The 133357-nt window shown below is 40.1% G+C and overlaps 1 protein-coding gene across 1 annotated transcript; it reads left to right on the plus strand.

Moving 5' to 3' along the window:
- The first annotated feature begins 30644 nt into the window (after window positions 1–30644).
- On the plus strand, window positions 30645–121593 carry LOC132010492 (collagen alpha-4(VI) chain-like). The gene is given in 33 exon segments (XM_059388327.1): window positions 30645–30720; window positions 34211–34813; window positions 37181–37768; window positions 38465–39070; window positions 43036–43665; window positions 49375–49920; window positions 50263–50817; window positions 54220–54554; window positions 55552–55630; window positions 57170–57315; window positions 57477–57569; window positions 60037–60090; window positions 68927–68998; window positions 70069–70095; window positions 71666–71710; window positions 73993–74046; window positions 80411–80473; window positions 82266–82328; window positions 83398–83460; window positions 84007–84069; window positions 86292–86342; window positions 91139–91174; window positions 91280–91342; window positions 92648–92710; window positions 93911–93946; window positions 95225–95261; window positions 97843–97854; window positions 97943–98436; window positions 111698–111788; window positions 113069–113752; window positions 114790–114886; window positions 115386–115615; window positions 120941–121593. Coding segments are annotated over 33 exon segments (6831 nt in total). The 3' UTR covers window positions 121117–121593.
- The last annotated feature ends 11764 nt before the right edge of the window (window positions 121594–133357 follow it).

Raw genomic sequence — 133357 nt, forward strand, 5'->3', positions numbered from 1 at the left:
TATTGTTGAACTTGGCTTCCTAATATTTTGCTGAGGGTTAAGATATTGGCCTGTAGCTCCCTTCTTCTTCTTCATCTTTGTCTTCTTCTTTTGTTGTGTCTTCATCTGGTTTTGGTATCAGAATAATTCTGGCCTTGTAGAATGACTTTGGAAGTTTTTCTTCCATTTCTATTTTTTGGAATACAGTACTTTTTAAATTTGCTGATGATAGGAGTGTGGATTTATGGGCATGAGCAACATGGAGCTATTCTAAATGTCTGAGCAAGGAAGCGGTCCATTTAGCTCAGAAAACTAGGAAAGTTTACTAAGTTGGAGAATTTTTTGTGCATTTGTATTTGAGTGAAAAAAAGCAAGGGTTAATTTCAGGTGCAAAATATGTGTATGTGTATGTGTGTATGTGTGTGAGTGTGTGTGAAATGCTAGGATTGGGCAGCTCCTTCCCTGGGCATCTCCCTTCAGTGACACTTGTGAGGAATCAGGGAATGATGAAGATGTTGGCTAACTTACTAAGACAAAGCATTTTTTGCTCATTATCTATGTTTGCTCTTTAGTCTGGGCAACAAACAGCCATTGTTGATTCACATTAACCTCTATTCTTCTCAAATCTTCAGCTGTCCTCTCACAGTGTTGGCAAGAGTAGAGATGAGAGAAAATTGTGCTAAGATTCAATTTCTAGGAATTTCTTAACAAGATATGCAAACTGACACTTTTTCTACTTGTACACTGCAAGAATAATTTCCATTTCTAAGGAAATTTTCAGTACCAACATTAATCTCATAGTCTTTCTCCTTCAAAGAATTATATGGAATTATTTTTATGTTAAAATTAAATATTTTATTACTTCTGACAGGAAACAACTTATTAAAACATTCCCTTATACTGTGCAGTGGTTTGGGAATACAAAAACACTAGAGATTCTCAAATGAAAGGATATATTTTAAAGACTGAATTATGCTACTGTGAGCTGGATATGGAGTCAGGCAGAACTGGAACTGGATTTTAGGTCCCCTGCTTAATCAGCTGTGTGGCCTTGGGCAAGTCACAATTTTCCAAACCTCCAGAGAAATAGAATAATTAACCTTTGAGAGTTGTACAAAGGATTAGAAATAATAGAAAGCAGGATGTATGCTAGGCATATTGGAGGCCAAGTAATAATTAGGATTATCTAATATATTTAATAAGGTTGTAGTCACTTTCAATGGAGAAAATGCACCCAGTTTTGTTTTTTTTTTTTTTAAAGTGGAAAGACTGACCCTACATTTTTAACACTCCTGAAATAATGAAGATGACATGTAGTGATTTGAGTTGGCCTGGAAGTGGAATTGCTCAGTCTAAGAGTATCTGCATTTATAATTTTGATAAATATTTCCACATAGGTTTCTGTGGGAGTTCTACCAATTTGTTTTCCCACCAAGCAAGTAGATGAGTAAGGTGGGTGTTTTTTGAATACCACCAGATGACATCTTTATGGAAGTTTTACATGTCTGCATATGCTTTGATGTACCTCTCATTGAGAGGTTCCCCCTGGATGGGTTGTGATTGCTTCGACAAATAGCATGGTGGAAGTGATGCTATATAATTTCTGAGGCTATGCCATAAAAAGCCGTGGAGCTTCTACCCAGTTCACTCGGGTTGCTCATATTATGGAAAGCAGCCAATATGAAAGAAGTCTAGCCACCCTGACCACCAGTCCGGACCCTGACGACTCACCCCTGAAGTGTGTGCCCCTGAATCTTGCCTCTTTCTAATCCAGGACTCTCTCTGCTAAGTTGTGGGGGTGGGGTGGGTGTGCGTGGTCCATTGGACCTTTTAGTGAGCTTGCTTGAAGTTGACAGTGTTGGGAACAACCCTTAGCTTACAGAAAACAGAGGCATTCAGTGTAGTTTGCTTCTCAGGAGGCTACAACAGGATTAAGCTCTCACCTGGTTCAATAACACAGCCTCTAAGGGCGTCTTGGTGGCTCAGTGGGTTACGTATCTACCTTTGGCTCAGGTCATGATCTCAGGGTCCTGGGATCGAGCCCCGAGTCAGGCTCCCTGTTCAGCGGGGAGCCTGCTCCCTCCAACCCCCCACTTCTCTACCTGCCTCTCTGCCTATTTGTGATCTCTGTCTGTCAAATAAATAAAATCTTTAAAAAACAAAAATAAAAATGTTGGGTCCGTTATCAAAGGAACGAGACTGAGACAAAGTTATGCAAAGCCTTATTCTATGCCAAGCATTAGAAGTTAGACTGACCGGCTAGGGAAACGAGGCTGAGAGAAAGTAAAATTTATGTAAAGCTTTATTCTATGCCAAGCATTAGAAGTCAGACTGACCGGCCAGGGCCGCCTCCGAAGAGAGCGACGCTCCTTGGTCTTACAGGCTAGTTTTTATAGGGCACAATCGCAGACATCTGCATATGTGGCGTTGGCTGATTGGATGTCTCCTACCTGTGTGTTTTAGTAAAGGTTACCTGAAACCAATACTAGTAACTGTTGAGGCGTTTATTAAACAACAAAATGGCCTTGTTTTTGGTATGTGTTTTGGTAATAGTTACCTGGAACCGATATAAACAAAATGGCCTTGTTTTAGGTGTGTGTTTTAGTAACAGTTACCTGGAACTGATATCAATAACTGTTGAGGCATTTATTAAACAACAAAAGGTCTACCTAGGCAACATGGAGTCACTATGGCTAAGTAGGCCCAGGCAGGTCCTAGGGGGTTAACATGTTTTAACATGGAATCGACCCCAACAAAAAACACAGCTTCTGGTCTGCCTGTCTTTCCTCCCTGTCTTCCTCTTTTCTGTTTCCTGGCCTCACCTTCCAAATTAATCACCAGCCTCCAAGTTGCTGTGTTAAAGGCTCTGCTTTAACTTACCTCTCTCCAGATTAGAAAAAAGGAAAGAACTCAGGGAGAACACAGAGGTGCACATCTCTGCCAGGAGTGTGTCTGGACCATTGTTCTTGTGCTGTAGATGTGCCTGGCAGCCTGAATTCTGGTCTAAGCCCTGACCAGATAGATGTAGAAACAGATTTTTCATCTTTCCTCTGGCAATCCGCTCTTTCATTCCAGCTTTTAAATGAGCTTTGCAGGGGGACTGACATCTCCAGCATTGTGTCCAAAAGCTGGAGCCAGAGGCAAAAATTCTCTGAAAGTTCAGCTTTTATCCTTTGGATTCAGAAAAGACCTGACAAGAAAAACTTGCCTGTGGCCTGGGCTATGTGGATAGGGAGAGATGAGTTCAGCTGCTGGTGGTCATGTGGCCAAACTGTGTCTTCATCTCTGCCCACTGGGCAGGAGTTCTTTTTCTTTCTCTGGGCAGTGCCTAGCTTCTCTCACACCACTCCCAAACACAAGAAGGAAAACCACCTTCAAAGAACAAAGCGAGGCACTTTTTCCTTTTTAGAAGGGATCCCTGAGGTTATTTCTGAGTGATGGGTTGTGTTATGGTTGATGTTTATTTTTTCTTTAGGCTTGTCTGTATTTTTTTTTTTTTTTAAGATTTTGTTTATTTGAGAGAGAGAGTGAACGAGTGGGGTTAGGGGAGACACAGAGGGAGAGAGAGAAGCAGGCTGAGCAGGGAGCCTGATGTCAAGCCCAAGGCTGACTCAGAGCTAGATCCCAGGACCCTGAGATCATGACCTGAGCCGAAGGCAGATGCTTAACCAACTGAGCCACCCAGGTACCCCAAGCTTATCTGTATTTTTTAAAAAAGATTTAATTATTTTTTTGAGAGAGAGAGGGAGTGAGGGTTTGGGGAGGGGAGAAGAGCAGAGAGAGGAACAAGCAGAATCCACACTGGACACAGAGCCCAGTGTGGGGCTATCTCATGACCCTGCATGGGCCCTTATCTATTGGGCCTCAGTGGGCATGTGGGCCCAGGGCCTGTCCTGCGTGGGGACCCCAAACCCCACTCCAGGGGCACAGTCTCATGGACATTTCTCCCTCCTTTCTCAACCCAAATAACGACAGAGCCATAAGCAGTCATCTGGCTCTGTCATATCCTCTTGCAAACACCTAGCTGAATCTTCTGTTGTGCTGAAACAAAGGATTTTTGATTAGTTTTCGAGGTTGCCTGAAGGAGGGAGCAAGGTATCTTAGTGCAGATCTCTGCTACCAAAGTGGGAAGTGGGGGAAGGGCAGACCAATAACATGTATACATCTGTAAATCATTTATCCTCCTGCAAACCATAAGCCAACATGTGAAGTAAACGAATCAGGAGAGAAAGCAGAGGTGCGAAGTGGAAAGGCGAGAATCTCTTGAGGATGATTGTTAAAAAACCTGAACACCCCTGCAAATTAATGGGGTCAGAAACCCCCAGAGGATTTTATAACTATTCAAGCTTGAGATCCTTTGGTCTGCAGGGTCCGGAAACCTTTTGTTTCACGCACGAACTGGCATTCTACTGTTGTGCATCAGGACAACTAGAGCAAACCTCATGGTTCTCCCTCATCTGTAATGGGTGGCAAGGTCATGTGCAAATAAATGGAAGTATGAGGGCTGCTTCTGGCTGTGCCACCAGAGGGAAAACAGGTCACCTGTTGACTGACATTGAGAAAAAAAGAAAGTGTTCAGGAGAGTTATCTAAAACTTAGGAATAAGGTAAAAAAGATGACTGCCTGGCATTGTAAACGCCACACTAGAGCATTTTCTAAGCCTGCCTCAGGGTTATCTGAATCTCAGGGAATATAACTTTGTTTGATTTGCTATTCACAAATTGATTAGATCCCATTTATTTTACAGCTTTGAAAAGTCAGAGATTAACTTGCATTAAACTAAGAAGGGACTTTTTTTTTCTTGTCCAGGAGGGAAGATAACCTGGACATTAAGGTTTTATCGCCTCATGGGGCATGAATCAGCATTGTATCTGAGTTGGCACTCTTATTCAGCATTCATTTTCTCTGCTGACTATATAAATGAAATTTTTCATATCCTCATGGAACTGGCTTTCTCTTTCTGCTGGTTTGCATGTTAATGAATTGAATAAAATGTTGAGTGTGCTTGTTATCTATTCATAGGAGTTATGATAACCTTCAAATAATGTTTTGGTGAGGCATACTGAGTGTTTTTAGGTCTGAGGCAGTGAATAGGAAACCAGTCAATGGGCTAAGAGTTACATGTATCAAATGTCAACTGAAAGGTCGAGCCCTGGAAGAGCTGAGGTGAGCAGTTTAGGATGAAGGTCATGAACATGACAAGGCTCACAAGTGTCATACTGTTTGGGTGCAGTGTCGCTGGGCTGGACCAGGGTGGTTTTGAGGCACCGTTCCAGACCAGTCACACAACTCTTGCCCTGTTAGGAAGCTCAGTGCTAAGTCCTGTGCTCAACTGTTCTTTCTTTTTCCAGCACAGAGTTTTTGTGTTTTTTTTTTAATTTTTTAATTTTTTAATAAACATATAATGTATTATTAGCCACAGGGGTACAGGTCTGTGAATCGCCAGGTTTACACACTTCACAGCACTCACCATAGCACATACCCTCCCCAATGTCCATAACCCCACCACCCTCTCCATACCCCCCTACCCCCAGCAACCCTCAGTTTGTTTTGTGAGATTAAGAGTCTCTTATGATTTGTCTCCCTCCGATCCCATCTTGTTTCATTTTTTCTTTTCCTACCCCCCAAACCCCCATGTTGCATCTCCACTTCCTCACATCAGGGAGATCATATGATAGTTGTCTTTCTCCGATTGACTTATTTCGCTAAGCATAATACCCTCTAGTTCCATCCACATCATCGCAAATAGCAAGATTTTATTTCTTTTGATGGCTGCATAGTATTCCATTGTGTATATATACCACATCTTCTTTATCCATTCATATGTTGATGGACATCTAGGTTCTTTCCATAGTTTTAGCCCAGGGTTTTTGATTCATTTTCCCCTGTCTTATGTTTTCTTACTTGGTTTCCTTCTTTTTTTTCCTGTTTGTTATTTGAGGTACTGTCTTATTATAAGCTGTTGAAATTCCTGTTCTAGGTAAGCAGAGAAAAATCGATCAACAGGATAAAGGTAGTCTTTCAACTTGACCTAAGTGGACATGGTTGTTCACAATTATGAGGCCCTTTGTTTTTTATTTTGTTTTAATTTTTGGTTAATATCTGTAGTGTCCAATAGTTTGAAGCTAGAGCTATAAGTCTAGATATAGGTCTTTACTATTAAGTTAGAAGAGAGCAAGTGTCAGGTTACATTTATCCAGTTAGACATTTATACTTAAATTAAGCAGGAACAAACAGGCAGAGTAGGGTTAGGATTAGATTAGTTTACAGACCACTGGTTTGGCAAATGGAAAAAGTGCTAGTTCTTCCTTTTGCAGGAGCTCTTGATAGCACCTTGCATGAAAGAAAGTCTCTCCCATGTGACAGGGTACTAGGAACATGGTTTTGCTCACTGATTAGGTAAGTGAGGGAACCACAAATCCTTCCAAATTAGGGGCTGGACACCAGAACTTTTGAGAATCAAGTCTCAGGCAGCATTTCCAAAAATACACTGGGCTTGTTACATTCTTATATCCTGTTGTATAATGATGGGTAGTATCCATAATATAACTGGACAATGCATGCATCTAGAGCATCACTGATTTGACCAAAGAATGCATTTCCAATGGTCATGTTAATTAACAAAATACCTGGTGTTAGCTGGGGACAAGGATGGTTGAAGAACTGACGGTAGCCATCTCTGGTGTGTGGCTTTTTGATTAAATCCTGCTTGACCTTCCAGATTAGGGCAATCCACTTCTAGGGCATAGGTGAAAACCAAAACCTACCTGCCATATGGTGGGGAAGTGTTTTAAAGATTTACCAACCACATCCCACTCAGGATACGGGAACATTTACTGTGCTGTATCTGGCTTGTGTGGGAATTAAACCAGAATATTTTTGAATCAGTCTTGATTAAAATTAAGTTTCATAATTTCCATAGCAGTAAATTTGAAAGAATAGTAGGTGCTTTGAAAATGCAAAGCACTGCTTTACATGAATTTTGAAGATTAGATAAGATTTATATGGAAGTTGCAAAAAAATAATGTTCAACATGTTTTTAACCTGTATCATGTTATCATAAAGTTGATTTTTAGGCTAAGTTAGTTGTCTAGAGAAAAACAATTTCCTGTAATAGTCAAAAGTTTACCTAATATAAACCTTGGAAAGACCATTGGTTAGTAATCTTCAGATCATGAGTTTGTGTTATGAGGAACTACAACCATTGAATGTTTATTATAGACAACAGTGTTTATCACTTAAAGTTGAAAGCTAGGTTTCTTGTTGAAGATTGAATTTATGGCTAACTTTGAGGTCATTGACCCCCTGACTGTGATCTCTTTTTATTTATTTATTTAAATTAATTAACTTTTATTAACATATAATATATTATTTGCTTCAGGGGTACAGGTCTGTGAGTCATCAGGCTTACACTTTTCACAGCACTTGCCATAGCACAGACCCTCTCCAATGTCCATAACCCAGCCACCCTATCCCTCACCTCCCAGGCCCCAGCAACCCTCAGTTTGTTTTGTGAGATTAAGAGTCTCTTATGGTTTGTCTCCCTCTGGATCCCATCTTGTTTCATTTTTTCCCGGCCTACCCCTCCCCTCACAACCCCTGCCCTGTCTCTCAAATTCCTCATATCAGAGAGATCAGATGATAATTGTCTTTCTCTGATTGACTTATTTTACTTAGCATAATACCCTTTAGTTCCATCCATGTTGTTGCAAGTGGCAAGATTTCATTTTTTGATGGCTTCGTAGTACTCCAGTATATATATATATATATATATATATATATATATATATATACCACATCTTCTTTATCCATTCATCTGTTGATGGAAATCTAGGTTCTTTCCATAGTTTGGCTATTGTGGACATTGCTGCTATAAACATTCAGGTGCAGGTGCCCCTTTGGATCCCTACATTTGTATCTTTAGGGTAACAACTGACCCAGTGATTGCTGGGTTGTAGGGTAGCTCTATTTTGAAGTTTTTGAGGAACCTCCATACTATTTTCCAGAGTGGATGCACCAGCTTGCTTTCCCACCAACAGTGTAGGAGGGTTTCCCTTTCTCCGCATCCTCGCCAACATCTGTTGTTTCCTGTTTTGTTAATTTTAGTCATTCTGATGGGTGTGAGGTGGTATCTCACTGTGGTTTTGATTTGTATTTCCCTGATACCAAGTGATATTGAACACTTTTTCATGTGTCTTTTGGCCATCTGGATGTCTTCTTTGCAGAAAAGTCTGTTCCTGCCTTTCGCCCATTTCTTGATTGTATTTTTTGTTCTTTGGGTGTTGAGTTTGATAAGTTCTTTAGAGATTTTGGATACTAGCCCTTATCTGATATGTCATTTGCGAATATCTTCCCCCATTCTGTCGGTTGTCTTTTGGTTTTGTTGACTGTTTCCTTTGCTGTGCAAAAGCTTTTGATCTTGATGAAGTCCTAATTAATTTTTGCCCTTGCTTCCCTTGCCTTTTGGCGATGTTTCTATGAAGAAGTTGCTGCGGCTGAGGTTGAAGAGGTTGCTACTTGTGTACTCCTCAAGGATTTTGATGGATTCCTGTCTCACATTGAGGTCTTTCATCCATCTTGAGTCTATTTTCATGTGTGATGTAAGGAAATGGTCCAGTTTCATTCTTCTGCATGTGGCAGTCCAATTTTCCCAACACCATTTGTTGAAGAGACTGCCGTTTTTCCATTGGACATTCTTTCCTGCTTTGTCGAAGATTAGTTGACCATAGAGTTGAGGACCTATTTCTGGGCTCTCTATTCTGTTCCATTGATCTATGTACGTGTTTTTGTGCCAGTACTATACTGTCTTGATGATTATAGGTTTGTAATAGAGCTTGAAGTCCAAAATTGTGATGCTGCAAACTTTGGTTTTCTTTTTCCACATTCCTCTATTTAGGGTCTTTTCTGTTTCCATATAAATTTTAGGATTATTTGTTCCATTTATTTGAAAAAAAAAAAGGATGGTATTTTGATAGGGATTGCATTAAATGTGTAGATTGCTTTAGGGTAGCATAGACATTTTCACAATACTTGTTCTTTGAATCCATGAGCATGAAACGATTTTCCATTCTTTGTGTCTTACTCAATTTCTTTCATGAGTATTTTATAGTTTTCTGAGTACAGATTCTTTGCCTCTTTGGTTAGGTTTATTCCTAGGTATCTTATGGTTTTGGGTGCAATTGTAAATGGGATCAATTCCTTAATTTTTATTTCCTCTGTCTTGTTGGTGTATAGAAACGCAACTGATTTCTGTGCATTGATTTCATATCCTGACACTTTACTGAATTCCTGTACAAATTCTAGCAGTTTTGGGGTGGTGTCTTTTGGGCTTTCCACATAAGGTATCACATCATTTGCAAAGAGTTAGAGTTTGACTTCTTCTTTGCCGATTTGGATGCCTTTTATTTCTTTCTGTTGTGTGATTGCTAAGGCTAGGACTTTTAGTACTATGTTGAATAGCAGTGGTGATAATGGACATCCCTGCCGTGATCCTGACCTAAGGGGAAAAGCTCTCAGTTTTTACCCATTAAGAATGATATTCACTGTGGGTCTTTCATAGATGACTTTGATGATATTGAGGTATGTACTCTCTATCCCTACACTGTAAAGAGTTTTGATCAAGAAAGGATGCTGTACTTTGTTAAATGCTTTTCCCGCATCTATTGAGAGTATCATATAGAGACATATATTGTTGTTCTTTCTTTTATTAATGTATTTTCTTTTATTAATGTATTTTATCACATCGATTGATTTGAGGATATTGAACCAAACTTGCAGCCCAGGATAAATCCCACTTTGTCATGGTGAATAATCCTTTTAATGTACTGTGGGATCCTAATGGCTAGTATTTTGGTGAGAATTTTTGCCCCCATGTTCATCAGGGATAATGGTCTGTAATTCTCCTTTTTGATGGGGTCTTTGTCTGGTTTTGGGATCAAGATCATGCTGGCCTCATAAAATGAGTTTGGAATTTTTCCTCCCATTTCAATTTTTTGGGACAGTTTCAGGAGAATAGGTATTAATTCTTCTATAAAAGTTTGGTAGAATTCCCCTGGGATGCTGTCTGGCCCTGTGCTCTTGATTGTTTGGAGATTTTTGATGACTGCTTCAATCTCCTCACTGGTTATGGGTCTGTTCCGGTTTTCTATTTCTTCCTGGTTCAGTTGTGGTAGTTTTATATGTCTCTAGGAATGCATCCATTTCTTCCAGATTGCCCAATTTGCTGACGTATAGTTGTTCATAATATGTTCTTATAATTATTTGTATTTCTTTGGTGTTGGTTTTGATCTCCCCTCTTTCATTCATGATTTTATTTATTTGTTTCCTTTCTCTTTTCTTTTTGATAAGTCTGGCCAGGGGTTTATCAATCTTATTAATTCTTTCAAGGAACCAGCTCCTAGTTTCATTGATTTGTTCTACTGTTCTTTGGATTATATTTCATTGATTTCTGCTTTGATCTTTATGATTTCTCTTCTGCTGGGTTTAGGCTTTCTTTGCTGTTCTTTCACTAGCTCCTTTAGGTGTTGGGTTAGGTTGTATACTTGAGACCTTTCTTGTTTCTTGAGAAAGGCTTGTATTGTTATATACTTTCCTCTCAGGACTGCCTTTGCTGTGTGCCCAAATTTTTGAACAATTGTGTTTCCATGAATTTTTAAAATTCTTCTTTAATTACCTGGTTGATCCATTCATTCTTTAGTTGGATGCTCTTTAGCCTACATGTATTTGAGTTCTTTCCAATTTTCCTCTTGTGGTTGAGTTCTAGTTTGAAAGCATTGTGATCTGAAACTATGCAGGGAATGATCCCAGTCTTTTTGGTACTGGTTGAGATCTGATTTGTGACACAGGATGTGATCTATTCTGGAGAATGTTCCATGTGCAGTACAGAAGAATGTGTATTCTGTTGTTTTGGGATGGAATGTTCTAAATATATCTGTGATGTCCAACTGGTCCAGTGTGTCATTTAAAGCATTTATTTCCTTGTTGATCTTTTGCTTAGATGATCTGTCCATTTCAGCGAGGGGTGTTAAAGAGCCTTACTATTACTGTATTGTTGCTGATGTGTTTCTTTGATTTTGTTATTAATTGATTTATGTAGTTGGCTGTTCCCATGTTAGGGGCATAGATATTTAAAATTGTTAAATCTTCTTGTTGGGCAGACCCTTTAAGTATGATATAGTGAGCTTCCTCATCTCTTATTATAGTCTTTGGCTTAAAATCTAATTTATCTGATATTAGGATTACCACCCCAACTTTCTTTTGATGTCCATTAGCATGGTAAATTATTTTCCACCTTCTCACTTTCAATCTGGAGGTGTCTTTGAGACTAAAATGAGTTTCTTGTAGACAGCATATCAATGGGTTTTGGTTTTTGTGCATTCTGGTACCCCGTATCTTTTGATTAGGGCATTTAGCCCATTTGCATTCAGGGTAACTATTGAGACATATGAATTTAGTGGCACTGTATTGCCTGTAAGGTGACTGTTACTATATATTGTCTCTGTTCCTTTCTAGTCTGTTAATTTAGGCTCTCTCTTTGCTTAGAATACCCCTTTCAATATTTCCTGTGGGGCTTGTTTAGTGTTTGCAAGTTCTTTTAGTTTTGGTTTGTCCTGGAAGCTTTTTATCTCTCCTTCTATTTTCAGTGACAGCCTAGATGGATATAGCATTCTTGGCTGCTTATTTTTCTCATTTAGTTCTCTGAATATCCCATGGCAGTCCTTTCTGGCCTTCCAGGTCTCTGTGGATGGATCTGTTGCCAACCCAATATTTCTGCCATTGTACGTTATGGACCTCTTGTCCCTAGCTGCTTTCAGGAGTTTCTCTTTGTCAATGAGATTTGTAAGTTTTACTATTAGATGATGGGGTGTGGGCCTATTTTTATTGATTTTGAGGGGAGCTCTCTGTGCCTCCTGGATTTTGATGTTTGTTCCCTTTGCCAAATTAGGGAAATTCTCTGCTATAATTTGGTCTGGTATACCTTCTGCTCCTCTCTGTCTTCTTCTGGGATCCCAATTATTCTAATATTGTTTTGTCTTATGGTATCACTTATCTCTCAAATTCTCCCCTCCTGGTCCAGGAGGTTGTTTATATCTCTCTTTCTCAGGTTCTTTATTTTCTCCATTATTTGGTCTTCTATATCACTAATTCTCTCTTCTGCCTCATCTATCCTAGCAAAAAGAGCCTCCATTTAAAAAATTGTACCTCATTAATAGCTTTTTTGATTTTTACTTGGTTAGATTATAGTTCTTTTATTTCTCCAGGAAGGGATTCTCTAGTATTTTCCTTTTTTTTTTTCAGGCCAAGCTAACACCTTGATAATTGTCATTCTGAACTCCAGTTTTGACATATTACTAATGTCCATATTGAGTAGGTCCCTAGCTGTTGGTACTGTTTCTTGTTTTTTTTGTTTTGTTTTGTTTTGTGGTCAGTTTTTCTGCCTTCTCATTCTATTCAGAAAGGAATAGATAAATGAGTGAACAAAATAGGGAACAAAATACTAAAAGGGTAGAAATGACCCCAGAAAAATATACACTAACTAAATCAGAAGAGACCCAAAACTGGGGGGAGAGAAAGGATGAAAAAAAGAAAGAGAGAACATATATATATTAGACTGGTGAGTTGAAAAGCATACACTTTATTTTGTGTGTATTTTGGTCTGTTAGAAGACACTACCTCCTAAAATTTTAAATAAAGAAAACCTTATCTATGTACAAAAACCATATATGTACAAAAATATCTGTAGATAGTGGGCAGTCATGAAGGGATAGAATATGACTGTAAAGATGAAAATTAAAGAAGATTCTGAGAGAGGAATTGGTAAGATAAGAATTTGGTTGAAAAAAGGTAAAAAAGGCAGGGGAAAGAATATGATCAGGCTGGAGACTAGAACAAATCCATGCACTAGATTTAGGGTATATTTTGATGTAGTAGAAGAAACTATATCCCAAAATTTTAACAACAACAAAAACCCCCCCCTATCTGTATACAAAAAATTAGGTTAAATGCAATGAAGGGACAGAATATGACTATAACAATGAAAATTAAAAAAAAATTTTTTTGAAAAGTATTGATAAGATAAAATGGATAAAAAATTAAAATAGGAAAGAGGAAAATAAAAAAAATAGAATAAGAAAACAATAACATTTAAAAATTTAACTTTGAAAGACTAAGGAATCATGGGAAAAAAACCACGAATTCTATGTGTTGCTTTCCCCTAGCTCTGGAGTTCTGCAGTTCTCATTGAACTTTGTCTTAGCTGGATGTTCTTACTGGGGAAGGGGCCTGTTGCAGTGATTCTCATATGTCTTTGCCTGAGGAGGAATTGCACCACCCTTGCCAGGAGACAGGCTAAGTAATCTGCTCAGGTTGCGCTTGGTAGCTTTTGTTCCCTGAATGCTTTCCATAGAGCTTTCGAGGATGGGAATGAAAATGGTGGCCTCCCAATCTCTGGCCCCTCAGTGCACCTTCAGAGAAAAACCGTTAATCCCTTCTGTCTCTCTGGTCTCTGGCCACTCTCTGTGCTCACCCAGCCTGTGACCGATCATTTTAACTCTGGTGCATGGCCGCATTTGGAGTCTTGAAACCCAGCAGATTCTTGTAGCACATTCCCATGCCACTCCTCCTAGAGGAGGAAGGTGAGTATCCCTGGATCTGCCACTTGTGGGGTCCCTGTTCAAATAGAAGTGGCCTGATTGTGTCCCAATCACAGTTTATGGCAATCCTGAGCTGAGAACCCCCTCCTTGGCTCTGTCATTGTAGCCGGCTTCCTCACTCTGATACCCGGGAACTCTGCCACACTCAGACACCCCTGGTCTTTTTGTGACCCTCTGGGTCCTGAGACAACACTGTCCCTGGGAGTGCCCCACCCCTCTCTTAGCCTCTGGAGCGATGTCCCTTAGTGGAGTTGACTTCTAAAAGTTCAGATTTTGTGCTCTGCTGCTGTCTCACTTGCTGGGAGGCTTCTCCTCCCCCCATGGTATATCTTCCTGTATGACTCCTGGGATTCACTTCTCTGCATGTCCTGCCCTCTAAAAAGTGGTCGATTTTCTATTCCTAGAATTGCTGCCCTTCTCCTCTTTGATTTCCTATTGAGCTTGTAGGTGTTCAGAATGGTTTGGTAACTATCTAGCTGAACTCCTGGGATCTGATAATATTTAGGTTCCTACTCCTCCATCATCTTGCCAGATCAAAATGATCTCTTGATTTTCTTTTAAATCACTAGTCATAGCATGAAAATTTATGCTATGACTTTTTTTTGAGGAAGTTTTTGCACATATGCTATCCAAATAAACATTAAATATGTGACTTTAGTAGATAAAGACACAAAGCAAATTCCCTGTCTCCTGTTGTGGGTTTGAATCTCTTGCCCTGTAGCCTGATGAAGTTATGAAGTTGTGTAAGAGAATTACTGAATATACTGGATATAGTTTTTAAAAATGATATTATATGAATTACCAAAAGTCCAGGGTTTGACTATATGAAGTTTGGGTATTTGCTTATGTTTGGTTTCTCAATCCCTTTCTGTTGGCTCTTTGTCGTGGGTGCAGATATCTTATGTCTCCAAGGAACATAGCTTTTGGGATTAGTCTGGATTCCAAGAAGCCAGAGAGTGCCATTCCCACTGTGAATACTCAGCAAACATTTGGGTGATAATAGAGATTCTTCATGTCTCTGGGAATCCAAAAACCCTAATGCCTTCCTCTCTGGCCCAAAATGAAGAAGGCCTTTATGTCTCTGTTTGTAGGGGATGGGGGTAGGGAACAACACTGTGGTCCTGCATATGCTTTCCAGCTTTTGGATCAAGAGAAACTTGAGGGGTGCCTGGGTGGCTCAGTTGGTTAAGCATCTGCTTTCAGTTTGGGTCACGATGCCAGGATCCTGGGATCGAGCCCAGTGGCATGCTCTCTGCTCAGCAGGGAGTCTTCTCCCTCTCCTTCTCCCCTCCGCTTGTGCTCCATCTCTTTCAAATAAATAAATAGAAAATCTTTAAAAAAATTTAAAAGAGGAATTTGAGAGGGAGACAAGACAGATATCACCAATGGAAGCTAGTTTATACACTGATATGTACATGTTCTTCTAAATAGGGTCTCATATTGGCTCACAGATTTGAAAATTATCCCTCTTCTTCATGGCTGCTAACATCTTAGCTCCTGAAGGCTTCACAAAGACATTATGAATCACAGATAACATTTGTTGCATCATTTCCTCTCTTGCTATTTCTTATCCATGAAGGGCTTGTGAGGGATGGCTTACATCCAAGATTCTACCACAGGCTGGCTGCTATATACTTCTAATTTGATACTCTAAGTTACAAATTTGTGACTAGCATTGCCTAATTCACTCCATTAGATATGAGGAAATGTCTTTAAATTTTTAGAGAACTATAGCTATAAACATTTTTTATGAATTCCTGCCCATAGCATGAAGCCTGAGTCTTCTCTTGACAGTCTTCAAACTCCCCTCCTCGCTACTCAATAATCCCTTCCCTTTCGGGAATTACTGTGAACTCCATGTCCAGGTTTTGTCAGATCTGAATAGCATTAATTCCTTGGTTAAATCCCATTATCTCTGCCCTTTTCCCTCCCTAATTTCTGAGAATCATCCCTTCATCCTCTGCCATCTGCCCTCCCATCAGTAAGGAGGAAAATGGATATGCCTACTTAAGGCAGTGTTCAGATAAAAGAACAGAGAGAATATAAAGACAGTAGAGTGCGTAGATGAGATCAGTTACTGGCGAATATGGTTGTTAATTGTTTATATGTCTCTTGGGCAAATTGTATCACCTTTTATGACCTCTAGTTTTCTCTGTAAAGTAATGAGGTTTGACTAGATGATCTGTAAGATTCCTTCCAGGGCTAAATTTTGTAAAATATACAAGCATTTGCTGCTGCTGGATATTGTATTTGGCTCTAGAATTCCTGGTAGCAAAAGAAAATTGGAAAAGATATTGAATTATCCATTGTTCATTGATGAACAGAAGTACAGGCTGTGTCCGCAGAGATAGAGTAAAATGCAAGTGAGAAAGTATAATTTAGGACCCTGGAAAAAGTTTTAGATTGTCTATGTAAAAGTCATAATGATGATTCTCAGTTACAAATGACCAACCAAACCAACCAACCAACAAAACCAAAACCTAACCCCAACAAAACAACAACAAAAAAATCCCCAAGCAAACAAACAAACCAAAACCAAAAACTAAAACCAAAACCAAGAAAGCCCCCAAACAGTGGAAGGGCAGGTACTTGAATGCCCTCAAAGTTTCATCTCTGCTTTCCTCTGTTCTGGGATCGGGCTGCCTGCCCCACAGTGCTGAAACCATGACAACAGACAAATTCAACATTTTATCTTTACAGCTTCATAACCAGAGATGTTGGGGAAAAATTTTAAGGAAGGATTTTCATTTGTCAGGTTTGGGTCACATGCTGATTCCTGGGCCAGTCATAGTATGGTGACTGCAGCTCCCATTGGAGCAGAGGGGGGAATGGAAGCTTTTCATAAGTGGCTTTCATTCCAGGTAGGTGAAGAGTAAAGGGGTGTTTCATCTTGTCTTGGTTGTTCTCTTTATCCCTTCAACTCTAGGTTTGGGTCTACCATATAAATTTGCCCTTCTCAGAAGTCCATTATACACTCAAAGCCCCTAGGTATTTTTAAAAAAATTATGGTTTGTCTCCTGACCAGAGTTTGCCTACCAGGTCTTCTCAGTGTCTGTCTCTAAGTGCTTTTCATGGTAATGACTAGCAACCTTGATTTATTTGTCTGTGCTACAAACAAATTGGCCAGAGGCGATAAAGTCCATCTGATAAAAACCACCAAGGAGCCACTTGTCATCCAATGAGGTTACTTGCTGAGTTCAGGGACCACACACCAAAGGGGCACCTCACCAAAGGAAGACTCAGGCTTATTGTAGTATTTAGAGGGGTGGTGGGGCTTAAGTAAAATTTCAACAAAGCAGTGTTCTGCTCACTCAAAGTGAAGCAGGGGGTTGTATAAAGGAGTTGACATCATGTCTGGGCTGAGATGAGAACTCAGGGTCCTGTTTCCTTGGAAACCACAAAGTTAAGAAAATGTGGAATGTTGTGTTCAAAACTCTTATCTGAAGCTCTGCACCTGGGTTGGAAATTGAATCTGTTTTTCTGTGTTAAAACGATTTAGATCCTCTAGGCAAAAAAGAGGTGTTTCATTTTCACTAAATGTGATTTCAAACATCAGTTTCTGACAGTCTATGGTTTTAGAGAACAAGTTTTCTCATGTCCTTTTGTTAATTAACAAAAGCGTTTCCCCCAACTTCCCCAAAGCTTCACAGAGGAGATTCTCTTCCACTCATCAGATACACAGTTGATCAGAGTCTCCCTTGAAATAACAACATGGCTTTTGTAATCAAACATCAAGGAGTGAGTTAAAGTGAAAATGTCATGTCAGTCACAAAGAGAAGTTAAAGGTCTTTTGAAGTTTATGTATATTATTTAGGCAATTATTTGCCATTTATTCACTCTGCAAATATTTGTGGAGCTCCTACTTTGGGCTAATACTTGCAAAGGAGATAGAATTTCTATCCTTGAGCAGCTCACAGTTTCGTGATGGGAACATTGCAGAAGGAAACAAGCCCAGTATGTAAGGGTGAAGATAACAACGGATTTTGGCATAGTCATTTTCGAGAGCAAAGTGGAAGAAGTTGTGAACTTTGAGCTTAGGAATTTAGCTCAACTCACGGGGAGAATAGCCAAGGGGCGGCAGATCTGAGGTCTTTGAGGTGAGGAAACTTCGAATTGAAGAAGTTGGCACATGTAGCAGAGGCTGTTGATCCATGCTCCAGATCCTCTCAGTGCACCTCTGAGCTCCTTGCAGCTGTGGACAGTTTCTGACCATGTGCTCAGCTTCCCACCATAGTCTTCCACTTGAGAGCTTTCTCAGTTGCCAAGAGAGTTTACTTACTCAGTCTGCTCACAGAGCAGCTTGGAAGTGCTGAGGATTTCACATCCGCCCCCATTTTAGTTCTCAGCCACTGAGGGGTGGCATTCAGGGACTAAATTCCAACTATATCTCCCCGGGATTGTTCTCAGGGCCATTCTGAGTTTCTCAGAGGGTTCCCAGAGAGATTGAACCTCAGTTGCCTACCACAGTAACATACACATCAAGGCAAGCTTTTTGGCTTTTATTCTTTCAGGTCTAACTTTCCATATTCCTTCTCTTCCTTCCTTGGATGGCTTTCCAAATAAATGACATATCTCCAAGTCCTTTTCTCAGGGTCTGCTTTTGGAGGAACCCAAATGAAGATGGCAAACTTCTCCCTTATGGGAGAAGAGGAGACAAGAAGTAGGAATATTGCTTGAAGGTCAAGAAGAGGGTACAGAGCAGAACAAAATGGTGAATATTCTGAAGTAACAGAAAAAATAAGGACCTTGCTATTTAACCAGGGTCTGTGTTAAAGAGTTTAAGATCTTGAGTCTAAAGTTATCTTGGGGTCTAACCTACTGCTTTGGGCAATGAAAGGGAGACAGAAGGGGGGGTGGATGCTGTGAGGTGGGTGAGTCATGGCGTGTGGGGGGAGTGGGGAGGGGGAAACATGACCTGCTGAGCAGGAAGACACAAAAGACTGAAACTGCTGGTTGGCATTGAATATCTGAACAACACTGTTTTTACTGAAGAATTAAATGTGATGGCTTGATTATTTCCCTTAGGGAATCAAGAAGAGTTAGTGAGCACTTACAGCTTCTTAGCTATATATGAAATTACTCTATTTCCAGGTAGAGCAAAGCTCTGCTCCTGTTATCCCCACATCAGGAATAATTAAGGGAAACTTGATGAAGAATGAGCTAACTTATCATTTTGGAAGTTATCTTCTATGTAGCAGGCTGTCTAGATTTTAGGTCAAATTTAGCAATCCTGGAAAAACACAGAGAAGACTGAATTCAACTGTTAATGATACATTATCCTTCTATTAATAATTTCTTTTGGGAAACTTCACTTGACCCCATTTCCTTGAATACTTATGCCAGAAATGGGTCCAAGTATGGGTCTTCAGATTTTGAGATAATGGTGAACGACAAGTATACAAAAGTGATGGAGATGGTAGCTGACCAACCCCTCCTCCACCTCCATTCTCCCTCTCCTTGTTTTATGGGGACAGAGTTGAGCAGGGCACATGGTTGCTTGGTGGGAAACCAAACCTCAGGCGCCCCTTCTCCTGGATGTGACAGTGTCACTGAGCTCTGACCAGTGGAATGTGAGTGGAAGGAATGAATATAAGCAGCTTCTTCCTTGCTCTTTTAGGAGGAAGTTTGTAGGGTTAGCTCTTTCACCCTTCCCACTGGCTACCATCGTGGTACTTGCAGAAACTCTAGATGTCACATGTTGAATACTAGCCTGGGTCCCCAAATGACCGTGTGGAAGAGAGCAGCTTGCTGACCTGGAATACCCACCTTGGACTGAACTATGTGAGAAGGAAATGACCTTCGTTGTTAAGTTTCTCATAGCTGCTTAACGCTTAGTTTAACTCACGTGTATATACATATACATACTTATATATTTCCTTTGACTCCATCCTGATCTGTAATCTGGTTGGGCTGGTTTAGAGTATCCCAGATGAGTACAGACAGTTGGTAAATGTTGTCCATGCAGACAGTTTTTGTCGTTGGCCAGTTCATGAATTTATCCACCCATCCATCCACCAATTCATCCAACCCTCATGCCTACTATTTTGAGATCTGTATTAAAATGATTTGTATGTATAAGTATGTATAAGTATGTATGTATAAGACCCTTGGCTGGGGGATATCCAGGGAACATGAGTAACCCAAAGATGAATTATACTCAGTTCTTGCTTTCAGGAGGCTCATAGTCCAGAGACTTTAGGTGGAGACTAAATCATTGAAATAAGGATAATTAGGATAAATGTTTATTCTAGGAATTTTTAATTAAATTTGAAAGAAGCTAGTTTTATTTCTATTGTTTTATTATTATTGCTGCTATTTTTTGAGAATGCTCTTCCTGGTAAGTTTTTGTATGCATTTTTGAGACCAGTGTTTACAGAAGGACCCTTTATATTTAATGGCAATAAAACACACATGAGAAAAAAACAATGCGTCAGTCACCATAAACACCAATTTTGCTCCTTCCCTCACCCCCCCCTTCCTTTCCCCCAGGAGAGGATTAAATACTGGAAAAGCTGATGTGTCACTGTATTCTTGAGCCTTCCTGTACTCTAGGGAATTCCCAGGGCTCAAACAGCTTCTTAAGGGATGAAGACCAGAAGGACGAATTAAAAGAACAAGTCCGAAAGGTTTTGCCAGGTAGGAGGAAATGCCTTTTCCCAGGGAGAGTTTGGTAGGTGGGAACCCTATTTTGTTTTCATGTATTTTTGCAAATGCCCTGCTTCTATTTCACTTCCAGACAGAGAGAGACAGGAACACATAGACAGACCAACAGAAAAGAAGGTGAGACAGAGAGACCTCGCATAGCAAAGAGATGGAGAGAAAATGAGATGGGGATGAAGATGTGGAGAAAAACCCCAGAGAGTATCTCTGTTAGATAGACAGAAGAAGGGTAACCTTTAAGATTCAGAGTATGACGAAAGGAGATCTGTAACTCTGAACTTCTGTGGAGTAGGAAGATGTGAAATATTTGAAGATTGGGCCTAGAATTTACCATCTGTGTGGAAAAGGGAAACCAATTTATGGGGATTCACACATGTCTCATGAATTATTTCACTGATGCGAATCTTTGGGAGAATTTAAACATGGAGATTAGTGTTAGAATTGTAAGGCCAAAAGAAGAAAGAAAACACTAAATACTCAGGGACTAAATAAAGCTTTAGTAGAATTATAAAACTCAGGTAAAAATGACTCTCTCGGAACAATCCTAGAGGCAATTTTGAGTTAGAAATAGAGTTTTCTCCTGTCTAGTTTGCCAGGATTCATAGAATTAGGCTCTCATTTTCCTTTACATTTGACTACCATACACAATTTAAAGAAATAAGTTAGATGATTATTTAAAATTTTAATGAAAAATTTCAAACATAGAACAAAAGTCACAGAATTCACAGGGAATACATGTACCCACCACTGAGATTCACCGTGAATTTTAATTTTAATATAGTTTTAATTTTAATTTTAATATAGTTTTAATTTTAATATAGTTTTAATTTTAATTTTAATATAGTTTTTAATTTTAATATAGTTTTAATTTTAATATAGTTGTTCGTTTTCACATATCCATCCCTCTAGCCATCTGTTAATCCTTCTTATTTTTAAATGTATTTTAAAGTAAATTATAAACATCAGCAAATTGCCTAAATACATCAGCATGCATAACATTTACTAGAGTTCAAGAAAATGATTATAAAGTACCTCAAGAAAAACTAATGTAAAATTGACCAGATTCAGATTTTGCAGGCAATTTTTTGATGATGTGGGTTGATACTTATACATTTAAATTCACTGGACAAAGATAGGGATGGTGACAGCTATTAAGGATGACTTCTGTGGGGTGAAAGGACCAAATATTGACTGAGAATTATTCCACGGACTACAGGAGAACAATCTTAGCATCTGTTTGTTCTCTTTTATATTGATCTTCAAAAGCTAAGAAATTGGCCCAGGGACTTACAAATGTAGAAGGGTCCTTTTTATTTCAGCCCTGAGTGTGTGTATGCCGCAGGCCTTTGAAAGTAGTCTGTCATCACATATATTCTGTCTGGTAGATTCTGACTCATCGGAATGGGATTTGAGAGGTCTATGGATGCCTTTATTTCATCACTGACCAAGAGTAATGAAGCCTCATCTACATTTTTGCCAAAATAGCACCTATAGTGCATTACAGAGTCACTAGGAAGTGAAAATAATGGATGCTATCTACCTGATATTTTGGCCTGAAATAAAAACACCATGAGTCCTTTAAAAAGATTGTAAAAGAAAGTGTTTGCCCCAACATTCCAACCTAATCTTGTGTTTTAGGTTTGAGCAACTCACCGTATAAGTGAACTTCTGTGGCTGTGAGTTTTAAAAGATTCACCTCTGGCTGCACCTTCCCCCTGCCTTCTTGGGCATGCATATAGTCATAGACTGGCTCCCTTTCAAATTTCTCAGAGATCTTAAACCAAGTCTCTTCTAAAACTGTGCCTGTGATCTGGTTTTACTTATTCTACAAACTTGCCAAATGTTTAGTTTTATGATGTTTGTTCTGATTATATTTTTTAATTCAAATGAATTAAAAATAAAACTATAATTAAAATATAAAAGTGAGCCCAATTGGCTTTGAGTCTTCCACTTGCCAAAAAATAATGGCCTAGGGGGCACTGATCTTCCCTAGAATGCCTCTGAGTCTTTGTATAGAACATTCTGTCTTAAGGACCTGAATTTTTTTTTTTCTGAAAAAATGAATTTATGCAACAAATTTTTTCTGAGCTATATGTCAGACACTGGGGATATATCATGGAAAACAAAATTCTTTATAGTGCTTCTATTCTAGTTAAAGGTTGGGCATGGCAACAGGTAATTCTTAAAAACCATGATGAATAATACGTAGCATGTAAGAAGGTGATAAAAGAAGAAAAGAGGGAAAGCAGAGGGGGATAAATGGGATTGTGTGCTGGGAGTACAAGGATGAGTAGCAATTTTAAGTAGAATGGCTATGGTGGAACTTACTGAGATGACAAGGGAATCAGCCATGCAGATATATGGGTATATATATGATATATGGGACCATATGGGGATGTGTGTAGGTATATGGGGACATATATGGATATATGGAGATATATGTAGACATAGGATATTTACGGGTATTCGTGGATATATGTAGTTATCTGTGGATATGTGTAGATATGTGTGGATATATAGGTTTATATGTGGGTATATGGTGTTACATGGGGAAGAGCATTTCAGATGGAGGAAACGGTAAGTACAAAGACCCTTAACAGGGAGTGTAACTGTGTTATTTGAAGGACAGCCAGTAGGCCAAAACAATCAGGGTCTAATGTGCAAGGTTGAGAGGTGAGTTAGAGAAAACTGGGAGTCAGATTACATAGGACCTTGTAGCCTATTTTTTTTTTTTTTCTCTGAATGAAATAGGGAGCCATTAGAAGGCTTGGAGCAGAGGTGACTTTAGTTTTAAAAGGATTTTGCTGGATATATGTTGAGAATAGGCTTCAGAGAAAAAGGTTAGAAGCAGGGAGAGCTGCGGAGGTTGTTTTAGTAACCAAGCAAGAGAGATGATGGTGGCTTGAACCAGCCTGTTTGCAGGAGAAATGATGAGAGGATCAGTTTCTGTGTAAACAGCTTTAAATGCTGATCCAGCATGCTTTCCTCGCAGGCTGGATGTAGGGTGTGTGTGAGAGAGGAGTTAATGGTAACTCCATGGTCTTTGGTCAAGGTTGTAGTTGCCAGGAACTGAGAGAAACGCACAGATGGAGGGAAGAGGAGGGAGAAAGAACAAAGGAGAACAAAGGGAACTGTTCTAGGTGCTGAGCATATATTAATGGTCAAGACACAGTTTTAATAAATCCCAGTTATCCACTGAAATAAATGTACATGTTTCAGGGAGTGATTTGCCATCAGGCTTGGGGTAGGAAGGTGACATATAAATTGAGTTTTGAACGGTGAATGGAACCTGCAGGGGTGTGTGTGTGTGTGTGCGTGTGTGTGCACGAGCATGTGAGTACTGGGGCCAAGGAGTAGTATGCCACCTTCTAGGCAGAGGGAAGGAATAAAACATACTCTGAATCATCCAAGTGTGAATGGACTTGGCAAAACACACTGACTTATAATTCTGTAAGCTCCAGAAAGATGTGTAGTGTGGTCAACACTTCTTGCAATCTGTAAAGAAATATCATTACCCTTCCCAGGGGCAATAGGTTTGTGTCGCTGAATTTAGTGGGTAGTTTTTCAGTTTGTCTGTAAAAATTTTATTATACACTATTTAAGATATGCAAAAAAGATACAAAGAACGGTTCAATGGCATTTGTTATTTTTAAGCTGAGGCCCTGGAGACAAAAATGAAAGATTCAACCCAAAGAACATAGCTAAGATTTCCTAACATAAGATTTCCAAGAGCTTATCTCATCCAGGTGACCATCAGCTTGCTGTCACACCTGGTGCCCGACTTCTCCAATTTAGGGAATTTTCTCTCTGCTGTAGCACGTCCGTTCCTATATGTTTTCATCATAGTGTGATTATTTCCTAGACATAATGAAGCAGAAATGTAGCCACAGTTCTTTGATTCAAGCAATGCATTCTTTCCTCTTAGAATAAAAAAATTCTGAGGCTTGGTTCTATCAGTGAGAAAGGATTCAGTTTTTGGAATTGTGTTTTGTAGATTATTTGCTTGACGAAAGTAATGGTAACCTCTTAAGTTTCATAGCTTTCTACAAAGTCTTTCCTACTGCATTAGCTTGTGCTATCTTCACAATAACCCTTCCAAACAGTGATGGCACAGTATCATTACCTCTATTTTATGCTGACAGAGCTGTGCTTTAGTGAGTTCAAGAGACTTCCAAGATGCCAAATAACAAGAATGTGGTAGGGTTGACTCCTGAACCAGAAAATTCGAAGTCAAAATCCATGCAATTTTTATTGCTCCACACTACACTTTCTTTCCAGATTCTGGAGCAACTTTCTTAAAGGACATCAAAGAAATAGGGGATTGGGTGTATGAAGCCCTAGACAATTGAAGAGGGCCACTGTGCCCTTGTTAACTACCATGGCCTGCTCCTTCTATGTTTCTTGGTGATAGAAAGTAGGGAGTGGCAGAGTGTCCTGACCTGCTCCGGGTGTTTAGAGGGGCCTGATCTCTTTAGGGGATTGCAGGCATTCTTCCTGAATGAAACACTTGAGAAAGATAGGGTAGTTATTCCCATTTCTGCCAGAACCAAGCTCATGAAATGCCAGGGTGATGGAGTTTCTAAGCTACACATAACTTGAAAGCGTTTGAGTATTCTTTTTCCCTTGGATTAAATCACTCAGCAGTTCAAACATTTATATAATGATCACAAAAGGGAAAGATTTATTAGTTTCAACAAAGAATCCAGCACTGCAAAGATTTCTCAGATTGTGGCTCCTCCCTCTGTGTGTTCACAGCTCAGTAAGGCAGATAAATGATTCAGCAATGTTAATACCGTATGGCAAAGAGAGTAGATGACCTATGAGTCAGAGACAGTGGGAAACTAGGTGAATCAGTATATGAAAAGGGACTACGAAATTTAAAAACTACCCAAGAGCTGAGATTCTATTTGGTTCTAAAATTTTCAACACCTCACAAGTTGTGCGCTAGTTTTGAAACGACCACAGCTGATGGGAGTGTCATGGCTGTGAGCACCCATTTCCTGCTTTGCACACTGCCCTGCTGAACTCTGCCATTGCAATCCTTATCCTTCCCTGGAGGAATGCTTTTTTCTGAGCCCCATGACACATTAATTTTCATTGAAATGTTTGACACAGCCTCTCTCAAATATGTTACAACAAAGTTTATGTAAATCCAAGCAGTCATAGGAATTGTGAATAGGCACAGAAAGCAAATGCTAATGTTTATGCAATAGGTTAAGGCTAACCTTCATTTTTCTTAACTGTTAAACATGCCATGTAGATTCTAATGTGATGTGTATAGAAGAATCTGTTCATGTCCTCCAACTGTTTGCCTTCTGGAGCTTCCTGTGGCCCAGATGTAATACACTCCAAGGCCGTCTTGTAAGAAAGCCAAATAATACAGTGCTTAAAATAATCCTATTTAAGTGACCAGAAAAATTTTGGAAAAAAAAAAGGAGAGAAAGAACAGTGTTCTTTATTATTTCAGGGAATAAAGTATAATTAAAAAAATAAATTGAAAAATTGTGTTGTTAATTTTGCACATTTGCATTGGGTCTTTCATCTAAATATTTTGAAGCTTCTGCTTACCTCTCAGTCAGGTACGTATAGGGAAAACATTTTTAATTGATCGCCTCTTCCCTTTCCCCACTTAATGGGTAATAGACACTTGGCTTTTCTCCATGTGGAGCTCAAGATGCTGTTGAAAGTAAGTGCAGCAGACATCTGTCTGGTTGGTAACCACTGCATGCTAAATGCAGAGTAGAGTAGTTATCAAAGTGTGGTGTCTTGGATCCACTCAATATGCAAGTTCTTACCACAGAAACCTATTAAATCAGAAACTCCGAAGATGGGGTCCAGGAATCTGGGTTTTAAAAGGTCCTCTGGATGATTCTGATACAATGCTCAATCTAAGAACCACTGGCATAGAACATTAGAGATAGCATCTTTTCATTTTATTTTTGAGGAGTTAATAGAGGGAGAACAGGAAACTCGAAGGAAATTAGTGTATAAAGCACAGCTGGTTTAATTAAATAAAGTGAAAGTGGCTTATGGTTGAAGACTGAGAAACTCTACCCAGTTCCCTCTTCTATCCCACCTTCTGAGTTCACACATTTCAGAAAACCAAAGACTCCATGAGATGTATGCCCTCAGAGCTTATGCAGCACACAGCTGTGTGAGCTCCAAGAAGGCTTACCCAGTTTCCTTGCACTCCAAAACCTTAGCTCCCAAGGCCTTGGATGAGCTCTATCTGGGGTTGTCCAATATCTCTTCTGAGACCTTGCATGTTCTATTCCATACCTGGAATGCCCTTTCCCCACTTGCTCACTTTAAAATTTCTGTTCCTCCCTTAAATCTCAACTCCAGCATCATCTGCTCTGTGAAGTCTTCACCAAATGAAGGGAGATGTTCACTCAGGTGTTTCTTAGCACCTTGTACAGTTTTCTATATTATTTTGCTCATGTCACAAAATATTACAGTGTATCCATCTCTTTTTCTCCACTAGAGTTCCAAGTCTTCTCAAGAGAAGAACTATTTCTTTACTATTATTTCTAGTGTCTGATATATTATTTGGTAAACAGTAAACAATAAAAAAGTTGCAATATTTTTTCCTCTCTCTCTCTATGAATTATTATAATTCTGCTAAATCTTTGAGAGTAAGTGGGTGACCTTAAGACCCTCTGCCTCATATTATGTATATTTCTTAAGAACAAGGACTTTCTCTTCCATAACTACAACACAATGATCAACTCAGGAAATGTAACATTGATACATAATTATTATGTAACATTCAGTCCATATTAAATTTTTACCTGTTGTCACCCTTTATGTCCTTTACAGGCATTTTTTTTCCCAATCTAAGATTATTCATTGTCTTTAATTGCCACTTCTCCTTAGACTGTTTTAACCTCAGTTGGTTCCTTAGGTTTTCTTCGTTTTATCATGACACTAATATTTTTGAGGAGCCACAGGTCAGGTGTTTTTTAGATTGTCTCCAAGTTTTGTTTTGTATGATTGTTTCCTCACTATTAGACTTAAGTCATGGGATTGGAGGAGGACTACGATATAAGTGATGTAGTTTTCCCATGCATCACATCTGGAAGTATGTGATATTGGTATAGCCTACCATTGTTGGTTACATCATGTCTACCATGTTTTTCAGTTGTAAAGGTACATTTTTGCCCTCTGTAACTTACAAGTAATGTGTTAGGAGATACTTTGAGACTGTGTTAAAACCTTTTCCCCAATATGTGTCTACCCAATGGTAGCTTCATTTGATGATTATTCCCTCAATCAGTTATTATTATGGTGGTTGCTTGCCAATTTTTTTGCTTGTAATTTTTTGTAGCTGAATGAGTCAGTCTTAGAAGATAGATGGTCTTAGTCGACTATTGAACTGTTTGACTTCTCTCAGCATACTTTGAGGGAAGTGTGATTCTACTCCACACCCATTAGAATTATTTCCAGAAAGGATCAGTATTCTATGCTAGCCCTACCTAGTGGCACTTCACTTAATGGCTCAATTTTTTTTTCCCTCCACAATGAACTCTATATGTTCAAATGCAAAACCAATTCAGAAACTTAAACTAGATATAAGCATCCTAATGGAATTGTATATACAATATAGGTATTAAGTTCTTAATCTATAGAACTTTTTCTCTTCATTAATGTAAATACACATATGTGCAGCTGTAAAATGTTTATAAACTTCCGACTTCCCCACTGGATTTCCATAAACAGCTCTGGTACTTTATATATAACTAACTAAAAATATTTTCATTTCTTGTTATTAGCTGCATTAATACTAATAATTAGGATACAATCGAATATGAAGATGTAGATTCCCTACTTGAAGGTTTTCTATTTTATCCAACTTTATTAATCTAAGAGTTAAAAAGTTGCGGTATAGTATTTTATTATAACAACAATAATAATAATAATAATAAAATAACATCTGAATTTATTTTGGATCATTCTTCTTGGCCCTTTCAAATTTTCAAGCCCTTTACTCTCGAGCTCTATTCTTTGTGATCATACATTTGTTTACTTGTCAATAGATAAAAGTTTATTGGGGAATAGGATATTTACAGTCTTAAAGTATCTTCCCTCAAATTACCTATAAGCCTCCATGAGGAGGCATTAGTGGGAAGTTGGTGTTTCTCTGAGGAACCGAGAAATCCAATTGTATCACATCTATTATTGGAAAATTATTGGACCAACACCCTCTGGAGCATTTGCAATATAGTGGGCAATGTAGTAGATGTCCCAAATCAGTACCAAGCCCTTGAGAGTCATCACAGAAACCTCAGAAGGGGAACTGGCTAGCTCAAGTCCACAAAGCAAATGGTCAAACTGACACCAGAGTTAAGGCCTCTGGGCCTCTTTTGAGGTCAAGGCTTCTCCCAGTATTTTCTGTTACCATAAAGTGGTAAAAATAGATGTGGTTATCCCATATCCTTGAGTCATTTGTAAGTAGTAAATTAAGCATGCACAGTAGGAATGTTTCCTTAGGGAAACAGGATGGCTCCACTTAGGCTTTCTGGAAAGAGGGCCTCAGTTGTTGGATAGCTGGGATTTCTAGACACCATGCTATGATTTCCACACAACTTTCCCCTTAAAGGGTCCGAGACTGCAAAGTGATGTAGACACAAGGAGATACTTGCCTAAACTCTTTGATACATTTAAAGTATGCGTTTAAAGTTTCCTGAATTTCTTAGTGTTTCCAGTATGTAAAGTTTCTCCCTCCAAATAGATTGTTCAGTTTTCTAAACAATAAAAGCAAGGTTTGTAGTTCCATTCTCTGGAGCACCCCACAAAGCGTTTTGTAGATAAAACTGTGCTCTCTGAAGACAAACTGGTGGATACAGGAACTTAGGGCTTGAGTTCGCGTTTTTACCCCATGGTAAATTGTTCACAGGTCTTCATTTTACATGAGTTGGGCTCTGGAGAGTGCAGTGACAGTCTGGACTTGGGCATTTTCATTGAGGGTTTAGAATTCCTGTCATGTGCTGTACCTAGGGTGGGGTTACATGAAACAAAGCCTGGCAGTCCATTGCCGTGTAGCTGTGGTTTGCTACTTAGCCTTGCTGGGGCCCCATTTCTTCATTTCCATCAACAAGAGGAGCAGAGTAAGGTCTGTTCTGTTGGCCTTTCCCAGGTTTGAGGTGAGGAATACAGAGATATCAGCATAGTAACTTAAAAAATAGCAATCAACTGAGTGAAAATTAAATGAATTAAGTAAAAAATATAAATTAAAACACACACACAAAATAAACTCCTTATGAGTGCACAATGCAGAGTATTACTGTTCCTCTACTTCTGCAGATTCTGAGTTTCAAGTTAGAGGCTTCTTTACTTCTTAGTGGGTAGCCAAGGAGACTTATTTTATTTAACAAGCACTTAAGGAGTGATTTCTATGTACCGGGCATAGGTGAAGCGTTTTACAGTAATGAGCTCACTTAATCCTGATGGCAAGGCTCTGAGGTAGATGCCATTCTGGTTCTAATTTTATAGATGGGGAAACTGAGGCACAGGGCAGTGAAGCAACTTTCCCGAGATCAACTACTAAGTATGGGTCTGGGATTCAAACTCAGACAGTCTGTTAAGAATCCTTACTTTCAGCTCCCTGAAGATACCGAGGATGGCTGGCTAAGAATATAAAGAGAAGGTGTTCCCTATTCCATTTGAAACCTCATTCAACACGAATTTCTTATTTTTAAAAACGTGGACTTCTTTAGAGTAAAAAAAACAGAAATGGAATTGGGACTGGATAATTTTCATGGAGGCCTTCAGAAATAAATTCAACTTTGACATTCAGCTTCTTCTGGGAACATGTAAAATATTTCCAGGCTATCCTGATTTTATCAGGCCAATGTGCTCCCAAGATATTTGAATATTTCTGCATGCCACAAATATTTATAAGGTTGTCCAATGCTTGTATACAAATACAAACAAAATCATCCAGAAATGTTTATGTTCCACTGAATGAATTCAGTGTGTGAGACAGAAATTCTATCCATGCCCCATATGTTTCAGACTTCTCAGGTCATATCTGGACAACTTTAAACAGTGAAGTCTGAGGTAGTCATGCCAGGTGTTTACAAAACTCCTCCTGAGCTGGGTCAGCAAGATCATCTTCCTTGCATAATTGAAACAATGTAGAAACAAGCCCTTTATTTATTTATTTTTTTAAATCAAGTTTCCATTAGTCTGGGGAAAGACATCTTTATATATATATTTTTTTTTAAAAATTCAACTTTTGGAGATATAATTAACATATGACATGATGCACTCATTTTAAACATATGAAGACAGAATTTTAATTATGAGGTTTTTTTTTTTTCTTTTTCTTCCCTCCCTAGGTCCATATCCAGAATGGAGACTTGGAAGGCATTTTGGGAGTTCATCTTTCTTGCAGCTAGTTTTGGCTTCATCAAGTCACAGAGAATTGGTAATGCATTGGATTCTCTAAGCTAAAAATGATGACCTTCCCGGGGACCTATGGTAGTGACTGTCTTAAAAGATAGTACAGAAGCTTTATAATCAATGGAAGGGAAATACTTCTTTTCAAGAGAGCTTAGAATCTAGAAGCTATTAGGGAGCAGTGGGCACATGATTTTTTTTTTTTTTTTCAAAGCTAAGTCTCAAATGACACACACAAAAAGCTATTAAAAAATGCTATACTTCTGAATGCATTACCAGGCTCTCAAATGCTTTTGTAAACACAGACCTATTCTCTTGATTCTGCATTTTGCTTTGTCTCCTTTGGCAGAGCTGTTCTGAGAGGTAATTGTCACAAGATGGATCACTTCACTAAATGCCAGTGACACCTTTGTATTGTTTTTGTATTGTCATTTTAACAGATTGTTGTGACTTTTCACATGAAAGTCTCAGGAAGAAAAGATTGTTTGAGTAGCCTGAAGCCCAACTGAGACAATACTAAGGTTTAAATATAAATATTTAATTACACAGAGTGTTATTTGTTGGGGGAAAAAGACAACAACACATGAAGCTCTCTAAATTTTCCCTTCAGTTCTGACTCCCCGCTATTGGGAACAGAAACCGTCACAGTCTGTCTCTTCATGTTTCAAACACCTTCTAAAATGACAAAGGGCTGATAGAGGTGTTAAGAAAAGGAACAATGTATAAAAATGCAACACATCTCTCCAGGTGTACGTCTGGAACCCGTACTTTTTTGCCTGGAAAACCGTTCCACAACTGTGAGTTTTCTCCTGATTGGAAAGATCAGGGCAACACTCTTATGTCTGTGTTTATCTCCTCTGAAAGAGATGTAAAGGAGACAAAACACTCAGTCACTCCTACACAGCATTGCATTCTGGAGAGCCAAAGGGAAATAACGCTTCAAGATCCATCTGCCTTTTCAATAATCATGATTCCACTTGGCTTTATGACCAAGATTAGGCAAACCTCTGAGAAGTGGGACTCTGGAAACTTAAAGTGATTTAGTGTCCCTGGAGCACACCACTCTTTGTCAGCCCTTCTCTGCCTAAACTCTTACAGGGTCTTTGCCTTTCTATAATATAGACTTTTAATTTAATCTTCTTTATGGCAGTCCTGGATGTCAGGAGACCTGGTTTTTAACTGGTCTGTTCTAACTGATTTATGCCTTTCTAGGTCTTGTTGTTCTTATCTGTGAGATGGACAAACTGGATTCATTCTTCTACACTTGCATTTTTCATTTTTAAAAAACGTTATTTATTTATTAGAGAGAGAGTGAGAGAGCACAAACAGGGAGGGGAGTGGAGAGGGGGTTGGAGAGGGAGAAGCAGACTATCTGCTGAGCAGGGAGCCCAATGTGGGTTGAACTCGATCCCAGGACCCTGGGATCACGATCTGAGCTAAAGGCAGATGCTTAATGGACCAAGCCACCCAGGCACCTCTATACCTGCATTTTTCAATACGGTGGCCATTAGCCATATGTGACTATTTAAATTAGATTAAAATTCAGTAAAAATTTAAATTTATTTTCACATTTGTGCTAGCTACATTCCAAGTGCTCAATCACCACATGTACCTAGTGGCTATGGTATTGTATTCTATAATCTCATAGGGTTCTTTCTAGCTCTAAAATTTTCTGATTCCCTTATTTGGTTTCATTAATGTTCAATATTTCCATTCTTATAAGAGATACTCCCTTTTTCCCTTCCTCTGTCCTCCCTTCTTTTCCAAATATTTCCTTCCTTGAATATTTTTTTTGGTGACTATGCTAGATACCTGAGTGATGGACAAACAAACAAAAGATAGGGTGTCTGTCTGCACAGAGCCCACTGTCTAGTTGGGGCGATTGCTATTAGTTGAATAAGCACATTGATGAATGTTACATTAAAAAATGGGAAAAATGAACACGATTCTATGAGGATTTATCAAAAAAAAAAAAAAAAGAAAGAAAGAAAGAGAGAGAAAGAAACTCAGCAGATGGAAGAGCATGTAGGGGACACATGGCAGCTGTGAGAACTTGGACTAAGGAGCCTGAACCATGGAGAGCCAAGTGGAGAGGTGACAGTATGTACAGGGCCAGGCCCAGCCAGTATTTTAACCCTCCAGACACAAGATCAAATACAAGATGTATTTAATCAGTGTGGCATAATCATCCTCTGATTGTTGAACCACTTGAAACTAACATCCTCTTCAGCTAGTTTCTGTTTTGTTTCTCTTCTCTCTTATTGCTGATTCATGGATTCTCCTACCATCATCATGGACAATCATGTTGCCAAGTGTGGGGGGAACAGTCATGCCAGTTACTGATGAACAGGGAGATCATAATCACTCTTCCTTTCTTTTGGTCCCCACAAGCACAGTGTTCAATTCATGCATTTACTTTTTGCCAGAGCAGTGCAATGTTTGAGTTGGAAGAGACCAGGTCATCTGGTCAAACCCTTATCATAGAAAGATGCAATCTGAGAAGCAGAAAGATGAGCTCTTGGCCCCAGTCCTGCAGCCACCTGGTGTCTGATCCCTTCCATGCTGGAGGCCAGGGTGGGCCCAGCTGGAGTGACACTCCCTCTGGTCACTGTTGGGGTTGTGGTTTCTGGGGTTAGAACTGGGTTTGGGAGATGTGGTTGTACAGTGCAGGCTTGAGTTTAGGGAGCCAAAGGACAAGTGGGAGCCACACTTATGGTAATGCCAGAAGATAATACTGAAAGGGGCTGGTGGTAGCTAAGGAATGCCAGGGGTCAAAGCTAGAAAGCAGAGGTCTTAGGTCAGGTTCTCTAGATGCAGAGCCTGAGGAAAGGATTTGGTGAACATGTTATTGTGAGGGAATACTCTTTAGAACAACCTGTAAGGGAATAAGAGAAATGAGATAGGCTGGGGGTGAAGAAGCCAAGCAAGGACGTAATCTCAGGTAATATCCAGCCTTGGCCTGAGCCATGGAAGATGCTGGAACATAAATGACACCGGAGTTTTTTCAGTCAAGGCAAGGGGGCCAGGTACTTGTGACACCATATGATCGACCATTGGCCACCAAGGTGGTATAAATTTCCAGGTGTCTTCAGATGTGGTTGCTCTGCTCACTACAGCCAAGGACAAGTCTCTAGACAAAGTGTCAGAGGGGAGCAGTTAACTCTAGCACTTGTAGAAGCTGGGGCACAGGTGTGCCAGCCAGCAAAGATCTAGGTGGGGCAACAACACATCCTCTACTGGTCAAAAGTATTTTCATTTATTAAATTTAAGGGATGGGTGGAGAGCCATAGTCAGGGATCTCACTGAAGGGATCAGATATCTGTTGAAATGAAACAGAGTGGCTGGTGAACAAGGGTAGATGGTGGCCACGAGGAGACAAAGGAAGATGACGATACGCTTAGGCTGTGCATATTAGCTATTGTCAAAGAGCTGTGCAGGCAGATCTGTGGGCTGTGACGGCAACAAGTGGTAGCTGTCAATTTTGTGTTGTTTTATCTTGAATTGACTCTCTTCTCCAGTCTGCAGGGAGGCGTCCGTGGGAGATGTCGTGTTTCTAGTGGACGCCAACATCAACCCCCAACATACCCGCAGCATGCGGGACTTCTTGTACATCATGGTAAACAGCTTCAATGTCAGCAAAGAGTCCATCCGCGTGGGGCTGGCTCAATACGGCGACCAGCTCCACTCCGAATTCCTACTTTCCTCTTACCCCCGCAAAAGCGATGTGTTGAAACAAATTCAGAGCTTTCAATTTAGGCCTGGGGGCCACAGGTTGGGCCTGGCCCTGCAGGTCCTTCTAGATGAGCACTTCCAGACAACAGCAGGGAGTCGGGCAACCCAGGATGTGCCTCAGGTGGCCATGGTGATCAGCAGCAGCCCCGCTGAGGACCGTGTGCGGGAAGCCGCCGAGGCCCTGAAGAGGGCCGGCGTCCATATTTTTACCGTTGGTGTCAAAGATGCAGTTTTGGCGGAGCTCAAGGAGATTGCGAGCAGTCCGGAGGAGAAGTTCTCTTCTTTTGTTCCCAAATTCTCTGATCTGGGCAGTCACGCTCAGAAGCTGCGGCAACAGCTGTGCAATACTTTGGCAAAGGCAGTTCCACCTGCTGATGACAGCTTTCCAGGTACAGAGGATTTCAATTTCCCCTTCTTGTTTCTGATCTAGAAGTCACAGGACTCAAAGCTTTATCTCTTCTTCATCTCTCCCACTATCCTTGTTTTCCATTTGTGTGGACATTGAATTTTAATATTACAATCTCACTAAACTATCTGTACTCAAAGCTCCTCTCCAATCATTGACCAGAAACTTAGCAACTTTTTTTTTTCTTAAAGATTTTTATTTATTTATTTGACAGAAGGATCCCAAGTAGGCAGAGAGGCTGAGAGAGAAGGGAAGCAGGCTTCCCCCTGAGCAAAGATCCCGATGTAGGACTTGATCCCAGGACCTTGAGATCATGACCTGAGCTGAAGGAAGAGGCTTAACCCACTGAACCACTCAGGCATCCCGAGACTTAGCAACTTTTTAAATAAATCCTGTGGGCCATATGCTGGTTCTCTAAGCAGATGTAATGGAAGTTGTTTTTGGAGGAAGAATATTTGTTCTTAGAATGATATTCTTCCTGGATTAACTTATCCATGTTGCCTGGGTGGGGGGTTGAGGAAGAGAGAGCAGCAGTAGACCCTCCAGGAAGCTTGCTTATTTTATTGCCACTGTGTTGGTATAAAGTATTGGTTATGAGGATGAATTTAGGGAAAAGTAAGGTCTGGGCTCAAATCCCAGTCTTCCACTTCTTAACGGTGTTAATTCGAACAAGTTACTTTATCTCCCTGAATCTAAATTTTCCTCCTAGGGTGGTAGTACCTGCCTCAGAGAGTTGTTGAAGTCATTAAATAAAATTATGTAAGTCGGGTGCTTATCCTAGTGTTCAGCCCATCAGAGGTGATAGCAGTATGGCCATTAGCCATGATGATCTAACTGTCATTAGCTTTGCACTCCTGTTGGTGGTGATGGGGTAGAGACTTGCAGAAATCCTTTAGGAGTTTATTACTTAATTCTATGAGAAAGAAAGGAACTTTGAGCAGAGGAAGAGAAGCTTGCTGGTGGTTTTCATCAAAGAGGATAAGCCTTCATTACTTATTCATTATTTTGGCATTTCTACATAAGGTAGGTAAATTTGAAGTAGTGTTGAAGCTTTTTACCCATTTGTTGCTGCAGGTGTGTGGTGGTAGTATTGCATTTGTACAGCCAAATCATATACCTTGTTTTTGTGTATCACTCTAGGGTTTACAAAAAGGTTTTAAATACCTAGTAATATTAAATACCATTTTCTTGGTACTATACTATTTGACAAACTTGTTTACATTGCCCTTCTGACTGATAGATACATATGCAAGGTGATTCTTTGTTAGACCCATGGGATGTGTATGATATGTAGGGTAATTAGTATTTACTTTTACATAGATATGTGAGGCAACTGGTATTATTATTTGTATTTTTTAAGTGAGGAAACTGAGGGCAAAGGTAACATAACTGGATGGCACAGCTAGGATTTGGTCCCAGGTTTTTAAGACCAGATCCATTCCAATAGGACAAGTGTTGTAGGTTGCATTCCCCAGAAGCAGAGCTTGAGGCAAGGATTTGGATATACATTATTTATTATGGAAGTGCTCCCAAGAGATTGGTAAGGATGTGGGGGGGTGCAAGACAGAGAGGTAGAGGAAAGAAAGGAAGAATGTAATCTCAGGCAAGCGAAGGGTAGTTTTAGCTTGATTCTACAGGAGAACTCAGGAATATAAATTATGCTTCAGCTAGGCTTTCATATATAGTAGGCAAAACAGCTCCCAACAGCTGAAGGGAAGTCCAACGATCAGAGTACAAAAATGGTGAAAAGGAATTCAAAAGAACCTGGGCAGAGCACAAATAATGTCTGCTACAGTAGATTATCTTATTTTATCCTCAAAACAACCTTTTGAGAGTGTGAGGGCTGGTATAAAGATTTCAGTGCTGTAGAGAAGAAAACCAAGTCTTTGAAAGGTGGTTGATAAATAGATCACAAGGCTCTATGTGGTGGAGCTACAATGATGTATATAATGAAACACAGGACACATTCCAGCTTTTTGGCCTGTTGGTACCAGCACACTTGTAGAGATGAAGTTTATTATCACTGGAAAGAGGACAACTCCTTTCTCAGCATACTGCTACATATACCCCTTTAAAGAAGGGGTTTTCTTCTTTATGAGATTCAAGGGATGTCCAAGTGAGTTTCAAATTGGACATATCGGTAGAACAAGACAGAACCCTCGGGAGATGATGGAGTTGAGGGAAGGAAAGGCACAGGGAATGTTGTTACTTCTCTGAGCATTATAATTTTGGGTTTCTGAAGGCCACAGAGTATAGTCTGATTGGCCCTATTCTCCTTTCTGTATATGATTCTGCCCCATTAGTTCCAAGCATTTTGAGTGACTCCAAGATTTTGTCTTCCTTCTTGCAGCTTGCAGAGAGGCAGCCCTAGCAGACATTGTCTTCCTAGTAGACAGCTCAACCAGCATTGGACCCCAGAACTTCCAGAAAGTGAAGAACTTCCTTTATTCTGTGGTTTTGGGGCTTGACATCACCAGTGACCAGGTCCGAGTGGGACTTGCTCAGTATAATGACAACATATACCCAGCCTTTCAGCTGAACCAGTACCCTCTGAAGAGTGTGGTCCTGGAGCAGATCCAGAATCTTTCCTACTGTACAGGAGACACAAACACAGGAAGTGCCCTGGAGTTTATCAGGATATGCTATTTGACGGAGGCAGCTGGCAGCCGGGCCAAGGACAGGGTTCCTTAGATAGTTATCCTGGTGACAGATGGGGAGTCAAATGATGAAGTCCAGGAGGCAGCCAACAAATTAAAAGAAGATGGAGTGGTTGTGTATGTGGTAGGGGTCAATGTTCAGGATATCCAGGAATTGGAAAAAAAAGCTAGTGAGCCATTTGAGAAGTATCTCTTCAACATTGAAAACTTTAACACCCTTCAGGATTTCTCAGGAAGCATTCTTCAGACTCTGTGCTCCACAGTGGAGGGTAAGATAAAAGGTAAGAAGGGGTGTCAAAGCCTAATATTCTGACCAGGACACCTAAATACAGTAAGAGCTAGGATACACTGAGTGTAGTGGGAAGGCAGGAGAATGAGCTGACTGCCATCACTGGAGAACCTGGGGGCACTTCCTAGGTGAAGGAACCTCAGAGCTGGGGGTTGAACAATGAGCACAGTCTTCATGGATAGAAAAGGATGTCTTGCCATGTTGTCCAGAAGAAGTCCCGAAGACCTATGTTCTTGATCCTGCCTGTGCCAATTTCTAGTTAGGTGAGTGTGGACAAGCAGCTTTACTTCTTCACATCAATGTTCTCATCTGTACAGTGAAGATAATAACACTTGCCTAGTAGGATGGTTTTTGGAGACTAAATCAAATGAGTATAAAAATAGCTAACACAAAATAACTCCTCCATATATGTCCATTTCCCTTGCCTCTTCCGTTGGTGGAAGAAGAGTAGGCAAGAGGTGCTTCAGTGTAATAAAACAGACAACAAAGGCAGCAGGGTGCAAGAGGGAGAGAGTCTTGTGAAAGGCTCACACTGAGGAGGTGAAGTAGAATATGTACATTGTTACATAAATACAGCACCTCTCCTTCTTATATTTCCTGCATCCTTGTATTCAGTTTTCATGAGATCTTGATTTGATTTACTTTCTCTTCTATGTCTTTGCCTTCTTCCTCCTCTTTTCAATTCCAGAATTCTCCCAGGTATATGCAGATGTGGTCTTTCTTGCCGACACCTCACAGGGCACATCATGGGCCACTTTCCAGTGGATGCAGAATTTCATCTCCAGAGTGGTTGACCTCCTGGATGTTGGCAGGAACAAGTACCAGATTGGGCTGGCTCAGTATGGTGGTCAAGGTCATACTGAATTTTTGCTCAATACCTACCAGACCCGGGATGAGATGACTGCTCACATCCGTGACCACTTTTTACCCCGAGGTGGCTCCAGAAGGACAGGCAAAGCCCTGCGATACCTTCATCAGACCTTCTTCCAGGAGGCAGCGGGAAGCCGGTTTCTCCAGGGTGTTCCCCAGTATGCAGTGGTCATGACCTCAGGCAGATCTGAGGATGAGTTCTGGGATGCTGCACAGAAATTGAGGGAGAAAGGCGTGAAAGTCATGTCTGTGGGTGTCCAGGACTTCGACAGGAGAGAACTGGAGGGGATGGCAACCCCACCCCTTGTATATGAGATGGAAGGACAAGATGGAGTCAGACAGTTGATGCAGGATGTGGGTGTGGTGATCCAAGGGACCAGGCAGCCTGGGTTTGGGATTGCATCTGAGAAGGAGCCTGTAGTAGGTAAGATTTGGTCCCTACATGTGTCAGCCACTGGGAGGTCTCAGAAACTCTAGGGGAGAAAAGAAAAAAAGAAACTCTGGGGAAGAGCAAAGAAGGGGAGAATTCTGGATTCCTCAGTACAGGGATACCAGCACCAGTGGATGGGGAAGAGGCGGCGGCATGGGGTTTCCTCAGGCACATGCCATGTGTTAGTTAACTACAATCACAGTGAGGCTGCAGAAGAAGCCATCCAAAAAGTCTGTGGCCAAAAAGAATCATTTATTTTTGCTGATCTGCTGGGGATCAACTGATCTTTGTTGGGCTCAACTGAATGGTTTTTCTGATCTTCCCTGGGCTTTTTCACAGATTTGAGATTTGGCTGAGGGTTGGTTGATCTACATTTGGCTCTGCTCCATAGCTCTCATCTTCCTCCTGTAATTACTAGGCTAGTTTGGGCATATTATTTCCATGGTAACTGCAGGGGTGCAAGAGAGAAAACCTAATTACATAAGCACTTTTAAAACCTCTGCTTCATCATCTGCTAATATCCCATTCACCAAGCAAGTCATATAGTCATGTCATCATCAATGGAATAAGAAAGTATATTTCTCCCATGGAAGTGAGATGCAGGGAGTTAATATCTCTGAACAATAATTCAAGTTACCATATGCATTTTCTAGGAGAAGGAGAATTCAGACTTCTCCCCAAAGAAGCTGGTGTTCAAAATGCTCAAGGAAGGTGTTATTAACATTTTGAGGGAGGACATTCATAGTGTAGGATTGTACTATTCACTGCCAGAGGTCTAGCATTCCTGGTCCCTGCCAACAGCATCTCCAAGGACAATTCAAAATATTCTCATATATTTCAAAATGTCCCCTGGGGATGAGAACCACTGAACCTTATGTCCTGCTAAGTCCCTTGATATGTTCTAACCATTAGCCAAACTGAACCACTCACCATTTGCTCTATACGTGCCATACTTTCCCACCACTATTTCTATCCTTGAATGCATTAGATCACCAGCCTAGATGCCCACAGGCAAAACTTCATCTTTTAGTTGTTATCTTCTTGGCAGAGCTTCTGGTTGATCTTCACAACAGAAATGATAAATCCCTTCTTTCTCTGAATTATCAGAGCTCTGCCCAGACCTCTCAACATGTAGAGCTTGAAAGTCCTTTGCATTTTATAGTCAGAGAGACCAACACATGTGAGACAAGATGAGGAAAATCCAAGCACAGATAATAAGGAACTAAGAAGCACCTTAAAAACATTACATTAAGTTGAAGTAGAATAAAAGGGGCGTGGGTAATGGAGAATCTGACCTGGGCAGAATTGTGTTGGTCCATCAATAATATATAGAGAAAAGGGAAGAGCCTTCTTGGTAAGGGGAAGACCTTCAGTAAGTGGAAAGTGGAAGTGGAAATAGGCGGGATAAATGTGGAAGAAAATGAAAAAATGGAGCCGATTGGAGGAGGGGGAGGGTAGTGAGAGGTAATGAGAGGTACTGAGAGATGAGACTGATCAGGTAGGATGGACCCCAACGGTCCTAAAGGACCTGGGAAGTAACTGTAGGCTTTTAGGCAGGAAAAATAACCAAAATGGTCTTAAAGGAAGGCTTCAAAAGGCAGGCTGAGTTCCACATGACACCTCAGACTCAGGAAGACTGTAAATCTGAGCTGTCATTTATCACATATGGAGGAGTTACTTGGGTCAAGAGCAATGCTGGCTCTGATAATGAGGAAAAGGAATGAATCTTGAAGACAACTTGAGAGAAAAATACAGTTGACCCTTGAACAACTCAGGAGTTAGGGGCCCTTACCCCACCCCAACAGCTGAAAGTCTCCATATAAATTTTGACTTTCCCCAAACATAACTACTAATAGCACACTGTTGATCAGAAAGCTTACGGATAGCTTAAACAGTGGATTAACACATTTTTGTATGTTATATGTATCATATACTGCATTCTTCAATAAAGTAAGCCAGAAAAGAGAAAAATGCTATTAAGAAAATCATAACAATGAGAAAATACTTTTATAGTACTGTACATACATTTATTGCAACAAATCCGCATACAGGCAGGCTGAGCCAGGGCTGCACAGGTTAGGCTTGGCATGGAGATGGCGATGTCCTACAGCCTGGTGGTTTCCAGTTCGTGGAGGCAGCTGCCAGGTGGGCCTGTGGCTGGTGGCAGTAACCTTGAGGTGTAGTATAGATGTTCTATTGGCCTGGGAATGTAGCACTAGCCTGTGGACTTGGGCAGATGTGGCCCACTAGGAGTGCACTGGCTTCTGGAAGGTGGAGGGGAGGAGCACCACAATGGAAAGAGTCTGTCTGAGACCCTGGTGTGTGGAGAGCCAAGTGGGAGGGTGTGGGTACACCAGGAGCTCAGGGTTTCCTGCCCAGTGCTGTCCCTGACCTCTAGGCATTTTCCTCTGCGTCAGCCCAGCCTCCTGCCCCAACCCTGGCACTTTACCCAACCACCCCATGGGCACACAGGGCAACCTGCAGCCCTACCGAGTCCCAGGGCCCCAGGGGCTGCTGACAGCCTTGGCGGGCCTCCCTCGTACTCAGAAGCTAGTAGGCACCTTTGATTGTGTCCCTAGAGACTTGGGTGGGCAGTTGTAAATAAACGCCTTGTGGCTTTTGGTGCCAACTCTTAAAAAGAAATCCCATGTGTATAAGGGACCATCATAGGGCAAACCCATGTTGGTCGAGGGTCATCTGTAATAGCACTTGGTACCAGCAGATCAAGGAAGGGAGAAGTCAAAGATGCTTTGGAGTTTCTATAGAACATGTTTTAGATTTGGCAAAATCAGGGGGCAACACTCTTTAAATCTAGGATTATTTGAGGGTCTTTATAAAAAAGGGAAATCACAGGATCATGAGAGGCCAAAGGTGAGTCAAAAGGTGATTATTGTCTCTATAAACATTTTTTAAAAAAGATTTTATTTATTTATTTGACAGAGATCAGAAGTAGGCAGAGAGAGAGGAGGAAGCAGGCTCCCTGCTGAGCAGAGAGCCTGATGCAGGACTCGATCCCAGGATCCTGGGATCATGACCTGAGCTGAAGGCAGAGGCTTTAACCCACTGAGCCACCCAGGCACCCTCTCTCTAAACATTATTTAACAGGACTCCACTCTCTATACCTTGGCTTCAGCCTTTTGCATGGGTGATTTTGGTTTGTGTTAGGGAGGTTTCTGTTCTTATATGTATGTGGACACAGTGGGTTTCCCTGCGTTAGGCAGGCAAAATCTTAAATTTGGAGGGAGGGTCTGCACTCCCTTGGAAGGGAGTTTAGGCAGGTACAGCTCCATGCTCCCATTTGAGGTAGGTTCAAGAAAAGGCTCTTTTATAGCAGAATGAAAAAGTCAGTTAGCCCAATTTGTGGACAAAGACTTTTCATAGGCAATCGCAACATTTCATGTTGTCTCTGTTGAAGTGACATGAGATTTATCAGAGAAAGATGCACAAGTTAATAGTCACAATCTCTTATTTGTATGTGTACTGAGAGGAAAAATTATGAAGTCAAGGAGGTTTTAGGCCTATAATAGAGAATTTGATTCAGTGGGGGAAAAAAAGGGGGAAAAAAAAACTAGTCGAGGCAGGCTCAGATGTTTCTAATGGACATTGACAAATTGAGAAATTGATCTTAAAGCACTTCTTGTGGATATTCACATATTTACATATTTTGCAAGTGATGTGAATACTCTTCCCAGTGAAAAATTCTGTGATAAGTATGAAACCTGTGATGTTCTTTGACTATCATGCCAAATACTGCTCATAAAGACTTCCACTAAATTCTAAAACCCATTCATATAAATTAGTATGATATACTTTTAGAGTTTGTAATACTAAATATATTATTACAGTATATAAAAAGATAGCATAGTACAACATAAAAATATAGCATGATACCAAATGAGTATATTGTCTTTATTACTCTGTTCTCATGCTAAAGTCCTTCTTTCTGTTTTTGTTTATAGCATGTCCGACAACTATCTCCACTGATTTGGTCTTTCTCATTGAGGAATTCAGTTGGGACAGGCAATCAAATTTCCAACAAATCGTCAACTTCTTAAAGACCACTGTCAGCTCTCTAAACGTTCATCCAGATGGTGTGAGAATTGGCTTGGTCTTTTACAGTGAGAAACCACGACTTGAGTTTTCCTTAGATGCATTTCAGAACCCAGCCCAAATCTTGGAGTATTTGGACAAATTAACCTACCGGAGAAGAAGTGGAAGGACCCAGACTGGAGCTGCTTTGGAGTTCCTAAGGAATCAGGTTTTCATTGAGGAAAAGGGCGGGCGGTCCAAGCACGGTGTGCAGCAGATGGCGGTGGTCATCACAGAAGGCTTCTCCCAAGATGAGTTGTCCAAGCCAGCTTCACTCCTCCGTAAGGCAGGGGTTATCATCTATGGGGTGGGCACCCACCTTGCCTCAGAGAGTAAGGACCTGGAGACTATAGCGTCATATCCTCCTTGGAAGCATATCATCTTGCTGGAATCTTTTCTGCAACTCTCTGTTGTGGGAAACAAGATTAAGAACCAGCTCTGCCCTGAGACTGTGGACAGAAGCGTTTCCCTTTCTGGGATGGGCCAGGATCCACAAGAAGGTAGGAGAACCTTTTCCAAATTTGATCTTTTTTTTTTTTAAATACCTTCACTCTGCTTGTTCCACATACCTGCCTCCTCTACTCCTCAACAAAGGAAAGATTTTGGAGTCAGTTTATTAAAAAACAAGAACAAAGGAGGTGCCTGGGTGGCTCAGTCGATAAAGTGTCTGCATTCAGCTCGGGTCATGATCCCAGGGTCCTGGGATCAAGCCCAGCATTGGGCTCCCTGCTCAGTGGGAAGCCTGCTTCTCCCTCTGCCACTTCCCCTCGTTGTGTTCCCTCTTTTGCATGTCTCTCTCTGTCAAATAAATAAATAAAATCTTTAAAAAAAAACCCACAAAATTTATTTTTGTTTTGATTCCAAACAGGGCAAAAGAATATGAAGAAAAAGTGAATATTCCTTTCTCATCCTATCTTAGCCTTCATCCCTTTTATTAGTTTTTAAAATTTATTTTTATTTTTTATTTTAAAAAGGATTTTATTTATTCGTTGGACAGAGAGAGAGAGAGCAAGGGGAGTGGCAGGCAGAGGGAGAGGGAAAAGCAGACTTTCTTTATTTTTTAAAAAAAATTTTTAAAAGATTTTATTTATTTATTTGAGAGAGAGAGAGGGAGAGAGAAGGGAAGAAGAATGTGAGAGAGAGACAGAGAGACTACAGCAAGGGCAGGGGCAGAGGGAGAGGGAGAAGGAGAAGCAGGCTCCCTGCTAGGCAGGGAGGGGGTGGGGCTTGATCCTGGACCCTGAGATCAGGAACTGAGCAGAAGGTAGACGCTCAGTGACTGAGCCACCCAGGCGCCTGAGAAGTAGACTTTCTGCTGAGCAAGGAGTCCTGTGTGGGACTCAGTCTCAGGGCCCTGAGATCATGACCGGAGCTGAAGGCAGACACTGAATCCACTAAGCCACCCAGGTGCCCCTTTTTTATCAGTTTGATGAAAATATATGTAATATGTAATTTACAGTAGAGGCCTTAGGGATGTAAGTATGGATTTACTGAATCTTAACTTTCTTGAAGTAGAACACGATTTCTAAAAAGATAACATTCTTGAAATTAAAAAAATTTAACTTAACATGTAAATGAACATTAATTTGCCAGTCTTTTGTGTAGAGCCAAGGCTTCTTTGAAAATGAGCCCCGCTGATTGGATTTCCGTATGTTTTCTTCATCAAACATCCAATAGTATAGTTTGTGTAATTTCTAGTTTCTTTATTTTTTAAAAAGATTTTATTTATTTGTTTGACAGAGAGAGATCACAAGTAGGCAGAGAGGCAGGCAGAGAGAATGGGGGAAGCAGGCTCCCCACTGAGCAGAGAGCCTGATATGGGGCTCGATCCCAGGACCCTGAGATTTGGATCTAAGCCTAAGGCAGAGAGACTCAACCCACTGAGCCTCTCAGGTGCCCCTAATTTCTAGTTTCTTTAGAGTGGGAAGAAAACTTAGCTACTTTTGAAACAATTTGAGTATAAAATCTTGATTTTTGATAGTCTCAAAAATTCAGTTTTTGTAGTGCTATCTGGTACACCAACAATTTCCTTTAAAACAATTTGCGTTGTTGGATCTTGTCTAAGCAGTTAATCTGGTTTTCATAGACATAATAAACCTCTTTTATTTACACTCACATCCTATTGATTTGTACAATATTTGATTTGTTGTGTAATTGTAGTAACAAAACTGCCATACATAGGCTGAGTATAAACCCACATTATTCTTGGTAGGCTTATTCTTTGTTGACTTTACAAATAAAACAGTCAGTTACTTCACCAGTAAAAATGGGTTAATTTGGGAATGGCAGAGAACTGCGATTCGGGACAGGCAAGCTATAGTAATAACAGTAGGTAAGTCCAACAAGAAAAGGAGAAGAATATTATTTTATTGGGAAGAAAGAAATTGGGAGGGATTGTTTTGAATGAAAGTCCATTAGAAAAATGCAAGAGCTTAGAGTGATGGCAGTTTCCCCTTGGCTGAGTTGCTGGGATAGTTGATTTCGTTTAGGAGATGCATTATTCATTCTTTTCCTGTTGGGGCTATAATCGTTTCTTTCCTGCTGAGGAGTCTTCTGTTGGGGACTGAAATGGACAAGTGGTAGGGCATGAGAGTTCCCCTTTCCACTCTGCCATCTCCATTTTAGAGAAGCCTCCCTTTATTAATTTTCACATCTTCCACTGAGTTAAGCAGAACTGTGTTGTGTTACCCTTGGGGGTCCCATGGGGAGGGCACTCAGTGTATTGTGGGAGCATCATTCATGTGTGCTGCTTCCAGCCTGCGAACGGGAGAAGAATTAGGCACAAACAAGTTGGCTGCAAGAGAAAGGGAGCAGGGGACAACAGTCGAAAAGACTGCTGCCCCGAGCAACTCCACAGTCTCACTTTTATTAGGTAGAAACAATAACCAACAAAAGAGCCAATGAAGGTCAAACATTAGTCACATGTCTTGCGGACAAACAAGAAGGAGGGCAAACTTTATAGTTAAACAAGCACATTTAAAGGACTCCTCTAACTAACAACAGGCGCTTTTGGGAGGAGAAAAGGGAGATAACAGAAAAGGGAAGCAGGCGGATTCCACTCTGAGCTGGCGAGGCATTCCCAGCTGCTCAGCTTCAAGATTGTATGTTGTCCTTTCCCGCAAAGGCCTGTTGCCAGTATGTGTTTTTCTTAAAGCTATACCTAAATGTGCTTGGTAACTCGTAAAATCTTCCAGGGGTTCTATTTTAAGTAATACATTGTTCTGAGGGGCAGTTGCACATGTGTGACTAGAGAAAGGGAAGAAGTCAGTAACCTGGTGAGCTGCTTAAGAGGAAGTTTGTTAGGAGAGCTCTTGCTATGTGTGCAGTTTCAAAAAAACACCAGAGAGGTACATCTGGGTGGCTCAGTGGGTTAAGCCTCTGCCTTTGGCTCAGGTCATGACCTCAGGGTCCTGAGATTGAGCCCTACATCCGGCTCTCTGCTCGGTGGGGAACCTGCTTCTCTCTCTCTCTCTCTCTCTGCCTGACTCTCTGCCTACTTGTGATCTCTCTCTGTCAAATAAATAAATAAAATCCTTAAAAAAAAACCACCAGAGAAAACATAGCAGTTAAGTATATGCACCTTGGAGTGAAAGTGCCTGAATTTTAAGTCCCTAATTTTCCACTTACCAGCTACCCTAAGTATCTTTGTGTCTGTTCATTTCTCTATTTTTGTCCACCCATGCTAATATTTCTAAGATTCAAATCAGGATAATAGAAAGAAGTTGACTACTTGAAATGCAGATAATTAACTTAAAATTCAAGGCTGTGATTATATCTTCAGGGGAAAATCACTTAGCTTTTTTTTTTTTTTTTTTTAAACAATCAATAAATAATCTTGTAATTTCTTGCATTACTTGTGCCGAGGTCTAGAGATTTAAAATATCTAAATAAATTCCCATCTTTCACTTTGGCATGTATTTTTGGTCCCTTTCTCTGTTATGGGAATGAGAAACAAAATCATTATGAATTTCATTTCCTTGGGCACCCACTCCCTATAATCTGTAGGGGAGAAGGGGAGAAGAAGCCTCCATTTCTCTTTTCTAATTCGTAGACAGCATAACAGCTGCATAACAGCTAAAATGAAACCTGAAATCAGGAAAATCAGTCCAAAATCTAGAGTGGTTAGAGGTAAATGGAAGCTGGGGCAATTTTACCAGAAATCTGTCCCAGATGACCATAAGATCATGACTTACAATGTCTTATAAGATCATGACTATAATATCTGCCATTTATTACTCATCAGCTCTGTGGCAGACTCTGCTAAGCATTTTGTATATGTGATAGATATGGATGCATAACAGTGTCCAGACTATAAAAGTTATTCTCTCTCTTCCCTCTTGCCTCAAAGTTCCATCTGCCAAGATTGGCATGAATGTATAGTGCCAGACACTCTTTAGGGCTCTGGGATCCTTTGGACTATGCAAAGGCCCTGCGCTGCAGTGGAGCTTCTTTGGACTACTGCTGCCTGGGGCTGGCTCCAGAGATGCCTCTTCCTGCCCAATAATGTTGTTTTGCAGACTTGAGCAAGCCATCTAGCTGTCATCAGTGAATGGATGGCTTCTAGTAAGTTCTGCATTTCTGCCTTCTTTTTCTATAACTTCCCCTTGAGTCTCCAAGAATTCAACAAACACTCTACCAGAGAGGTAGATAACTATTTTCCACACCCTTCCAAGTCACACCGCCTTCCAATATCTGCCCCGCTAGACTAGAATTGTCAGATATAGTGCAGGGTGTCCAGTTGCCTTTGAACTTCATTCTGATAAACAATAAATACTTTATAAGTGTGTCCCATGTATCATGCAGACCAAGGTCCTTCCAAGTGAAAGGCTTGACCAAGGGAGCCCATCTGCCACCTCAGTCCACTTCCCATCCAGCCAGGAAACATGGAAAGTCTCCTGATTTTTCCCTGGGGCAAGGGAGGCTAGAGATTAGAAACACAAGGCTGGACCACATTTTCTGAGTGGTGCAAGAAGAAAATAATGTGTCTTTTTTTTTTTTTTTTTTTTTTTTTTAAAGAATCTGCTGTGTGACAATGGGTGATCTTATTCATTTTTAATAATCAGCTCTGCTATTCTTCTATGATCTGATTTAGTCCTCACTATAATCTTACTGAGTAGGTGTTAAGATTGCCGTTTGACAGGTTAGGAAATTGAGACGCAAAGGGGCAAGCCTGGATACCAAGTGGTTGAGAAAGGATCTAAACGTAGAACCATTTTGTCCTTTGGAGTCTAAGCCTTCATACACAGTGATTCAGTTAAGTAAGGCTCATTTAAAACAGAAAATTTTATATTAAATTAATTAAGTTTCAGCAAGTATACTCTTTTGCCTATATTTTAAGAGGGCTGACTTGCATGGGTCACAGGAATATTGGATACTCAGAAAATTCCTAACTTCAAATATGTCCTGTTATTTTACTCTGGCTTGTCCTCAACTTCCCCATTTTTTAAAAAAAGATTTTATTTATTTATTTGACAGACAGAGATCACAAGTAGGCAGAGAGGCAGGTAGAGAGAGAGGAGGAAGCAGGCTCCCTGCTGAGCGGAGAGCCCGATGCGGGGCTTGATCCCAGAACCCTGGAATCATGACCTGAGCCAAAGGCAGAGGCTTTAACCCACTGAGCCACCCAGGCACCCCTCAACTTCCCCATTTGAGAAATATCAAGTACTACTTACTTCATGTCTGAAGTGTGGTTCACCAGAAACAGACTCTGAGAAACAGACTCTGAGGCAAGGATATGGATGCAAGTGATTTATCTGGGAGGTGCCCCCCTGGAATATGGTAGGGGGTTGGAGATTTGAGAAAGGAAAGGAAGGCAGCCAACTGAGGCTGAATTAATGAGGTAATTGCTGTAGGCAGCTGGAGCTCAGTTCTGCTGGGGACTCAGGGAGATTGCGTAGAGTTCGCCTCAGAGCTGTCCCACCCAAAGGGCAAGGGAGCTGGGTATGTATCCACTACTCCCCTCTCAGTCATTGGTTGGTGGTGCTTCCAAACTCACGCCCAGGCATTGCGGCCTGCCTGCTATGTAGTTGGTTTTGCTTCTGGTCAAGCAGTATCCTTAGACAGAGTCATGGGTACTTTCAGTAGAAAGCTGTTGGCTCTCAAGGGGACAATGAGAGCTGAGGGCCTATGGGTGGGGATCAGGATGAACAGCTTTGGCTACAGGCTATGTCACACCCCATTCTAATAGGTTGCTCCTTCTTATTGTCTAGACTGTGTACACATGGAGAGGGCCGATATTTACTTCCTCGTCGATGGCTCTAGCAGCATCAACCATGACAATTTTCTTGAAATGAAAATGTTCATGAAGGAAGCCATAAAGAGGTTCCAAATTGGGCCTGACAGAGTACGGTTTGGAGTTGTTCAGTACTCGGATGAAATTGATATTCATTTCATCCTCAACCAGTATTCCAGTGTGTCAGGGCTGAAGGCAGCCATTGATGACATCCAGCAGAAGAAAGGGGGCACCATGACTGGTGAGGCCTTGAGCAGCATGGCTCAGGTCTTTGCGAATACCACTCGCAGCAATGTGCCTTGGTACCTCATCATCATCACAAACGGTAAATCTGAGGACCCAGTGGCTGAGCCTGCAGAGGCATTGAGGAGAGATGGAGTCACCATTTATGCTATTGGAGTAAAAAATGCTAATGTTATGGAGCTCAAGGAGATAGCTAAAGACAAGATGATTTTCACGCCTGAGTTTGATTCCTTGAAGGCCATCCAAAAAGATGTGGTACAAGACATCTGCTCCTCAGAGAGTAAGCGTTGTTTCTTTCTAGTCTCTCTTTCCCTCTAAGTGTATGTATCAAATCTAATTAGATAGGCTTCATTCTCAAAGTGTGGACTCATTGGGGTCCAAAAGTGAATGTTGGACACAGAGTGACCACTACCTGGAATGAAATAAGCTGGTTAGATTCTATCTTTATCAGCTGTGCCTCCTTTGTGCTGGGTCACAGAAAATATATCTCATTGGCTTCCTTTTTTGCCCCCTTTAAAAATATTTTCATGTTGTCTATATGCCACCCTGGACTGTCCCTGGGGACTTATAGTTTATTGGTTTCAGACTCTGAGTAATGTTCTGTTCTCCCTTTTGTCCCCAGCCTGTAAGAATAGGCAAGCTGATATTATCTTCCTGATAGATGGTTCGGAATCCATCTCCCCGGAAAACTTTGAAAAGATGAAGGGATTCGTGAAGAGGATGGTGAACCAAGCTGATATTAGTGTTGATGAAATTCAGATTGGCCTTTTGCAGTTCAGCTCAGCCCCCCGAGAAGAATTTAGGCTTGACCGATACTCCTCAAAGGTGGACATCCACAGAGCCATCTCAAATGTTCAGCAGATGAATGATGGCACCCGCACTGGGAAAGCCCTGAATTTCACTCTGCCTTTTTTTGACAGTTCAAAAGGAGGGAGACCCAATGTTCAACAGTATTTGATTGTGATCACTGATGGGGTTGCCCAGGATGATGTAGTCATGCCAGCCAAGGCTCTCAGGGACAGGAACATCATTATTTTTGCTATTGGGGTGGGAGAAGCCAAAAGTGCTCAGCTTTTGCAAATTACTGATGACCCACAGAAAGTATACTATGAAGAGAATTTTGAGTCCCTGCAGAACTTGGAGAAGGAAATTCTTCTTAAGGTCTGCCTTCCACAAGGTGAGTGACAGAGGGTTGTTATTTGATCTAGGAGCCCATTGTAAGTCTCAGGGATGCTGTTGTCTCTATTAATAAAATGAAACTGATCCTTCTAGCCGGAGGAGGGAGGGAGGGTCACTCTGAGGGGAGGACAGTGGACCTGAACCCCTGATGCTGTGGTTCACCTTTCCCTAGGGTTTCTTTCAATCGTTTTCATGGCTGTCACCACTCTGGACTCCAGGGGCCTGACCCTTCTCAGAGGTCTGTCTCTAGAATGTCCTTACAACTCTTAGGTTTATTCCTTGTAGATAGAAGAACCAGACTAGAATTTGTAAACACAATTTACTGAAGATTTGGGCATACCAGAAGGAAAATAGAAGCAGAAAATAATAGCAGGTACATACGCGCTCTTTTGAACAGGTCTTTTTCTACGTGGCTTTGTACAGAGGCCTCTCTACTTTGTTGCCAGGAAGCTTTCCTATGGCTGAGGTCATCCTCAACACCATTTTATCACCTTGAGTTTTTATCCTAAACAATAAGGTCCAGAGACAGGTGTTCTTCCTCCCAACAGTCTAGGTCTGCTCTTCCCCCAAGACCTGCCTTACAACATGCCATTGACCCAGATCATATCTTCATGGACAACTCTCCCTCTTATCCAGAGGGAGTGAGATTCTCCAGCAAATCACATTATAATCAGAATGGCTAACCTTTAGATGGTCTTTTTTTGGTGCCAGGAGCGATTCCATTGGCCTCCACATATTAAAACACTTAATCTTCACATAACCTTATTAAATAGATAGTATTTTACAGTTGGGGAAACTAAAGCACAGCAAAATCAGGTTATTTGGCCCAAGTAAATAGCACAGCCGAGATTTAAACTTGAGGCCATCTTGTTCTAGAGTCTGTATACTAGGTATTGTTCTATACTGTTTTTTGGAACAGCATGGTAGAGCAGAAGAGGGCCTCTCAAACTTGAATATGCTTTTGAATCACCTGGAGCTCTCATTGAAATGCAGATTCTGATTCAGTAGGTTGGGGTGGGATTTTGCAATTCTAACAAGCTCCCAGGTGATGCTGATCCTGCTGGTACTCAAATTACACTTCGAGTAGGAGGGTAGTATAGTATAGTGTGTAGTATAGTAGTATAGTGTAGTGTGGTGTAGTACAGTATTGTATGATATTGTAAGGCAACATGAAAGTTAGTATAGTATAGAAGAGTTTAATATAGTATGATATAGTATAGAATGTCATAGGATGGTATACAATGGTATAATACAGTATAGTAATACATAGTAAAGTGTAGTATAGTATAGTAAAGTATATTATAGTATGAAATCATATAAAGGAGTGTATAATGAAACCCATAAAGCCTAATATTTCTACATCAGCTCCATGTGAAGCAGATGCTATTACTATGATACCGAATTACCAAATGAGAAAAGCAAGGAAGAGGTAAGAAATGCTGATAGGAAATAATGGGAGTCCAGGTTTGGATTTTCCAGAAGTTTGGTGTTGAAAGCTGGAGCTAATTTTCTTGAGTATTAAATTGATATTTTTGTTTTACTGCATAAAGGATATCACTTTGCCGTGTCCTTGCTGAATTCAGAAATCAATCGAAAAGAGTGGATATGTGAAATTATTTTTTAAATAAGCATGGATTATGGGTTGTCCTGCATTATGTAATTCAGATTTTTCAGGACGTAAAATCCATTTCTGTTTGTTTGTTTATATGTACCTAAGTATTATTCCAGGCATGCTAAGAGATACAGGATTCTAACTTCTCTTTCCAGATTATTTTGTACCATGTAGTAAATTAGGATTTACATTCATCTTCAGATTTGTCTTTTAAATTTTTGATAAAATTAGCTGAGCACCTCAATAATGGCTGGAACCTAATTAATTCTAGAATTCTAGAATCATAAACATGAATCATAAAGACCTTAGAGATTACCTGGCAAGGTTCAACTCTCTCCATTAACAAGGGGAAAAAAAATGCTTGAATATTCTTGCATTTACAGAATAAAGCCAACTGACATTTTCTGGGGGAAAATGTAAATTAGAAGTGTTGGAATGATATACCATACTGCAGAAAGGAAATTCCTTTTTTTCTGAAATGAGATCTGATGTAGAAATGGGATTTACATCTGTGAAAACTCCTTTTGGTGAATTTCAATTAGAGATTTAAAAGTCAAAACAAAATCAAGATTTTATATAAAGGAGTGCATTTTCTGTCTTGGTAATTCTGGAAGCATTTGGTCACCTAGCACAAAGTGTATTATTTAGGGGATGGAAAAATAATGGCTCAGCCCTGGATCTCAGATCCGTGAGAAACTTTGAGACATTGTTTATGACCATTTTCCCTGGTTAAGGGTCCAGCCAGTATTTATTTATTTTCTTCAAATTTCTCCCCTAAAATCTGCAGTTTTGTTTTTATTGATTCTGAGCCAAATACTCCAGTGTATGCTGGTCTAAGGAGAAAATATCCACATGTCTTGGCTTGCCCTGGACAATTGCATGTTATCCTTGTTGTCCAGAAGTAGTTAATAATTGTGGCCCTTTCATGATTGTTAAGTTACATTTTAAGTCATTTGTCCAGATTTTAATTCAGGTGCATCTGTGATCAACTTGGCCTCCTCATTGGAATTCTGTGCACGGTCTTATTATTCACCAGTGGGCGGGTGTGTATAGCCTGAAAGATCAGTGGGTTTTCAGATTCTTATAATACTCTTCCAGTAGTGCTTAACAATTTTCAGATAGAAGAAACATAAGTCTTGATCTCTTCTAATAAGCTCTCCTGAAATAAGAAGTGTGCAGAGGTGGTGAATGAGAAAAGAAACTTCTGAGGAAGAAGGAAATAGTACAGCATGTGCTGAAAGATACTCAAGGCTCATTTATATTCCCTTCTTTATTCATTTATCAAACACTTACTGAATATCTATCTATATTAGGCATTGGAAAAGTAAGATGATATAATCCCTACTATGAAGGAATCTTTGGTTAGTAGGAGAGAAGTTCAAGTAAAGTAGCATGGTCATACAGGGGCATTTGGTAAGTCAACCTGAGGACCTAGGAAAATGAGTCAGAGAGGGCTTTAAGGAGGGGCTCTCTTTGGAACTGCAACTTGAAGAACATGTTTGGGTTAGCCAAATTGGGGTGGAGGAGATGGGAAAGGACACTTCAGGTGGAGGGAATAAGATCTGCAGAGGAACAGAGGTATAAAACACCTCTGTTATATGTATGTTGTATCAGTTAGCTTTGCTGTGTAACAAACCAGCCCCCAAATTAAACAATCACTGCCATTGTTTAGCTTATATTTCTGTGGGTTGGCTGGAAATTCTTCTTTTAGGGTTGGCTAATGTCTTCTGGGCTCTGTCATGAATCTATTGATGACTAATTTGATTTTCTTCTCTTCTACCTTCAAAGGATGCAACATAGATTTGTCCATAGGAATTGATATTTCCACTCCCACAAGGCAAGTTCAGCAGAAGCTTCAAGGGTTACTGCCAGAGTTGATGCAACAGTTGGCCTTGCTTTTCAACATCAGCTGTAGTGATGCTGGTGGCCTTGACTTGATGTTCCGCTACTTGGTCCCTGGCTCAAATGGCCAGCTTATCTTTGACTCAGGCTTTAAAAAGTATAGTAATGATATTATTCAGACATTCTTAATTCATCAGACTTCCACAAGCAACAGAATGGATGCGGATTTTTTGCAGTCCCTTGGAGATCATGCTATCCATCCCTCTTCTGCTAAAGTGAAGGTAATAAATGCTGAGAACCCGTGATATGGCACCAATTGCCAGGGTGGGAGGGATAAGGCTTTTGTAACTGAGGCCAATAAACCAATAAACTCTGTGTAGAATCTCCAGTAGAATCGCTTACACAGAGGAAAACCATAGTCTTACTCAGTAAAGACCAACAAGGGATATGTCTTCATTCAATCAACAGATATTTACTAAGCCCTAGAGGTTCTGTGCTCAATAATGCTAGTAGAGATAAAAGGATAAATCCCCGCCCTCAAGTTGCTCACAACATGGAGATCCAGATTCTTCCATGGTACAAGTTCATTCCAAAGACAACCTGGAAGATATCAGTTCCTTATCTGTCACTGACAATCAAGTAGAGTAGGGCCCACTAGTTTTCCAGTCAGCTCTTTGAACTATCTTTAGTAACTAGCTAATGGCTTGTCAGTGGTCCTCCTTCCTGGTGCCCAAGAACTACACCCCACTAAAGACTGCAGAGATGAACAGGTCTTATGTGATGTTTTTTAGGAAATGACATCCCCAGACTTTGCAAGTTATATTTAGTTTTTCCTTCAATCATGCATTCAGTGGGTTTCTTTCTTAAAATATGGAATTCACTTTTAAATTAAAATTTTCTGTGAGTAAATATAACCCATTTTAATTATAAAACTGCATTAAAATTTTGGTATTTTTGCATTGATAAATCTGAACATTGTAAGACCATTTTTGGAAGGTATTTTTAAGAGAACACATTAAGCTGGTTCAAATTCTTTTTTTTTTTTGCCGGCTGTCCATGGAAATGTTGAAGTATAAGTGAATGTGTAATAAAATAACAAATAAATAAATGGGTGAAATGAAACAGGGTGAAAGGCTGGATACAATGAAAAAAGCTAAGCTTATCCTTGGATTTTTACAAAATGTGTAACTTCCAGCATTTATCTTTGCTCTCTCCTCTTCCTCTCTGCCATCCTTGTTCTCCGTCCACCCTTCCCACCCCCTCCCTCATAAACAACAGATCCTTTTAGTGTTTACAGATGGACTGGATGATAGTTTCCAGAAACTGAAGATAACATCTGAGCTTCTCCGCAGCAAAGGTAAGTGCTTGTAGTTGCCCTGGGTGTTCCTCCCACAGCTGAGGGCTTAAGGTCCTCTTTCAGATTTCTGGATGGTACTGGATTCCATTAAGCCTTCCACAGACTAACCCAGGTGGTTGGAGATAGTGCCCACAAGGCTTTTGCTTTGTATGAATCAGGGTTGAGAGAACCCTGGGTCCCATATCCCCGACACTAACCAAGGGTCACTGACTGAGACAGGACTGATCAGTTACCAGCTTGGCATCTGCTTTAGAGGGTTGAATGTGCAACTCCTACTTCCTGATAAATGGGGTCTCATTTGCTATTGTAGGCTACCAAGCAGTCCATATGTCTCTTTTCCTTAAACTCTGGAATCACCTTCAGGCTGAGCTTTGCTTTCTCCACTGCCCTTCCTCCCTCCTTTGCTCATTAATTCTTCCTCTTTTTCCATCCCCCAAGGGCTGCTACTAGTCTCTGTGGCATCTTGGTGAAATCAGAATGAGATGCCAATGGTCTGGGTGTATGCGACCCAGTGCCTGGGCACTTGGCTTGAAGAGCAGTAGGCTGGCTGGATTTCAGGGCTCCCCAGCTCCCTCAGCTGGGCAGTACCACCTGTGGAGCTGTACGCCCTTGCTCTTCTGTTCCCATTTTGTGTCATATAAAAGCTCGAAGGCAAACTCAAGGTGAACAAGAGGTCACTCAAACTCCCTGTGCCCCTCTCCCTTCTCCATAGAATATGTCCAGAATATTCCTCTTGAGTTGATGCTTTCCCTTGGTTAACAAGGTGCTGGAATATTTGCTGTGATAACTTGCTCCCAGTTGGATTCACCACACAGGAAGTTTAAAATGTTGTGGATCTTCTGGAAGGGAATTTGAAGCATTTGAAAAAAGATGGCAAACTTTGTCTACGTGCTAGATCAGGCTTCCATTTCTAGAAATTTATTTTGAGGAACAATTAAGAACATGTAAACAACTTTTTAACCACAAGATTGTTAAGTAGCTTATCTACAATAGCCAAAAACTGATGTGTGTATGTGTGTGTGTGTGTGAATTTACTGTTCAAAATATGAACAAATATTTATTCTGAAATTCTATGAATGGTGATTTCTAGCCAATCTGAAAAGTGTTCTCATCCATTTGTTCTCTGTTATGTGGGCAAATCCACATGATTTTTTAGTGCCTTCCTCAGTAGGATGGGCTCACACTGCAATAATAAACAACCTTCAAATCCCAGTGGCTTAAATTAGCTAGAATATATTTATCTTAGGCCTTATGACCATTCATTTGTGTCTCATTCTCATCCCTTAAGGACCCAGGCTGAAAGAGGGTCTCTTCCTGTGGCAGGGGGCAGGAAATGGGGCAAATTATGCACTGTTCTGAAAATTTCTCCCAGCGAGTGACACATGCCACTTCTGCTCCCATTTCATTGGTCCAAAATACAGTTTGAGAAAAGACTGGTGATGAATATAAGAAGGGTGAGATGATACATGACTGTCTAGGGCCAGGACAAAGACCGTTCAAAAGATGTGCAAGTAACTCCTACCTGCTGGTATTTTGAAGGACTCTCTGGGCTCCTCTTCATTGGCCTGGAAGGTGTGCATAAATTAGAAGAGCTCCAGGAGCTAGAATTTGGCAGAGGATTCCTATATAACCAACCCCTGAGCATCACACTGCAATCCCTCCCAAGCATCTTACTGAAGCAACTTGTAAGTATTTTTTCCTTTTTAACACCATCCTTCGCTAGGTTTATTCACCCTAATAATTTAAAAAAACCAGAGGGAATTTTGTCTTTTTTAGTGCGTTGTATGACACAGGCTAACAGAGATGGAAAAAAAAAAAGTCATGTTACATGAATTCTGCTTTTCAGGACTCAATTGTGGAAAGAAGATGCTGCAACATATGTATAAAGTGTTATGGAGAAGATGGGTACCAGGGCGATAGTGGGAACCCCGGGAACAAGGTGAGAATTGTTAGATGTGGATGGTGTGGGTGAGAGAGGGCTTTTCTTTTTTTTTTTTTTTTTTTTTTTTTTTTTAAGATTTTTATTTATTTATTTGACAGAGAGAGATCACAAGCAGGCAGAGAGGCAGGCAGAGAGAGAGGAGGAAGCAGGCTCCCCACTGAGCAGAGAGCCCGATGTGGGCCTCGATCCCAGGACCCTGAGATCATGACCTGAGCCGAAGGCAGCGGCTTAACCCACTGAGCCACCCAGGCGCCCGAGAGAGGGCTTTTCAACACCAACTGCATACCAAGCCCTGTGTTCTGTCTTTAACACACCTTTGCTAATTCTGCCCTCTAACAAACCTTTGAGGCGAATGTTACTTTGCAGGTGTGGCATAGAGGCTTAGAGAGGGAACATTGCTTTCCCAAAGTCACACAGGTTCGAAGAGCCATTTTGGGACTTAAGCCCCTGTGTCTACCTGATATCAAGGCTCACGTTCTTTCCCTTATATTATGCTTTCCCCTCATGTTTATTTGACAAATAATTTCACAGACAAGTTTCTCATACTCCCCTGCTGCATAGCAGTTTTCACTTGTTTACAAAATGTTCCCTCGTGCACCAACTTCTTTCTTTACAGAAAGAAGTTTACAGAAGTTCCCCTGAGAGCTGACTGTTCCATTCTGTGGCATTAAACTCTGTGGAGAGATACAATCGCTGGCTCATGAGTGATCACTTTGAGTCTTTCTTTTAACTCCACAGTGAAGCGATAGCAAAATTACCACATCCCACTATTAAGGGAGAATAAATCTCATTAAAAATGGTCCTCAGTTATGCAGGGACATGAGTACCCTTCACACATGAACTACAGTTTTATGATGGTGGCATCATCACAAATCCTCATGTAAGGTTGAATCAAACCCATTGGCTTTCCCCATCTTTTCACATTCTTTCTTTGTGTGGTTTTCTGTGAGGCTGTTGGAATTCTTACTGACTTTGCACATCAATCTTGATTTAGAAGAGTATAAGGTATATAATGACTTTTTGAGAAAAATTGTAGATATGCCTTAGCACAAGATTTTTCCCCCTTGCATTATTCTTAAATATCAGACTGGAGAATCAGGAAATCAAGCTTGGGAACCTCTTGACATGTTTTTATTTTGTAACTCAGGACTCAGCCACAAAGGCCAAAAATGGGAATGTTTTGAATAATTGACTTCTCTGCTCTTTCTGTCTCTAAGAATTCAGTGGTTGGTTGTATTGATGTTCATGTCTTTGTTGATCCCAAAGAGAATATGGCTCCCGTATCTTATTGACAATTTATAAATCAAATAAACACATCTGACTATACATGGCAAGCCAAAGTTCCCTGAGAGGAAATGGTTTGTGTGTTTGGTTATCTAAGAAGAAGTAAAGAAGAGAAAGAGAAAGAGAAAGAGATTGGAAGAGACTAAACAGCTGAGTCAGACAGAAATAAACAACCATTTCTCATAAGTAGCATAGATGGTCACACCTTTGCTTACTGACATTTTCAAAAACAAGGTCAAAGGTCTCTTTAAGAGGAGCAGTGTTCCTAAAACATTTAACTAGAAACTAGTTTTGGTTTGGATTTTCTGAATAGAGTGGCTTAAAATGGTATTTCAGAAAAATAAAAGTAGGCTGACGTGCCAGTTATTAAGACAAACAGGTATTCAAGTTTTTACTTCAAGACAAGCCATAAACAGAATAAAGATATGTTAATTTAAAATTCAAGTTTTTTTGTGCGTGATAATCACCAGACTGATTTTCTATTAGAAGAATACATTCAGGAGATGGGTTTCTAAGGAAAATGGCTCCAAAAAAACTTTCCATAAATTAAAACTACTGTGTGCAAAAAAAAAAAAAGGCCAAAAGTATTTGTTTCTTCATGTCCCTATACATTGTGCTCAACATTTAGTTGATTCTCAATAAAATGCCAACTCAGCAAGAAAAAGGTATCTATTAATAACAGGTTTTTTAAAATTTATTATTATTATTTTTGTTTTTAGAGGGAGAGCATGAGTGGGGAGGGACCGAGGGGGAGAAAAAGAGAATCTCAAGCTTTACTGAGCCCAGAGCTGGATGTTGGGCTTGATCTCATAATGGTGAGATCATGACCTGAGCTGAAATCAAGAGTTAGACTTTTTTTAAAAAAATATTTTATTTATTTATTTATTTGACAGAGAAATAGACACAGCAAGAGAGGGAATGCAAGCAGGGGGAGTGGGAGAGACAGAAGCAGACTTCCCGCCTAGCAGGGATCCCTATGTGGGCTCAATCCCAGGACCCTGGAATCATGACAGGAGTCGAAGGTGGAGGCTTAACAACTGAGCCACCCAGTGCCCCAAGTTAGATGATGTTTAACAGACTGAGACACCCAGGACCCTACTAACAACAATTTTTATTTCATGTAGATTTAAGAAAAGGATTTAGAATCCAAGTTATTTCCTTTGCTTTCCTTTTTTCTCAGGGAAGGCCAGGTGCTGATGGATTACCTGGTCATCCTGGTGAAGAAGGTGGACATGTAAGTACTGAATCTCTTTTTTTAAATTTTTTATTTGAAGGAATATGGTAAAATGGGTCAAATATTAGAAATACTTAACTGCATTTAAGTCATGAAGATTTTTCTAATCTATGCCATTTTAAATGGGCTTAAATATGTATATAAAAATAATAATTTGTTATAACAAATGTTAGGTGGACAAATTTTGTAGATACAGGCTCTAAAATGTGTTTAATGGTGAAAGGTGGTCATTTTAATCTGAATTCGAGATAATTGAAAATGTGGGCTGTGTCTAGTGGGTATATATGTAATAGTAATGATTAATTGTGAGCTGAATTGCAGGTAATTTGTTACTATTAATGAGATATCTGTGTTTGTAAGTAATTTAACAAAATAAATTGAAGAGAACTAAGGTCATTCTTATAACAAGATCCCTCAGATGCCTTTCTGAGTGGTCAAAAAGGTGATAGAGTTATATAGTTACTCACCAAAATTTTGTTTACAACCCTGGACATATCCCTGGGCACGGGAAAGTTAGCCATCGTGTGATTAGCTGTGGGGAAAAATGGATATTATAGAAAGAATTGCTACCAGAGGGGCTGTAATGCAACAGGGCCCATCTATTATTACAACATATGATATCAAAAGGATTTTTAAATGCCATCGTTTTCAGTTAATTTTTAATTGTGGAAAACCACTTTACCACAGGTGTCTATTTTAAAGTCGATATGTATATACCACTGGTTCTCAAACTTTCGGTCTCAGGGCATCTTTACTCTCTCTAAAGTTATTCAGATTGCCTAGATTCAAACAGTCAGTACATCACTTACACAATGTTGCAAGAAAAGGCGAGATATTCAACTATCTTTGCATCCATTTCTCCACTGATAAAATAAGTTTTATAGTATTTACCTGACAGAGATGTCCTAAACATGACAGAATATGTATATGAAACATTTCACTCAATTCCTGATAAAGAGTAAATTACACTAAAAACTAGATGGGATGATGAGAAAACATCTGTTGATGTAGTTTAGGAGAATTTTATTATTTTATTTTATTTTATTTTGTTTAATAGAGAGAGGGGGAGAGAGGGAGCTCATGGGGAAGGGTTGGGGCAGAGGGAGAGAGAGAATCCCAAGCAGACTCCATGCCTAGTGCACAGTCTTGACACCACGCTCCATCTCAAGACTCTGAGATCATCTGAGCCAAAATCAAGAGTCAGTCACTCCACCAACTGAGCAAACCAGGAGCCCCCAAATGGAAATAATTTTAAAATATTTATTTTACTCCCCAATAACAAAAACAAGCCCTTAATATAAATGAGACATTCCTTAATGAAAAATAACGATATGTTCCAAAACAAAATAGTTAAGTGAGAAGAGTGGCATTGTTTTACATGTTTTCAATACCTGGTTTATTAGAAGATAACTAGATTCAAATGTCCACTTCTGTGTTCAGTCGGTTGTGGTATCACTTGCTTTGTGGTTTCTTAAAAACTCTGCTGTTCACTTGGAAGAGAATAAGAGTTACAAAAGATAATAGCATCTTTGTGTAATTGGAAAAGTAGTTTTAATTTTGTGATCACCCCTTCCCAAAGGGTCTTGGGGACCTGTGGGGTCCTTGGACTACACTTTTCAAACTGCTGGGATATCTAGGCATTAATGTTCTCATCACCCCCTCAGGTTGTACATTGTTTTACTGTTCTGAATATTTAGGCTGCTGGAACTTGGAAAATCATCAGAAATTAGAAAAAGAAATGTAGCTATTGGGAGCTATATCAACCAATTCATTTCTCTGATTATATTTGTGGGAGAATCGCTCAACTTTTCTGTCTTTATTTTGCCTCTGCAATTATAGTCTTTGATGTTAGAAATACATTCTAAAGTGTGGGCTGTGGATTTTTGCTATTTTGTTCAGGTACGGTGAAAATATTCCTTTCCATTTTTATGATGTTTTAAAATGTCCTAGAAATGTTATTTTATTTCTGACTGCTTGGCCTATGGTTCAGTAAGCCTGGCCAAATTTTTAAAAAAGATTATTTATTTATTTATTTATTTGAAGATGAATCACAAGTAGGCAGAGAGGCAGGCAGAGAGAGAGAGAGGGAAGCAGGCTCCCCACTGAGCAGAGAACTGGATGCAGGGTTTGATGCCAGGACCCTGGGATTATGACCTGAGCCGAAGGCAGAGGCTTTAACCCACTGAGCCACCCAGGTGCCCCTAGCCTGGCCAAATTTAAGAGAATAATTTAGAGTCTAAAAATTTAGAGAATACATTTAGAGTTCCTAAATGTATTAGGAACATTGACACCAATTCCAGACAAATAACATGAACAAGCCCTGTCTGTCTAGAGTAAGAGATAATTTTGTCCCCCTTTTCTTTTTCTTTTTTTTTTTTTTAAGATTTTATTTATTTATATGATATAGAGAGAGAGATCACAAGAGTAAGCAGAGAGGCAGGCAGAGAGAGAGGGGGAAGCAGGCTCCCTGCTGAGCAGAGAACCCGATGTGGGGCTTGATCCCAGGACCCTGAGATCATGACCTGGACCAAAGGCAGAGACTCAGCCCACTGAGCCACTCAGGCGCCCCTGTCCCCCTTTTCTGCTGTCTTAACATCCTAAAACCAAGGTGGTTTATAAAGACTGGTTATCATGGTTATCATGGTTATCGTGGTTATCATGCTTAGCAAAATAAGTCAAGTAGACCCTTCTTTTTGATTGTGACAAGGTTCCAGAAGAGCACTGAGATTTTGTCCTGGCCATCTTTGGAAAAGACCATCTGCCTGACTCATGAATTCTATAGATTTTCACTCTGTACTCACCAGTACAGAGCTAGGAATAAAATGTGAGTGATACATATAATTTTATAGAATTTAAAATTTCATAGTAGCCATCTTAAAGACAATAAAAAGAAATAGGTGAAGTTATTTTTAACAATTAAACTCAGTCTATCCAAAATATAATTATTTCAACATGTAACTAATATCAAAATGGTTAGTATTTTATTTTTTAGAAATACGCTGTCTTTGAAATCCTGTGTGTATCTTATATCTATAGCACATCTCAGTTTGGACTAGATACATTGTAAGGGTTCAGTAGCTCTGTGTGGTGTGTAGGGCTCTAGCATGTGTCGTTTTCTTTTTCCTGCATTTCTTGTAAGAGAAGGTAACTACAAAATATGTTGTCTTCTGAATGGCTTTTAATGTTGTTCCCCCCCAGAGTAGGTCAGATTGGTCTGCGTAATGACTGAGACATCTCTCTGCAGATGGCAGGCTTCAGAATGGGGCTGTAATTTGTAGATTCAAATTGAAAGCGTGTAACGACAAAGAGCTAATCCATTGTTCCAGTTATCTATTACTCCTCTTCTCCCCACTCCTCCCTATCCCCTACAAAACCAAAACAACAATCAACTTATTATATCCATGGGCTCTGGGGCGCAGCGGGGCGGTGGGGGGGTAGTGAGCTAAGACTGGAAGAGTGGGTGGCTGTCTCCTAGGTGTCTGAGGTCTCAGCTGGGCTGACTAGGCAGCTGGAGGGCCCCCTGCAGAGATGACTTCCTCTGTCACTCTCTGGAGCTTGGCTGTGATGGGAGAAGGATAGGCCATAGTGGTTCAAGGACAGGTATGGCTGCTGGGTCTGAGAGGGAGCTCCCACTGGGCAGGGTCCATCCTGAGAGGGAGGATTCCAGGAGACCAAGGCTAAGCTCAAATCTTCTGAGGAAGCCTCAGAAGTCATGTGGTAACTTGTACAGCCCAGTCACTAACTCCAGACTGGATTCAAGGTGGCTGGGGGTGGGGATTAGACCCTTCTTCTTTTTTTTTTAAAATTTTTTATTTTTTATAAACATATATTTTTATCCCCAGGAGTACAGGTCTGTGAATCGCCAGGTTTACACACTTCACAGCACTCACCAAAGCACATACCCTCCCCAATGTCCATAACCCCACCCTCCTTCTCCCAATCCCCCTCCCCCCAGCAACCCTCAGTTTGTTTTGTGAGATTAAGAGTCACTTATGGTTTGTCTCCCTCCCAATCCCATCTTGTTTCATTGATTCTTCTCCTACCCACTTAAGCCCCCATGTTGCATCACCACTTCCTCATATCAGGGAGATCATATGATAGTTGCCTTTCTCTGCTTGACTTATTTCGCTAAGCATGATACGCTCTAGGATGTGGTATATATACACATGGAATACTATGCAGCCATCAAAAGAAATGAAATCTTGCCATTTGCGACAACATGGATGGAACTAGAGCATATCATGCTTAGCAAAATAAGTCAAGTAGACCCTTCTTTTTGATTGTGACAAGGTTCCAGAAGAGCACTGAGATTTTGTCCTGGCCATCTTTGGAAAAGACCATCTGCCTGACTCATGAATTCTATAGATTTTCAAAATATACCTCATATGAGATGGTGGTTTAAATATGCATTGGTTACCTATCAAAGCCTTATATATCAAATTAGATTATCTAGGGTCCCCCAAAACAGTTATGTAACTTCAGTAGGAACAAAACTAGTTGACATTTATTGAAGACTTCATATGTGTTGGATGCATGACTAAACATTCTGTATACATTTCCTCATTTCATCTACAAAATAAGATACTAATGTTATTATTCTCATTTCTCAAAAATAACTTGAACCAACCTAGCATTTGAAGAGTTTATGATCATGTTATTCTTTCCATAGAATCATGGCTATAGTTCATAGCTTTAAGCCACTAGTGTGGACAAATGGGAGACCAATTTTTAAACAGGATAGAGCTTAGTATTTGAATGAAAAACACTGTAAGCCCAAATTTTGTTTTCAAAACAATTTGACATAGGTGCCCATTATAAAGTGATTCTTGTTTTCTCATGAGAATAATCTAAAAACTTCTTTTGCTCGATTAGAAGATATAAACTTTGAAGGATAGGTGACAAATGCATACTTATATTATTTGACTTATTTAATTACTCATTAACATTTTTAAAGTCTTTCATTATGTAAAGTAATTTAATAAGAAATTCTGCTTTTTTTCTCTTTCTCATATTTTATCAAGCAATTTTTTATTATTTATATTTTTATTAATTTTAAGAAGTGTTTATCCAAATGTTTGCCACCTTTCGCCCTTCCCTCCTTCATATGCCACTTGCGAACCTTCCCAAGAACACTGTGGTATATTTTTTGATTTATTATAATCTTTATGGCTTAACAATTGTATTAAAAATTCTTCCCGGGACGCCTGGGTGGCTCAGTTGGTTAAGCAGCTGCCTTCGGTTCAGGTCATGATCCCAGCGTCCTGGGATCGAGTCCCACATCAGGCTCCTTGCTCAGCAGGGAGCCTGCTTCTCCCTCTGCCTCTGCCTGCCATTCCGTCTGCCTGTGCTCACTCTCTCCCTCTCTCTCTCTGACAAATAAATAAAATCTTTAAAAAAAAAAAATTCTTCCCACAGAGTTTCTGTATCAGTTTTCCCAGCATTACTGGAGCCTGTTTTGGAAACACCTTACCTGGTTTTCTAGAGTATATTTTGTTAATTTCTGTCTAAGTTGTTTCAGATAAACCACGTGTGTGTGTGTGTGTGTGTGTGTGTGTGTGTGTGTGTGTGTAAGGGGGGTGGAGAGAACAGGGGGAGAACAGAAGGAGAGGAAGAGAGAGAAACCTAAGCAGGCTCCATGCTCAGCAAGGAGCCTGAAGCAGGGCTCGATCTCACGACCCTGAGATCATGATCTGAGCCAAAATCAAGAGTCAGATGCTTAACCAACTGAACCACCCAGGCATCTCTAAGATAACTGCTTTTCAGATCTGTTTATAAAGTCTGTCACTGAAAATTTATTTTGTTTCAAAATCCAGTTGCCTCATTTTTCTTGTGAGAATATTTTTATGGTCTTCACCATGAGTTCTATTGCTTTGAAAGGTGATTTTAAAAAATCTTACTTGCATGGCATCTAACATTTGAAATTGTGAGACCTCACGGTCAAATATGATAAATAAGTGATCTCTGTAAGATTACTTTACCTCTATTTTTTTCCTCTTTTAACTAATTTTGTAGGTGATATCCTTGAGGATCCCATAAATAAACATATTAACATTGCCTGGGTGTCAATACTATGTTGTTCAAGGTGAAGCAATGGGCAGAGGATTCTGAAATATGAGAATCTTTGTGAAAACTCAAGTTTAAGAATATCCCTTTTTCTAAGGAATAATTTTGGGAGAACTCATACCTAATTATATCTGTATAACAACCAAAACTTTAGAAACTGGGAATAGAAGTCATGAGAGTAGGTTTTTTTTTTTTTTCTTCACAATTTTCTTTTAAATTTTTAGTTGTGGCAAATGACACACAACATAAAATTGACCATCTTAACCATTTTCAAGTGTACAGTTCAGTTATTAAGTGTGCAGTACAGTTATTAAGTACATTAATATTGTTGTCAACAACCACCATCATCCATCTCTAGAACACTTTTCATCTTGCAAAACTGAAACCCTGTCTTCATTATCACTAACTCCCAATGACCCCATATCTCCAGCCTCCGCCAGCCACCATTCTACTTTCTGTCTCTATGAATTCCACTACTCTAAGTCCTTGTTAAGTAGGATCATATGGTATTTATATTTTTGGCTTATTTCATTTACCATAGTATCCTTAAGATTCATCTATATTGTAGCATATCAGAATCTCTTTCCTTTTTAAAGCTATATAGTATTCTACTGTATGTATAAGGACACTTTTTTTTTTTTAATCAGTTTATCTCTTAAGGGATCCTTGGCTTGCTTCCACCTTATGACTGTTGTCAGTAATGCCGCTATGAATGTGTGTGCAAATACCTCTTTGAGACCTACCTTCCAATTCTTTGGGGTGTATACCCAGAAGTGGAATTTGTAGATCATATGGTAATTCTATTTTTAGGTTTTTTTTTTTTTGGAAACTATCATATGTTTTCCATAGCAGCTGAACTCTTCTATTCCCACAAAAAGTGCGTAAATGTTCCAGTTTCTTCACGTGCTTATTAACACTAGTTTCTTTTTGTTTTTGTTTTTGATAACAGCCATCCTAAGAGTGTTTTGTTTTGTTAGAAATAAACTTTAAGAATTTTCCCTTTGTGCTCCTTTGTTAGGGACGTTTGTTTTGTATATCGCAACTATTTCCTAATGAAGGCAACGGCCAATTATTCATGATTGGTAACACTGTGTAGGACAAAAGAGTAAAGAGATATCTTAAAATTAAATTTTCCAGATGATACTTAACCACCACGTATTGAACCTAAAAATGCAGGCAGATGAGGAAGGGGGGGCGGATCGACATTTACTTGACATCTACTGTGTGTGGACCTTTGCATTTGGCATTTTGTACCCACTAAGACATTTCACCTTTGTAACATTTCTACTGATACGGGCTAATACTTTCATTTTATAGATGTGGGGCTCAAAACTCAAAGAGAGAGTGACTTATAAGGTCAGATAGAGAATTTTAGAGTTGTGCCCAACCCCCTGTCAGTCTGATGTCAGAACCTGTGCTTTTCTCATTATCTTTTCCTATTTAAGTACAAAACACCTCATTTTCCAATCTGTATAATTTGTGAAGTACCTTTTTTCCTTCTTTTAAAAAAGATTTTATTGATTTATTTAATTTATTTATATTAAAGATTTATTTATTTGAGAGAGAGAGAGTATGCATGAGCAGGGGGAGGGGGACAGAGGAAGAAGGAAAGTCCAAGCACATTCCCATGCTGAGCCCAGAGCCTGATGCAGGGCTCGATCCCACCACCCTGAGATCATGACCTGAGCTGAAACCAAGGGTCAGATGCTTAATCGACTTCACTACCCAGGCGCCTGTGAAGTACTTTCAGTGCAGATTCTCATGCATTCAATATAATGATCCCATGAATGGTTAGCATCAGTATTACTAAGGTCTACATTTTATAAATGGAGGAAATTGTAATTCATAGAGTCATGTACTTATCCAAGCTCACAAAGCAAGTTGGAGGCAGAACTAGGACTTGATCCCAGGACCTTTCATTTTTGATCCAAATGCTTCTCACTTTACTGTGTTCTGTTTTACTGTCCCAGGCAACTTGTGTCGTGAAGTTATTTGAACTCATTAAATCAAAGTGAGATTACATTTGTAGACCCTCCTGATGAAAACTCATGGGGTATACAATGCTTTCTAATTTATATTTAATCAATTTGGCAAAGATATAATATCTACCAGTCCCTTCCCTATCCAATACCTAGATCAAAAGTTTATATTCACTAATGTAATTTAGGAAGTCATTCTTCAAATCTTGATTGGATGGCTGCTGCATGCCACACAGTCTACTTAGGGTTGGAAACCCATAGATAAATTCTAAATACATGTCCTTATCTCCTAGAAGTTCTCAAAATAGCAGGAAACAATATAACACAGAAACGGGTAATAGCACACAATGTAACAGAAAAAGCTTCTCAGAGGAGGAGGTGACGTATGATCTATACATTAGGAATGGTTTGGATTTCACTTAGAAGAAAAGGAGTTAAATAATGGTTGATTCTTTGTAGAACCACAAGGAAAACTTTATCCAGTTCTAGCTTCCAGAAGGAAATGTTCAGACACACCTTCAGTTTTGCATGGGTACTGAAGTTTTGTCCCTCTGGCTTGAATGAATTAGTCAAAAAATACAGATAATACAGATTTGTAAGATTTGGGGTTATCAGTATGGGTAGTTGATAGATGAGCATTCTGATTGTCTTGTAGGTGATCTGATCAGGTCTTTGAGGCTATAGAAGTAATTTTAAGGACAGTGTCATATTTTAATCATTCTGATGGTCTTTATTGGTTGGGTGATGGTGAAGATAGTTGCTTGACTGTCTCTATGTGTGTCTTTATTCCATAGGGAGAAAGAGGCCCCCAAGGCCTTCCTGGACCCCGAGGTGAGGAAGGTTGCCCAGGTGTGAGAGGACCTAAGGTGAGTATAGACCTCAAGCTGTGGAATTCTTTCCCTGTCCTGGTTTTATCCCTTGAGTTTGATGAGCATCTTACTTTTTCAATATAGTGTCTTAGCTCTTTCTCAGACTCAGGTTTTCCCAGAAGTAGAGCCTAAGGAAAAGAATCAAGTGCAAACAGTTTCTTAGGAGGGGTTCTCAGTAAATACTAGTAAGACATGAGAGAAGTTAAGGAAGAAAGGTGATCTAAAAAGGGTATGGTATCAATTAGATGACCATGGTGGGTAGATAGAGCCTAATCCTGCTGAGGAACTGTGTGAACCAATGTTGAACATGTACCTCAATGTGGTCCCACCCAAGGGGAGAGAGCTGAGGTACTTATACCCCAAATTCTATCAGGTATTATTTGCAAGCTGCTCCCAGTGGGTATTAATTCCTCGGCACTCCTGAGCTGCATTGCATGTGGATAGGCTCTGGTACCAGAAAACGCCCTCAGGACAAGTCATAGCTCTGGCAGTTGGAAGGGGCTTTGAAAATACTGAAATTTCAAAGCCTAAAGAACTAAAGGGTGGGGCTACTTTTTTGGTAGTTTCATAAATGTCTCTTAACCTTCCAGGATTAGAGAATCTCCTTTAATAAGGCTAGTAAATTTTCTCTATAATCTCTGAGTCCTATAGAGAGTTTGTCTGACCATAGCCACCACATTTTGTACCTCTAATTAGTTACACTTCAATTAATTTTTCTTATTGTTCCTGGGAGACTTCTTAAGCTTCTTAAGCTTCCTAGCCAGTGTATTCTCATTTTTGTTTGAAAACATATGATTGTGCTATCAATAAGTGGCAGGTCATTGCCATTTCCTGCTCACCCCTACTATGTGAGGAGTTAGTGGTATGAATTTCTCCAAGTCACAGGCAAAGGGGAGTGGTAATAATCAGAGTGCTGTGATGGTCATTATAGTTGCTGAAGAGGAAATCTTCATTTCTGTCTACTCATTGCATTTTCTTGGAATTCAGGAATATGTGGTTTCCTAAGTGAAACAAAGGTTTAAAAATCTTATTCAAGCTCAATTCTTTTTATTACTTTCTAACTTTAGGGAGCAAGAGGATTTTCAGGAGAGAAGGTAGGTGACGGTCCTTCCTCTTGTTTAAGCTAGAGAGCAATTTCTTTGGGAAACAGTCTGGAGTCCACTTGCTTTTCCTTTGTGTACGTGAGGTGGGACTTAAAATTTTTTGACAAGGGGATATGTGGGATGATCTTAATAGCCAAACTGCCATGTTCATGAATGGTATAAAGCAGGGACATATATGAAAATGTATACTTATCTGTAGTAATTGAGCCAACATATCTGTCACATGATGCTCTTGAAGAGTGCGTCCTGAATTCAGGGATTGGTAGTCAAATGGGAGATGGAGGCCAGTACGAGTTGATAGGAAAGGAGATGGCACAGTAGGATAACGACTTTACATTCAGATTCAGAGGCAAAGTACTAATTTGTTCATTCATGCACTCGAAAGATATTTTTGTAGGTACTAACTCTGTTCCCCACATTATCCTTGGACTGACTACAAAGTGATGAACAAGACAGACAAGGGCTGATTGAGCTTCTTTACTCATGTCTCCTGGAGCCACTGATTCATCCATATGGCCTGTAGCAAATATATCACATAATTGTAGTCTGAGAGTTTGGTGTGCTTATTTTCATGCACTAACTCAGCTGTCCTTTGGTTTAAAAAAAGTGCCTGAAACTTGACTTCCTTGTACAGATAGTAGGAGTAAATCAACTATTTCACACATGTAATATGCATTTTATTTGGCTTGCAAAACTCTGGACATTCTTTTTCAAAAGATGCTTTATAAGAAATATGTTTAAAAATTTTTATTTTTATTTATTTGAGAGAGAACAAGAGGGAGAGAGAGAGAGCATGAGCAGGAGGGGCAGAGGGAGAACCAGACTCCCCACTAAGCAGGACCCTGGGATCATGACCATACCTGAAGGCAGACACTTCACTGACTGAGCCACCCAGGTGCCGATATAATAAATACAACTGTCATTCTGAGATTGTTGATAAAACAAAGGGCCATGAGTTGGAAGTGATGGAATATTTGATGATATGGCACTCTGCAGGGGCCAGTTTTTACTCTTATTTAGTTAGTTTCAGGTTTTCCATTCTTAAGGAGTTTTCTTATGGTAAGTCTCCCCAAATACATACATATGGATATAGTCCCATCTAATTCTTCCTTAATCTGAGAGATCTTCTGAGTTTCCATTATGTAAATTCATTCAGACATATTTGCCAGTCTTTTTATATTAAAAATGCCAATGACCAAAGAACCACCTTTAACTTGCAGAGAACCAGTGGGAAATGTTTCATTCAGTCTTGTGAAAGACTTGTTCCCAGTGCAAAAGTTGAAAAATAAGTCTTTCTATCCTTTAGATTTGAGTTTCTTATCTTTTTCTTTGGAAATTAAAATGGTCAGGAAAAAACAGTGTATAACACTAGGGACTATTTTTGGAATGAAAATGATCATTGTTTTTTAATATATGAATGCAGTATATAAACACCATTTCAGAAGGTCTAGATTCTCCTCCCAACTAAAACAAACATTAGCAAGGAAGTTAACATCAAAGCAGTAAGCACGTACACCTGGTCCTCTTTTCCCTAACAGTTTCATCTTCCTTTGCTCCACAGGGAAGCCCTGGTGATGAAGGTGTTGACGGCTTTGTTGGAGAACAGGTATAGAAAGTTTCTCATTTCTATGTTCCTCCTCTATTAGTTTGGTATTTATGCTCTGTATTTATACTTTAAAATATAAAACACTATACTGTATTTTATACTTATATGTATATTTTATACATAGTCTAGAAATGTTAGCATGCATATTCAACAGTGTCTAATCTATTACTTGCCCTTATCCTCAAAATATAAGGACCCTAGAAACATAGCTCTAATCAATTGTCTCCCATAATAACATGTTATAGTTCAGTATATTTTTTTAAAATAAAATATTTATTTATTTGACAGAGAGAGATCACAAGTAGGCAGAGAGAGAGAGAGAGAGAGGGGAGAAAGCAGGCTCCCTGCCAAGCAGAGACCTTGATGCAGGGCTCGATCCCAGGACCCTGAGATCATGACCTGAATTGAAGGCAGAGGCTTAACCCACTAAGCCACCCAGGCGCCTAGTCCAGTATCTTATTCCCATTTATTTTTGTTAAATTCTATCAATTAGATATTGTTATTTTTATTGCTTTACTTAATCATTGCTTATCCAGCTCTACCCTCATATTTGTTACTTTCCCCGTATGCCTTCAAAGGAACATGAAAGATCTTGTTTCTTTTCCTCCAGGTACAACTTTTAGAATTTCCTTTAATGGAGTTTATAAACTCCTTTGGTTTTGGTTTTTCTGAAAATTTCTTTATTTTACCATTTTTCTTGAAAGAGATCTTGGGGAAATAATGATTTTCTTTCAGCACTTAGAAAATGGAATTTCATAGTCTTCTGGCTTCTATTGTCTTCTGTCTCTTACTAGCACTGTTTAAGAAGTTATCCATCTTATCCTTCCAGCTTAAGAAGCTCCTGGGTGGCTCAGTGGGTTGAAGCCTCTGCCTTCAGCTCAGGTCATGATCCCAGGGTCCTGGGATTGAGCCCCATGTCAGAGAGCCTACTTCCTCCTCTCTCTCTGCCTGCTTCTCTGCCTACTTGGGATCTCTGTCTGTCAAATAAATATAAAAAAAATCTCAAAAAAAATAAGTTATCCATCAAATTCTTTGTTGTTACTTTTGTCAGCAATCTTAAAAAGATATTGTCATGCTGCTTTAAAAATTTCCCTTTCTTTCTAGTTTTCTGTGGCTTTAATATGTTGTGTCCAGGTGTGGGTCCCTTTTTTATTTATCCTGTTTGGAGCTCGTTAGGCTTTTGAATTTGAGCATTTGTGCCTTCAGTCAGTTTTGGAGACTCCTTAGCAAATTCTCATTTTGAAATGTTTACCCTTCCCATTTTCTCTATTATCTCTTTATGGAAGTCTAATTAGAAATCTGTGAGAACTTGTGCTATCTGCAATGTCTCTTAACCTCTTTCATATTTTCTGTTTGTCTTTCTGTACTGCATTTGGAGTACTTTCTCCAGTTTCAAGTTCATTAATTCTTATGTCACTTGTGTTTAATATACCATTTAACCTGTCAACTGGATTTTTAATTTCAGTTATTCTGATTTTCACTTTAAGAAGTTCTATTTGATTCTTTCTCAATTCTGCTTGGTCTCTTTTTTAACAGTTGCTTATTATTTTACTCATTCTTTTTTTTTAAACCTATTTAAATGAATGAAATATACTTATTTTATATTCTGCATATGATAATTCCAATAGCTGTAGTCATTACAAGTCTGATTTTGTTGCCTGTTGTTTCTGCTGGCTTCTCTCTCATGGTGTCTCCCTCACATGTGTTGTGAATTTTGATGGATAGATTGATTTGATTTTCTTTTTTCTCTCTTTTCCTTTTTTTCCTTCTTTTTCTTTATTTTTTCCTTTTTTGATGACTTTTGATTTAAGTTCATTTTTAAATGAACTTCATCTGTGAGATGTCATTAAGTTCTGCACTGAGGTTGTTTGCTTCTGTCTCATATGTGGTGACACGTCCTGTTGAGATCACTTCAAAATAAATGATGAGATTTGGTTTTTCACACTGCACTCATGGAGTGATCAGAATTCCTAAGGACAGCCAATCACGATTCTCTGGATGATTGCTTTCTCTTTACTCTGAACTCTAAGGATTTCTCTTGTTTTTTTGTTTTTTTGTTTTTTTACCAGCTCATGAACATATGTGGAGTATCTTAAACTTGGTTATCTGGAATTTATATTATTTTCAAAGGAATGATTATTCAGGGCATTTAGTCTGTCACGTACAAGTTGGATGGTAAAGAAATTTTCCGCTCTTGGATAGAATGTGAAACTATGTGAAAAAAGTTTCTGGTGTGACTTGATATACAAAGCTTTTTTGTGTACTTATTTTTCTTTTTCTAGGGTAATCGTGGAGCCCCAGGGTCATCTGGAGAAAAAGGAAATAGGGGAAATCGGGTAAAGTATGAAGATATTCTTCTCTCATATTTCTACTGCATAAACTGACCTTGACAGTTTATTTTTAAGTTCTGGGAAATAATCCTCTAGTGGTTCAAGTTCTAGATTGGGAGTTAAAGGGCAATAAATATTAGCTCTTTGGAATCTTTAGTGAAGACCCTCTTATGCTGCTAGTGAAATGAATGATGGAAACTGGCGTCCTTAACCCTTGGAACAGTAATCACCATGCCCTCATGGGCTTTGCAAGGCTCCCTGTCACCAGTGATTAGTCTCACACCCAAGCCCTGTCAGCCACATCCTTCACTACTGTCAGTCCAAAAGTGTCCTTTCCAATAAGATTGTACTATTCATTGTCCCCTGAGAACCCTCGTACATGCCCACCTCTGTGTCTTAACTCATGCTAGGTACCCCATCCCCGAGTGACTTTTCAAGATTCCATTTCCAGTGTTTATTTGAATATCACTTTCCCTCCAATTTCCAACTCCTCTCTTTCCTCCTCATCATACCCCCTTCTTGACCATATCTGTCTGTAGTGCCCTCTCCCTTCTCTACATCTTTCCCACATTATATTTCTATGTAAGGGAAGGCAGATGCCTGGTGTGTGTACCACAGCTCTACCTTCCTGTGCCCATGGCAGATATTACTAAGCAATTATGGAATCCAGCCAGAGGAATCCATCTCAGGACTATTATACTCAGCTTCTGTTGATTGACTGGATTAGATAAGGGGTGGAGTTATGTTTTCGTGTACCCCTCATGGCATTAGAGTAATGCTTTTACCCCAAGATGAGGACTGATTTCCTGATAAGTAACACAGGGAGTCACAAGAAATGTTTTTTTTTTTTTTTTTTAATTTTTACTTTTATTTATTTGACAGAGAGAGAGATCATAGGTAGGCAGAGAGGCGGGCAGAAAGGAGGAAGCAAGCTACCTGCTAGGCAGAGAGCATGATGCAGGGCTTGATCCCAGGACCCCGAGATCATGACCTGAGCTGAAGGAAGAGGCTTAACCCACTGAGCCGCCCAGGCACCCCAAGAAATGGTTCTTTATTGAGGGAAGCTTAATTGATAAGCTGCAATTTGGGGATTAGATTTTGGAGAAGGTGGGGGATACCCCACTTGAACTTTCAAGACTGGAGAGCCTTCAGTTTCCATCCAATTCAGTTAAATTCAATAAATGGATGTTAAGGGCTTCTAACTTGTAGAAGGTATCCAGCAAAACACTTAGAAAGTTAGGCATATCATAATAAGAACCAAATGCCAGGCTCTGTACTCAGCATTTTAATCGATTATTCCATTTAGTTTCCATTGCAACCCGATAGAATGGGTACATATGTTTCACAAAATGGAATCTTAGAGAAGTTGAAGAAATTTGCCTAGCTGGTAAATTGGATAGCAGGGTTGGAATTTAGAATTAAGTAACTCCCTTTTATCATTATATCAGGTGAGAAAAGAGATAAGGTAGAGTTACAAGTAACAATAAGAAGGGGCTTTTTTTTTTTTTTTTTAGAGTGTAGAGAACATTCCATTCCCTGCGTGTCTGAGAACCAGATCTCAGAGATGAGTCCCATTTCATTAGGGTCAGAGTGTGGCATAGACCCTCTAGACCAAGGCATATAACACAGCTTGAAAAAGCTTCCTAGGGTGGGGGCTCTTCCCAACTCTGCAGGAACTACTACACAGAGGGGGTACCATTAATGGTACTTTTTAAAAAATTATGTTATGTCACCATAAAACAGTAGGATTTTTTTTTTGTCTTCTATATGCATTTAGTTTTTTTAAAATTTTTTATTTTTTCAGCTTAACAGTATTCATTATTTTTGCACCACACCCAGTGCTCCATGCAATCCATGCCCTCTCCAATACCCACCACCTGGATCCCCCCAACCTCCCACCCCCCACCCCTTCAAAACCCTCAGATTGTTTTTCAGAGTCCATAGTCTTTCATGGTTCACCCCCACCTTCCAATTTCCCTCAATTCCCTTCTCCTCTCTATCTCCCCTTGTCCTCCATGCTATTTGTTATGCTCCACAAATAAGTGAAACCATATGATAATTGGCTTTCTCTGCTTGACTTATTTCACTCAGCATAATCTCTTACAGTCCCGTCCATGTTGCTACAAAAGTTAGGTATTCATCCTTTCTGATGGAGGCATAATACTCCATAGTGTCTATGGACCACATCTTCCTTATCCATTCGTCCGTTGAAGGGCATCTTAGTTCTTTCCACAGTTTGGCGACCATGGCCATTGCTGCTATAAACATTGGGGTACAGATGGCCCTTCTTTTCACTACATCTGTATCTTTGGGGTAAATACCCAGTGGTACAATGGCAGGGTCATAGGGAAGCTCTATTTTTAATTTCTTGAGGAATCTCCACACGGTTCTCCAAAGTGGCTGCACCAACTTGCATTCCCACCAACAGTGTAAGAGGGTTCCCTTTTCTCCACATCCCCTCCAACACATGTTGTTTCCTGTCTTGCTAATTTTGGCCATTCCAACTGGTGTAAGGTGGTATCTCAATGTGGTTTTAATTTGAATCTCTCTGATGGCTAGTGATGATGAACATTTTTTCATGTGTCTGATAGCCATTTGTATGTCTTTATTGGAGAAGTGTCTGTTCATATCTTCTGCCCATTTTTTGATATGATTGTCTGTTTTGTGTGTGTTGAGTTTGAGGAGTTCTTTATAGATCCTGGATATCAACCTTTTGTCTGTACTGTCATTTGCAAATATCTTCTCCCATTCCATGGGTTGCCTCTTTGTTTTCTTGACTGTTTCCTTTGCTGTGCAGAAGCTTTTGATTTTGATCAAGTCCCCAAAGTTTATTTTCGCTTTTGTTTCCTTTGCCTTTGGAGACCTATCTTGAAAGAAGTTGCTGTGGCTGATATCGAAGAGATTACTGTCTATGTTCTCTAGGATTCTGATGGATTCTTGTCTCATGTTGAGGTCTTTTATCCATTTTGAGTTTATCTTTGTGTACAGTGTAAGAGAATGGTCGAGTTTCATTCTTCTACATATAGCTGCCCAGTTTTCCCAGCACCATTTATTGAAGAGACTGTCTTTTTTCCACTCTATATTTTTTTATTAACATATAATGTATTATTTGTTCCAGGGGTACAGGTCTATGAATCATCAATCTCACACAATTCACAGCACTCACCGTAGAACATACCCTCCCCAATGTCCATCCCCCAGCAACCCCATCGCTCCCACCCCTCCCCTCCAGCAACCCTCAGTTTGTTTCCTGAGATCAAGAGTCTCTTATGGTTTTCTATTGCTGTTTTTCTAAACAACATACTTATTTTGCGGTTTCTTGGTTTTCAATTTGGGATATTTTTCTCTCGATTTCTGATTATGGGGGAGAAACATTGTTCTTAAACTCTGTGTTTCCTTCTCCATATACTTGTCTCCAGCTCATCCTTGCCGTATGCTTAACTTCTCCACTTTTGGTCAAGTCGGCTGATTGTTCATATGGCTGGGAAAATATTATTTGCAGCTATGTAACCTGTTTTCCTTGAGCCAGCCTCTCTTCTTATTTGCTTTGTGTTCTACGTGTCGATTACCAGTTAATTTTAAAGCTCTTTGAGAAAACTGAGAACTTCCCAATATATTTAAACATGTGGGATTTATTTCTCTTGGATTTCCTCCTTCCTGGGCCCTCTGTCTTCCTGCTCTAATTCAGATCCATTTTTCTCTGGGCCTCTGTACTGTTGTCTTATAGGGACAAATTGTAAAACAGCAACCTCTCATTTGGGGAGCAGAGAAAAATGTGTGCAAACTGCTGCCTTTCATAGAAAGCCTCTCCATTTAGCACATTGTAATCTTGATGAATCCCTGTCTTTGTTCTTTTTCCTTTGCTTTTAAAAATTTTTTAAAAATAAGAGATAAAATCCCAACCATTTGCAGACTCCAAGGTGAAGTGGAGTTATTCAACACGTCAGTAGTTTGCTAGTTAACCCAGTGTTGGAACACTGGTCATATAGATGCATTTATGTTTTGAGGCTGCAGCTTGCTAAAGATGGGCAAGTACTATTGGAAGAGTACAGTGTACAGAGGTGCTGAATTCCAAATCACAGCATCCCTTGGATATGGAAAAAGGTGGTTCATTACGGTCTATAAAATTAGAGATGCTGGCATCTACAAGATACATAATAAACTGGAATTCTAAATAATATTTTTTATAGAAAACATTGTATTATGGCAAACAAATCAATGCAGAGGTTATTTTGGCAATAAGGAAAAACTTGAACTTGTTAATTATGATAAAATTAAGAATATAATTTGTTTTTTATATGTCCATAAACCCACTAGCCTCCAGCAATTTATTTTCATGTTTGTGTGTTTCCTGTACTAGATAGATAATAAAGAGTTATTATCATGGGTATACTATTTTATAGTCTGCTTTTCTGTTTCCAAATCTTCCTATTATCAGTTTAATATATTATAGCATTCTCTGTAGAAGAATAGTGATTTGCTAAACAATTCTTATGTTGAGCATTTAGGTAATTTCTATTATGTTAGATATCATAGTCAGTGATGTAAAGAAAAACTGTATTATAGGGTTTTTGTTTTGTTCTTGCTTTTGCTTTGCTGAAATGATTTCCTTAATATAAATGTATAGACATGGAGGTACAATAAAAGAGTCTGAATTTTGCGGCATAGAGTCAAATTGTTTTCTGAATGTTGCACTGTCAATGGCAGTAACGTGATAGGCAAACATTTCACAACCTATCTCAAAATTTCTAGCTACGTGCCTTTAAAATATACAAAACGAAGGTTGCTAGAGGGGAGGTGGGTGGGGGGACGAGGTAATTGGATGATAGGCATTAAGGAGGGCACGTGATGTGATGAACACTGGGTGTTATAGGCAACTAATGATTTTTTTTTTTAACTTTACATCTGAAAACAATGATGTACTATATATTGGCTAATTGAATTTAAATTAAAAAATAAAAAAGTTGGGGCACATGGGTGGCTCAGTGGTTAAAGCCTCTGCCTTTGGTTCAGGTCATGATCACAGGGTCCTGGGATCGAGCTCCCAGTCGGGCTCTCTGCTCAGCAGGGAGCCTGCTTCCCCACTCCCCCACTTGTGATATTTGTCTGGCAAATAAATAAATAAAATGTTTATAAAAAATAAAAAAAATTATGTTTATAAATCTAGAAATCAACTGCTAAAGACCAGAATAATACAGCAGTAATAATTGAGAGAAGTGCTTCCCATTTACCTGAATAGTTTTAAAAACTTCAGAAGCATGAGGAATTGATCCATGTAGTGATTAATTCTGAGTTCAAGGTTTTTTTTCTCTTTGCAAATCCATGAATAAATAGTAACCTTCTCGACACCTGAACAACATGAAAAAGAAGACAGAATAATTCACAAAATGGGTATTATCCTCAATCTTACAAAAGGTATCTTCTCTGTAGAAGTGAAAATATTAATTTGAGGGTGAAATTAATCAGTTATTAGATGAATCATGTTAACATCTCACCTTTTGCCTAGAGAGCCAGCTTAATGTTGTAAGAACCTGTAGGATTTTTTTTTTTTAAGATTTTATTTATTTGTTATTTAAAAGAGAGAGAGAGACAAGAGAGAGAGCACAAGAGGGGTGAGTGGCAAAGGGAGAAACAGGCTCTCTGCTGAGCAGAGACTGATGCTGGTTTTATCCCAGGACTGAGCCACCCAGGCGCCCTGAATCTGTAGGGCTTTAAAGCCAGTTTTCTGGGGGCACCCTGGGTGGCTCAGTCAGTTGAGCATCTGCCTTTGGTTCAGCTCAGAATCCCAGAGTCCTGAGATTCAGCCCCATGTAGGTTCCCTCCTCAGCAGGAAGTCTGCTTCTCCCTCCGCTTCTGCCCCTCCCCCTGCTCCTTCTCTCTCTCTCTCAAATTAAGTAAAATCTTTTTTTAAAAAAAAGCCAGTTTTCTGCCATTTCTGCCAGAATGTCATGCCTGTTGCTGTGCTCAACCTTCTGAGTTTCTTCACAAGGGCTAAGGGTCCTTAACACCAGGGAGCATTTAGCCCATATCACTTAAAAGGAATGAATGGGCTTTTTACGAACCTGTTGTTAAGTGGGAGCTTGGGTTATTTAAACAAAATATTTTTGCTTTTATCACCAGCCAAGATATTGGAAGGAGACATGCAAAGACTGGGAAAGACAGTAAGAATCTGGTTTTCCAACATAAGTAGAGGCCCTTCTTCCCATATCCTCTCCAATCCCAAGAGAACGGAGCACAGACAATCAAAACCTTTTTTTTCCCCCTTTCTTTTCTCTTGTGGCTTTCAAGTGACATCTTGCAGGAAAGGCTGCCTTCAAAACAAACATTATTAGTGCCTGGTGAACTCACTCAGTTTTGCTTATTTTGACAGGGTGTGCGTGGAGAACCTGGTGAACAGGGTTACCAAGGAGAGCTTGGATACCCAGGCTCACAGGTTGTATCAGTGAACTTGTTTTTAGTGCTAAAGGATATTTGTTTGAAATTATCAAACAAAACAGATTCTTGGATAGGGACTTAACATATATCAGAATGGCCTTGGATATCTCTTTTCCAGGGCCTTCCAAAGCAAACTGTAGAGTCTCTCTCCTGGGCAAGTTAAACTCCAATAACTAATATTTACTAAGTTCTTATTACGTCTTAAATATGGCCCTAAGCACTAGTATTAACACATTTAACCTTTAACGGAAGGTTATTATCCTTATTTTACAGAGAGAAATGGAGGGGGGGATGGAGAAGTTAGGTAAATTGGCCAAGCTCACACAACTACTGAATATAAAGATGGGATTCAAACTCAGGCAGGCTAGTTATAAAATCTATGCTCTTAATTACTGCCTCTGAAACTGTGTCTTCAAAGTATTCAAATTTGGCATGAAAAATCAGTAAAGCGTTTATTGAGTATCTGTTATACATAGGGCAATTTGCTAATAGGCTTGGGATGTTCAGAATATTAAGGCAAGGAAGGGACTTGTCCTCAAGTGGGGTGTTCTAACTATTCAGTGATAACTGGATATTTGAACTTCCAACCAGTTCTTTTGGAATCTTCAAAGTATAACCCAAATCTGTCATTCTGTAAATTCTTCTGGAACATGTCCTACCTCTTTTTTTTTTTTAAAGGCCAAATTGTTTCCAAGTATTAAATGGAAGAACTTTAAAACAACAACTCTTACTAACACATTGAATCATTCTCCATAACTTTAAAAAGTCTATGAGCGTCACGCGATCATTTTGAAAGGTTTCTGTTGTTTTTTGACTTGACAAAGGTATGAAAGAATGAAAAGGGTGATCGAAGTGTAATTAGAGATTGTATTTATTTTATGATAGAAAATAGTGTCTGAACATAGGGAGAAACAACGGAGAGATGGATTTTTCCCTTTCTTTTGATCGCTGGCTTAATTCAAATTTGGACCCCCTGCCACTGTGGCGTTGTGGTTTTCTCTTTTGTATTCACTTTATCATACCGCTGAGTGCAAGGGGAGCAAAAGGGCTGTGTTATGAACCATGAGCAAGATAATCAATAAAAACCTCTCCTTACTTTCACCACCCACTGGGATGTGAGTATGATGCTCTATTTAAATGGGTGATTACAATGCCTCACGCAGGAATATAGAAGGTATAGAAGCCACGATCCATGCTTCTAACAGGAAAGCATTTCTCAGAAAAGCTGGAAAAAAAAATGAGTGTTGAAATCAGTAAAGTTAAATAGGTCAGGGAGAAAATGAGTACCTCCCCAGCAACGTGCCCAGTGAGATTAGGCTATTGTACTATTGTGAACAAGCAGCTGTACTCTTGGTTCTTGATAAAATCAAAATACGTTCTCCAGTCCTCAGCCCTTGGATATATAAAGCAAAGGTTGAATTTTCAAAGGAGATCAGTATCTTAGCAGCTCCTCTCTTTCCCCTTTCAGGATTTAAAATTAGTTGGGCGTATTAAAATATAAAAGCAGTGTTCTGAAATTTTAGGGCTCACTGGACTCAGCTGCGGAGGTGGTTATTATAGGTACAGATGGAAAAGGCTCACATCCGGTGTTTCTGGTAGAAAGAGCCTGGGGGGCTCCCTTGCAGATGCTGCTGAGTGGAGTGTGATAAATACATTAGTGATGGGTCAGGACCCACAAATCAAGTACCCTGATTTGTGCTCTCATTGTTGACTAAGGTGACTTTGGGATTACATGGGAAATAAATAGCTCCATAAACATTGGTTGAACTTTAATTTCATTTTGGGACTAGGGACTGAGAGGAAGACAAGGAATACCAGGAAATTCTGGACAAAGAGGATTACCCGGTGCTGAGGTAAGTTGGAAGCTCTAAAAGGTGCAGCAGAGCTGCTCATTAACAATGTTAACAGTGGCCACAGCATTCAGATACCCGAGTGTTCCCAAGGAATAACGTAAAGCTACACTCTTTGCCCTGGGATTTGTGGGTATCAGGGGTTTCTAGAAATAGCTAGTTTGATCACTGGGTGTACCCCCTTCTCTAGGTATTGTGGGAATATAGTGATCAACGAGATTGGGTCGGAGCCCCAAGGGTGTTTAACCCAAGCTCATAGTGCCTTACCTATAGCGTGACAAAAAATAAAACCGTAAAAGGGGCATCAAAGACTAATTTACTGCTTATAAACATAAAAGGAAGCATTGCCATCCCAGTCTTACAGATGAGGTGACTGAGGCTCAAAGGGATTGAGAATGATTTGTCATCTGGATAGGAAGTGGCTGAAGTGGCTCCCAGCTTGGTTCCCTCTGGCGTCCCTTCTACTCCTAACCCAGGATCCCAGCAGTTCATAGAAGGGTTAGACCTCATTGAGGCAGGTGATGAGGAGTGGCTTCTAATGACGGGAGCGTCTGGGCTTCAACACTGAGCAGCGTGATCTAAGTTAGGCAGAAGCATCTTGATCTGGAGATTTCAAACTCACATCTCCAGGATGGCCTATGTTCTAGGTCTGTTCTGACTCTATGTTGAGCAGGAAGAGTCTAGTCCTGTAAACCCATCTTATTGTTTTCATTTTCATTTGATAATATTTTCGGTTTTCAGTGGGTGAAAGTCCAGGTGTTTGTCTTCTGGATCTCCTAATCAAATGGTGTTTTCCCCTCTAGCAACCAGATCATTGCTTCAGTGCTCAGTACTTGGGAGACGTGACCTCTTACCCAGAATGCCTCCCTCCTCCCCCCCCCCCCCCACCCTGCCACCCAGAGATTAAATGTGCATAGGAAGCATTTTGTCTGTTGAAGGATACAATTAATTGTATAAAACATTAAAGGTGATTCGTGATTTAGGACCAGTTCCAGACTATTTCAATAACAGCAAGAGAGCCAGACAGTTAACATTGTGCCTTGAGGTGATTTTAGTCCTGATCTTATTGCAGGGGATTCCTGGGCCTCCCGGGCCAATTGGTTCCAAAGGAAAAGCTGGACCAACAGGAAGGAAGGTAAATGTCAAAAAACACATTTTTTTTTTTTTAATTGCAACTTGGGTTTTCTTATTCAAATCTCTCCTTACCTGATCATTTCCAACAGGAGTTTCTGATATGGTTGGTGGTGGTATTGACTGGCCATTACCTTATAGATGGACAGATGGATACAGGGAAGAAAAGACATATAGACTGACATATAGAAAGATGGATGGATAGTTGGCCACCTATATCAGTAGGCAAAGACATATCAATAAAAAGATACATATATGGATTCAGTACAAATACAGATTCTCACATTTACACCTCGAAAAATCAGAATAATACAAAATTCTGTTCCTGGTGCTTCATACCTGGTTTTGCTAATTTTCAGTGCCAAAATCTCTGCTCTATTTGTTATTATCTGTATGTAACAAAGTCTAGAGGAAGAGACTTACCTTGGACCAAACGGTGATGCCAATAGGACCTGAAAAGTGTGACTGTAGAATCTCTAAGGAGAATGACATAAGATTGCATGAACTCACAGGAGAAAATTAACTTCATGTTTACTTTTTATTGCAAAAGGGGGAAGTTGGTGATGTAGGAGCCACAGGCCCCCGGGGTCCACAAGGACTAAGAGGACAACCTGTAAGTCTGCTTTTTCTGTTTTGGACTCTTGATTCACTTTCTTGTTTCTTATTTGTTCTCGTTGCCCACCAAATTCTCATATTCTTGATGAATATTTGGGACACAAATATGATCTGATCCGCAGAACTGTTGTGAATCTAAAGAGTCAAAGATTCTCAAACTCTTCCTACAAATAAAGAACCCACAGTCATCTCGGGATTTATTTTGCCTTCTCCCATGCTGTTGAAGAGGGACGTGCCAGTGAGTGTCTTCTGTTTGACAAAGCTGTTTTACAAGCATGTGAAACTTTCTGGAATACGGACATGTTTTATGAAACCCCTTTTCCAGGGAAACAAATAAGACAGGCAATCAGAATGCAAACTTATAAGTACATGGGCTCAATTGCTCAGAGCACAGAAATAACCCTTGGAAACCAACAATTGTTAGAGGTTTACTTCAATAGGTAAAACTACCAGAGACAGGGCTATGCATTTAGACCTTCCTTAGTCATCCTTCTAAACATGAGAAAAAGTTAATTATTTTATGGCTATTTTCAAGTCACCATTTTATGGGAAAGAGCTTTATGATATGGAAAAATGTTGTCTTCCCTGCAGCTTCGATTTGTTTCTGAAATTCCTTTTATGAGCAATGGGCAAAACCTGCTGTTGTTTTGCACTCAGTACTGAAATTGCATTGGTTAGCCAGAGGTGGAGAAAAAAAGCAGGCTGAGAAATTTAAATGTGGAAAGGGAAAGAACAGGGTTACTGTCGACCAGAATCTGAGACAAGTAGTGTTCTGCATCTACACTCAATCCGGATGATGAAGTTAACACTGTTTAACTTTGTGAAAATATCCTGATTTAAAATAATGCAAAGTTTGTTCCTACTGATCTCTCCCTGGGACAGACAAAGCTGGGGAGCAGTGCCTTTCTGGAAGGTGTCATTTCAGGATAGTCAGAGGCAGATATCTCCAAAATAGACAGTTTGGGTCTCTGGAGTTGTAAATGCCTGAAGCTCTGTGTGTCCTTCAATGGAAAGAAGATGGGAAAACCGCAAATGAATCTCATTTGCATTCTTTTGGTCTCCCAATAATTCATCTTTGGCAATCTTTTTTATCTTACTCTTTTTCATTTTCTAACATTTCAAACTTTCCTCCTTAGGCCATAAGAATGATCGTTGTGGCTTAAAATTTAAAATTGTCCTTTGCAGTTGACTACTTGGTTTAGGTGCAGTTCTTGTCCCTTGAGCAAAAAAGCACCTAAAGGTTCTGAATTCACTCCTTAATATAGGAAGCACACCGTGTACAGATGCTAAGATCCCAGTAGTATCATCAACATAGTCATAATTGCTAGCCTCACCATCACCTCCACCTTGACTGTCACTGTCTCCACCAACAACACCATCACTGTGACCAAAATCACCATCACCACCACTACCACCACCTCTGCCATCACCACCTCCACCATCACCTCTACCACCACCACCATTGCCTCTACCTCCACCCTCATTACTGCTCCCCTGCAAGCATCATCACTGCTGCACCATCAGCAGCAGAGTAATGACTGCTCTCTCTGAGCTGGCATCGTGCGAAGTGCTTTCCATGCATAATCTCACTCAATCTTCCCAGCAACCATGCTGTGTACATGGTGTTTTACCCCATTTAATGGGTGAGGAAGCTGAAATTTAGGTTGACTAACTTGCCTAATGCCCCTCGTACAACCAATTGGGAAATGGAATGAAAATTCAGGTCTGTCTTGGTTTACGTTCTGTGCACTGATTCACTCAACTTCATTTCCTCTATCCCAATCTTTTTTCCTAAGGTCTGTCTTTATCTCTAGAGATTTATACCAAGTTCTGGAGTTTCTGCCATTGTTACTCTGTCCTGCAAGAAAAGCCCAACGGGGATTTTTTAATGGTGATATGGCTCCTTGCAACTATGGTATCATCTTGGTGAGGCATAGAATCTTGCTGAACAAGTTAAAAACTGAAAACAAAACAAAACAGAACAGAACAAAAAACCCCTCAAACTGCTATACCTTGCTCTTTAAAAATTTTAAGCCCTTATCCTCTCCTTATCCTGTAAAGGTAGCTTAGAGTTTATCCTATGAGATAAGATAAGCCTCTAGCAGCCTGTCTGCTTTGACCACTTCCTTCCTCTCCTGATTAATCCAAGGGTTCAGATAACATAATTAACCAAGCACTGGTATGGATAACTCTACTGTTCATCTTGTGTCATTTTCTTAGGGTCTTTTAGGTCCAGATGGATATGGACATCCAGGAAGAAAAGGGAAAAAGGTGAGGCTTAAGTTATGAAGTATTCCAAATGAAGGACTATAGTTTTTATTTTATTAGATGGATGGTAAGTCTTATTCTAAGTGGTATGCCAGACATGGTTTCTGAACGCTGTTTATGACATGTTGTAGCTGCCAGAGTTCCCTCCTTAAAAAAAAAAAAAAAAAAAAAAAAAAAAAAAAAAGCTGATTTTTTGTCACTGCCTTTTTTAAAAAATCAAACTCTTTTTCTCATCTTCCACCTGTGCCACATGGTCCCACCTGAGCCAGGAACCTCCCCAACTCCTCGCCTCAGCAAACACTCTTGCCTTTATTTGAGATGTCCCTACCCATCTCCCTCCTTTTGACAATTTTTCCTCATTTTCTCAGACCAACTCAAATATCAACTTCTCTTTGTGGAAGCCTTCTTGGATTTCCATGGACAGATTTGGTTGTCCTATGCTCTGTGTTCCTAAGGTGTGTTAGTCATATTTCTACAGTAGTCCCTTTCCATTGAGGTTGTATTATAATTTATCCTTACGTATTTGACAAGTTTGTGAATTTGACAGTAGACTGCATCTTATTCAGTTTTGTATTGCTGGAATGAGCCTGGCACAGAGTAGGGACTCAGTAAATATGTTTGAATATTTCTACTCCCAAAGAAGATGGTATTTTAGCATGTTGTAGTTGAAGGGTTACTGACAGAGGTTTTGAAGAATGAAACTCACATGAAGCTTTCAACTCATCAAATGTCAATAGTTACAGTTATTCTGGTGCTTTGGTCTGTGAGTTACCATTTATTGCATCACAACATAAGAAATCACTGGGATGTTTAGAGATGCCCAGCTACTTAACCCTGGGCTGGCTTCTCTGCAATTCTCTTATTTCCCTTGATGGCACTGCTGCTATTTTATTGACCAGAAAAATGCCCTGAATATAATTAATGGGCATAAATTCCCAAAACATAGTAAACTTTTAGTAAATATCTGTGCAATAATGAAAAATGGAGACCTCGGTGATCATCTAGTTCGGCCCTTTTGATTCACAGATAAGAAAATTGAGATTCAAAGAAGTGATGTAATGTGTTGATGGTCACACAGCTGGCCACACATCACAGTCACACATGGTTAGAGACAGATCTGAGTGTAGAAGCTATGCCATTGGATCCCCATCCTGGCACATCCTGTCTTTCTTCGCTAGTGGGGACTTTGCATAGATGGGGAATTCTAGGTAGAATTCAAATGCCCATATTTTAAGCCACATACCAGCTCTGCACTAAATCCAAGGGCAGCCTCTCCTTATTGTAGTGTGGTTAACACTGTGGAACACTGTGGAACAGTTCTGAGCTGCAGCCAGAGCCCTATTTTATTTTATTTTATTTCGTGGGTTTTTCCTGGCAAGACTTAATGGCTTCGTTTTAAACAGTCCTCATTGCTGCTTGGCTGACTGGCTGGCTATCTTCCCCTCATCTATTCACTCTCCTCTCTGAATTGACTGTTTCATATCTTCTCCCCTTCCCTCAGACTTCCAAGACCTGCTTTCCCTTCCAAATTTCAGCAGACAGTTGTGCTTCTTGTTTCATGAAATAAGTAGGAGAAATGAACAGAAAACATCTACCTACATCCGCCATGACATAGGCCAACTGACTTGCCTCTGTACCCTGTCTTCCCTCCTACTGCTATAGATAAGAGTCCGTGCCCTCATCTAAGACTGATCGCATCTCTCTTGGGCTGGATTCCATTCCCTTTTTGCTTTGTTAAGGTCCTGGGTCTTTTCTCGTCTTCATCATCAAATTTTCTTCCCTCTCCATAGATCATTCCTGTCAGTATACAAAGAAGTGTGAATATAGCCCATCTAAAAAAACAAACATAAAAAACCCTCACTTAACTACATAGTACCACTGTCCCCCTTCTCTCTGGCAAAATTCTTTGATGGATTAGGTGTATATCTGTGGTTTTTACCCAATGGTGATTTTACCCTCCAGGGCATATTTGGTAATGTCTGGAGATGTTTGGGTTGTCACAACTGGGGGAGGAGATGCAAAGGGCACCTAGTGGATGGAGACCAGAAGTACTATTTTTCTTCCTGTAATACACAGGACAGCCCCTCACAGCAAAGAAGAATCCTCAGGTCCAAAATATTAGTAGTGCCATGGTTGAGAAACTCCACTTTCTGTCCTCTGGTTCTTTGGAACGGATGACAGTTGAACCTTCACCCCCTGACCCCTGCCCACTCAATGACATCTGCTTTAGTCAAGGTAAAACCCATGGTGCTAAATCCAGTGGTCAGTTCTCTGTCCGCATCATACTCCAAGTCTCAGCAGCATTTGACAAAGGTGATCATGGCCTTCTTCTTTAAACCTTTCCTCTCTCATCTCCCAGAACATACCAATTCCCTGGTTTTTGCTATCTTCTTGTTTTTAGTTTCTTTTGAATGTTCTTGGCCTCTAAATATTAGAAGACTCAGGACTCTATCCTTATACTTTTCTTTTTTTTAATTTTAATTTTTAAATTTTTTTATTAAGTTTTTCAGTTAACGTAGAGTGTATAGTTAACGTAGAGTGTAGTATTAGTTTCAGGTGTACGGTATAGTGATCAACACTTCCATACAACGCCCAGTGCTCATCACAGGTGCCCTCCTTAACCGCCATCACCTATTTCCCCCATCCCTTCCCCCACCTCTCCTCTGGTAACCATCAGTTTTTTCTCTATAGTTAAGAGTCTGTTTCTTGGTTTCTCTCTGCCTGTCTGTCTCTTTTTTCCTTTGCTCTTTTTGTTCCTTATACTTCTGTTGTGCTCCTCTTTACTTTCTTCTCAGGTGACCTTATCCAGTTTCACGGCATCAGGTATCCTTAATCTATTCTCTAATCTCCGTGCACTTCTCCAGTTTGGACCAGTGTCTTAAACTCTAAACATGTTTCCACCTTAAAACTGGCATGTAACGAAACAACCTTCTCTCCCCCCCCTCCTCCTTTCCCTCCTTCTTCTCCTCCACCACCTTCTCCTTTTTCTCCTCCTCCTCCTCCTCTTCCATTCCCCTCTTCCTTCATTTTTCTTCTTCTTTTGTTTGTTAACCTTTGATTATGGAAAAATTCAAACATAGATACAGGTGGCAAAACTAATACAATGACACCTCTCCCCAGGTACCCATCACTTAACTCAAGCAATGAAAAACCCTTGACCAGTTTTATTTTGTTTTATATGTACCCCACCACACCTGTATCCTTCCCCCAGTTATTTTGAAGCAATCCCAGATATCATATATTCCATGAGTAGATATTTCAAGTTGCATCTCTAAAAGATTCTTTATAAATATAACCACAGTACCATTATCAACCTAAGAATTAACAATAATCTTTTAATATCATCAAATATCTGGTCAGTCAAAACTGATTCCCCTGACAAACTGCCCCTCCTCTAGCCTTCCCCGTCTCAGGGAGTACAGCCTCCCATCTGCCAGTTGTGCAAGGAAGATACTTGCTCCATCTTTAATAAATGTCTGTCTCTCAACTACTGTATTTACCTCATCATCAAATACTGTGAGTGTACCTTCCAGATACATCTAGCATTTCATCACTTCTCGCCCCTGCCACTGCCACCCTCTGGATCAAGCCACCTGACTGGCCTTCTTGTTTCCACTCTTGCCTAATCTAGTTAGTCCTCTGAGCAGCAGCCAGAGCCCTATTTTATTTTATTCTATATTTATTTTTTAAAAGATTTTATTTTCAAGTAAAGTCTACACCAAACATGGGGCTCGAACTTGCAACCCTGAGAACAAGAGTCACGTGCTCTACTAATTGAGCCAGTCAGGCACCCCCACACTCATCTTTTAAATGGATAATCAGACCATGTCATTCCTTTATTCAAAGCCCAGCTTCAGCTCCTGGTGTCATTCAGAATTAGCCCACTGTTAACATGGCCTACAAGACTCTATACATCTGGTCCTTCTGTGAACTCCCTGACATCCTCTCCTCCTGCTCCCCTCCTGCCATTCTGGGGCAGGGTTCCTCAAACACAGCACACATTCATATTCTTGCCTCAGGGTTCTTCACACACTCATCTTTCACACACACACACGTCTCCCAGATACCTGTTTGGCTGGCTTCCTCAAGTTATGCTGGTCTTTGCCCAAATGTGGCCATTACCAAAAGGCTTTGTCTGACCACTTTGTATAAAATAGTTACCCCCTGACCAAATCTATCCATGTCATTCTTTATCTGTTAATCCTCTTTCTAGAATAGCATTCATCTCTCCCTGACATACATTTCTTCCTCACTAGCAGGTAAGTTCCACGATAGCAGGATCTTTGTTCTGTTCACTGCTCAATTCCCAGTGGCTAGAAAGGTGCCTGGCATGTAGCAGGTGCTAACTAAATACTTGTTGAATGAACAGTTGCTTTGTAGTGTGCCTTTGATCTGACAATGACCACCTGCTTTCCGGCAGCCAGTTTGGTACCCTTCCCTTTGGTTTATGTTGGATCAGACCTCTGGTTATTTAGACCACTGGATAAAAATGCTTAAGAAGGAAATTCTGTTACACAATATGTAATACATAGTCCCATAGTTCCCTTTCTGTCTGGCAAAGAAGGAAGGGGAAGATTGGTAAAGATCATTTGCCAGTTATTTCACATCAAATTATAGAAATAAAATATGGTCACTTGGGAGTGGCTCAAGATAACAACCGTTACTATCATTGTTTTTCCTGGCACCTGTTTTGAGTCTATTTTCTCAAAATTATAGTTTCTTCTTATTCCCTGAGGAATGTCAAAGAAAGACTCAATCATATGACATTAAACAAAACCTTATCTCATTTCTGACACTAGGGTGAACCTGGATTTCCTGGCTCTCCTGGTGCACAAGTAAGAAGTTATCTTTCTGCGTCTGGCAACTGGTATGCAGCATGTGTCATTTGTTTGTAGCTATTTTTTTTTCCAACTCAAGGCTTTGCTTTTGATTCTGTGAAGGGGGAAGATGGTGACTCAGGCCACCGAGGAGAGAAGGGAGCAAAGGGAATCAGAGGGCGGAGGGTAAGAATCAAAGGAATTTCCCAAGATCTATAACTGCACATATCATGACACTACTCATGGGAGAATTTCTATTGGGTTAATGGACTTCTCAGCAGGAAGCTCTTGTCCTTCTCAGGAAACATTCCACACCTTTCTCTGGCCACCCCACTCCCCCTGCCCCCGAATTAATACCACTCTCATTGATCTTGTGAATGCAAATGCAGCTCATCAAAGTGTAATAAAAGAAAATCCAAGTTGGAGTTTCAGTTACACAATATCTATATCTATGGTAAGTCTGGAAATCACTTGGGAGGGTATTGTTTTAGCGGCAGAGCAAACATCGCTATTTCTGTCAGATTCCTTCAAGCCTTAACTTTGTCTTAGCTAATTTAGGACTGGACTCTCAGGAACGTGGCTGCCATCCTGGTGGACTTTGAGCCATGTCTTCACTGTGCTTTGTGGAGTCCACCATTTAAAATCCATTCCCTCGGGTTCCAAAGGTTCAGTCTCAAAAAGCTACAATCACTGGCAGCTCTTTTTGGAAAGAGCCTGTGAATATCTAAAACCTTGACAGTTTTTAGCTGATAGACATTAGAGAACAAGGCCTTCCGGGAAAGACATGGACTAGTATTTGGTGCAGAAAAGAGGAAAGAGAATATTTATTATCTAGGCACTCAATAATTGGTATTTTCATACACTGGCAAGGGCACAAAGGAAAAAACTAATCTATGCCTAATGTGGTTTGCTGCTGGCTAATATTGCCCTGCTCTATGATGTCTCTGATTTCAAATAACTGATGTCTCTGGTTTCAAATAAAAAAGAACAAAGCATTACCTACATGCTGATACTGCTATGTCGTTTCAGATACCTGTAAGATGATCAGTAAACCATGGTCAGCATAGACCTTTTATCAGACTCTAAAGACCAGAAGGTGGTGCAAGAAATTTTCTCTTTGATGTCTTTCTCTTGATGTCAGGTCCTCAGGGTGTATTTCCTATATTCTTTTAATTATATGACTTGGAATCTAAATTGACTACTGAGCCATCCTTTAAGGCCGGGTTTGAAAGTGTGTGTCTGTGTGTATGTCCACATGTTGGCTGAGGTTAGGTCTGTAGGGGGCAGTTTAGATGGCTCCCGAAGGAGACTGCCTCCCTTTCTACTTTGGCATCTCACTCCATTGATACAGTTCATAAACCTAACTAGTCCCTAGCGGACTCATTGGAGCTTAGAAAGAATGACAGCTTAGTATCTCAAAGTGGGTCTGATGGTTTTAACCGAGTTGTATTCAAGAGGAGAAGCTTATTCCTTTGGTTTGGCTATTTTTAGGGTAATGCTGGCTTTCCTGGACTTATTGGAACTCCAGGTGACCAAGGCCCTCCAGGACCAGTGGTAACATAGATTCTTCTTTCTTTTATTTTCAACCTTTGTGTAAAAGTGAATAAGGATCTGCTAAGAGCCATCTGAATGAATGAAGAAATGAACATTTGGGAGGCCCTAGAGGATCTGTATAGGGAATGAACCAAGTTTGCTTTTGGAGACATTAGCTTCAAGTCCTTACACAGTATACTTATTCAATGTATATTGTTTACTTGAACATCGGGAAGATATTAGAGCAGCTGGAGATTTATAAACCTGTCTAAATACATAATACATAAACTCAGTGGAGACTGAGTTTATCAATATAAACAAGATGAGCAAAAACATTTGTGTAAACACTGGAAGGAAATCCTAACAAAATGTGACATTTATATAATCTGAACTAAACAGACAATGTTGCAAGTCCACAATTTTTTTTTTTTTTTTTAAATTCCCTGGGAGGTCATTTGGTATGAAGGGAAAGACTTTGGGGCTCTTGTCATTTTGCACTACCCCTTGTCCCATGAGGCTAGGCAGTCTTTTCACAGGAGATGGTAGAGTGAGTGAGCCAGGGGCTGAACCTGGTGGTTTCACTGCATTTAGGATTTACTGTAGAGGAGCCACAAAGTCATGGAAGCAAAAATCTTGGAAGCAGAATGATGCACACACCTATTTTACAGACGAGAAAACAAAGGCTGAAAAGATTATTGTGACCTACCTGAGCTGACAAATCACTAGCTTGTAGAATCTAAATAAAAACAAGGATCTCTAGACTCCCAGAGTACCTCAGTCAGGACTATCTGTTCTGAAGGATTCCAGGGATGGCTTATTTGGCACTAGAGCCAGGATAAGATGGTGGTGGGTAGCCTGAGGAGGAGAGATAGGAAATGGCTGGTCTACTTTAGAACTGTTTCTGAATCGCCCTGAGATCTTGACAGGCCTTTTCTTGAATTGGATCCTAAACTGTGTGGCTTGCTCTCAAGATGACCTGATCTTCTAAGAGTCTTTATGTACCATGCTCCTGGATATCCTAGACTCTGAGGTCTGAGCATACCTCTGATCCACTCTGACTTTTTTCCTTAGGGGATCAGCCAGAATTCCAGGGCCAGGACTGTAGGGAAAGAAGGTGGTCTATGTACTATGGTATCTTTCTGAGAATGTTTTGCTAACTCCAGAGAATAATTTATCAGACCTCAGAATCTTACATTTTAAACCCATTTCTTCTCTTCCCAGGGCATCAAGGGTCCCAAAGGTTTGGCAGATATGATGGTAGGTAAACATTTTAAATCTAAACCTTGTTCTTTTTAACACACGAGGCTTTCCTCTTCCACACAGTAGAAATCTATATTCTATTGTTTCTCTTCTTATAAATTCTTTAAGTACCTTAAGTTTATAGACTTTCCTCTGAAAGGTTATAATCACATCAGTGAGAAGAGTAGAATAATGTTTTAAATCATGGAGGCAATCTGGATGTTTCTGAGTGCTACTATTGGCTGACATGAAGGGAAAGATTGAGGCTACAACTCCCATACAATATGCCTTTTTGTAAGAAGTTGTTCAGAAGTTGCTTATAAAGTATTTATAGATGGCAGAGTACATCTTCATGTTTCATGACACACCTGAAAACAATCTCAAAAGTTACGGTCAGGGGCGCCTGGGTGGCACAGTGGGTTAAGCCGCTGCCTTCGGCTCGGGTCATGATCTCGGGGTCCTGGGATCGAGTCCCGCATCGGGCTCTCTGCTCGGCGGGGAGCCTGCTTCCTCCTCTCTCTCTCTCTCTCTCTACCTGCCTCTCCATCTACTTGTGATTTCTCTCTGTCAAATAAATAAATAAAACCTTTTTTAAAAAAAAAAAAGTTACGATCATTTTTCATCTCCGAAGCACAAAAATACTACTGTGGTGGGAAAGAAGTGGGGCAAGCGAGAACCAAGAAATAAAGGGGCCAAGGGATTAACAGAGCACAGAGGAAGAGGTCAAAGGAACGAAGCAGAATTCTAATGGTGGTGTGAGGGGATCTGTGTCTTGGCATTCGCCCTAAAGAATTGTTCCAGGAATTGCTGACACAGAGATCCAGGAATTGAAGACAGTTCTTTGCATTTTAGGCCAAGAGTTCTAGATTGAAACTTCCTCAAAATCAAATTTGGTTCCATTGCTTTTTGAGGCAGTTAAAAAAATAAAATTATTTATTAATTATAATTATAATTATAAAATTATAAATGTATAAAATATAATTATAATTATAATTATAAAATTATAAAATTGTATAATTAATTATAAAAGTATTTATCTATGTCTAGTAATATGAGCACTGTATGGTATATAAAATATATTTTAAGTGTTTTAAAATATCTGTTGTATCTAGAAATATAACTTCTGAATCATTTCATCTGCTGTAACAATTTTTGTGTTTTCTATTGTAGCTTAGAAAGCTTCAGAAAGAAACTGATAATACACAGATGACATTTCTAAGTCATGAGAGAGAGAGATGGAATATGCTTCAGATTAAATACCTTTCCCTTTTCCCTCTTTCTCCATCTTTCTAACAGCCTTGTGACATCATTGCTGTCATACAAGAGAACTGCCGTAAGTTGTTTGGGAAAGGCTCAAGTGGGGGCCAGTGGTGTGAGGTGGGGCTGGTTCATGGTCATGGACTGGGGACATAAATCACCTGTGGATTTGACTGAGTGTTGTCTATCATGAAAGACTTATAAATTAATGTATTTGGCTCAGTCTGCCTTTGGGTAAGTAATCTTCTCCAGTGGGGTCTCAGAAATGAAGTGGCTGAAAGGGATGCTGTCTCAATGGTGAAGAGAAATTCCACTATAATGTGGCACCTCATGAAGGGGAATGCCAACTGCACACCTGCATGTCTGCATCTCAGTGCTTCTTATCACAAAACAAATAAAGAAAAACTTTGCTATTCTTATTCCATCCATTTAAACAAGAGGGATCATCAGGGAGCCTTCAATAAGAAATGTGTCCTTTTTTATTTGCATTTATGCTTTAACAATGGAATTACAAATCATCAGATGTTAATATTTGGTAACATCCCCAGATTGGATTTTACTCATTGTCTTTAGTGTATTCCTGGATATTTGCTTCCTGTAATATGTACACTTCTCCACTCACTAGCAATAGGGAGAGAACATTGAATTGGCAGAGTGCTTAATTTGGGTGCTTGGCTTCTCTCCACAAATGCCTAGTCCTGCTTATTTAAACTTCATGTTCTGTCCATTCCCATTTAGTTGCTGTTGAAAGAGATTCTGGAGTCCTTTTTCTTAGAAATCACAAAAAATAATACCATAGTTTTGACCACAAAGGGAGAATGTCAGAGTTGACCATGTAAAAAGTTAAAACCCGTTTATACTGAAGACCACTGTGAAGTCAAAAGTGAACAGAAAGGGGCGTGCGTCTTGGTGGCTCAGTGGGTTAAAGCCTCTGCCTTCGGCTCAGGTCATGATCCCAGGGTCCTGGGATTGAGTCCTGCATCCAGCTCTCTGCTCGCTAGAGAGCCTGCTTCCTCCTCTCTCTCTGCCTGCCTCTCTGCCTACTTGTGATCTCTCTCTGCCAAGTAAATAAATAAATAAATAAAAATACTTAAAAAAAAAGTGAACAGAAAAATGGGGAAAAATATATACAATATACCAAGCCAAGGACCTAATTTTGTTAACTCTGTCATGTCGAAATATATATAATCGCTTAATCATTTTTAAAAAGATTTTATTTATTTATTTGACAGAGAAAGAGACAGTGAGAGAGGGAACACAGCACGGGGAGAAGGAGGGGGGAAAGCAGGCTTCCCACCAAGCAGGGATACTGATGTGCCGCTCGATCCCAGGACCCTGAGATCATGACCCGAGCTGAAGGCAGAAGCCCAACGACTGAGCCACCCAGGCATCCCTCCTCAATCACTTTTATCTACAAGCTCAGATATTTTATATATGTTGAACCTAATGTAAAAAATTCTTAGACTGAAAAATCTAAGTATCATGAGACATCTATAGTATCATGAGACATCTAGAGTGGACTAGGCAATACTGCTCTAAATTTATCGACGAAAAGAATTCATGTTCATCATATACTAAGTAAAAAAAGATTCAGAATAGGACATATACTAAGGTCCAAGTTTTATAAAATAAAATAACAAATTAAACAAATACATACATACATAGACATTATGAATTAAGGATAATTTTAATTTTTTGTTTTCTGATATTTTCCATAAAAATATATTACTTGAGCAAACACACTTATACATATTATAGTGTGTATAATATATACAGTATATTATATACAGTTTTAGATATATATATGTATATATATGTGTGTGTGTATATATAGTTTCAGAATAGCTCAGTGTATTAGTCAGGTTTAAGTTCAGTACAGTGTGACCTCAGTGCTCAGTAATAATGACACAAAGGTATTTCTCAGATCAAAGCCATGAAGGGGTCAGTCTGGGGTTGACATGGATGTCCGCAGTATTCAGGGACACAGGCTCTTTATATTTTTTCATTCTGCATTGTAGGAAGGGTGTTCTGTTTCCAAAATCACCTTGAGGTCCAAGATGTTGACCAAGCTTCAGGCAACAGGAAAAGAAAGGGAAAGTTGTTTCTGAAGTAGTTTCTGAAGTTGTTTCTACCATCTCTCTTTTTTTTTTCTTTATTTTTTTTTAAAGATTTCACCCATTTACTTGACAGAGATCACAAGTAGGCAGAGAGGCAGACAGAGAGAGAGAGAGAGAGAGAGAGAGAGGAGGAAGCAGGCTCCCCACTAAGCAGAGAGTTCGATGGGGGCTGGATCCCAGGACCCCGGGATCATGACCCTAGCCGAAGGCAGAGGCCCTAACCCAGTGAGCCACCCAGGTGCCTCTCTACCATATCTCTTATTCCGTTCTTCCAGCTTCTCCACTGGGAAATGGAGTCTTTTCTCCAGGCAGCCATATGTCCTGAGACTGAGGATTTACTGCTATAGAAAAAAGGGAAAATGGATATTGGGGAGCAAATCGAGGTCTTGACCAAACTCAGGCAGGAGTCAGAGAAGGTCACTGCTTGAATTTCTCAGAGAAGATAGTTTTTCATATTGAAGCACTCACCTAGAAACCATAGCACTGCCTATATAAACTAACAATGTCTCGTTTTTTCCTCCAAAACAATTTCCCTTCCAGCTTGTTCGACAGGTAGGTAATATTTCTTCTTATTCACTCAGACATCACCTGTTCAGAGGCATTACAGAAAATCTTAAATCTGGGTGTCCATTGTGTTAAGGTATTTCCAAATGCCCAGCGTTCCCTAGCGAAGTGGTCTTTGCCTTGGACATGTCAAACGACGTCTCCCAGTCGGATTTTGAGAGGATGAGAAACATTCTATTGTCTCTGTTGGAGAAGATGGAAATAAGTGACAGTAACTGCCCAATGGGTGCCCGAGTGGCCATCGTTTCGTACAATGCCAAAACTGACTACCTGGTTCGCTTCTCAGACCACAAGGGGAAGCCCACACTCCTGCAGGCGGTCAGGGCGATCCCTCTGCAAGGGTCTTCTGGCAGCAGGAACCTTGGGGAGGCCATGAGGTTTGTGGCCAGACATGTATTCAAACGTGTGCGCTCCGGTCTTCTCGTGAGGAAAGTGGCTGTGTTCTTTCAGGCAGGCTGGTCTCATGACCAAGATGCTTTCAGCACCGCCACTCTGGAGCTCAGCGCACTGGACATCACCTCTGCGATCATCACCTTCACAGAGGCGCACAACCTCCCGTATGACCTGCTGGTAAGTGGGGGAGTCGCTGGGGGGCGGCGGCTTAGTACCTGCTCCTTTTCCCTCCATCAAGGACTGCATTGATGTGTATGCAGGGGGAGGGGGGTGTTCTTATTATGGACTCTGCTACAAGTGTAACTACTAGCACCAACTGGCCACTCTTGAATGCTTACTCTGAGCTACATGCCTCACAAACATTAACTTATTTAATATCCCCAAGACTCTCTGAGGTGAGTAGATAAGAAATATCTTATTCAGAGATAAGAAAACTGAGGCTTAGAGAGTTAAGTATACCATCAAAAGTCAAATATCTAGTTAGTAGCAGATTGATCTGCCTTCAGAGCCCATGCTTAAACACTGTGCTAAATTGTATCAGGAGGGTGTGTAGAATGTAACTCTCCCTTTCCTCTCTTCTCCTCCCCTCTGCTCCCGCCCCCTCCCCTCTCCTCCCCTCATCTCCTTCCTTCCTCTTTCTTTCTTTCTTTCTTTCTTTCTTAAACACATACCCATATGACAAAGTGGGTAAAGCACATTAATTTAAAATGTACATCTAGATGGATTTTTATAAATGTTAAACCCCTTGTGACCAAGACATGGTTCAAGATATGAAACTCTCAGCATCCTTTAAGTTTTGCTCATGCTTCTCCAAACTATACACTCCACAGAGTCTCTGCTCTTCTGGCTTCTGTCACAGTCAAATAAGCAGTTTGGCTTGTTCTGAACCTTCATTTCAATTGAATCCTATAACATGTACTCTTTCGTACCTGGCATCTTCCACTCAACATAATGTCTGTTCTCCTTGTTTATCTATGTTGTGTATATGGGTATCATTATTTTTTACTGCTGTTCTGAACTATGGTAAGTGTGTACATACCACAATTTATTTACCTATTCTCCAGACGTGACTTCTCTAACTGAACCCCACATAACACATTCTCATGGAATATATGGGGTGATCTATCAAAATAAAGACAGGTTCTCTAAGAGACTCCATTGTCAATATTCAACTGTGATGGGCTAGCAAAAATGAAAATGTCATATAGTTCAGCCCAATAGCTAGTTAATTTAGCTGTGCTAGACCATTTAATTTTCTTTTAAAGAGAGAGGGTAGGTGACAGACACTGTTATCACAGCTGTGGATATGCTTCTAAGAATCAATAGATAAAATTATGATAGCTTGCAACCATTGGACTACATACCCTGGGTTTTGATAAACAAAGTTAAAATGCAAAGCACTGAGTTCTTTTCTTGCTGTAACATCCCTCTTGTCCAGGAGGATGTGTGAGCAGAGATGTATTGTTGATGGAACAGCCCTCAATAACTTCCTGAATGGATTCCTAAAGGCAGGATATAACCAAATAACAGTTAAAATTAGAGACTGGCTCTTCCATCAACAATGAGTGCCTTTGGAAAAGTCTCTTCATCTTTCTGAGTCTCATTTTGCTCAGCTCTAAAATGGAGAGAAAGTCACAAGTAAATGTCATCTAGCTCCCTTCCTGGTGTAATGATCTATTTACAAAAAAAGCATCTCCCTAACATTTGGAGAGTGACCCTTGGGGTACAGTTACATACCTCAAATGTCCAGCAGTGTGGCTGTCTGAGAGGATCCTGGGCAGACTGTTGGGATTTGATGGAGAGTGAATATTTGGTCAGGGTGCTCTCGGCTTCTTAGTTGCTTTAGGTTCCAGGTAAAAGGATATAATTGTATGTGAAAAGAATCTGCTAGCTTCAGTACACTTGGACCTCAGCTTGGTCACTTCTCTCTCTGCTCTCCTTTCTGTTTCTTAGACATATTCTTGCCCCGGGTTGCTGGAAACCAATTCTGTTTCCTAAATGTAACAAAGTAGAAGTGTTACATGGTGCTAAGTGTTGCTTGTCCGCTCAAATGTAATGGATGACCTCGTTTCTGTTGACACCAGCAAGGAGAGAAACCACAAGGATGATAGCTCCATTCTCAAGGCCTGTCAGAAAAATCCTCATTTCTTCATAACTGGAGATAATTGCAGCCCTGAATCTCTCCCCTACTCTGTGCATTATCCTTAGGGGTATCCTGTTAGGAGAGTAGAAATATCCTGTAATTTGTCTTTGGAATTATCTGCCTGAGGAATCTCTCTGACGTTGCGTGAGGCTTTTGTCTTTCCCCTCTATTTTGTTTTATTTCACAAAACAACACCCACATGCTTCTTCTGGAAAAATGATAGTTGTTCAATTTGAAATCATTATATAAACAGATTCCGAACTTCTCAGTCCATTTAAACATTTTCAGAGGCCGTGGCGCATATTAAAAAGACTTTTTAAGCCATCCATTGAGTCATCTTAGCCCTAAAAAAAGTTTTGCAGCATTGGACTATTTGTGTCTGGATCCAGTTGTCTGTATGTATCTCAAAATCTTTGCCCTGTTTTTTAAAGTTAAAAAGCAGAGGATTGCAGGGAAGACAAAATTTGAGTCCCAGATTTCAAATTTTATTTTTCTTTATGAAAAGTCTAGTACATTTTCCCTTGAAACAATACCTAGGAAAATAGCTCATGTTTATTCACTCAGACACTATACTAAGATCTTTCCACTTATTGGTTCTTGTAATCCTTATAACAACCCAGTGAGATAACTATTATGGGCCCATTTCTCAGATAATGAAACTGAGACGTGGAGAAGTTAAATAACTTGCTCAAGGTCTGGAGTTTTCATCAGCAATGAGATTTTGAGTTCAAAAGTCAAGAACAGGAAGGGAGTTTAGAAGTTCTAAATTCTTTCCATGTATTAATTCATTTTATCTTTACAACACTATGAGATAAACCTATGAACTAGTCCTCTCTTTATTTCTGTGTATTAAAAGAGAAGAATCCAAAGAATGGAGTGCTGGCTATCATGGAGACAAGAAAATCAGCTCTAAAGGATAGACACATTAAGAGGATGGTCAAAAAAATGGGGGTGGGTAATTATAAGTTTTGTGTAATTTCAGGATTCAGAAAAATTATAGGAGGACTTTTTTTTTTTTTTTTAAATTAAGAAAGTATTGGGTTGCCTGGAGAGACTCTTCCAGAGGCCATGGATAACCTGCAGCTGGAGGCCTTGTGGGTTTCTATTTTCCATTAGACTGTTACTGCTCTAAGTCCAGGATCAGCAGCCAAGGGAAGAAATTAGGTAAAGACTTCACACTCTGGGGGTGCCTGGGTAGCTCAGTGGGTTAAAGCCTCTGCCTTCAGCTCGGCTCGTGATCCCAGGGTGCTGGGATCGAGCCCCACATTGGGCTCTTTGCTCAGCAGGGACCCTGCTTCCCCCTTTCTCTCTGCCTGCCTCTCTGCCTACTTGTGATCTCTGTCAAATAAATAAATAAAATCTCAAAAAAAAAAAAAAAAGACTTCATACTCTGTTTTGGTCCTATATGTTATCTGGACATGTTTTCTTGACACTGGGACATCAACTTATTCACCTATAAAATGGGGATAAGCTCACAGATAATGTCATAAAAGTCCTAAGAGGTTGTGCCTACAGGGACATTGGGCTGACACTTTCTATGTGTATACTTAGTGGGTAGCCATTATTATTACCATATCTTCTTCAGGGACCTGAAGAGTGCCTCTTCACCCAAGAACTATTAAATTAGACAGCTTCTATTTGTAAGCACCTATGAAGTTCCAACCGCTGTGCTATGTGGTTTTCGTGCCTTGTCATCTTAACCCATCAATACTCAAAATGTGGTCCTGGGACCAGCAGCAAGACCATTACCTGGGTAATGAGAAATGCCAAATCTCAGACTCTACCACTGATCTAATTAATTGAGCTCTGCATTTTAAAAAAAGATTTTTAAAAATTTATTTGTTTAAAGAGAGAACATGCTCGAGTAGGGGGAGTGGCACAGGGAAAAGGAGAGAGAGACTCTCAAGCACGCTCCACGTTGAGAGTGGGGTAGAGCCTGATGGGGGCACCATCCCAGGCTCTGCATTTTTAACAAGATCCCTAGATGGTTTGCATGAGTGTTAAAGTTTGAGGAGTGTTGGTCCAATCCTCATAACTATCCCACAAGTTAGTAATGATAATCTACATTTCACAGATGTGGTAAGGGAAGGCCAGAGGTAAAGCAACTTGTTTTAACCTGCATAGTCCTGGAATTTGTACTCTAATCTGTCAGGTTTCCAAGTTCCACTCTGCCACCTGCCACCTCAATCCAATGCCAATCCCTAATGTTAGTTGGGAAGTCCAGGAGTAGGCAGCTGTTTCATGGCAGTCTTGGTAGGATGGGGTCATGCCAACTGCAAGGAGCCAGGGCTGGACTCAAGCTCCTGGGGTCAGTCACAGGTCGCATGACTACTCTGTTTGCCTCCTTCCCCAGTTTGTCCATTTTCCCTTGTTCCCCAAGTTCTTGCCTCAGCTGGAAGCCAGATGGTTTCTAAGTCTCTCTCCTTAGGGTCCAGTTAGCTCTCCCTCCGTCCAAGGCAAATCCTCCTCCCCAGCGCTTGCTTTCTTTCCTTCTATTCCCATACAAATTGAGAGCCTCCCCAAGCTCAGTCCCAGGAATAAACATTGTCCCATGATGCTGGCAGCTTTGTGCAACAGCTAGAGCATTGGATTGAACCCTGTGGGTCTCTCCAGCTCAGGGCTCATGGGGACTTCTTTAAAAATTGGAGGCTGGAGTTTGAGAGTTGTCTGAATCCTTTGAAGAAGTGTCTTTCTGTCTAAGAAATAAAAGAGGATGTGAATGCAAATCCATGTGCCATGTCTTCTTCTAAGAAATAAAAGAGGATGTGAATGCAAATCCATGTGCCATGTCTTCTCCCCTCCATAAACTCCCGTGTTTAGTACACAACTAGTCCCAACAGACTACAGCTGGACACTCAGGAATGTAGTTGAGAAACTCGCCAGAGGCATTGATTCAAACTACGGTAAAGTTTTGCGCCCCAAGCAGGTCACTTAGTCTGTGTTTAAGGTACTCTGTTTATGAAATTTCCTTCTCTGATGCTGATGGGAGTTTTCACTAAGACTCATAGAGCCAATTTTCTCCTCTCCTCATACTGAATTCTCTCCCACACTGTCTCTCTGCTTGAGCTTTCCCAGGAATTATCTTGTTTACCTTATCAGTGACTAGGACCATGCTGGTACGCACAAATTCAAAGTAATTAGAGGTTCATTAATGACAACTGGGTATGGATGAATCTATACTGAATCATACTTACTTATGGACTTCCATTGTGTTTTTGTGTACTTGTTCCCACAATTCTATTTTTGTAAGAACACTAAACATTTTAGGCATGATCACAAAATCATTCTTCCTAAGAAAAGTTTTTAAAAAGATGTAAGTTTTGTAACTATTCCAATTCAGTTGGGTTTGGTAATTTTCCAATAAGCAGACAACAGATGGAAGAGTTACATCCTCTGAGTTGCTCGGATAGAAAAGGTAACATGAGGCAAATACAGAAGGTTAGAACTGAGGACCAGGCTGTGTTGACACAGGAAGAAAACTTGTGGCATCCATTCAGACCCTCAACTCTATTGCTGAGGAATCTTAGGCACCAGACCCTTGTCCAAGGTCACACAGCCAACCATGGCAGATCAAGGACAAGGACCTGGGATACTGACACCACATCCATTACTGCCGCATTGGACTCTTCTCATGGACCAAACTTGGGAGGATATTTGGATTTCTTTAATGTCTTTCATACAATCTTAAAAATTCACACAAACACTGCATTTTATAGCACACTTCCATATGTTTCTTGTGATTTAAAAGTAATGTACTCAAATTTAATGTTTCCCCACAACTCTTGGAATAAAATGGGTGCTCCTAGGGTTATCTCAGTCTTCCCATAGGTCCTGGAACACTGCCATGGATCCTGATTTCAGCAGCCTTTCAAAGTGCTTCATGTGATTTCCAGGAAATCTATCAAATGTCTACTGTTCTCTCTAACCCCTGGTGATTAATTAGGACCATTTGGTTTGGTCAGTACTCAGATATGATGACCATGTGGAATTTAGATCTAAATGTTGAATTTGGGCAGCTCTGCCCTTTTTCTTTATGTCCGCCTCCACCATCTGGCAGGGGGTTCCAGGGTTTCAGATGTGCTGTGTGGCTGCACATTGGAGCTGGGAATTCTCTAATCTATAGGGAATGGGAACAAAGGAGACTTCTAGAGAAAACCACTGTGTACCTCTGGGCCTTTGTACATGCTGTTCCTCCAGATTCTAATCTTTTGCCTGCTTCTTTGCTAAGTAAGTATCCTACTCATTCTTCCCAAAGTGCCAGATGTCAGTATCTTCATCAGGCTCCCTAGATCCCCTGAGCTTCAAATGAACCCTCTCTTCCTTTGTTCCTAAAACATATTATTTGACCTCTTTCTTTCTTGAAATTTGTTTATCTGTCCTTCCTGCTAGGTCTTACACACTTCGAGGGTGTGATTGTCAGTTTTGTATCTCTGTAGGGATTGTTAAAACCTCTGTTTTGTAGTTGTTTAGTCAGTCTTGGTTGATTTGAATTAAGTCAGGAAATAGCATAACCAGGTGAGGAAATTTTAATTTTTTAATGTATGTTGGATTCTATTGGCTATTTTGGAACAGTTTCAGAAGAATAGGTTTTAATTATTCCTTAAATGTTTGGTAGAATTGCCTTGGGAAGCCATCTGGCCCTGGGCTCTTGTTTGTTGGGAGATTTTTGATTATTGCTTCAATTTCCTTGCTGGTTATAGGTCTGTTCAGGTTTTCTATTACTTCAAGGTTCAATTTTGGTAGTTTATGTACCTCTAGGAATGCATCTATTTTTTCCAGATTGTCTAATTTGTTGGCATATGGTTGCTCATATAATATTTTTTATAATTGTATTTCTTCACTATTGCTTGTGATTTCTTCTCTTTCATTCATGATTTTATCTATTTGGGTCCTTTCTCTTTTATTTTTGATAAATCTGGGCAGGAGTTTAACAATTTTATTAATTCTTTCAAACAACCAGCTCCTTGTCTTGTTGATCTGTTCTACTGTTCTTTTGGTTTCTATTTCATTGATTTCTGCTCTGATCTTTATTATTTCTCTTCTTGGGCTGAGTTTAGGCTTTTTTTTTTTTTTTTTTTTTTTTTTTTGCTGTTCTTTCTCCAGCAATTTTAGGTGTGGGGATAGGTTGTGTATTTGAGACCTTTCTTGAGAAAGGCTTGTAATGTTATGTACTTTCCTTTTAGGACTGCCTTTCCTGCATCCAAAGATTTTGAACAGTGTGTTTTCATTTTCATTTGTTTCTATAAATTTTTTTTATTTATTTATTTTTATTTATTTTTTTATTTAAAAAATTTATTTTTTAAAATTTCTTTTCAGTGTTCCAGAATTCATTGTTTATGTGCCACACCCAGTGCTCCATGCAGTATGTGCCCTCCACAATACCCACCACCAGGATCACCCAACCTCCCATCCCCCTCCTCTCCAAAACCCTCAGTTAGTTCCTCAGAGTCCACAATTTTTTAAAATTCTTCTTTAATTTCCTGGTTGACCCATTCATTTTCTAGTAGGATGCTCTTTAGCTTCCATGTATTTGAGTTATTTTCAACTTTCCCCTTGAGACTGAGTTCTAGTTTGAAAGCATTGTGGTCTGAAAATACACAGGGAATGAGCCCAATCTTTTGGTACCAGTTAAGAACTAATTTGGAACCCAGGATATAAACTGTTCTGGAGAATGTACCATATGCACTAGGGAAGATTGTGTTTTCTGTCACTTTGGGATGGAATGTTCTGAATGTATCTGTGATGTCCATCTGGTCCAATGCATCTTTTAAAGTCTTTATTTCCTTGTTGATCTTTTGCTTAGAATATCTGTCCATTGTGGTAGTAAGAGGGGTGTTACTGTTCAACTATTATTATATTATTGTTGATGTGTTTCTTTGATTTTGTTATTAATTGGTTTTTATAATTGGCTGCTCCCATGTTAGGGGCATAAATATTTATAATTGCTAGATCTTCTTGTTGAATAGACACTTTAATTATGATAGAGTATCCTTTCTCTTCTCTTATTACAGTCTTTGGCTTAAATTCTAATTTGTCTGATATAAAGACTGCCACCCCCAGCTTTCTTTTGATGTCCATTAGCATGGTAAATGGCTTTCCACCCCCTCATTTTCAATCTGGAAGTGTGGTTTTGGTCTAAAATGAGTCTCTTACAGACAGCATATCGATAGGCCTTGCCTTTTTATCCAATCTGATACACTGTGTCTTTTAATTGGGACCATTTAGCCCATTTACTTTCAGGGTAACTCTTGAAAGATATGAATTTAGTGTCATTATATTGCCTGTAAGGTGACTGTTACTGTATATTGTCTGTTCCTTTCTAGTCTGTTACTTTCAGGCTATCTCTTTGCTTAGAGGACCCCTTTCAATATTTCTTGTAGGGCTGGTTTGGTGTTTACAAATTCTTTTAGTTTTTGTTTGTCCTGGAAGCTTTTTATCTCTCCTTCTATTTTCTTTCTTTCTTTTTTTAAAATTTCTTTTCAATGTAACAGTATTCATTGTTTTTTTCACCACACCCAGTGCTCCATGTAATACGTGCCCTTCTTAATACCCACCACCTGGCTTCCCCATCCTCCCACCCCCCGCCCCTTCAAAACTCTCAGGTTGTTTTTCAGAGTCCCCAGTCTCTCATGGTTCACCTCCCCTTCCAATTTCCCTCAACTCCCTTGTTTCCATCTCCCCATGTCCTCCATGTTATTTGTTATGCTCCACAAATAAGTGAAACCATATGATAATTGACTCTCTGCTTGACTTATTTCACTCAGCATAATCTCTTACAGTCCTGTCCATGTTGCTACAAAAGTTGGATATTCATCCTTTCTGATGGAGGCATAATACTTCATAGTATATATGGACCACATCTTCCTTATCCATTCATCCGTTGAAGGGCATCTTGGTTCTTTCCACAGTTTGGCGACCGTGGCCATTGCTGCTATAAACATTGGAGTACAGATGGCCCTTCTTTTCACTACATCTGTATTTTGAGGGTAAATACCCAGTAGTGCAATGGCAGGGTCACAGGGAAGCTCTATTTTTAATTTCTTGAGGAATCTCCACACTGTTCTCCAAAGTGGCTGCACCAACTTGCATTCCCACCAACAGTGTAAGAGGGTTCCCCTTTCTCCACATTCTGTCCAAAACACATTGTTTCCTGTATTGCTAATTTTGGCCATTCTAATTGGTGTAAGGTGGTATCTCAATGTGGTTTTAATTTGAATCTCCCTAATGGCTAGTGATGATGAACATTTTTTCATGTGTCTCATAGCCATTTGTTTGTCTTCATTGAAGAAGTGTCTGTTCATATCTTCTGCCCACTTTTTGATATGATTGTCTGTTTTGTGTGTGTTGAGCTTGAGAAGTTCTTTATAGTACAGACAAAAGGTTGATATCCAGGATCTCCTTCTATTTTCAGTGACAACCTAGTTGTATATAGTATTCTTGGCTGCATATTTTCCTCATTTAGTGCCCTGAATATATCATGCTAGTTCTTTCTGGCCTGCCAGGTCTCTGTGGATATGTCTGCTGCCAATCTAATGTTTCTACTGTTGAAGGTTACAGACCTCTTGTCCTGAGTTGCTTTCAGGATTTTCTATTTGTCTCTGAGATTTGTAAATTTTACTATTAGATAATGGGGTGTTGACCTAGTTGTATTGATTTTGAGGGGAGTTCTCTGTGCCTCCTGGATTTTGATGCCTGTTTTCTTCCCCAAATTAGGGAAGTTCTCCACTTTACTTTATGCCTGTGTGCCTTCTATACCCTCTCTCTTTCTTCTTCTTCTGGGATCCCAATTATTCTAATGTTCTTTCCTTTTATGGTATCACTTATCTTCCAAATTCTCCCCTCATGATCCAGTAGTTATTTGTCTCTCTTTTTCTCAGCTTCTTTATTCTCCATCATTTGGTCCTCTATATTACTAATTCTGTCTTCCACCTCATTTATCATAGCAATTAGAGCCTCCATTTTTTGATTGCACCTCATTAATAACCTTTTTGATTTCGACTTGGTAAGATTTTATTTCTCCAGAAAGGGATTCTCTAGTACTTTCTATGCTTTTTTTCAAGCCCAGCTAGTATCTTTATAATCATCATTCTGAACACTATTTCCAACATCTTACTAATGTCTGTATTGATTAGTCAGTACTTCCTCTTGCTTTTTTTTTAAGGTGAGATTTTCCATTTTGTCATTTTATCCTGAGAAGAATAGATGAATGAGAACAAAATGCTAATAGTGTAACAATAACCCTGGAAAAATGTACACTAGATTTGGGTATATTTTGGTTTGTTAGATGAAATTGTTTCCCAAAATTTTGAAAGAAAACTCATATATATACACAAAAATAAGGGCAAATTACAGTGGAGGGATAGAATATGACTATAAAAATAAAAATTAAAAAAGTATTTAAAAACGGAATTGATGGGGTGCCTGGGTGGCTCAGTGGGTAAAGCCGCTACCTTCAGCTCGGGTCATGATGTCAGGGTCCTGGGATCGAGTCCCGCATCGGGCTCTCTGCTCGGCGAGGAGCCTGCTTCCCCCTCTCTCTCTGCCTGCCTCTCTGCCTACTTGTGCTCTCTCTGTGTGTCAAACAAATTAAAAAATAAATAAAAAAAATTTAAAAATGGAATTGATAAGATGTTGGTTGGAAAAGAAAAGAAGAAAAATTTTTTTTAAAAAGTATAAAAAGAAACAATAAAGACAATTTTAAAAATTTAGCTTTGAAAAACTAAAGAATCATGGGGGAAAAGCTGTGAATTCTATGTGCTGTGTTCCCCTAGCACTGGAGTTTTGCAGTTCTCGATGATCGGTAAACTCAGTCTTGGCTGGATGTTCTTGCTGATCTTCTGGTGGAGAGACCTGTTGCAGTGATTCTCAAATGTCTTTCCCTGAGTCAGAATTGCATGGGACTTGCCAGGGCCCAGTCTAAGTAATCTGCTCGGTTTTGCTCTTGGTAGCTTTTGTTCCCTGAATGCTTTCTGTACAGCTTTGGGGGATGAGAATGATAATGGTGGCCACCCAGTCTCTGGCCCCAGAGGAACCGAGAGCTTGGGGTCCCACTCTTCAATGTGCCCTCAAAGAAAAGGAGTCAGTGAATCCCATCTCCCTGGCCTCCAGCCGCACTCTGCTTACCCAGTCTGTGACAGAGAAGACTGGGTAATTTCTATCTCCGGTGCGAGGGCCCAGCACCAGATTCCTGTCCAGATTCCTGTAGTGCATTCCTTTGTGCCACTCCCCCCAGAGGAGGAAGGAGGGGGTCTCCCCGGATCTGCCACTTGTTGGATCTCTGTTCAAAGAACAGTGGCCTGACTGTGCATCAGATCACAGTTTATGGCAACCCAGAGCTGAGATCCCACTCCTTGGCTCTGTCTCTGCAGCCAGCTTCCCCATCTGATACCTGGGAGCTCTGCCACACTCAGACACCCCAGGTTTTTTGTGATCCCGCAGGTCCTGAGATCTCACTGTCCCCACAAGTGCTCCACCCCCTGCTTAGCCACTGGAGCGACCTCCCTCCACAGAGCAGACTTGTAAAAGTTTCAATTTTGTACTCTGCCACGCTGTCACTTGCCAGAAGCTGGGCCCTGCCGCTGTGGTCTATCTTTCCATCTATTCCCTCAGATTCTCTTCTCTGCCTGTCCTACTTTTCAGAGAGTGGTCGATTTTCTGTTCCTAGAATTGCTGCTATTTTTTCTTTGATCTCCTGTTGAGTTTGCAGGTATTCAGAATGGTTTGATAACTAGCTGAATTCCTGGGGCCAGATGAAATTTAGTTTCCTGCTCCTCCACCATCTTGCTCCTCTCTCCAAAAGTTCAACTTTTTGTATTTCTTTCTCCACATGGGTTTTTCTTTCATGTAATCTCACTCTGAGAGCTAAAGTTGAGGATATGCTGCAGTCCCAACCAGAAAGACTGAAGAGCTCTGTTAGGAGGGCATGTTACAGAAAATTCTTTCCCAAAGTAGCCTTTGCCTGTCTTCTCTGCTTGAGGGTTAGCATGACAGCTTCATGTCCCTAGCACCTTGATTCTAGAGGTGGCTCTACAACCTACTTGGCCACAGGGATTAAGGAAGAGGAATTGCCCTCCAGTGGTGCCCTGTCCTTCACATTTTGACAGAGAGCAGACAATGTGATGGACATGAATAATCTTAGATACCCCCTCACACCTGGACAGAAATAATATGACAGTATTCCAAATTTCATCATGAGGTGTAAGGTCTGCAAATAATCTGCATCTGTCAGGGAAGGTTAACTGCAGAAACATTCATGTCCAAGTCTCAGTGGCTTAACATAATCAGGTATTCTTTCCTCATCTGTCACAAGGGAATGTGGGTCCTTGGATGTGGGTGTGGAATGGACAAGCGTTTTTTTCTATGCAGCCATTTCAGGACCTGGGCTTCTACCAAAGACTCCCTCATACAGAAGGGCCTGTAAATCTTTCTCTGAGTCCTTCATATTTGGCTGACAGATGTGCACACACAGAGTATCATACATGATCTGGAAATGGGATCCCTCCACCCACCTGGCATTGGCTAGACCCCATTCATGGTCCCAGTTAACTACAAGGACAATGGAAAACATCATCTGTTGTGGCCCTAGGAAGAAGAGGGAATGGGTTTGTTGATTACCTGGTTGTCACATGAATCTGTTGGATTTATTGTTGTTATCATTGTTTGCTTTTAAGTTTTGATATCAGTTATTACATTAATCATAATTGGAAAGGTTGAAGGAAGGAGGTAAATAGATTTTCCATCCCTACAAAGCCTTCCCTGAGTCCTCCTCCCTCTTGCCTTCTGGCTTTGGGATGTACCAGCCCTGAACACCAGGAATATGCTAGAGAGGCCTCCCTTATGGTATCTACCTCTTTCCATTCTAATGGTGTATGACCTATATGACCACCTCCTCAAAGGGTCTGCCTCTTTAAAGCTCCCACCATATTGCATCTTGCATAATGTGGATAATCACTAAACATTTATGGAATTTATAAATGATTGAATCTTCAATTCCCTGACCTTCATTCCAACACAACACAACACAACACAACACAACACTGGTTGAGTTTTATACACATCGGGAGTCTGAAGACCCACATGTCCCCACATAGTCTAATGTTCAGGTTAGAACTAGAGAACTAAGTGACAATAAATAACTGTAATAGGTAATACCAAATTATTTATCTGTATATAAATACATGTATTCTCTAAAACTATCAAACGAATGTCTTTCTCATATGAATTGGAAAAAGCATGAAAAACGTGACCTGAAATTTAATGCCACTACTGATAATCTTCTGTATGTGTTTGGATTAGATGGATGGAACCAACAGATTTCAGCTGTTCGTCTGGGAGACCGAGAGGCACCAGGACGTGGAGCACATGGCCCACTGTACTCTCTGCTATGGTAAACGCACTCAGCATTTCTGATCAGACTGATGTCTTTAGAGCAGGATGAATTCACTGGTGGCCACAGGCTAGATGGGCCCTACAGATGTATTTTCACTTGAATATGTGCAGTCTTAGAATCTGGGAATTCCTATAAAGTCCAGATTTCCAGTTTTTCTTAGGAATCATCTTGAGAATCACAGACACTGTATTCCTTTGTGGCCATAGTCAGCCTGAACTGAGTTGTACTTGACCTATTTTGATGGGCAAGTGTCTTAGAGGGCCCCACAGTCCCTTTTGTCCCTGTAGTCTCATCCCTGGTCTGCTCTGCTTATTTATCTGTCCAGCCAGGCTCCTGTTGATGGCTGGGCTTGTGTTCCTCATTTAGTGGGCCCTTACTGTGCAAGGCAGACCTCTGAACTAATTGTCCAGAATCCTGTATGCTCAGCCTGGAACAGCTATTGACCATCAGTGGAATATTGGCAAGTCATTTGATGTGTCTGTGTCTCTGGCTTCCATCACTATACCTGCACTCATATTCATCTGTGCCAGAGAGAACTTTGTGCTGAAGCCCTTGCCTGCCCAAGTGCAAAGCACTCTCATCCACACCCCTGGCACCCAGGGCCAGAGGGAGTCCTATAGGTGAAACTGAAAGGGAATTTAATTGTTCCCTCTACTGGTCCACACTTAGACCTAACACTGCCATGGGAGATTTGCCCTGAGAAGTTGGTCAAGTCAAATACAGTGACTGCTGTTTATAGTGTACGTTACAGTTGATGAGCTCCATTCACACCCACCAAATCTTTTGACACGTGGTCTACCTGGGTCTTGGTTCCTTCTCCTATAGAAGGATAAGCCTGGCTGGTATTTACTGAGTGCTTATTTGTATTGACTCATTTTTTATTTAAACCTCTCAGACAACCTCATAAGGTACATATTATTATCATCATTATATCCAACTGACAGATGAGGAAACAGGCATGGGGAGGGCTGAATAATTTGCCCAAGGTCACATACCCAGTAAGAGAGCCAGGATCAATCATGTGGGTGTCTGTGAACCCAGAGATTAGAAAACCATAGCCTAGTGGTTAAAAACATTAATGGTAGGGCTAGATTGTCTGAATTCATTCTTCTGAAAAAATGGGCATGATTACTTACCATGCCCATCAGCTCACCTTGTTAACACAATGCAGGTCCCACTCAGCAGCATGTGCTCTTACCGAGGGTCTGGGAATGTGTCTGCGTGGAATGGAAAGGGATGCGTGGTAACCCCAACCTCTCCTGGCTCTTCCTCCCCAGACAAGTGCAGACCAGACCCAGAGTGTGAACAGAGCGTGCCAGGACCCCTCACAGCGGACATGGACATGGCATTCGTGGTAGACAGCTCCTATGGCGTTGGTGCTGATGTGTACCGCACTGCCCTGAGTCTAGTGGATGCTGTGCTCAATGACCTGGAGGTGGCGGCACAGCCCAGCATGTCCCCCCGTGGGGCACGTGCTGCCCTGGTGATGCACACGACTCCAGACTTCTGGCCAGGTGCAGGGAACCCCCCTGTGCTGGAGGGCTTCCACTTAACCTCCTACGGCCAAAAGATACGGATGCGGAAGTACATCCGGGAGGCTTCCCGGCGCACTCTGCAGGGACCTCCTGCCCTGGGACATGCCCTGGAGTGGACGCTGGAGAAGGTGCTCCTGGCAGCCCCTCTGCCCAGGCCGGTGCGGGTCCTCTTCGCCATCGTGGCCAGCGAGACCAGCAGCTGGGACCAGGAAAAGCTAAGAACTCTGTCCCTGAAGGCCAAGTGCAAGGGCATCACTCTGTTTGTGCTGGCTTTGGGCCCGGGCGTGAGTACCCAAGAGCTGGCCGAGCTGGAGGGTGTGGCCAGCCTCCCCACTGAGCAGCACCTGCTGCGTCTGGAGGGAATCTCAGACCAGGAAGTAGCTTATGCCCAAGGATTCATGAGGGCCTTCCTGAACATTCTAAAAAGTAAGCACTGAGGATGCCCTGGGTAGGGTTGGGAGAGGAACTTAGTAGAGCCAGGTATTTGGGCAAGTAGGTGCCCACTGAACTTTCACCCTTGCTGAGTGTGTCCTCTGGGGAGTCCCAGAGAGCACCCCCAGGGCATTTCCTGAAAACCCTGAGCTATCATGGTCTCCACACTATGAGGAGCCTAGTGTTGGTTTCTTATCTGGGCCCTCTCGTTTGTTGTGTGAGAGGCCTCAGATTTCTACTTTAACCTCTTGATTTTCCCTTTTACCAAAATGAGAATTACAGTCTTGTCCTTATTTGTGAAGTCTGCATTCCAGTATACATGTGAATGGACTTTGAAAGCACCAGTGTTGTGCAAATACAAAGAATAATTTTTATTATTCTTATATTTAGGAATATGGATTACAGAATCCAGTGGCATATAACAGTGCTTCTCAAATTTTAATGTGCACATGTATCTTTCAGGGATCTTGTTAAAATGTGGATTCTGATTCCTTACCTTTGTAGGAAGTGGAGGACAGAATTCTAATAGATGGCTGGTGGCTTAGTGACTCTGAGGGAGAAGCAGGCTGGGGGAATCACGTTCCCAGTCTGTTCCAATTTCATTTTACTTAATTTTTAAATGTTTCATTATGTTAGGTTTAATTTTATGTTTTAGTATACTCTTTTATGTTCTGATTTTATTTTATAGTATTTATGTGATAGGATGAATTTCATGTTTTTATTTTGTTGGATTTTTATTTTCTTTGCCTTTATTTTGGTGTTTGTTCTATGATTTATTTGAATTTATATACTTTTTTCATTTTATGTTTACAGATTTTTTTGGTCTGTATGTTTTGTTTGATTTTTGTTTGTTTTTTTATTTTATTTTATTGTATATTTTATTTTATGCTTTGTCCTCTTGTCTTTTAAATTTTATGTCTTAATGGATAATATTTTGTTTTTATACATTATTTTACTGTATGTTTATTTTAAAGTTTTATATTATTTTGTGCTTGATTTGATTTGATTTACTTATTTTATTTTATTTTTAGATGGGATAAACCAATACCCATCCCCTGAGCTCATTGGAAAATGTGGAGGCCCGAACCGAGGGGACACTCTGCTGAAACCATTTAGATCTATCAGGAGGTAGGCTGAAGGCAGAGCTGAGGTTATCCCACAGCTTTGTCCCCATGCAAGAGCCTCTTTCCCTAAAAAAAAGGTAACAGGCAATGCCAAGTCCTTGACTTCACCCAAACCATTGGGCTAGGATGCTCCTTTGTTTGACAACTTTGATCTGTTTTTTTTAAGTTATTATTTTTTAATGTTAAGAATAATATAGGACCAATATAACAAACTTAAAGGCCACATCAGTATTTAAAAGCCAAGAAATAGCAATTTCCCATTCTACTACATCCTCCCAGCTTTTAATCCCATGTCTCAGAGGCAAAATTAATAATGCCAACCATATTATTCTGATTTCTATACAAACATCTCTGCAAACCTAAGAAACTAGCCAATCTCACACCACAGTCATCAGGAAATGCTCAAACCTGAAGTTTCTTGAGCCCACTCGTACCAGCTGGGGACGGAACCTCCCAGTTTTTGTGATTGTTTTGCAATTTGAGACAGAATGGTTTCTGTGCAGGTTGCCCAAGCCCCAGTTTGGCAGATCTGGCTTTGCAGATGATCTGGAACCACTTGAAGGGACAGATGTTTTGTTAAAGGAGAATAGAAAAGCCACAATGAAATCTGTAACTTGGCAAGTAGCACTTGATAGTCATGAAAAGAATGGATATGGTGCTGAAAGAAATGGACAAGAAAGATCTACAAGACAAAAGCAAACCGGAAAAGAAGGAAATTCAGGCACTACCTATGGTAAAAACCAAACTATTTCTTGCTCCTTAGATTGTCTTCATTAAAAAAAAAAAATTCCTGTGCACAGTGTTAGAGTAAAAATTTTGGCTTTGTAGGTAATTTCCTTTCAAATGCACAAATTCATGTACGTAACTAAAGCCATTAATTTAAGAAAACATATGAAGGCTGACTCTCGTCTGACTGTAAAACTAGAACTGAACGGCAGTTATTTCAGGGAATATTATTATGGAGACACTTTCAGTCAGAATCTCTGCGTGTGGAACTTACCCAGTGAGTCCACTGAGCAACCAAGTGTGAGAACTACTGCTCTAAGCACCCTCTCCCACAAATTCAAAGTGAAGGAGATGGAGGAGAGCTTACCAGTTATCTCATCCAGTCCTATTCAGAGTCAAACACTGAGGCTGGAAGTTCCCCCCAATTTCCCACAGTCAGTAACTTGGCTCTGGCCAGTTCCTCTCCTGTTGCCTTCCAAGGGCCCTCTAAACCTTCACAACTTCTTCAGGTTCCTTCTGCCATGTCTCTTTCTCTAGCAGATGTCCTTATTTTATTTTATATTTTTTGATTTCAAAAGAAATAAAGGTGGCCAGGTAAAGCCTCCTGTGACCTCCTAGAGGGCTGGCTGCACACCCTCGTTTCTAGTCCTCTTCAGAAAGAATAGCCAGCCCTTGTCTTCAAGTGTGCTTCGAGCTGTCAAGAAAGATCAAAGGGCCCCTTCAGACCTTGAAGACCTGACTTAAAGCCTCCTTGGGGCTTTACCCACTACCTTTCTCTTCAGACCTTTTCCTCTCCAGGCTTCAGAAACAGCATTCTTATCTTGGTCTTCCCACTTCTCACTTGTCCATTCTTGTGGGCTCCTCTTTCCAGGTCCATCCTCACAGGGGGATCCGGGTTTTATGGAATCTGAGGTTGATACAATGTTTACATATAAGCCAGTCTTTAAGAATAGGAAAAAAAAGATACTAAAATTAAGGACAGAGTGGGTATTTCTTTAGAGGAAGCTTATGCAAATGAGAGGTACAGACTTTTAGGCTTTGTTAATTTCAGGCTCAACCTGCCATCTTTCCCCCCAGGGCCTGCGGTGAGCCCCCAAGCACTCTGCACACACACACACAAGGGGTGAACTTTTCTGCCAGGACTTTGGCTTTCCCCTGTGACTGATGACTCCAAATCCATATCTTCTACCCTCTTTACTCTCTTGAGCTGCAGACCAGTGTATTCACCTACCGTCCAGATCGGGCTGTGGTACATGTCCTCAGTTATCTCAAACAAACTCAGTTAAATGAGCTCCACTTGTCTTTACCATTTAAACCTTTTCCGCATCTATTCTTTTCCTGGAAGGCACCACCATCAGCCCAGGAATGGAAAGCCAAAACCCAAACATCATGCTGGTCATTCTCCTTTCCTGGCCTGCCCGCTCTAGCTGGTGACCAGACCTTGGTGTGGTTCTCCTCAGCATCCCTCAAGTCCATCCCCCTTTCCCACATCTTTTTTCCAACACTTTGGCTTTCACTTCTAGGGTAATGGCGGAACTCTCTCTATCATCTCATCTCTTCCAATTTGTCCTGTTTCCAACTGCTGTCTGGGCACCAAATTAATTTTTCTTATTTGCCTACACATGTGTGACTGCCATTTCTCTTCTTCTATAGTTCCCCATTGTTTAGAAGATAGCGTCTCTCTGCCTGGGAAAGGCAAACAGGTCCCTCAATCAGACCCTTGCCGTGGTCTTCTGGGGCCTCTCTGGCCACCACTCCCCTGCAGACACCTTGCGCAGTATTTGTCCCTTTATGCCCTGTTATTTATTTCCTGTCGCCATAGAGGTGCTCACCCTCACCTGCCCGTCTGCCTCCTCTCCGTGGTGGCCACCTGGACTACCTCTATTCACCTTTCACTACTCAAGTTCACCTCCACTTAGAGTCTGTTCTGACCCCAGGGAGTGTTAAATTTTCATGGCCTCCTTTGTGCCTCTGTATCTTCAGTCAAATTCTGCTGTCACACTGGCAATCTTTTATTGTACTTACTTGTGAAGAATTAAGTGAGTGTCCTTTCTTTCCCACAACCAGGCCAATCTTGACATATTTTCAATTCCAGTGATCTCTCCAAAGCACACAGATCTGTTTTTTTGTTTTTGTTTTTGTTTTTCCTCCATGACTACACTATAAGACATATATACCAGGAGAAACACCCAGTCCTATCCAACACTCATCTTTCCTCCTTTTTTTCCTTCATTCCTTGATTTCATGGACCTCTTGAGTAACACTGCTGTAGAATCTTTCTAAGAAGGTAAAAATTAATGTTCATGATAAAAATAATGCAAATGTAAAATTGGGGGCTGGCAATAATTGCTTGGGTGACATATATTGCCCAATGTCATATCCTACTGATAAGATAAAACTGAAGACTCAGAGGCTTGGAGTCTTACAAAGAATACCTCAGAGAGAAAGCATCAGGATTTACTCACCTATAGCTGTACTGACCACCCACTAGCCACATTGGCTATTTAAATTTAAATAAATCAGTTCCTTAGTTGCAATAGCCACATTTTAAATTTTCAGTGGACATTAAGCATTTGTTTTTATTTTACTTTTTAAAAGACTTTAAAAAATTTTAATTCAATTTTATTAATATATACTCTATTATTAGTTTTGGAGGTAGCATTTAGTGATTCATCAGTTGCATCTAACACCCAATGCTCCTTCCTTCAAGTGCCCTCCTTAATGCCCATTACCATCCTGCCACCTACGCTCTCCTCCAGCAACCCTCAGTTTTTTTTCCTATAGTTAGGAGTCTGCTGTGGTTTGTCTCCCTCTCTGTCTCATCTTATTTTTCATTCCCTTCCCCATGTTCATCTGTTTTGTTTATTAAATTCCACATATGAGTGAAATCATATGGTATTTTTCTTTCTCTGCCTGACTTATTTTGCTTAGTGCAGTATCCTCTAGTTCCATTCACATTGTTGTGAGTGGCAAGATTTCATTCTTTTTGAGATATAGATATAGATATATCTATATCTATACACACACACACACACACACACACATATATATTCATTTCACATCTTCATTATCTATTCATCTATCGATGTACATCTGGGTTCTTTCCTAGTTTGGCTATTGTATATATTTCTGCTATAAACATTGGGATGCAGGTGCCTCTTCGAATCACTATGTTTGTATCCTTTGGATAAATACCTAGTAGTGCAATTGCTGGGTCTCAGGATAGCTCTATTTTTAACTTTTTGAGGAACCTCCATGCTGTTTTCCAGAGTGGCTGCACAGCTTGCATTTCCACCAATAGTGCAAGAGAGTTCCCCCTTCTCCATATCCTCCTCATCATCTGTTGTTTCTGGTGTTGTTAATTCTAGCCATTCTGACAGGTGTGAGGTGATATCTCATTGTAGTTTTGATTTGCGTTTCCCTGATGATGAGTGATGTTGAGCATCTTTTCATGTGTCTGTTGGTCAGCTGTATGTCTTATTTATTTATTTATTTATTTATTTATTTGACAGACAGAGATCACAAGTAGGCAGAGAGGCAGGAAGAGAGAAAGGAGGAAGCAGGCTCCCCACTGAGCAGAGAGCCTGATGTGGTGCTTGATCCCAGGACCCTGAGATCATGACCTGAGCTGAAGGCAGAGGCTTTAACCCACTGAGCCACCCAGGCGCCCCCAGCTGTTTGTCTTATTTGGAGAAATGTCTATTCATGTCTTCTGTCCATTTCTTACCTGGAATATTTATTTTTGGGGTATTGAGTTTGATAAGTTCTTTGTAGATTCTGGATACTAACACTTTACCAGATATGTCATTTGCAAATAAATATCTTCTTCCATTCTGTAGGTTGTCTTTTAGTTTTGTTGATTGTTTCCTTCACTGAGCAGAAGGTTTTTTATTTTGATGAAGTCCCAGTAGTTTATTTCTGCTTTGTGAATTATCTGTTTGAACAAGTCCTTGGCTGTCAGTTTAAATTAGTTTGTCATGGTAGAGAGTGCTGAATGCTGAGCCCCAGATCTGTTTAATGACTCCACAGAATATGCCAAAAGTTCACCTTTGGAGTATTTTCCTAATTTTTTTTTTAAACATCTTATTTTATTATTATTTTTTTAAAGATTTTATTTATTTATTTGTCAGAGAGAGAGCGAGCGAGAGCGAGCATAGGCAGACAGAGTGGAAGGCAGAGTCAGAGGGAGAAGTAGGCTCCCTGCAGAGCAAGGAGCCGGATGTGGGACTCGATCCCAGGACGCTGGGATCATGACCTGAGCCGAAGGCAGCTGCTTAACCAACTGAGCCACCCAGGCGTCCCTGGAGTATTTTCCTATTAACTCTGACAAGTTTTGGAGAAGCATTTGCTCTGGTTTCTTCTCCTGGACAATTCCCACGAGCAGCTCTTTACCTCACTGAGAGTGTATCTCATTCCCTTGGGCCCAGCACATGTGGTCACTCCTTCAAGAAAACTGGTCTGGGCTTGTTATAGCAATGGGAGTTGTCTTCCAAGGAGCTGACAATGAATATTAGCCTCTCGCTTTCTGAAGATCTTATCATTTTTATTTGGTGGTGCTTAGAAGGCCCAGGGGGAAATCCTATCTGAAGGATACCATTATTCTATGCTATATGGCTGCTGAGCTAAGACAAGTATTTTTCTGTGACATCAAGTGTATCCAAGGAAATCTGTTCTCCCTGGAAGACAGAAGTTACATACACAGGGAAATTAATGTCTGATGTAAAATTCAGGGCATCTCAGATTTTGTTCTGTTGTAACTTGTTAATTATAAATGCTATTTTTCATTTTTCAGGAACATCATGTTTTTCTTATAATAGATACATCTTAACTTCTCGGGCAAGTGTCAGGGTACTATAGTAAGAAATACATGTAATAAGCTGGATATTTTGCTAGGTCGCTAGATGGCTGGATGGGTTTAGGATAAGTCAAGGGATTGATACAATTTGAAAAAAGAGGGAAATGAGCATAACAGGCAAGCGAGGAGTTCTTGACATCAGAAAGCTTCATTCATTCATTCGTTCACTCATTTACACATTATCTCATGTATCTTCCATATGGTGAGTACCAAGCAAAATAAGCCTGTAACTGTATTATGCTTTTCACGTATGTTCCATGCCACCTTATGACGAACTTGTGATGTGGGTTTTCCCACTGCTTTTATGGGTGAAGAAACTGGGGCTCAGAGAGAATAAGTTCAGGACAAGCTCAGGCTCACAGAGCCAGTCAATGGTGAGGCTGGGATTCATTCCCAAGCTCTGTCTCCAAACCATCTTTCTTTTGCGGTCATGCTCCTGCAGGACATTCAGCTCTCCCTGCCTTTGTTTTGCTGCAGATCCTTGTTCCATGGACCCAATGGCAGGGGAGTGCCAGGATTACACCCTGAAATGGTACTACGACAAGGAGAAGCAGTCCTGCCAACAGTTCTGGTACGGCAGCTGCGGGGGCAACGCTAACCGGTTCGAAACCCAGGGAGAGTGTGAGGTGCGGTGTGTCCCAACACTCCCCTAGGGCAGAATCTCGTTCTGGCTGCATCTGTTCTCATAGCCCATGAAAACAAGTTTACCTTCCCTGAAACGGCGCCACACAACACAGCAATTAAGTAGCTCAGTCTCTGATCTCATAGGTAGGATTCCTAACCCTCTGAAATTTTTCCTACCAGCGAGGACTTGGGTCAGATGATCTGTGACTTGAGAAGGACTGCATTCTAGTAGCTAAAAGAGTAACTGAAACTTTCCTGCGAGTTTGTAAGGGACCGAGAACTGAATGAAGAAAAAACTTAACTTGACCTGTAACATTACTTAAAATTTTGTTTTCGGCTCTAGCAAAAGAAAACTCAGTGTGAGCAGTGAGTAGAATCTAATTCAGGAATGAGTTGAAATTTGAATTCTTGTTTATCACTAGAGAACAGGGTCTGGAGATTTTTCATGTAATATTTAATCCTTGTCACTCAAAGTAAAAATAAAGATATTTTGGTTAAACCACTTACGGGAAACCGTGTGTGAAACTTGCTTATTGCATTATATTCTGTGTTCTATTTTGTGACGTAGCTGCTGATAGGGAGGAAGCAGTGAGTTCTCCTGGGACCAATCCTTTGTCATCAATTACAATGACTCTTGTCCTTTTGAAACCTGGTGACTCAACAACTAAAGCCGAGGTCATCAATGCACATATGAAGCGAAGGGTCTAGGTTCATCCCAGATGAAATTTTTTTCCATATAGATTGTGAGGAAATTGTGATTTTGTGAGATCTTCCTTGGGCTTCATGGCTCTATTCCCCAGACCTCTGACTCTGGCCCAGGCTCAGAGCAGAAGTGGGCACTGCATTGAATTCTAGAGCTGCTGGATATTGAGATTGTCTCATGTGGGGCCTTCGGGAGATCATGTACTAATCAGCTTGGGCTGCCATGGCAAAATACCACAGGCTGGGTGGCTTAAACATTGGAAACTTATTTCTCACAGTTCTGGAAGCCCAAGATACACTGGAAGTCTAAGATCAAGGTGTGGCCAATTTGGTTCCTCATGAGAGCTTCCTTCCTGGGTTGAAGAAAGCTGCCTTAAGCTCTGCCCTTAAATAGTCTTTCCTCTATGGAGAGAGAGAAGGAAGGAGGAAGGGAGGGAGAGAGAGAGAGAAAGAGAGAGGAGAAAAAGAGAGGGAGGAAGGGTTTTCCAGTGTTTCTTCTTACAAGAACACTAATTCCATAGATTAAGACCCTACCCTTAAGACATCATTTAACCTGAATTACCTCTAAAGGCCGTATCTCCAAATACAGTCACCTTGAGGGTAGGGCTTCAGCATATGAATTTTGGGATGACACAAACATTCAGTGCATAACAGATCACAGGCAGCTGGCGGTTTCCCCCAGGGACTCGAAGTGGCGCTTACTCTCCAGCAAGTTCCTGGTTCGATAACAAAAGCTGTCGTTTCTAGAATCCTATTTGTTCCTCCTCTCAGCCCAGTGACAAAGGAGATGGGATGGGAACCAGCTTTACATAAAACAATCATAGAATCATTAAAATTTTTATTCTATTTTCGTGGCAATTATTTTTATCTGATCACAAAAGAGTAACTATGTGTTCATGGTTGTAAATTTGCAAAACACATATACATCATAATAATACAGAAATTTCTTAGAAATATGAAGCCAGAACATGAGAGCTAATGTTATCTTCATAGAACCCTTGATTCAGGAATGTAGAACATATTCTATGTTGGTTTGAGTTAATTTCCTTCTTTGGAAGTGGTGGCAAACTCTTCATTATGCATTTATGACCGGGCACGTTTTAAAAGCATGATTTTTCATTCATCAGAAGATAGCAATTATGTCAGAGTTCCTTCTCTTACAAAAAGAAAGTCAGACTGGGCCTGGTTTTGATTTCTTAATCACTTTCCTCAGGGAAAACTAAAGAGTGATGTCAGAATGTTCAGACTCATTTTAATCTCAAGGTCCTTTGAAATACCTTGTTTTTTTTTTGTTGTTTTTTTTTTAATTCCAGTACAATTCATGTACAGTGTTCTATTGGTTTCAGGTGTACAATATCAACAGTTCTATACATTATCCCAGGCTCATGAAGATACGTGTAATCTTAATCCCCTTTACCTATTTCACCCATCCCCCACACACCTCCCCTCTGGGAACCATCAGTTTGTTCTCTAAGGGTCTGTTTTATGATTTGTCTTCTTTTTTTTGTTTTGTTTCTTAAATTCCACGTATGAGTGAAATCACATGGTATTTTTCTTTCTCTGACTGACTTATTTACTTAGCATTATACTTTCTAGATCCATTCATGATGTTTCAAATGGAAAGATTTCATTCTTTTTTATGACTGAGTAATATGACTGAGTTATATCATATAAATAACACATCTTCTTTATCCACTCATATATCATTGGACATTTGAGTTACTTCCATATTTTTGGATATTGTAAATAATGCTGCAATAAACATAGGAGTGCATTTATCTTTTCAAATTAGTGTTTTCTATTCTTTGGGAGAATAGCCAGTAATAGAATTACTGGATCATACGGGTAGTTCTATTTTTAATTTTTTGAGGAACCTCCATACTGATTTCCAGAATGGCTGCACCACTTTGCATTTGCACCAAGAGTGCACAAGCGTTGCTTTTTCTCCACATCTTCAACATCCCCCCCTCCTTTTAAAAATATTTTTGATTCTAGCCATTCTGAAAGGTGTGAGGTGATAGCCCCTTCTAGTTTAATTTGCGTTACCCTGCTGATGAGTGATGTTGAGCATCTTTTCATATGTCTGTTGGTCATCTGTATGTCTTCTTTGGAGAAATGTCTGTTCATGTCTTCTGCCCATTTTTAATGGGATTATTTGTTCTTTTTGGTGTTGAGTTGTGTAAGTTCTTTATATAATTTTGGATACTGACCCCTAATCAGATATATCATTTATAAATATCTTCTCCCATTTAATAGGTTGCTTTAATTTCAACCCTTAGAATTGGACAGGGTTTAAAAAGAAATTTATAAGGAGAGACATAGAAGTAATATCCATTTATCCAAAAAAATATTTACTGAGCACTTACTTACCTTAGTTCTTATATGCTAGGAACACATCTTTTGGGATATATAAGTATAGAATAAAGAAAGAAGTCCTTGCTCTCATCTGCTCACATAGTTACCTTTTTTTGTTGTTGTTGTTATTGGTTTGTGGAAAGAGCACCTGAAATTTACCCTGTTAGCAAATTTCCAGTGTATCTTATAGAATTATTAACTATAGTCACCATGTTTTATATTATATCTCTAAATACTCAACCTACGTAATTGCTACTTTGTACCCTTTAATCAACATCTCCACATTTCTCCCACATCTCTGAGATTGGTAATCACTGTTCTACTCTCTATTTTCATGTATTTGACTTTTTTTAGATTCCACATATAAGCGAGATCATAGAATATTTTTCTTTCTGTATGTGAATTATTTACCTAGTGTAATGTGTTCCAAGTTCATCCATGTTGTTGCAAATGGCAAGATATCCATTCTTTTTTAAGGCTGAGTTGTATTCTATTGTATATACATACTATAATTTCTTTATCTATAAATCTGCCAAAGGACACTTAGGTTGTTTTCACATAGTGGATATTGTAAATAATACTGGGGTGAGGGTGGGAGCATGGATATCTCCAGGGTACTGATTTCAATTCCTTTGTATATATACCCAGAAGTGGGATTGCTGGATCATATTATAGTTCTGTTCTTCATTTTTTGAGAAACCTCCATACTATTTTCCATAATGGTTATGCCAATTTACATTCCCATCAACAGTGCATAAGGGATCCCTTTTCTCCAAATCCTCATCAACATTCTTTATTTCTTTTTTAGAATGATTTTATTTATTTATTTAAGAGAAAGAAGTAGAATGTGCATAAGTGGGGAGGGCAGAGGGAGAAGGATAAGCCGACTCCCCACCAAGTGTGGAGCCCAAAGTGGGTCTCAATTCCAGGACTCTGGGATCATGACGTGAGCTGAGGTCAGATGCTTAACCAACTGAGCCACCCAGGCATCCCTGTTATTTCTTTTTACTAATAGCCATCTTAACAGGTGTGCATATCTCATTGTAATTTTGATTAGCATTTTCCTGATGATTAGTGATGTTTAGTACCTTTTCTTCTACCTCTGGCCATTTGTGCAACTTCTTTGGAAAAATGCCTACTCAGGTACTTTGCTCATTTTTTCAAACTGGTTGTTTGCTTTCTTGCTATTAGAGGAATTTCTTATATATCTTGGATATCAACCCCTTATTAGATATATAATTGCAAATATTTTCTCCCATTCCATAGGTTACCTTTTCATTTTACTGATTGTTTCCTTTGCTGCATGGAGCTTTATAGTTTGAGGTTGTTCCATTCTTTTATTTATTTATTTTTGTTATTGTTGTTGCTGCTTAAGCTTTTCGTGTCACATTAAAAAAATCATTGCTGATCAATATAGGATGGCAGAGTAGTTGATACTTTGTCTCCTCATACCCACAACAACAATAATTGGACAGCTATCCACAAACAAAAATGATACTGAAAGAGCTCAAGAGCCCTGTTAAGAATCTACTGTAACACAGTGGGATAAAAAATGAGTAACTACAGAGAAAAGATCACTGAGGAGATTGTCTTACTTGAGATGTTTGGAGATGACTAGGAACAAAGAAGAGATGTGGAGGCCTCTCCTATTGTGATCAGGTGCCACTTGCTGCCATCTCTCTAGTGGCCTACTCTGCCAAGGACCACTTCTGCCTTTCCTGCTGAAGACCTCATAGCTCCAGCAACAGCTGCAGATTCCCCATAGCTTTCATGGCAGAGGACCCTATAATGTCACCGCCATGGACCACAGCAGCCTACTCTATTGAGATTAAACAGCTTTGGCCAATTGACATACCAACAGCAATAGCTGCCATGGACCTCCAGAAGAAAGACACTGTGGTGCACCTTTCAGAATGAGCTGCTGTTACTTTTGCCCTGGAACTCAGACAACCTGCCCACCACCCCCATGCCCCACAGGCCCATGCCTGCCTGACTTCAGAGTCACAGTTGCTCCATATGCAGCTGCATTTCAGACCCTGGCTCTGTGTGCACCCACACTCCAGTTCCTGGCTTAATAATTGCTATGTGTACAGTTCCCTCTCAGGTGCCAAAGCCACTGTTAATGCAGACAAGTCAACACCCCAGATTCTCAAGTGCTACCTCCCCATGCATATCTTTGCTTTAGAATCTGGCTCTGTGGCCACTTAGTGCTCACCTTTGTCTCAGGCGCCCAAGGAAACATGTGTGCTAGCCAGTGCCTTGAACCTCAAAGCCACTGTTTCTCTGTGAATGCCCATACTCCAGATCCCAAGTGCACAGTTGTGCCACAGACACCCACACCTGAGGCACTGGGGACACTACCACTTCAGTCTAGACACTTCCCAATCCTTGGAGCTGCTGTCACTCTGTGAGCACCAGTGCTCCAGACTTAAGATCAGTGGCTGATCCACAAATGCATCAGATACCAATACTGCCACCACCATTAGGGCACCCATAAGCTTGACCCAGCACCAAGAGGAATCCTCTTGACCATGACATCCCTTAGAGGAGAAAAAGAGATCAGGTGGTCCCCAGTGGTCTTCACCACTGATGATTCCAGTAGCCTTTACAGATGCTACAGACACCTTGGTCTAAGTGTTGATTGTTGAGGACCATTACAGTCTTTGCCATCACTAACCAAAACTGAGTTGCACAAAGACCATACCAGTAGGCACTCCCCAAATCTGAAACCACCACATCTACCCTAGTACCCACCTGCAGGGGAACCATTCGTATGTCTGAAAGAGGTGATTGCTTTAGCAAACATTCAGACATTACACAAAGCTACAAGAAACATGAAAAATTAAGGAAACATGATACCACCAAAGGAATATAATTTTCCAGTAACTGACTGTTCCTCAAAAGAGCTCTGTGTATTGTCTGACCAAGAATTCGAAACAATTGTTTTAAGGAAGCCCAGCAAATTACAAGAGAAGACAGATAGCTCAATGAAATCAGGAAAATAATATGTGAATAAAATTAAAAGCTCAACAGAGAGGTAGAGTACATTAAAAAGAACAAACAAATTCTAGCGTGAAACAATATAACAAATTAAATTAAGAGATGCAATAGATGCACCGACAGCACACTGAACAAGGAGAAAGTAAGAATCTGATCTTAAAGGTAGGTCCTTTGAAATTATCAAGTCGAGAAGAAAGAAGAAAAAAATGAATGAGTGAAGTGAGCCTAAGTGAATTGTAGGGCACCACAAAGTAAAATAATATTTACATTATGGGAACTTCAGGAGAAGGAGAGAAAGAAAGGAGCAAAAATATTATTAAGGAAATAATGGCTAAAAACCTCCTAAATCTGAGGAGTGATATAAATGAACATCTAGGTATATAAAGCTCATAAGTCCTCAAAGAGATTCGACACAAAGAGGACTTCATTGAGAAAACTGTCAAATATCAAAGAGAACTTATTCATGAACAATTAGTAAGTCAAAGAAAAAATCAAGGGAAATAAAAAAATATCTTGAGACAAATGAAAATGGAATCGTAACATAACAAAACTTAGGGGATGTAGTAAGAGCGGTTCTAAGAGGGAAATTTATAGCAATAAATGTCTATAGTAAGAAAAAAGCAATCTCAAAAACCCTAACTTTGTACCCCAAGAACATAAAAAAAGAACAAACTAAGCTTAAAGTTAGCAGAAGGAAGGAACTAAAAAATATTGGAGCAGAAATCAATGAAACAGAGACTAGAAAGACAATTGAAAAGATCCACCTAAGAAAATGTTGGTTTTCTAAAAAAACAAAACTGTCAAACCTTCAGCCGGACTAAGAAAAAAAGAGAGGGGATTGAAATAACATCAGAAAGAGGAGACATTATAATTGATACCACAGAAATATAATGGATCCAAAGAGATTACTATGAACAGTTATATGCCCAAAATTGAATAACCTAGAAGAAATGAATAAATTCCTAGAAACAGCTTACAAAGACTTGATCATGAAGAAATAGAAAGTCTGAACAGATCAATAACAAATAAGAAGATTGAATCAGTAGTCAAAAATCTCCCAAAAAAGAAAAGCCCATGTTTTGTGTTATTCTCAACCTATCAATAGTGATGCTATGGGCTAGAAATAACTGGGGGCATTCACCTGGACTGATACATGGGCTGGTGAGTCCTGATAGATATTTCTCTTGCCAGAACTAATGTTATAGCTGCACTGGCCCTTGAAGTTCTTATTATGATTGAAAGATGCCTCTCAGCAAAAACTATCTGGGAACTTTGAAAAAAAGCAATGTTTATTACCAGTGCTGGAGGGCAGGCAGTATGCCCCAGGGCCACACAGCAAAGCTGTGTGTAGAGAGGGATTGAGAGGGTGGACCTCAGTTTTGCATCTATTAGGGTTGAAGGAGGGGTGTCTAAGGTTTCACAGGCTCAATTTTTATCGGTGAATTTAAAACATAAGACCAGGAATTAAGTCACAAGAAGGGAAAAGCAGAGTCATGCAAATGGTTAATTATGTAGGTCACCCAAGACTTTCATGTGTAAGGCGGCCTGGCTCTTTGTCTTGTGTGATAGTGATATTTGAGATGAATGTGTTTATAATGGATGACCTGGCAATGAGAAGCTTAATATCTGGCACTTATATTACAATAAAAAAAGCTAATTACACCAGGCATTTACACCACATCCCAGAATCAGATGGCTTCAGTGATAAATTCCACCAAAAATTTAAAGAATCAACAGGATCCTTTTCCTACGCTTCCAAAAAATTGACTGACCTCGTTTTATGAGACAATAATTACCCTGTTAGTAAAGCCAAATAAGGACACTGAAGAAGAGAAAACTACAGACCAACATCTCTGAGGAATATAGATGCAAAAATCCTCAACAAAATGCTAGCAGACAAAATTCAACAGCACATTAAAAAGATAATATACCATGATCAAGTGAGATTCATCTCTGAGATGCAAGTATGATCCAACATATACAAATCAACAAATGTGATACACTACATTAACAGAACAAAGGATAAAATAGATTATCTTAATAGGTACAGAAAAAGCATTTGACAAAATTTAATATTCTTTTATGATAGAAACTCTCAATAAATTGGGTAAAGAAGGAATGTATTTCAACTTAATAAAGAAATATATGACAAGCCTACAGATAAGATCATACTCAATGGTGAAAAGTCAAGAGCTTTTCCTCTAATACCAGGCGTAAGGCAAAGGTGCTCATTTTCCCCACTCTTCTTCAACATAGTACTGGAAGTCCTAGCCAGAAGAAATTAGGGAAAACAAGTGGGAAATAAAAGACGTCCAAATCAGACACAGCTTCTCTGCAGATGATGTGGTCTTATATTTGGAAAACCCTATATAATCCACCCCAAAACTGTTATAATAATAAACAAATTCTGTAAAGTTGTAGGATAGAGAGTCAACATACAAAAATCAATTGCATTTTACACACAAACAACAAACTATTTGAAAAAGAAATTAGGACAGCAGTCACATTTACAACCGTATCTAAAAGAATAAAATACTTAGGAATAAATTAAACCACAGTGTTGAAATACTGATGCACTAAAAATTATTAAGACATTGTGAAAGAAATTGAAGACAACACCAAGGAATAGAAAGATATCACATATTTTTGGATTGGAAGGCCTCAATCTATTTAACTAGTCTCCAACATACAGATGAACTAGTAATTTCCAGTTTTTAGTTAGTATATAAACTTTTAAGACTGATATTAAAGACATTATTACATGGGCACTTATCATACAGATGGACACCAGCAGAAGACCATATCAACATATAATGGTTGAATATCGGTGTTTTTTTTTTTTTAATTTTAATTTATTTGGCAGAGAGAGATCAGAAGTAGGCAGAGAGGAGGAGAAGTAGGCAGAGAAAGAGAGGAGGAAGCAGGCTCCCTGCTAAGCAGAGAGCCTGATGCGGGACTTGATCCCAGGACCTTGAGATCATGACCTGAGCCAAAGACAGAGGTTTAACCCACTGAGCCACCCAGGTGTCCCGAATATCAGTTTTGATTGCACTGTATTCTGACAAATGTTGATAAATAAATTCACTACTAGCAATGAGATTGCTGTAACAAAAGAGGCATCTATCTTAAATTTTAATAGATCTTGCCAAATAGCCCTTGAAATGATGGAACTAATTTAAATTCCCACCTGTGGTGTGAGAGTGCCCACTTTCTCTTACATTCATCAGCGCTGGTTTCATCAAATTTCAAATTTTTGATGAATCTGATATATTAAAAATGGTAACTTATTTTTATTACAGTTCTTTAATTATGAATATGATCACCTTTTTTGGGATGTCTAATTGGATTTCTTTTTTTTGTTTGTTCTAAAAACTGCCTATTTATAGTCTTTAAGTCAGATTTTCTACAGTTCATTATCTTTTTCTTACTGATAATAGGATCTCTTTGTAAATAAAGAAAATTATGTCATATGCGTAACTAATATTTTTAATAGTTTGTCATTAGTTTTTAGACCTTGTTTTATATATATGTATATATATATATATATATATATATGAAATATAGAGGGTGGAAGTTTTCCAATGTTATGTAGCCAATTTGGCAATCATTTCCTTTATGGTTTCTCCTTTTGTGTACTTTTCTTGTCTTTTCTCTTTTATTTAAACAAAATATAGAATGTTGTTTGTGATGATCATTTCTTTTAACAGTGGCAACTCCCCATAATCTGTACCTCCCCAGGACTCTCCCAAGCTGGCAATGGGATGAGAATCTCCCAGCTGGAAAAACACCTGATAAAACAAATTCTGTCCCTTGAGTACTGATTTCCTTTCTTACTGCCTCTTTTTCTTACTGCCCACTATCACATTCTCTCCTTGGGTTTCAACCTTTCCAACCCTATTCTACTCTATAGTCTGAAATGCTGAAAGCCCAATTTCTCAGACTCCCTTGTAGCCAGGAAGGCTATGTGATTCAGAAGTTCATAGGAGCTTGTTGTGCTGCCTTTCAGCTTCCTTGTTCTTTTTGCCTACAATGTGGACATGAGCCTGCAGACAAAGAACTCTTTGCTAAAGATGGCAGAAAATTGGAAAAAGTCTGGAATCTTGTTAGAGTTGTCAAACCTACCAGTGTCTACTGCCTATCTTGGACTTCTTATCATTTGATTATAAATTCCTTATTTGTATGAGCTATTATTTACTAGGCTTTTGGGAAGCAGCCACCAGTCAGAACCCTTCTTGATACATAGGTATTCAAAACTCCTCCTTTAAATCTCTAGTTCAAGTACAGATAAGTCCCTCATCTCTCTCTTTTTAAAAATTTTTTAATTTTTTTTATAAACATATAATGTGTTTTTAGCCCCAGGGGTACAGGTCTGTGAATCACCAGGTTTGTACACTTCACAGCACTCACCATAGCACATACCCTCCCCAATGTCCATAACCTCACCACCCTCTCCCTCTCCCCCTCCCCCCAGTAACCCTCAGTTTGTTTTGTGAGATTAAGAGTCTTTTATGATTTGTCTCCTTCCTGATCCCATCTTGTTTCATTTGTTCTTCTCCTACCCCCCAAACCCCCCATGTTGCCTCTCCACTTCCTCATATCAGGGAGATCATATGACAGTTGTCTTTCTCCAATTGACTTATTTTGCTAAGCATAATACCCTTTAGTTCCAGCCACGTCATCCCAAATGGCAAGATTTCATTTTTTGATGGCTGCATAGTATTCCCTTGTATATATATACCACATCTTCTTTATCCATTCATCGGTTGATGGACATCTAGGTTCTTTCCATAGTTTGGCTATTGTGGACATTGCTGCTATAAACATTCGGGTGCACATGCCCCTTTGAATCACTATGTTTGTATCTTTAGGGTAAATACCCAGTAGTGCAATTGGGGGTCATAGGATAGTTCTATTTTCAACTTTTTGAGGAATCTCCATGCTGTTTTCCAGAGTGGTTGCACCAGCTTGCATTCCCACCAACAGTGTGGGAGGGTTCGCCTTTCTCTGCATCCTTGCCAAATCTGTCATTTCCTGAGTTGTTAATTTTAGCTGTTCTGAGTGATGTGAGCTGGTATCTAATTGTGGTTTTGATTTGTATTTCCCTGATGCTGAGTGATGTGGAGCACTTTTTCATGTGTCCGTTGGCCATCTGGATGTCTTCTTTGCAGAAATGTCTGTTCATGTCCTCTGCCCATTTCTTGATTGGATTAATTGTTTTTTGGGTGTTGAGTTTGCTAAGCTCTTTATAGATTTTGGATACTAACCCTTTATCTGTTATGTTGTTTGCAAATATCTTCTCCCATTCTGTCAGTTGTCTTTTGGTTTTGTTAACTGTTTCCTTTGCTGTGCAAAAGCTTTTGATCTTGATGAAGTCCCAATAGTTCATTTTTGCCCTTGCTTCCCTTGCCTTTGGCGATGTTCCTAGGAAGAAGTTGCTGTGGCTGAGGTCGAAGAGGTTGCTGCCTGTGTTCTCCTCAAGGATTTTGATGGATTTCTTTCTCACACTGAGGTCCTTCATCCATTTTGAGTCCATTTTTGTGTGTGGTGTAAGGAAATGGTCCAATTTCATTTTTCTGCATGTGGCTGTCCTATTTTCCCAACACCATTTGTTGAAGAGGCTGTCTTTTTTCCATTGGACATTCTTCCCTGCTTTGTCGAAGATTAGTTGGCCGTAGAGTTGAGGGTCTTTTTTTGGGCCCTCTATTCTGTTCCATTGATCTATGTGTCTGTTTTTGTGCCAGTACCATGCTGTCTTGATAATGACAGCTTTGTAATAGAGCTTGAAGTCCGGAATTGTGATGCCACCAACTTTGGCTTTCTTTTTCAATATTCCTTTGGCTATTCAAAGTCTTTTCTGGTTCCATATAAATTTTAGGATTTTTTGTTCCATTTCTTTGAAAAAAGTGGATGGTATTTTGATAGGGATTGCTTAAATGTGTATATTGCTTTAGGTATCATAGACATTTTCCCAATATTTGTTCTTCCAATCCAGGAGCATGGAACATTTTTCCATTTCTTTGTGTCTTCCTCAATTTCTTTCATGAGTATTTTATAGTTTTCTGAGTAAAGATTCTTTGCCTCTTTGGTTAGGTTTATTCCTAGGTATCTTATGGTTTTGGGTGCAATTGTAAATGGGATCAACTCCTTAATTTCTCTTTCTTCTGTCTTGTTGTTGGTGTAAAGAAATGCAACTGATTTCTTTGCATTGATTTT

Source organism: Mustela nigripes, chromosome 2, assembly GCF_022355385.1.
Source record: "Mustela nigripes isolate SB6536 chromosome 2, MUSNIG.SB6536, whole genome shotgun sequence".
Taxonomy (NCBI): Eukaryota; Metazoa; Chordata; class Mammalia; order Carnivora; family Mustelidae; genus Mustela; species Mustela nigripes.